This window comes from Dasypus novemcinctus, chromosome 21, assembly GCF_030445035.2.
Source record: "Dasypus novemcinctus isolate mDasNov1 chromosome 21, mDasNov1.1.hap2, whole genome shotgun sequence".
Taxonomy (NCBI): domain Eukaryota; kingdom Metazoa; phylum Chordata; class Mammalia; order Cingulata; family Dasypodidae; genus Dasypus; species Dasypus novemcinctus.
Genome location: NC_080693.1, coordinates 17,184,223 through 17,328,401, shown reverse-complemented (window position 1 = coordinate 17,328,401; position 144,179 = coordinate 17,184,223). Strand labels below are relative to the sequence as shown.

Genomic DNA, 144,179 nt, shown 5'->3' with positions numbered 1-144,179 from the left:
CACAATTCAACAAAGATTTGAACATATGGGACTTTTTGACCATTTTTCTTCCTGTTTAGAAAAGAAGTTTAAATGCAATATACTGTTAAAATTCGAAGACATATATATATTTTTGGCCAAATTTCTCTGTCATTTAATCTCTACCTAGGTTAAGCTTTATTACAAAAAGATAATTTATGCCTCTGTAACCCAGATCCCCAAAATTCAGACCAATTTTTCAGGCTGCATCCTTGTGGCAAGCACTCATTCCCCATGCCGAAAGAAAGAGAGAGAGAGGGAACAAGCAAAACAAAGGCACAAAAGACAGCAGGCTTCCCCTTCCAGGAGTGAGGCCGTGGGACTCAGACTATGAAAACCTCTACCACTACCACCATGCCTTCCATGCGTTAGTGAAGGGAAACCAAATGCTCACTCACAGTACCCAAAGTTGAAGAGAAAAGGCAAAACTGAAACCAAATGCTAACTTGTGATCAGCCAGAAGAAAAAAACAAACATATAGAAGTAATAAGTGAAGGAATAAACTAACACCCCAAGGGAAGGAGATGAACCTGCTCTCTGTCCTAACCTCATGAGGTGCTTTCCTCGGCAGCTGGAAAGGGTGTCCACCCCGCATAACTCCTGAGTCCGCATAACTGCTGGAGTCAGGGATGCCTGGGTGCTGACAACCTCCTCCACAGTCCACCTTGGAAGCGTTCTCTGGTTACCATTTTTATTTCTTTATTTTAGGTCTGGCGGAGTGGCCAATATGTATACCCCAAAGCTGGACCTTTGGAGATAACCAAGAGGTAGAGAAAAAATTTCATATGAGTGTTAGATAGAATTTACATTTATCATGTCTGCATGATAGGAGCTAAGGTCAGTTTAAAGGGATTCAGACCTGACTCCCTGTGTTGTGGTTGTATTCTTGTTTAAATACCTAAATTAATGCTTAGCATTTGTTTTGACTTGCATTAACTTTTATATATATGGATAAACATACATTGCTGATTATATAATTGTACGTTTGTACATTCAGGAAATCACAATTGCACAAACATTCCATGATCAAAAAAGGGGCATATAGGGAAGTGGACTTGGCCCAGTGGATAGAGCATCCATCTACCACATGGGAGGTCTGCGGTTCAAACCCCGGGCCTCCTTGACCTGTGTGGAGCTGGCCCATGCGCAGTGCTGATGCGTGCAAGGAGTGCCGTGCCATGCAGGGGTGCCCCCAATGGAGGGGAGCCCCACGTGCAAGGAGTGCACCCTGTAAGGAGAGCCACCCAGCACAAAAGAAAGTGCAGCCTGCCAGGAATGGCACTGCACACACAGAGAGCTGATGCAGAAAGATGATGCAAGAAAAAGAAACACAGATTCCAGTGCCTCTGACAACAACAGAAGTGGACAATAAGAACATGTAGCAAATGGACAAGGAGAACAGACAACTGGGGTGGGGGCAAGGGGAGAGAAATAAATTAAATAAATCTTTAAAAAAAGGGGGGCAGATAACTTTCCCTGGGTGAGAATTTTACTATGTTAATTAAGCAAGTTGAAGTGAGGACAGCAAAGGGATTGCTCTGCGCAAGTCTGGAAAAGTGGTTGAAGCTGGTTTTCATACTTCATTGCTTCAAATGGATGTTCTTGATGACCAAAAGCAGAATTTGGCACCAAGAGATGGTTGCATCTCATTCCCTTCTAATTTACATATCAGTCCATCCTTTGTACTCCAGGAAAAGGGAGAGAAACAAGCTGATTTCAGGTCTTTGATTATCCTTCATCCATCCAAGAGATGCTGTACTTTCTCAGATGCCTTTTCTGCATCAATAGATAGGATCATGTGATTTTTCTTCTATGATTTATTAATGTGGTGTATTATGCTGATTGATTTTTCTTGCATTGAAACACCTTTGCAGGCTTGGTTTAAAACCCACTTGATCATAATGAATACTTCTTTAAATGTATAGTTGAATTTGATTAGCAAACATTTTGTTGAGGATTTTTGCATCTGTATTCACTAGGGAAATGAGTCTCTAGTTTTCTTTCTCATAGTATCTTTATTTGGCTTTCATATTAGGGTGATATTGGTGCTATAGAATGAGTTTTGTAGTATTTCTTGTGTGCAATTTTTTGGAAGAGCATGAGTAAGATTGGAATTAAATCTTTGAATCCTTGGTAGAATTCAACTGTGTAACCACCTGGTCCTGGGCTTTTCCTATTGCTGAGTTGTTTGATGACTGTTTCAGCTTTTCACTTGTGATTGGTTTCCTGAGGTCAGTGTAGAGTGTTTGTACCATCCTAGGTATTCTTCCATTTTGTCTACATTGTTTACTTTGTTTGAGCACGGTTGTTAATAGTACCCTTTTTCTTTCTTTTTTTTAGTATCCTCTTTCAATGTCTTTTATTTCCATGAGTTCAGTAGCAATGTACTCATTTTTATTTTTTAATTTATTTACTTGTATCTTCTGTCTTTTTTCCTTTCTCTGTCTAGCTAAGGGTTGTCGGTTTTGTTAATCTTCTGGAAAAAAAACAAATTTTGTTTTGGATTATTCTATTGTTTTCTAGTTCTCGATGTCATTTATTTCTGTTCTGACTCTTGTTATTTCATTCCTTCTACTTGCTTTGAGATTAGTTTGTTGTTCTTTTTCTAGTTCCTCCTGCTCTGTAGTCTGGTAATTGATTTTAGCTCTTTCTTCTTTTTTAGTCTAAGCATTGGAGACTATAAATTCCCCTCTGACACTGCCTTCACTGCATACCACAGAATTTTATGTCATGTTCTCATATCTGTACATTTCAGAATATTTACTAGATTTCTCTAGAAATTTTTTCTTTAACCCACTACTAATTTAACAGTATATATTTTTACTATCCATTTACTTGTGAATTTTTCTTTTTTCCAACTGTTCTTAATATCCAGTATTATTCCACTATGATCAAAGGAAGCTCTTTGTATAATTTTGACCTTGTTTAATTCATTGAGATGTGTTTGGGATGCAACATAGGATCCATCCTGAAGAAAGATCCATGAGCACTTGAAAAGAATGTATATCCTGCTGCTTTCAGTACAGTGTAAGGTATTTGTCTATTAGGTTTAATACACTTATAAAATTATTCAAGCTCTCTGTTTCTTTTTTGATCTTCTGCCCAGATGTTCTGTTCAATGCTGAGAGAGATATACCGAAGTCTACAACTATTATTGTAGAGATATAGAGATATCTACTTCTCCCTTCAGTTTTTCAAGTGTTTTGGCTCACGTATCTTGGGGGATCTTGATTAGGTTCATATACATTTATGATTGTTATATATTCCTGGAGAGTTGCTCCTCTTATGAATATATAATATCCATCCTTGTCTCCAATAACAGTTTGCTTTTAAAGTCTATTTTATTGCATATAAGTATAGCTACTCCAGCATTTATTGGTTACTGCATGTGAGGAATATATATTTCCAACCTCTCACTTTCACTCTGTTGGCATCCTTGAGTCTGTTGTAGAGAGCATACAGATAGCTCTTATTGGGAAGCAGACTTGGCCCAATGAATAGGGCATCCGTCTACCACAATGGAAGGTCTGCGGTTCAAACCCTGGGCCTCCTTGACCTGTGTGGAGCTGTGCGACATGCAATGCTGATGCGTGCAAGGAGTGCCATGCCATGCAGAGGTGTCCCTCCTGTAGTGGAGCCCCAAGCTCAAGGAGTGTGCCCTGTAATGGGAGCCACCCAGCACAAAAGAAAGTTCAGGCTGCCCTGGAGTGGCAGCTGCACACACGGAAAGTTGGTGCAGCAACATGATGCAACAAAAAGAGACACAGATTCCCTGTGCCGCTGACAACAGAAGTGGACAAAGCAGAACTCCCTATAGGATAAAAGTGCTGCCACTGCCAAGAAAGCCTGAGGAAATACAACTCCCCTCCTATCCTACTTGGGGCCAGGAATGGAACTAGATTTGTCCTACTACTCAGTCTATGTGGGCCAAAAACACCTGCAGTTCCCAGAGAGGCTGGGGAAACACAGTCCCTTTCTTGTCCTAATGGGTGTGGGAGTGCAGCCACAGGCACCCCAAGTTCGAGTTTCTGTAGGCCAAAAGTGCCTACAGTTCCCCTGAGAAGCTGAGGAAATACCCACTCCCTCCTCTCCTGAATTGGGTCAGAGGTGGAGAAGGAATCAGAGGTGCTCAACACGCCAGTGCAAGGGGTCTGGAAGTGCCTGAAATTGCCCAGAAGAGCTCCTCTCCTATCGTACTGGGTTGCTGGGGTGCAGCCCCAGGGGACCAACCATTCAGTCTGTGCCAGTCGAAAGCCCCTGCAGTTATCCGGAGAGAATGGTGCATGTCCCCGCAAGATCCCCCCTGCCAAAGGTGGGTCTGCAGCCAAGGCTAGGGCTTCCATCTGATCTTGGTGGAAGGAAGCTGGTCCCTGCCTTCCCTGGATTTTCAGTTAGCCCCACTTCATGCTGGGGCAGAGTTAAAGTGGAGGCCACAACCTCTTTCTGACTTGGACAGCTTCAAACATGAGCTGTTCTTAGTACTATACGTTAGCCAGCTGAGGCTACTAATGAGTAGCTGAAGTCAGTGGCAAACCTTCTCTTCCTACCCCATTTTTGGGCTTCCAATCTCACCATGAAATAGCTTCTGATGTGGCCTTCGCTGCCAGTGGAGAATGGGTACTCGCCTCCACAGCGGGAAGTTGTAGATGTATTTTAAAGCATTGGGAATAATTTCGTTATAAGCTAATAACTAAAGGAGAAAATTCTTGCTCAAAACTGCATGGTCACATTGCAGATTCATAAAAATACCCTGGAAAGAAATCTTTTGACCGTAATATTATTTATACTTAAACTTATTTTGTAAGAGAATGAAAATTATCAGTAACATTAGTGAGTTGTGCATTTCTGCATCTAACTCTCCATCTGTGTCTCTTTCCTCAGTGTATGTCTTCAGTGAAAACTATTCATTTGACTTTAGGATAGATCTACATTTCATTAAACAGAAACTTGCAATTTTCAACATCTTAAAGATTTACTACACACAATGCTTACTGCTTTTATTAGTATCCTATAAACCTCAGGAGATCACACCAAAGCTAAATAAAATGGAAACAATTATGATTAATGCAAGAAATGTTCTTTTTTCCTTCCTTCACAGGAGGCTAAAACCTCTTTTTTCTTTAATAAAATTCTATTAATAAAACTGTGGATAGAGGGCAGGGCAAGGTGGTGGCTGAGTGAGTGTACCTGATAATCTCTCCTGCAAAGAAGTGGCTGGGCAGCGTTGGAAATTCTTCGGGACCAGGCTGTTTCAGGATTTTGCAGGGCAGGAGGTGTCTGGACATCGATTTGGTGGGAAGGTGCTGCGGGGAACACCTCGCATTTGCTGGGTTTCCTCATCCTCCATTGCCTCATTTCTGTGTGAATTGATTTTGGCTACCTACACTATCCCCTTTCCCCCACATCTTGATATCCTCAATCATCTACTGTCTCTCCTATATTCCACCTCCCTTTCTTTGATCCCCAAATTATCTAACTCTTAATTTCTAATACCTTTTTTTGTTTTCTGTCTTTTATCCACTCTTGAAACTATTGCCTTTCTTTTCTCTTTCCCTCTCTCAAGAACACACTAGCTTTTTAATTCATACCATATTCCTCCCATATTCAGTCAATTACTTCATTATAGGTACTCTACCTACTGCTATAACTCTACACAACTTACATGACTCTAATATCCATCCTCCCAGATCTCATATTGTTGCTCTGTTAACATTTATTACCAATAATACTTTACACATTTTCCTTTCTCACACAATTGCCTTTCCCTGGCCCTAATACTTTCCTTCAAAGTGAACTCAGCCAGCAATAGGAAATTAGAATAAGAAGAACAAAGTGACAAAGAGAAGATATAACACTTATGCAAAAACAACAGCTAATTAATCCCCAAGACTAGACAAAGAAGCTAAGGAACTGATTAAACCCATCAAGATAAAATGATGACCAGACAGCAACAAAAATCTACAAACCAAACCAGTAATCAGGAAAACATGACTGAATCCAATGAACAAACTAAAAACCAGGAAGGGGAGCAGAACTTCGCACAAGTAATTAAAGATCTCAGAACATATATCACAGACAAATTTAATGAAGTAAAGGAAGAGGTTAACAATATGAAGACAACACTTGGAGGGGAAATTGCAGACATACACAAAAAGATAACAGATATGATGGGAATGAACACCACAGTTCAAGAAATCAAAAATACACTCGCAGCTAATAACAGCAGATTAGAAGAGGCAGAGCAGAGAATTAGCGATGTGGAAGACAGTACATCGGAAATCAAACAGATAGTAGAATTGATCGATAAAAAGATAGAAAAAATCCAGCTAGGACTTAGGGACCTGAATGATAATGCAAAGTGCACAAACATACGTATTATAGGCATCCCAGAAGGAGAAGAGAAGGAAAAGGGGTCAGAAGGAGTGTTGCAGGAAATAATGGCTGAAAACTTCTCAAATCTACTGAAAGAGACAGATGTATATATCCAAGAAGCACAGCACACCCCAATCATCATAAACCCCAATAGGCTCACCCCAAGACATATATTTGTCAAATTATCCAATGCTCAAGACAAAGAGAAAATTCTAACAGCAGCAACAGAGAAGAAAACCATCACATACAAGGGAAGCTCCATAAGATTAAGTGCTGAATTCTCATCTGAAACCATGGAGGCAAGAAGGCAGTGGTATGATATAGTCAAGGTACTAAAAGAAAAAAATTTCCAACCAAGAATACTCTATCCAGCTAAACTAGCATTCAAAAATGATGGAGAGTTCAGAATATTCACAGATAAACAGAAATTGAAAGAGTATGCCAACAAGAAACCTCCCCTTCAAGGAATTCTAAAGGGAGTTCTGCAGGAAGAAAGGAAAAAACAGGTAAGGCAGAGTTGGAGGAGAGTGTAAGAGCAACAAAAAGACAAAAAGAGAAGAAACAAAAAAACAAACAAACAAAATATGACAAACACAAGTCCAATCAAAATACAGCTAACATAAATAATTCCTTGAAAGTAATAACACTGAATGTCAATGGATTAAACTCCCCTATCAAAAGATTCAGACTGGGACATTGGATAAGGAAATATGACCCATCTATATGCTGTCTACAAGAGACACATCTTAGACCCAGAGATTCATGGAGGCTGAAAGTGAATGGTTGGAAAACAATCTTACAAGCAAACAATAACCAAGAAAAGGCAGGAATAGCTATTTAATATCAGACAAAATAGACTTTAAATGAGAAAAAATTGTGAGAGACAAAGAAGGATACTACATATTAGTGAAAGGGACAATCTGTCAAGGAGAATGAACAATCATAAATATTTATGCTTCTAACAAGAGCACCTCTAAATACGTGAGGCAAATGCTGAAAAACTAAGTGAAAGAATAGATGCATCTACAATTATAGTGGGGGATTTTAATATACCACTATCAACTCTAGACAGAACATCTCAAAGGAGAATCACTAAAGAAAAGAAATCTTTGAACAGTATGTTAGAGGAGCTGGATCTAATAGACATATATAGATCATTACACCCAAACACAGCAGTATATACATTTGTCTCAAGTGCACATGGATCATTCTCCAAGATAGACCATATGCTAGGCCACAAAGAAAGGCTTAATAAATTTAGAAAGATCAAAATCATACAAAATAATATCTCTGACCACAGTGGAGTGAAGCTGGGAATCTGCAAGGGCCAGAGGCCCAGATTTCACACCAAGATATGGAAATTAAACAGCACACTCTTAGAAAAACAGTGGGTCAAAGAGGAAATCTCAAAAGAAAACAATGACTACCTTGAAACAAATGATAATGATAACACAACATACCAAAATTTATGGGATGCAGCAAAAGCAGTACTGAGAGGGAAATTGATAGCCATAAATTCATACATCAAAAAATAAGAAAGAGCAAAAATTGAAGAACTAACTGCACATTTGGAGGAATTAGAAAAAAAACAACAAAGTAATCCAACAGGAAGAAGAAGGAAGGAAATAACAAAGATAAGAGCAGAACTAAATGAAATAGAAAATAAGAAAGTGCTTGAAAAGATAAACAAGACCAAGAGCTTGTTTTTTGAGAAGATCAATAAAATTGACAAACCTTTAGCAAGACTAACAAAGAAAAAAAGAGAGAAGATGCAAATACACAAAGTAAGAAATGAGAAAGGAGATATCACCACTGACCCCACAGAAATAAAGACTATCATAAGAGGATACTTTGAAAAACTATATTTCAACAGAAATGACAATTCAGAGGAAATAGACAAATTCCTAGAAACACATAAGCAGCCTATATTGATGAAAGAAGAAATTGATGATCTCAACAAACCAATCACAAGTAAAGAGATAGATTCAGTCATTAAAAACCTCCCAACTAAGAAGAGTCCAGGGCCAGATGGCTTCACGGGTGAATTCTACAAAACATTCCGGAAAGAACTAACATCAATCCTGCTGAAACTCTTCCAAAAAATCAAAACAGAAGGAACATTACCTAACTCATTATGTGATGCCAACATTACCCTAGTACCAAAGCCAAACAAAGACACCACAAGAAAGGAAAATTACAGACCAATTTCTCTAATGAACCTAGATGCAAAAATCCTCAACAAAATACTTGCTAACCGTATTCAACAACACATTAAATGAATTATATACCATGACCAAGTGGGATTTATTCCAGGTATGCAAGGATGGTTCAACATAAGAAAATCAATCAATGTAATACACCATATAAACAGATTGAAGGGAAAAAATCACATGATTATATCTATAGATGCAGAAAAAGCATTTGACAAAATACAGCACCCTTTCTTGATAAAAACACTCCAAAAGATCGGAATACAAGAAAATTTTTTGAACATGATAAAGAGTATATATGAAAAACCTACAGCCAACATCGTTTACAATGGAGAAATCCTAAAATCCTTCCCTCTAAAGTCAGGAACAAGACAAGAATGCCCACTCCCCTTCTATTTAACATTGTCTTAGAAGTACTTACTCGAGCACTGAGGCAAGAACCAGATATAAAAGGCATTCAAATTGGAAAGAAAGAAGTCAAAATTTCATTATTTGCAGATGACATGATCCTATACATAGAAAACCCTGAGAGGTCTACAACAAGGCTTCTAGAACTCATAAATGAGTTTAGTAAAGTCGCAGGTTATAAGATCAATGCGCAAAAATCAGTAGCATTTCTGTACACCAATAATGAGCAAGATCAGGAGGAAATCAAGAAACAAATACCATTCACAATAGTAAATAAAAAAAACAAATATTTAGGAATAAATTTAACTAAAGATGCAAAAAACTTATACACCAAGAACTATACAAGACTGTTCAAGGAAATCGAAGAAGACCTAAATAAATGGAAGAATATTCCCTGTTCATGGATAGGAAGACTAAATATTATTAAGATGTCTATCTTACCAAAACTGATCTACACATTCAATGCAATCCCAATAAAAATCAACACAGCATTCTTTAAGGAACTAGAAAAACTAACTATGAAATTTATTTGGAAAGGAAAAAGGCCCCGAATAGCCAAAGACATTTTGAAAAAGATAAACAAAATTGGAGGAATCACACTACCTGACTTCAAAACATACTACAAAGCTACAGTAGTGAAAACAGCATGGTATTGGCATAAGGAGAGACACACAGACCAATGGAATTGAATTGAAAGTTCTGATATAGAACCTCATATATATACCCATATAATATTCAATAAAGCCACCAAACCCTCTCAACTGGGAGAGAATGGCCTATTCGACAAATGGTGCCTGGAGAACTGGATATCCATATGTCGAAGAATGAAAGAGGATTACCATCTCACACCTTATACAAAGACCAACTCCAGATGAATCAAAGACCTAAATATAAGAGCCAAGACGATAAAGACCTTGGAAAGCAGTGTAGGGAAACATCTACAAGACCTTATAATAGGAAATGGCTTCATGAACATCACACCAAAAACACGAGCAGAAGAGAACAAATAGATAAATTGGATTTCCTCAAAATTAAAGCCTTCTACATCTCAAAGGAGTTTGTCAAGAAAGTAAAAAGGGAACCTACACAATGGCAGAAAATATTTGGCAACCATATATCCGATAAGAGACTTATAACTTACATATATAAAGAACTCCTATATCTTGAAAATAAAAAGATAAACAACCCATTTTGAAAATGGGAAAAATATTTAAACAGATGATTCTCCAAGGAAGAAATACAAATGGCTAAAAAGCACATGAAAAAAATGCTCCAAATCTTTAGCTATCGGGGAGATGCAAATCAAAACTACAATGAGATACCATCTACTCCCATAAGATTGGCAGCTATGAAAAAAACAGAATAAATCAAATGCTAGAGAGGATGTGAAGAAATGGGAACACTCATCCACTGCTGGTGGGAATGCAGAAGGATCCAACCATTCTGGAGGACAGTTTGGCGGTTTCTCAAAAAACTAACCATAGATTTGCCATATGACCCAGCAATACCACTGCTGGGTATATACCCAGCAGAACTTAAAACAAGGACACAAACCCATATATGCACACCAATGTTCATAGCAGCATTGTTCACTATTGCCAAAAGTTGGAATCAACCCAAATGCTCATCAACAGATGAGTGGATCAATAAAATGTGGTATATACATACAATGGAATACTACTCGGCTTTAAGAACAAATACACTACAAACACACGTGATAACATGGATGAATCTTGAGAACCTTATGTTGAGTGAAGCAATCCAGGCATTGAAGGACAAATACTACATGACCTCAATGATATGAAATAAGCAAGCTGTCTCAGACAGCTAGAGACTGGAAGATAGGCTTACAGGAAATTGGGGGGTAGAGGAAGGATGTAAGCTGACATCTACATGGGTGAAATCTATGATAAGCTGGAGGTAAGTATGTGTACAAGGAAGGGATAAAGTGGGGGCATAGGGTTACCTTTGGGTGGGTATTTAGGGGTTTAAGGGGGGCTAGGGATGGGCAGATGGGTAATATTGCCCAAGAAATTGGGGGGAGGGTGGGGCAACACACGAACATAGGGGATTGTCAGGTGTTGGTTGAGAGTATAATGCTGAGAAAACCTTTTCAAAATATAATTAAGAAAGTTACGTGTTTAAGATACTCAAAGGGGATAATCTGACACAGGACAGACTCCTAGGGAATATCTGAATGCTCATTTTGCCAGAGTGGGTTATACCATTGGGTAGAGATCCATATAATGAAAGTGAAGGTAGACCCACATCCTGGGGAGGACTAAGGCCATCAAATAGAGGGAACTGTATCTCTCAAGAGAAAGGGTGGCTCCCAAGGCATTAGGGCAGTTGAGCAAGTCAAGCCCTCAACACTGTTGCAAGTATCTCTGAACATGGCTCCTCAAGAAATGAAGATTGACTGTCACTGTGGGCCCCATGGGGAGGGGGAAATAGATATTGAATAGATGGAACCAAAGCAAATGTGAGGGCAAAAGAAGTGTTTCACAAGAGTACACAAGGGTGGATATAAAACATGTACTATTACACCAAAAACATATAGGGGATGACAGACTAATAATGTAAAACATGGGATAACTAAAAATTTTAGAAAACTGTATAGCCTAAAGTATAAACCACAATGTAAACACAAATGTTACCTTTTTTGAAAGCTATTGTCTCAATATCTGTACGTCAGTTTCAGTAAATATGATATGAATAAGTTAAAAGATTATCACTGTGGAAGGAAAAAGGTTTTATAATGGATATGTGGGAGTACTGTATATTGTATATATGAATTACTGTGATCTAGGGCTCTTATGAAGAGAAGCTCAATAATTAGGAAAAAAGAAAAGAAAAAGATAGGATGTAGAATTTTTCCAAATCAATATGTATTCTAGATCTAACCTTTAAACACATCGCTATATTCCATTTTACTAGTAAGGGAACCTGACATTATATTGGGCTTCTCTTTTCAGGAAGTTTTGGATCACAGAGTGGTTCAACAATGGCAGCGGAGGAATACTGGTATGGGATGTTATTGACAGGCGATATATGGTTGACAGGGAGTTATACAGGGCATGTGTCCAGGGTGCATGGAAATGTTTGGATGTACTCATAGTGGAAACAATTAAAAACAACAGCTTGGGGGGTACTGGGTTCCTGGCCAGGGGGGGCTCTGTCATGGTCCCTAGGGGAGCAGCAGCAGTCCCCCAGGTGCAACGGTAAGAACCAGGAAGGAATGAGGGTCCAACAGTGAGCCCCCGATACTAATGACTATGCTTGTGAGCCTATACACCTGAAATAAGAACAAGGCCTAGAGCAGCACTGTGCCTAAGAGTTCCCTCCTGACAGCCTCTGTGTTACTCAAATGTGGCCAGTCTCGAAGCCAAATTCAGCATGTAAATGCACTGCCTTCCCCCCAGCGTGCGACATGACACCTGGGGATGAGCCTCCCTGGCACCAAGGTATCACTACCAAGTACCAGCTGATTATGTAACTAGAAAATGACCTTGAATTGAAGGTTCAATGCAGACCAAGGAAAATATCCTTGTCTACATATAACAACAGGAGTTAAAAATGCTGTTTGACCTAAAGTAAGGGGGAAATGGAAAGGACAAATGAGTTTATATGGCTATGAGTCTCTAAAAAAGAGTCTGGAGGTTGTCAGAAGGATTGCCCTTATGCACACCTGAGCAGAGTCTCAGAGACAAATAAAGTACATACAACCCCAGGTATTGGTCCTTTTGAGGGCTAAAGAGACCCACAGGTTCTATGGTCATGGCAGATGGGGTTCACTGCCATGTCAGTTGGCCCTCCTTTGGAGCTGGTGTTTCTGTGAGATGAAGCTGGACTCAGATGTGATCTCTTTTCACAAGCCTTTCATGCTACTTTACTGGAATTGAAGTTGGTGCTGGGGTTTAAGATATATCTAGGGAATTTGAATCTCTGGACTATAACAATATGATGGCCAGGCCCTGAGCCTCAACAGACTTCAGCTCCTACACTTTGATTTGTTGGACTTACCCCACTCAGCTAACATGGAGTTGAAGAATGTCAACCACCACACCGGGGAGCCTAGAATGCCTACAACTGAAAGCAGAAGGATTGCATCCAATATCCATGTGGAATCTAAGCCCCCTCTTGACATAGATGTGGAATGGACACAACCAAACCAAGGTCCACACAAAGGAGGAATACAGTATGGATTAGAGTGGACTTGATGATGTTCTATTCATGAACTATTGTGGTTGATAGTCAAGATAATGTGGCATTGGTGTGGAGAGGGTGGCCATGGTGGCTGCTGGGTGCAGGGAGTGGGAGGAGGAGATGGGATGTGGAGGCATTTTCGGGACTTGGAGTTGTCCTGGGTGGTGCTCCAGGGACAATTGCCAGACATTGTGTGTCCTCCCATGACCCGCTGGATGGAACGTGGGAGAGTGTGGGCTATGGTATGGATCACAGGCCGTGGGGTGCAGTGATGCCCAGAGATGTACTCCCCAGATGCAGTGGATGTGTCATGATGATGGGGGAGAGTGTTACTGTGGGGGGAGTGGTGGGGTGGGGGTGGTGGGGGTGAATGAGGACCTCATATTTTTTGAATGTAATTTTTTTTTAAAAAAATGAATAAATTGAGTAGAATTTGGGAAAAATAAATAAATAAAACTGTGGATAACCTTACAATCATGCTGACTTCTAGGTTCTGGACTATATTATAATTGTTTAATTTGTTTGAACTCTAATTTATAAAAGATGTTTCCATAGTTTTCAAAGACATTTTCCTTTACTTCTTGAAATTTGACAATGGAGAAAAATTACTCCCATTTTAAGGCTGTTAAAATGTTTCAATTAGGGATTACAGGATAAACTGTGTTTCTTAATTTCCCCACCTAGCAGGTAGAGTTTTATTTTTATTTTTTAATTATCTTTTTAAAAAATTAATAGATCACACAAAATGTTACATTTAAAAACATGAGGTACCCATATACCCCACTCCCCACCCTCCCAACCCTGTCAATTTTTTAATTGTATTTTTTGAAGACACATAGATCACAAAAAATGTTACATTCAAAAAATATAAGACATTCCCATATACTCCCCACCCACCTCAACTCACTCCTCCCACATGAACAATCTCCCTCATCATTGTGGCACATTCACGGCATTTGGTGAATACACCCTGGAGCACTGCTGCACCACATGGACAATAGTTTACGTTGTAGTTTACACTCTCCCCCAGTCCATTCAGTGGGCATGGCAGGACATACAATGTCCAGCATCTGTCCCTGCAATATCATTTAGGACAACTCCAAGCCCCAAAAATGCCCCCACGTCACATCTCCTCCTCCCTCTCCCTGCCCTCAGCAACTACCATGGCCTCTTTCTCCACATCAGTGCTACAATTCCTAGAAGGTATAATTTTAAGGTAAACTTGCATTTCCCTATCTTGTCACTCCTAGCCCTGCCCCCACAGCTCTTGCAAAGAGAAGGCCCCAGGGCTTGGGTAGGTCAAAGAGAACAAAAACATTTTCCCTTTCCCAATACTCTCTATTTTCAGATTTCCATACGACCTTTGCATCCTTATAGCCTAATTTGGGCTTAAGCATTATTTATTCACATATATAAGCATATATTTAATTTTTAGCAATTTAACTAGAGCTCTTTAAGATTTTCCTTTATCAATTTGATATTACCATCCTGATGCATGAAGACATACACTGAGGAAAGAGACACAAATGGAGAGTTAGATGCAGAAATGCACAACTCACTAATGTTCCTGATAATTTTCATTCTCTTACAAAATAAGTTTAAGTATAAATAATATTATGGTCAAAAGATTTCTTTCCAGGGTATTTTTATGAATCTGCAATGTGACCATGCAGTTTTGAGCAAGAATTTTCTCCTTTAGTTATTAGCTTATAACAAAATTATTCCCAATGCTTTAAAATACATCTACAACTTCCCGCTGTGGAGGCGAGTACCCATTCTCCACTGGCAGTGAAGGCCGCATCAGGAGCTATTTCATGGTGAGATTGGAAGCCCAAAAATGGGGTAGGAAGAGAAGGTTTGCCACTGACTTCAGCTACTCATTAGTAGCCTCAGCTGGCTAATGTATAGTACTAAGAACAGCTCATGTTTGAAGCTGTCCAAGTCAGAAAGAGGCTGTGGCCTCCACTTTAACTCTGCCCCAGCATGAAGTGGGGCTAACTGAAAATCCAGGGAAGGCAGGGACCAGCTTCCTTCCACCAAGCTCAGATGGAAGCCCTAGCCTTGGTTGCAGACCCACCTTCGGCAGGGGGGACATGCACCATTCTCTCTGGATAACTGCAGGGGCTTTCGACTGGCACAGACTGAATGGTCAGACCCCTGGGGCTGCACCCCAGCACCCCAGTACGATAGGAGAGGAGCTCCTCTGGGCAATTGCAGGCACTTCCAGACCCCTTGCACTGGCGTGTTGAGCACCTCTGATTCCTTCTCCACCTCTGACCCAATTCAGGAGAGGAGGGAGCGAGTGTTTCCTCAGCCTCTCAGGACAACTGCAGACACTTTCAGTCTACAGAAACTCGAACTTTGGGTGCTTGTGGCTGCACTCCCACACCCATTAGGACAAGAAAGGGACTGTGTTTCCCCAGCCTCTCTGGGGAACTGCAGGTGTTTTTGGCCCACATAGACTGAGTAGTAGGACAAATCTAGTTCCATCCCTGGCCCCAAGTAGGATAGGAGGGAGCTGTTTCCTCACACGTTCTTGGCAATGGCAGCACTTTTGTCTTATAGGGATTGACCTGTTGGGTGACTGTCAATGTACCTCACCACTTCCAGTAGAATGGGGAGGTCTGGGGTTTCCTCAGCCTCTCTGGGAAACAGCAGGTTCCTTCAGCGTACAAGGACTGACTCTTTGTGGGTCCCTGGATCCACCCTCACCCCCCAAGAAGGACACAAGGGTCCTGGTATTTCCTCAGCCTTCCTGGACATTGGCAGGTACTCTTGGCCTAGAAGGATTGAGCTGTTGGATGCCAGTGGATCTACCAACACGATCAAAAAGCATAGGAGGGGCTGGAGTTTCTTCAGCCTCTGGGCAATGGCAAGCACTTTGGGCCCACATGGACTGAACTGTTGGGTGATGGATGTTTCATTCCCACCCCCTAAAGGGCCAGCATGGAGGGCAACTTCAAGTGCTTTGGGCCCACAAGGATTAGACTGTGGAGCACCCCAGAGGAACTAGCCCCTCCCCTGGCAGAATGCTGATGTTACATCATTCTATCTTCCCTACTCCTGTCATTTTGGGCCCACATGGCATACATTTCTGCCTACACCTGCAGCTTCATCTCCACCCATGGCAGGTGTGTGCGGTCACTCCTCGGGCTGAAGTGTGGTTTGCTGGCCTGGCAGGGGAGCAGCCGTGGCAGGCCAAGCCGCTGCCCCCATAATAGGGTGGCTGGTCGGACTCACTGCCACCCCTGAAGGGAGCTCAGCATGGGCGCAGAGTGCCCTTGGGTCTCCCCTTCTCGGCAGCCATGCTTCCGCGGCCGCCCCTCCTCCCGGATGGCGCCACACGATGCCTGTGGGGCGGCACCCTTCTTCTTCTTTCTCCCTGCGCAGGCGCAGGGCGGAAAATTCCAGTCTGCCCTTTTCCCCTCCCCCGACAGCAGCAACAACCAGGCGTGGGCGGAAAAATCCAGTCTGCCCTTTTCCCTTCCCCCGACAGCAGCAACAGCCAGGCATGGGAGGGAAACTCAAGTCTGCCCTCCACCCCAGCAACAGCAGCCACGAATCACTAAGCCCTGCCACTTCCCCCAGCAACAGCAACAGCCAATCCCTAACCACCACCCCTCCCCCGTCCAGTACCGCCCACTGACCTTTCGCTGGCAACCAATCAGAACAGGGCATGGCTTTGACCAATCAGCCTTCCCCAGCCCCTATAAAACTGTTGCCTCTCCCTCAATAAAGTGGACTTGCGTGTTTACCTTGTCTCCGCGGTAGTTCTTCTGCCGTGCGCCCTCCAGTCCTGAGAGCCCCCGACAAGGGCCTGGCCTCCCTTGTCCCCAGTTCGTCGCCTGCTTCTCCGGGCGACCCCTTCATCGCCTGCTTCTCCGGGCGACCCCTTCGTCGCCGGCTTTGCCGGGCGACCCCGTCAGCCAAACCGCGCAACCCCTGTGAGACCGATCCCTCGTCTGCTGCCGGACCGACCCCTCGTCCCAAGTGGGACTGACCCCTCGTCCCAAGCGGGACCGACCCCTCGTCCAGAGCTGGACCGACCCCTCGTCCGCAGCCAGACCCCACCTCTACCGACCGAGCAAGCCGCCGCACTCTGGGGCTCCTATTATGAGTATGTTAACATCTTAATGATGTCCCACAGGCCCTGGGCTCTGTTCATTTCTCTCCATTCTTTTTATCTTTCTTTTCTCAGACTGCTTAAACTCAGTGACCTCTCTTCAAGTTTACTGATTCTTTCTTCTGCCTGTGCAAATCTGCTATTGAACTCTAGTAAATTTTTCATTTCAGTTGAATTTTTCAACTCCAGAATTTCTACTTGATTCTTTTTTATATAAATTATATCTCTTTATTGACATTTTTAATTTGATGAAACATCATTCTGTTGCTTTCCCTTAGTTTTTTGAAATGGCTTCTTTGATCTCTTTGATGTAAATAGCTGGTTAAAGTCCTTGTCTTAAGACCAATGTCTAGGCATCCTCAGGACACTTTCTGTTGATTGCTTTTTCCCTTGTGTATGGACCAATGTTTCATTGCATGTCTCATACATTTTCCTTGAAAATGGGACATTTAAAATAATACAATGAAAAAATAAAAAATAACAAAAAATAATATAATAAAATGTAGCAACTCTGGAAATCAGATTCTCTCCTCTCCCAGTTTTGATGTTGCTCCTTGTTGTAATAGTTGTTTAGTGACTTTTCTGAACTAATTTTTTAAAGTCTGTATTATTTGCTGTGTGGGGCAATTGCTATTTTTATTCTGTTATCTTAGTGACCAGCTAGTGATTGAACTGAGATTTCCTAATAAATCTCCCAGTCTTGTCAAGGGGCTCTGTATGTTTGTTGAGGCTTGCCTTCAACTGTAGCCTGACAGTTTACAACTCTCCCTTAACCTTCACTTACTGCTTGCACGGTCTCTCAGAGTTAAAGCTTAGGACCTTCTCAAGTGTTCCCTGAGCATGCTCACAGCCCTTCTGGAGTGAAAATGATGGTCTTCTAGATTCTGAGGAGTATGTCCCAGGCTTTCAAATCTCCCATGGATCTCTAATTCCTTGGCTTTTCCTTTTTATGCTTTTCAGGTAGGCTATTGTTTGCCCTATTATCCATTGTCTTAGGCAGCTATGATGTGAAAACATTTACCTATAATTATTTCTTTACAAATCACTCCCTGGGGAGGGGCTTTTAGCACTACTCAGCTACCAGTTAGGTCAAATAAAGACAAGCCTTTCTATTGGAGTCTTCGAAGGATTCACCAGACAGGTTAATTAATGACAATTCTTTGGGAATTAGGCTTTGAAAGAGCTCCATCTACATTCTGCTTCCTCTAGTGCCAGGCACGTGGACATTTATTTTTCAAGGTTACTGCTGAGCTGGAAAGCCGGGAATGAGTCGAGGGAAAGTTAAAACACCACAAAACTCACTGTCCTTATGGAAATTCCACCATTTTCTTGATTCAGCGTTCCCAGTATTGCTTCAAACTTTTATGTTTCCAGAGTTCTGAAAGAGTCGATTGTATTTTTGCCAGTTTTTCATTGCATTTATGGAGGGGTGAATTTCAGAATATTGTCATTTTCACTGACATCACCTACATTATGGTTTTAAATTTCTAAAGTCTCAGTGACCATGGACAAATTAAATATTTAATTGTGGGAGATAATTAGGGAAAATAAATCAAAAGAGAAAATGTAATCATCATGAGTATCTCCCCAATGTGTAGATGAAGTTTTAACAGGTATTTCTACCTGTTAAACCTTAACTCGAAGTTAAGGTTAAAGTAACAGCTATTTTAAACCTTATTTTCTTCATACAGGTTTAAGCAGAGGCTTTGGAGTCAAATACCAGCTCTGCTTCTTACTAGCTTGGTGACCTAGGACAAGTTATATAAATCCTCTGTGCCTCAGTTTCCTCATCTGTAAAATGGGGTAATAGTAAAATATATTACATAAGGTTATTGTAAGGGTTAAATGTGAATGATGAGTACAATGCCTGGTAGTCCAGTAGATATTAGCTGTAATAATTACTATTTTTATGATGTTCTGCAAAAGTACCTTAATGATTCTTTAGTAGAGATCATCTAAAGGTATGTTTTCTTTTCATTTCTGCTTTTTTCTTTAAGAATGGAGAAGAAAAGCTATTTTAGGATTTGAAATAAAAACTTGTGTAAAAATAAATTTATTTCTTTTAATGATATATATATAAATAAAATGCTTTGAATTTACTCAACAAACACTTTTTTATAAATACCTAGCAAACATCAGGCACTATGACAGGTACAGAGATGATAGTGACAATAAAGTGTGGTCCCTGCCCTCAAGGAACTGACAGTCTAGGAAACTGACAAGTTAACGGGTAATAACACGCAATGTAACAAGGGCTTTGATGAGAATTCATATGAGACTATGTGATGGGAGCTACGGCTTTCACCAGTTCCTCTTCTTAGATGTATCTCTTCTTTGGCTCCAGAGCCAAAGAATTAATTGGTACTTTTTTGTCTTCATTTGAGTGGGTTAAACCTTGAAAGTTTTTAAGTTCTAAAGATTGAAAGGGGAAAGCATCTTGAATTATGGAGGACACTAGAAATAGTATTTCCTATGACAGGGGTTTCCTTCCAGCATAGTCACTTCTAGGGTTGTCAACCTGAAAAATCCTTTGGCATATTCTTTCTATACTATCCATCTTTCTTCTTTTTTTCCTCTTTCTCTTCTCCACTTTATATTCTAAAGACCTGGGTAGTTCCCAAAGGAAGAATGTTTTGTGGATTCTAAGGGTGATTTGTAGGTAAAGACAGAAAATGAATTTTTTTTTAGGAGGTACTGGGGATTGAACCTGGGACCTTGTACATGGGAAGCAGGCACTCAACCACTGAGCTACACCTGCTCCCTGAATTTGTTTTTTTACCTTTAAGCTCCATACCAAAAACATGAACATAAACTTTCATGAAAGTAATTGAAAATGCAGATAATTTAAATTCCATTGCATTTTTCAGAACTCTCAGTCGTAATCCTCTGACAACTGTGGAAGATTCATATCTTTTAAAATTGCCAGCATTAAAATATTTGTAAGGATTGCAAAAATCTCTTGAGTCATGAGATGATTTCTGTTCTTTTACTTTCATCATAGAGTAAGTATTTTACTAAATAAGTATTTATGCTAAAAAGTCATAATTTTAATTTTAATTGGCTTATTGAAAAAAGTTATTGGCAGTGAAAATGATTAAAAAAGGATGTATAATGGGCAAGACAGCTAGCAGGGGCAGAGAGCAGTGCTGAGGAACATGTGTGAATATGGTACATGTAGATATATATGTGAATATTGTTTATCCTGGAATGCAGAGATGAATAAGGTATACCTTATTACAAAGAAGTAAAGAATTGAGAGGTGAATGCAGTATGAGAATGACAAGTAGGATAATGGTAAAAGACTGTAGGTTCAGTGCCAAGGTCATTGATTTGATTATGCAAATAAACTTATATTTCTTCAATAAGAACTCTCTGGAATTGTTTTTTATGACATATAAACTCTTAAGCTGGCTTATTTTGCAGAGAAGCCAAAGTTGAAGTTATCTCATGACTTACTATCTTTTTAAGTACAGAATACTTGTGTTTTTGGGGTCATATTGTAAATGTTTGCGCTTTCTCCTTCAGAGACATGGGAAGAACACAAGTGTCATTTACAACAATTGAGAACATCCTCAATGACCCTTGCATTGGAAAAATTGTAAGCCATTTGTTCTTAGATTTATTTTCATGTAGTTTTCTTATGTTTGTTTTTATTATTGTCCATGTCAAGTTTATTGTGGTAAAATTTACATAAAATAATAGTCACATTTTTAAAATGCACAATTTTATGACTTGACAAATGTATAGTTATGTAACCATCACTGCAGTCAAGATACAGACTATTCCATTCACCCTGAAAAGATCTCTCATGCCTCCTTGTGGTCAATCCCTTCCTCCTACCACCAGCCCTGGTTAACCATCCATCTAATTTCTGTCCCTGTGGTTTTGCTTTTGCCAGAAAGTCTTACATATAGTATGCAGCCTTTTGTGTTTGCTTTTTTTCACTTAGCATAATCCTTTTGATAGTCCTCCATGGTGTTGCATATATCAATAGTTCGTTGCTTTTTATTGCTGAGTAGTATTCCAGTTGTATGAATATAGTATGATTTGTTTATCTATGTATCAGTTGAACATTTGGGTTGTTTCCAGTTTGGGGGGCCATTATGAATAAAACTGCTAAAAACACATACAAGTTATTGTGTGACCATATGCTTTCATTTCTTGGGAGTAAATACCTGGGAGTGGATTGCTGTGTCATGTGCCGAGTGCATATTTCATTTGTCAGAAACTGCTAAACTGTTTTCCAAATTGGCTGTTCCATTTTGCATTCCCGACAGCACTGTATGAGAGAAGTATTTGCTCCACATAGTCATCTGATCTTTATATTTCAGTCTTTTTTCTTAAAAAAAATTTCATCCTTCCTAGTAGGTGTGTCACAGTATAGCACCTTGGTTTTAATTTGCATTTCTCTAATGGCTGATGTTAACTGTCTACTCAGGTGCTTTTTTACCATCCTTATCTTCCTTAATGAAGTGACTGTCCAAAACTGTTGCCAATTTTTAATAGGATACCTTATCTTATTATTAAGTTGTAAAGGGGCTTTATATATTCTGTATATAAGTTCTTTCTCTCAGATATGTGTTTTGTAGATATTTTCTCCCAGGCTGTGGCTCTTCTTGTCATTTTCATTCTCTTAAAACTATTTTTGAAGAATAGACGTTTTAAATTTTTATTAACTCTAATTTAGCCTTTTTTTTTCTTATGCAGTTTGTTTTTTGTGTGTGTCTTATCTACTAAATCTTTGTCTAACCCAAGGTTACAAAGCTTTTTCTCCTATATTTTCTTCAGAATTTATATAGTTGTATAGGTCTTTGTCCCAATAATATAATTTCTATTATAACACCTTCTTTAGGGATAATTGACCTACAAGAGTTGATTTTGACATATGTGTACAGCTTGAGGCATCATCAAAATCAAAATAATAAACATATCCATCACCTTAAAAGTGTACTCAAATCACTTTTTAATTCCTCCCTCCAGCCCCTCTTTGTGCCTCTCATTCCTCATGAAACCACTGATCTACTTTCCATTACTGTAAATTGGTTTGTGTTTTCTAGAATTTTATATAATTCCTCTTTTTTTTCCTTACTGGCTTTCTTAACTCAGCATGATTGTTTTGGAAGCCATCCGTGTAGTTGTGTGAATCAGTAGTTCGTTTACTTTTATTGCTGAATAGTATTCCATTATATAGATACACCAAACTTTATCTGTTTACCTGTTGATAGACATTTGGGTTGTTTCTAGTTTTTGTCTATTACAAATAAAGTTTCTATGAACCTTTCTCTCAGGTAAATACCCAGAAGTGGAACGACTAGATCACATGGTAGGAGTATGTTTGACTTTTTAAGAAACTGTCAAACTGTTTTCCAAAGACGTATACCATTTTACATCCCTGTTGGCAGTTTATAAGCTCCATTTTCTCCAGATCTTTTCCAACTCCTGCTATCCTTCATCTTTTTAATTTTAGATAATCTAATAGGTGTATAGTTGTATCACATTGTAACTAATTTGCAACTCCCTAAAAGATTAATGGTTTTGAGCATCTTTTCATGTGCTTACTTGACATTTTTTTGTCTTCAAATCTTTTGCCTATGTTTTAATTGGAGTTTTTTTTTTAAGATTTATTTTTTATTTACTTCTCTCCCCTTCCCCCACCCCCTGTTGTCTGTTCTTCTGTGTCCATTTGCTGTGTGTTCTTCTGTGTCTGCTTGCATTCTCGGCAAGACCAGGAATCTATGCATCTTTTTATTGCGTCATCTTGCTGTGTCAGCTCTCCCTGTGTGCGACACCACTCCTGAGCGGACTGTGCTTTTTTTTAATGCAGGGCGGTTCAGCGTGGGGTGCACTCCTTGCGCATGGGGCTCCTCTACGCGGGGACACCCCTGCATGGCACAGCACTCCTTGTACACCCAGTGCCGCATATGGGCAAGCTCACCACACGGGCCAGAAGGCCCTAGGTTCAAACCCTGGACCTCCTATATGGTGAGCGGATGCTCTATCAGTTGAGCCACATCTGCTTCCCTTAATATGAGTTTTGAGAGTTCTTTATATATTCTGGAAAAAAGTGTTTTTTCTGATCTGTAGTTTACAAATATTTTCTCCCATTTCTATGGCTTTTTTTTCATTCTTTCAACAGTAGAAGTTCTTAATTCTGATGATGTCCAATTTATTATTATTTTTTCTATTATGGATCATGCTTTTGGTGTTTGCATAACTCAAGGTTACAATGGTTTTCTCCTATGGCGTTCATTGCACTGTCTTGGATTTGTGGGTTTATGGTTTTAATCAAATTTGGAAAAGTTTTGATTATTATCTTATCAAATATTCTTTGTGTTCTCTCACAGGTTTCCGGTACATTCATGTTAGGCTCTTGAAGTTGTTGCATAACTTAACAGGTTTCCAGTACATTCATGTTAGGCTCTTGAAGTTGTTGCATAACTTAGTGATAATCCTGGGGTTTTTTAAATTGTTGCTTTGTTTCTCTTTGTTTTTCATTTTGGGTAGTTTGCACTGCTATGCCTTCAAGTTCACTGATCTTTTCTTCTATAATATCTAATCTGTCATTAATCCTATCCCATGTAGTTTTCCTTTAGACATTGTAATCTTTAATTTCTGAAAGTTCATTTTAGGTCTGTTTTAATAACTAGAATATAGGTCACCAGAAAATAGAAAGAGGTTAGAGAATGGAAAGCTGAGGGTTAATCTGTGTAGAAATGATAAAAAAAAAAAAAAGGTCATTAATCATTGGAAATTAATAGAAAAAGTGAAAACATGTCATAGTGTTTGTATTTAGCAGTGCTATTTTATGGGTATGAGAGTGGTTGAAAGGGGAAGTCTAAAGTCATGTATATAACTAGAAGGAAAGCTAAAAAATATGATGCGGGACTGTATAGCATAGTGAAAACTCATGTGAAATATGAATATGGGTGACATTCCATATATAAGACTGTTTTTCTTTGAAACTGAACAAATGTATGTTAATGTTACAAGATAATAATATCAGGCAAAAATACAACCAAAGCAAACTGTGGAGGTAGTATATAGTAATATATTAATAATTTTTCAGTCAGGGTTAAGAAAAAAAAAAGAAAATACACTAAAGAAAGGAAACTTGATACCAGGTACTACATATTGCTTGACTCCATTAATACAAATAAGCTAATGAGACAGAAACAGAATAGCGGCTATTTAAAACAGGGGAAGCATAAAGAGATTGAGAGGGGATGAGTTTTGGTTTATTTGTTTTTTGTTTGTTATTATTATTGGAATAATGAAAATGCTCTAATAATGATTAAAGTGATATATGCACAATTATGTGATTATGCCACATACCATTGATTGTACCCTTTGGATGGATTGTGTGCTTTATTAATATATACCAATAATATGGATTTATCTAAAAGCAGAAGTTCAGTTTGGATCTGTTTTATATCCCTGATGCCTCTGTTTCACAAGTCCAATCTATAATCTAGATTTTTTAACATATGGACTATAATGACCATAACTGTTTAATGTACTTGTCTGCTAATTTTAACATTTGTGTCAGTTTTATATTGATTTTGATTGATTGCTTTTTCTCCAAATTATAGGCCATATTTACCTACTTCTTAGCATACCTGATCATTCTTTATTTGATGCCAGATGTGTATTTTTCTTTGTTGGGTGCTCTACATCTTTTATATTCTTATAAATATACTCGAGCTTGGTCTTGGGTGAAGTTAAGATACGTGGAAACAATTTTATCCTTTCACATCTAGCTTTTTAATTTTTTTTTACTTTTTATTTTCAGATCTAGCTTTTAAGATTTGTTAGGTGGGGCCACAGAGTAGCCTTCAGTCTAGAATTCATTATTCCCTTCAAAAGAGGCAAGATCTTTCTGAGTACCCAGTGTGCCATGAATCATGAGGTTTTCCAGTCTGGCTTGCATGATATACGGTTACTCTTTTCTCTAGTCCTTTTGGGTGCTTCTTTTCCTGGCCTCCAGTAGCTTTATCGCACACATGCCCTGATCAGTATGTCACTGAATATTGAAGAGATCAATCTACGTATCTCCAGAGTTCTTTCTCTGTGCAGCTTTTTTCTCTCTAGAACTCTACATTGCAAACTCTAGTCACCCTAGTTTTCCTGGACTATTGGCTCCATTTCCTCAATCAGGGAGTACACTAGTCTCTACCAGAGTTTCTCCTTCATGCACCCTGGCCTGGAAAGTCTCTCAAAGCATTAAGCTAGGGCAATCATAGGGCTCACTTCCTTTACATCCCATCTCTTAGAATTGCTGTCCTTCATTGCCTGATGTCCAATGCCATGAAAACCATTGTTTCATATATTCTGTGTGTGTGTTTTTTTTAAGTGCTTCAAGTGGGAGGTTAAATCCAGTCTCTGTTACTCTGTGTTGGAGTATTCCTCGTATGTTTATTTATTCAACGGCATTCTTCCAAAAGAAGAGCTCCTCATCCCTCTTCTGGGTCTCATTATGAATTCATGGATTCTTCTTTATGTTATACCATAATATCATCACTATTCTTTCAAATGCTTAAATTGTCCAGATTTGGCCACTGAGATCACTGTTATCTCTATTATTGTTTAGTCACATAATATGTATTAAGGTAAGCTAAACAGATTTTTATGCCCATAATATTTTCCATATTTACCACTCACAACCTGGAATTTAAAAAGGGACTCCAGAAGTTGGAGGCATAGTCAGACTCTGCTTTGATGTCCACCCTTTCCTGTGTACGCTCAACCCACAGTGAGACTTTTAGACTGAAAGGAAATACTTCTAAATTACACTACAGATCATTATAAGCCCGATTCTAATCCCTACCGCCCTTATTCTACGTATAGGATGCCCCTTGCCATTCTACCCTTCTGTTGTGCTGTCCTCCTTCCTATTTATTTACCACATATTTAAGATCAGCAATTTACCAACTGTTCCCCACTCAACTCTCCAGGCCATATGCCCAAGAACCCCTTCTTGCACAGCCCTGTGGCCGTGGCCTGCCACTTCTCCCTACTCAAGGAACCCCTTTACCATTAGTTTAATTCTCCTTGTTTCTGTTTATAGGATTTTACCGAGTCATATGTCCTGCTGCCTCTGCCAATTTAAAAATAATATAGAGGTTATCTGCAAGACAGTCAAGCTGCGTTGTGACAGTGAATGTGTGACAAATACAACACGTTGTGGTGAGTCTGAATTGCCTAATGACAAATTTATAAACTAAAGATGTAAATGCTTTATATTTATTCAGTCAAACGTTCAGGGCTCAACTCCTTCAATTTGTAAAATTACTCTTTCTGAAGGTCATATTCCCAGGCTGGTTGAGAGTAAACTAAAAATGTAACTAATGCACATACATAAAGGAACAAGAGAAACTATTGGGAAGGGGAAACAAATTAACAATAGGTCACATACTGTCATACCATGCTCTCTGTTTGGTGCTTTGCCCCAAAATGATAACCTATTCATATAGTGTGTTACAGTTTGTAAACTGATTTCATATGCATTATGTCTCAAGTACCCATTGCCTTATAGGAGAGGTGTAGATGCACTTTTGTTGTTTGTTTTGTTTTTGCAATTTTAGAAAAGAGAACAAGTGATGCTGCTTTATAAAAGTTTTATTTGGAACTTCAGAGATTCTGGTCTCTTACCCAGCTCTTGTAATGTATGGAAAGGCCCTTCCATTCCTAGAGTGTCCAACTCTGAACTTGCTCTGCATCTCAAGCTTGTCTATTCACACAACACTCAGGTGCATTTAACTATTTTTCTTTATATAAGGTTTACTGGCATTAACTTCAAGACTTCCAAAACATGACTTCCTTTATGTCCAGATAGCTTGAATACAGGTCTCTAACAGTGATCAGGGCAAATAATAAATAATGACACTTTGCTACTTATATAAAGACAGTGCTGCTTAGTTTTTAAAAACATATTCCATCAATGATTCCCTTCTCCTCCAGAGGTGGCAGTACAGGCATTGTTACATTGTTAATCTCCTTTTAGAGATGAGGGAAAACAAGATCAAAGGTGTTAAGTGCTGCAGCTTAAGGTCCAGGTTTCCTGTCTACAGTTTGGTTCTCTCTCTAAGCCCATGCTCCTCCTTTCCCATGCTCCTCACTCTCTTTGGCTTGCATTGCCACCAAAAGTAATTTAATTCTTCCGGAACAGAAACCTATCTGCACAATAGTACATTTGACTTTCTCACGGATAAAAGCTTTTATGATTCCCCAAGTAGAGCTGGAAATATTAGAAATGAGCTAAAAGCAATGTAGGCATCCAAAATAAGTTGCTTTTTTTTTTCCTTTTGCATTTCATGACCTCAAGAAATGTTTTTGCACAAATCACTATTATTCCACAGATTTGTTGAACATTCCACATAGGCATGTAATCTGGAAAATTTTAAATCTCTTTTTTTAAAAAATCTTTTAACCTACACTCCCAGATCCCTGCCCAAATCTAAGGAGACAACCAGAGAGGACATAGTGTTTTCATCTGTGTAGAGCCCTCTGTTATGGGGGCTAAAATAAATGGGAGTAGAGACCAAAGGAGGGAGTTGGGTGAGTCGGTGGAGAAGGGCATGTCCAATGAGGACCTGGGGGGGGGGGCGGCGCTCTGCTTCAGCAGCTCCGCACTTGCTCCCCTCAGGTTTGACTTTCCTAGTGGTCATTTATGATGGCAGCAAGAATGTGAGTGCACTGAGGAGGTGGGAGAAAAAGCCTTTCCCTCCTCATCTGAGGTATATGAACAAGAGGAGATAAGTAGATCTGCAGAGGGTGGAGCTGAGTGGGACAGTATTTTTCTCTCAGCTCAAGGCTTTTATTGAGCCCTGGGCAGTTGGCCCTTGGAGACCAATAGAATAATCCTAAATACAGTTACTGTATTTCTTTTTTTTTTTTTTAACAAATCAATTTTATTGATACATATTAATAATAAAGCATACAATTCATTCAAAGTGTACAATCAATGGTATTTGGTATAATCACAACGTTGTGCATTCATTACTTCAATCATTATTACAGCATTTTCATTATTTCAATAATAATAATAATAATAAACAAAAAACAGACAAACAACAAGAAAATTCTTCAGCTCTCAAGCTCTCTGTTTCCCCTGCTATATATATGTGGCTGCTATTCCTGGCTATTCTTGCATTTATTTATTTATTTATTTATTTTTTTTAAATATTTATTTATTATTATTTTTTAAATTACATTAAAAAAAATATATGAGGTCCCATTCAACCCCACCGCCCCACCCCCCACTCCCCCCACAGCAACACTCTCTCCCATCATCGTGATACATCCATTGCACCTGGTAAGTTCATCTCTGAGCATCACTGCACCCCATAGTCAATGGTCCACATCATAGCCCAGACTCTCTCACGTTCCATCCAGTGGGCCCTGGGGGGATCTACAGTGTCCCGTAATTGTCCGTGAAGCACTATCCAGGACAACTCCACGTCCCGAAAACGCCTCCACATCTCATCTCTTCCTCCCGTTCCCCACACCCAGCAGCCCCCAGGGCTACCGTTCCCACACCCATTCCACATTTTCTCTGTGGACATTGGATTGGTTGTGTCCATTGCACACCTATGTCAAGTGAGGGCTTAGATTCCACATGGGTACTGGATGCACTCTTCCCGCTTCTAGTTGTAGACACTCTAGGCTCCATGTTGTGGTGGTTGACCTTCTTCAACTCCATGTTAGGTGAGTGGAGTAAGTCCAATAAGTCAAAGTGTAGGAGCTGAAGTCTGTTGAGGCTCTGGGCCTGGGTGTCATATTATCAGTCCAGAGATTCAAATCCCCTACATATATCTTAAACCCAGCACCAACTACAATTCCAATAAAGTAGCATGCAAGTCTTGTGAAAAGAGATCCCCTCTGATTCCATTTCCATCACGCAGAAACACCAGCTCCAAAGAAGGGCCATCTGTCATGGCAGTGAACCCCTTCTGCCATGACCATAGAACCCGTGGGTCTCTTTATCCCTCAAAAGAACCAATACCTGGGGTTGTATCTACCTTATCTGTCTCTTAGACTCTGTTCAGTTGTACATAGGGCTATTCCTTCTGACAACCTCCAGACTCTTTTTTAGAGACTCACAGCCTTATAATCTCATTTCTCCTTTCCATTTCCCCCTTACATTAGGTCAAACTGCTTCCCGAAGTCATGTTATTATATGTAGACAGGTATATTCTGCTGTTCCGCATTGAATCTTTAATTCAAGGTCATTTTCTAGTCGCTTCTTCAGCTGGTATGTGGTAGTGATCCCTCGGTGCCAGGGAGGCTCATCCCCGGGTGTCGTGTCCCACGCTGGGGGGAATGCATCACATCTACACGCTGAGTTTGGCTGTGAGAGTGGCCACATTTGAGTAACATGAAGGCTGTCAGGAGGAAACCCCCAGGCACAATGCTACTCTAGGCCTTGTTCTTATTGCAGGTGCATAGGCTCAAAAGTGTAGCCATTAGTATCAAGAGCCCACTGTTGGGCCCTCCTTCCTTCCTGGTTCTTGCCGTTGCACCTGGAGGATTGCCGCTGCTCTCCCAGGGCCCACAACAGTGACCCCCCGGCCAGGAGCCCAGTACCCCCCCAGCTGTTGTTTTTAATTGTTTCCACTATGAGTATATATAGACATTACCATATACCCTGGGCATATGCCCTGTATAACTCCCTGTCAACCATATATATCCTGTCAATAACATCCCATATCAGTATTCCTCCGCTGCCATTGTTGAACCACTCTGTGATCCAAAACTTCCCGTAAAGTGAATCCCAACATAATGTCAGCTTCAGAAGAGTCTTAGATCACCAAAATTCATATATACAATATACAGTATTTCCCCAGATCCACCATAAAACCTTTTCCCTTCCACAGCAATAATCTTTTAACTTATTCATATCATATTTCCTGAAACTGATGTACAGATTCCGAAACTATAGTTTTCAAACAAGGTAACATTTGTGCTTACTATGTGGTCCATACTTTAGGTTGTACAGTTTTCTAAATTTTTTAGTTATCCTATGTTTTGTCTTATGGTTTTCATTATTAGTCTGTCGTCCCCTATATGTTTTTGGTGTAATATTAGCTGTTTTATATTCATCCTCGTGTACTCTCACATAACTCCTCTTTTGCCCCCTTATTTACCTTTGTTCCATCCATTGCACGTCCATTTTCCCCTCCCCTTAGGGCCCACAACGCCTGCCAATCTAATGCCCTGGGAGCCGTCCTTTCTCACGAGAGATACAGTTCTCTCTATTTGATGGCATTAGTCTTCCCCAGGATATGGGTCCACCCCACCCAATGGTAGAACCCACCTTGGCAAAATGAGCCTTCAGCTATTCCCTCCAGAGTCCGTCCCGCATCAGACCATACCCCCTGAGCGTCCTAACCAGGTAACCCTCCTACTTATACTTTGATACGTTTTACTCAACATTTAGTTCTCAACGAACTTCTGGCACTCTCCCATGTTTGTATGTTGCCCTTCCCTCCCACCTATTTCTTGGACCATATTACCCCTCTTCCCATCCCCAGCCCCCCTCAAACCCAGAAAACCCCACCCGAAGGTAACCCCTTGCCCCCATTTTGTCCCTTCTTTGTGCTCATACTTACCCCCAGCTCATCACAGATTCCACCCCTACAGACATTAACTCACATCCTTCCTCCACCCCCTGATTTCCAGTAAGCCACTTTTCTAGACTCTAGCTCTCTGAGGCAGTTAACTTATTTCATATCATTGAGGTCATATAGTATTTGTCCTTCAATGCCTGGGTTGCTTCACTCAACATAAGATTCTCAAGGTTCATCCATGTTATCACGTGCGATTGTAGTGTATTGGTTCTTACAGCTGAGTAGTATTCCATTGTGTGTATATACCACATTTTATTGATCCACTCATCTGTTGATGGACTTTTGGATTGATTCCAACTTTTGGCGATGGTGAACAATGCTGCTATGAACATTGGTGTACATATATCGGTTTGTGTCCTTGTTTTCAGATCTGATGGGTATATACCCAGCAGTGGTATTGCTGGGTCATATGGCAAATCTATGGATAATTTTTTGAGAAACTGCCAAACTGTCCTCCAGAATGGATGGATCCTTCTGCATTCCCACCAGCAATGGATGAGTGTTCCCCTTTCTTCACATCCTCTCCAGCATTTGTATTCTACTGTTTTTCCCATTTCATATTATAGAATGTTCTGAGTTGGTAACTACTTCTTCAAAAGGTATCTTTTTCGCCTTGTGCTGTTGCCAGTCATAGGTTTAAGTCTGGGTTTATTTCTCTCCTCTCCATATGGTACTCAAATGTCTGTTGACTCCTGATTTACTTGGCTAGGAAAATACAGACTGGGATATGTGGCCTGACAAAGAGCTGTCTGTTCCGTCTTTCGTTATCAAAAGCAGTGTCTTCTTTTTTGGCAGATGAGGAAGCATCTCTAGTGGATACAGAAGGAGCCTTCATGAAGGCTTTGCAAGCCCGGAAGAAGAATAGCAGTACTGAACTGACCATTGAGCCCGAGCAAGCATCCTCAGACAACAATGGCGTCAGTCTGTCAGCTTCCACGAACGAACAGCTGGACTTCGATGATGACAGTGACGTTATTAGTGCACTGAATTACATATTGCCTTATTTCTCAGAGGGAAGTCTGGAAGATGTAGAATCAACATTATTACCATTCATTAAGCTGCTTTTGTCAAATCTGCAAGAGGGAGATAATCCCCTGAATCTTTTGACAAAAAACACAAGGAACCTTCCTCTTAAGAACGCACCCAAGAATACTCTTTACAAAAAAAATTACGCAAACTCTATTTTCTGGAAAATTTGTTAGATGCAGAAATTCAAGAAAACATTGATGAGGTTAAAAAGAGAAAAAACTGCCATGCCTATGCATTCCAACTTAATAGGTACCAAATTTAAACGCCAGATCTTTCAAAAGAGATTGGAAACTGCCCAGCCACAGGGCAGTTTCCAGGAAAAGAGTCTGGCAAAGATTCAGAAAGCAAGTGTAGGAAAAAGGCTGTTGAGAGTGAACAGAGTCATCAAGGGACCAAGAGGCATCCAGAAAAGGCACTTCAAAGAAATGGGAGATCAGAGTATCAAGAGGAAACAGGGTGCCCAGGCATTTGTGGAGAACATCGCCAAAGAAAGAATGCCCAGGAGGCCCACCCCAAGGGAGCTGGGGCGGTTTCGCAAGGTGCGGAGGCCAAGGAAATTGGTGGGAAACTCCTTCGACACTGAGCCTTCATTTGTAAAGGACCATAAGGCAGCAGTCTCTTCTTTCTTGAAGCAATACTCAATGGGCAGGCCTTCTACCACCATCCCTCTACGAGCCCCACCTGAGGTTAGAAACAAATTGAAAGACTTAGCCTACTCCGTTTCTGTTTTAGAAGATGCAAAAGATAGAGTTAAACACATGAAGGCTCCTAAACCAATCTCATATTCCAGAAAAATTACCTCTTTCATAAAGCTCACTCTCGTGTAAGCCACAAAACACTCAAGGCCAGACCAAGTCGAAAGCTCAGAAAGGAAGGTTCATTCAATAGACTTATGCTTGAAAAGAGACCTCCTTTCTCTGCAATGAGAAGCCTCATAAATTCCCCTTCAGGAGAGGCTTTTTCATCTTCAGAACGAAATTCTCAGGAAAATCCTTTTTCAGAATTATTTGGTCTTTCAAAATCTCCTACAGAAAACATTGCTAAAGAAACAATTACTGCAAAAAGCAATTCTGCAGGAAGTATTTCTGTAGAAAACACTTCTGCAGAAACTACTACTGTGATACAAAAGACTGCCCCTATAACCCCTGCCGTTAGGAATTCTACCACTGCAAATTCTTCTGTGACTGTAGACAACTTAATGCTAACTGTTAAGCAAACCAATGAAACCCAATGGGTATACCATAACTTGGGCACCGACTTACTCCCCAAGGCCGAGGGCTCCACTCTTCCACTTCACTCATCCCCAGGTGATAAATTTGAAACTCAGCTAAACCAACAACTACGGTCTCTCATCCCCAACAACGATGTGAGAAAGCTCATTTCTCATGTTATCCGGACTTTGAAAATGGACTGCTCTGAGCCCACGTGCAACTGGCCTGTGCAAAGCTCATCTCCAGAACAGGCCTTCTGATGAAGCTTCTCAGTGAACAACAAGAAGTAAAGGTGTCCAAGGCAGACTGGGATACAGACCAATGGAAAACTGAGAACTATATCCATGAGAGCACAGAAGTCCAGAGTGAACAAAAAGGGCGAAGATTAAGTGAGGTGAGGATAAGTCCAGAAACATGAGACCTAGGCTTTTCCATCAGAGTTTAGGACATGGCATTGGAGCACCCAAGCAGGAAGCCCAGAGGCTCCTAGTTCATGCTTGTCTCCGCTATGTAACTTTCACCAAGACAGTGATCCTACCACTTTGCTCATTTACAGAATGGTGCCACTATTCCTAGGGTGGATGAGAAGAGGACCCAACACACAAACAAATTATAGAAGAGTGCTTGATAACATTACTTAACACATTCAATTTGATATGGTCTTTAAAAACCTGTAAATTAGATTCACATGGAAGAATGGGGTTTTGATGCTAAATAGATAGCTTTCGTCTTTTCCATTGCTTTGTTGTTGTTTTTAAATTGTTCTTCCCTTTTTTTTTTAGCCCACAAAAGAAGTTCCAGGATATGACTATAACAACAAACTCATCTTGGCAATATCCGTTACTGTGGTAGTGATGATTTTGATTATAATTTTCTGTGTCATTGAGGTAAGGACAATTAATTCAGGTTTCTGGAATATATCCTGTCTTTATAATAGATTCAGAACCCACAAACTAAAAAATCAAAGCCACTGTCCCACCTGCTACTACTACTTGGCATTCCTCTTCAGTCATTAGGACTGAGGTACACTTTGTTCTTTTATTGCAAAGTATATTCCAGGAATTTTTACAGGAAGGAACCCCACTCCCAGGAGATCTCTGTGGAATTAAAACCAAGATAACAAGCTGTAAGACTACTTTGAGAAGTTAAGTTTAAGAAGGCCAGAGTTGACGTGATAGCAAAATTTCTTCAACCCAAAACTGTCAGCTCACTGATGAACTCACAGTCACTTTTCTTCTATCACTGATTCCTTTCCTTGTTGGGGGAAAGGACGAGAGGCAATATAATCTCTGCTTTCATGGAGCTATCAGTCATGCCGGGGAGATAAGACACAGTAAAAGGATGAAACTGTTATCTTTAAAAAAAAATTATTTTTTTCTGTCCATGTCCCCCCCCCCCCCCCCCCCCGTGCCTGCTCTCTATATCCATTTGCTGCGTGTTCTTCTATGTCTGCTTGTATTCTCATTGGGCGGCTCCGGGAATGGATCCTGGGACCTTCCATAGTGGGAGGGAGGCGATCATTCTCTTGCACCACCTCAGCTCCCTGTTCTACTACATCTCTTATTGTCTCTGCTCTGTGTCTCTTGTTGCATCATCTTGCTGTGCAAGCTCTCCGCATCGGCTGGCAGTGCTGCATGGGGCAGCATACCTGCACAGGGTGGTGGTACCATGTGGGCCGGCATTCCTGCACAGGGTGGCACTCCTGTGTGGGCTGGCACTCCACATGGGCCAGCTTGCTGTGTGGACCAGCCTGCCTTCACCAGGAGGCTCTGGGCATCAAACCCTGGACTTCCTATATGGTAAACGGGAGCCCAACTGCTTGAGCCACATCTGTTCCCCTGAAAGTGTTATCTTGTAGATCTGTTAGGTTTATTTAGCATCTTTCTTCTCCAGTGTGTTAGGCATTGTCTAAATAGGTTAAGTTAGGCGGCAGACTTGGCCCACTGGTTAGGGCGTCCATCTACCACATGGAAGGTCTGCGGTTCAAACCCCGGGCCTCATTGACCCGTGTGGACCTGGCCATGCGCAGTGCTGATGCGTGCAAGGAGTGCCGTGCTACGCAAGGGTGTCCCCCGCGTGAGGAAAGCCACCCAGCATGAAAAGAAAGAGCATCCTGCCCAGGAATGGCGCCGCCCACACTTCCCGTGCCGCTGACTACAACAGAAGCGGACAAAGAAACAAGACGCAGCAAATAGACACCAAGAACAGACAACCAGGGGAGGGGGGAAATTAAATAAATAAAAAATAGACACATTAAAAAAAAAATAGACACAGAGAACTGACAACTGGGGTGGGGGGAAGGGGAGAGAAAGAAAGAAAGAAAGAAATCTTTTTTAAAAATAAATAAATAAATAAATAAATAAATAAATAGGTTAAGTTAAACTGTTGCCACTAAATTAATGCATCAGGCTACTCTACTACATGTACCCTATTCCTTCTGTTCAATTATACAAGGGTTTATTAATTTTCCCAATAGGTGGGTACTAGCATATGAAAAGTCAGGTTCAATAAACTGACAAATCTTGACCCTACTATACCAATCCAACCTATTTTACCCCATTTGCCCTTTCCAATGTGATGGCTACCCTCCATGCCAGCCAAAGCAGCTCCTCAGCATACCCCAGGCACACCATGCCCATTCCATCTGTGCTTTTGCCCATCTAAAATTCCCTTAATTCACCCTGTCTGTCTAAGTCCTATCAAGCTGACAGAAGCCAACTCAAGTCCATCTTTCCCCCTGAAGCCTTCCCTGGATACTCCTGGTCCTAGTCCATCTGTGAGATCTGTCGCCATGTCATGGCAGCCATAGCAAGGCATTCCCCCTCCTTGAGAACTTAACAATGTGGTAAACAGTTTTTAAAAGTGTGGCTAACCAAGACAGAACACATGATGGAGCAGACAGATTCATAAGAACCAGATGGCTGCCTGGTCAGTCAAAACCTGGCTGAATGTATTAATATATCTAAACAAAAGTATGTCTATTGGCAGGAAGTTTCTGTAAAAAAGTAGAAAGGGAAGGAAGAGGCCAGCATGGGCTGTGCCCATCCTAATATTGCCCAAGAGTGAAGGAGCTGCCAGCAGCAGATGGGGCACCTCGGGCCCACAGGAGGCGGTGCCTGCAGGGCAGATGCATGGATCTAGAAACCTCAGTCCTTTCCACTGAATGCCAGAATCAGCTGATTCCTTCTGTTCTGATTCTTTGCTCACCAAGTGGCCTTCTGACTGTGGCATTGTGTGCCACGTAGGCCTCTAGATAACTCCCTGATGGTGTAGGCACAGATGTTCTGTCTGTGGAATAGATGTATTGGCATCTTGAACACTGTCAAGTCATAGTCTAACATTCTGATTTTTGTTCAGTCCTGTGATATTGATAAGGTGAGACTGTCCTATCAGGAAGAAGTGAGTTCTCTCTTGGTAAGGGAAAGAGTCTGATTTCTGAGTCTGGGAGGCTGGGGCCCAGCATGGGGTCAGCTTGGCAAGGCCTCTAGGGAGACAGTCAATCACTGGCCATTGCCCAGACAGTACCTTCCTCTTCTCCAGCTGGCATATGACCCTTCCTTTCTATAAAATCATATGCTGCTTTTGATTTCCATGTGTAGTTTAACCTTATATTTGTATTTCTTTATGTGCTTTCATTATTTCCTTTTCCCCACTTAGATTATAAGCTTTTTTAGGACCGGAACCTTGTAGTGTTCTCAAAGGAAGAGAGCTAAGGCATTATATCAGTTCCACAATGGGGGGTAATACAACCTAATATTTATATGAAGTAGCATAGAGTCCAGCAATAGACAGAACCATGCATTCCTAAGACTTTTGAAATGGTACCTCCTAATATTCTGATAGTGGGGGGAAATGAATGAATGGTTATAGAACAGCTGCCTAACTATTTGGGGAAAATAATGGTAGATCTGTATTTCTCACCTTAAACTAACATACTTCCATAAACATAAAAAAAATACCATAAAAGCATTAGAAGAAAATAGAAGCAATATGTTTTATAATCTTGTGGTGGGAAAGAGCTTTCCAAGCCTGATGCCATGGCGTGATAGATTTGATCACCTTGTCTTTGACACTGTTAGCAAATTAGCTCCTATTTATGCCAAACATTGGACTAAGAGCTTAATGTATTTTGTCTGACTTAATCCTCAAAACCAGCCTGCAAGCAAGATGTTGTCATCCTTCGTTTACACATGAAAGAGATCGGTTTAGGCTCCAGTGGCAAAACCAAAAGCAGAACCAGAGTCAATGCCCATAAAGCCTGGGCTCCTTCGTACCACTGCTCTGTTTTGCCTCCTTAAAGACAAAAACAAGTGGGAAATAGTTGAAATATTGACATACAGTGAAATAGTATAATATATTTAATATGCAAACATCTTTTATAAAACAAGAAAAGACCAAAAACAAAAAAATCCAGTGGGAAATGAAGCAGAGGCTACAACGGGTAGGAGGTGTGTTCATGTACTCCCATCTGTCTGTCCTCTCCTCATGGCTTATGGGGTGCGGGTCTTGTTAGGGAGGACTTTGCTACCCCATGGGATAAAACTAGTTTCCTATATTTTCTTCTGATACTTGTGAAACAGTGTGTTGTTATTTTTCTTTTTTAATCCATCTATAATTTGTTTTATTTGGTTGGTTTGGGTGTGGTTGAGGTAGGAAACCTAACTCCCCTTTCCCCCCACATGAATATCCAGTTGTTTTAAAATCTCTTATTGAATGGTTAATTCTTTCCTCACTGATCTAAAATACATTTTTCTTGACAGTCCTGTTCCAGGACCAGAATTACCCTACTTGATGCCTGTTGTTTTATAACATAGTTTGCTATTTGGTAGGGCATGCTCCTGCTCTTTGATCTTCTTTTTCACGCTTTTCATAGGTATTTTTGCACATTTTCTCTGTGTGTTGGAATTGGAATGGAATTAACATTTCCTTTTTAGAAACATGGCATCTCACACCATGTAATCCGTGCTTACTGTCATTCTGAAGTTTTACTGCTGAGTTCACGCATCTTTTATTCAGTTTCTTTCTAAGTACTTTATACATTTTTATTGCTATTGTGAATGGGATCTTACTTCCATTACATTTTCTAATTGGTTTTCTAATTACATTTCTAATTGGTTTTTGGTGGTTACACAGAAAAGCTACTGAGGTTTGTGGGCTGATCTTTTGATATATCCAGCTACCTTACTGAATGCTCTTATTACTTCCAATAAAAATTTGATTGATTCTTTTGCGCTTTTTAGGTTCATCATCATTTCATACGGAAATAATGATAATTTTGCCTCTTCCTTTCTAATGCTTTTACTCCATTTATTTTTCTTACCTCATGGGTGGTACTAATGTTTTTCTTGTTGCATTATCGGTGGTGCTCCTAAACAGTGTCTAATAGTAAAGTAATAACAGGCATCCCTCTCTCCTTTCTGACTTTGAAACAATGTTGCTATTTGGGCTTCTGGTAGATACTTTTACCAAGTACATTAATCTGACAAGGGGGTGCTGATGCAAAGTTCCAGAAATATGTTGGCTTTTATAAAGGGTATTTATTTGGAGTAGAAGCTTAAAAGTTACAAGGCCCTAAAGAATCCAACTCAAGGTTCCTTTCTCACCAGTCAGTTGCCACGTGTTGAAGCAAGATAGTTGCTGGTCAGTGCGAGGGTTCAGCCTTCCTCTCTCTCAGCTACAGGTTGGCACAGGGCTCTTCCATCTTCCTGGGGCTTTAGCTGTTTAAGCCTTCTCCTTTCTGTCACATGGCAAGACCAAAATAATCAAATTCTTTCCTCTTCCTTGTCTTCTTTTGTGTGTCTTCTTGACTGAGTATCCATTTATATAGCCCACCAAGGGGGTGGGGACTCAACCCTGAATTAAACTCTACTAACATGGTCAAATCAAAGCCCTAATCTTATCATACTTTAATCAAAGACATCTCAGCTGAATCTAAAACAAGCAAAGGGGATCACGCCCAGAGGAACAGACCAGTTTACAAACATAATCTCCCTTTTTTGAATTCATAAATAATCTTAAACTGCCATATCACGTTAAGAATGTTTCCCTCTTTTGCTACCTCTAAGAGTTTTTATTAGGAATTACATGTTGCTTGTTATCTAAAACAGTAAAACATATTAAGTGCCACCTGCACTCAAGATTCTAAACTAGGTATTGTGGAAGAGCCAAAGAACTATGCAACAAGCTAGTACACCTGTCCTGGAAAAAAAAATTGTCATCTGGCTGGGAAGATAAGACTTAAGATAAATAAAAGGAATGAATAAAGGTTTGGAAAGAATGGTTATTGTGATAGATAATCATGATTATGTTTTTCTTCCAAAACAGATTTATTCTCATAGAGCAGCATCAGAGGAAGATGAAGAAAAAGGCCCACGGTAAATAATAACCTGGCAATTTTTAACATAGAATTTTTAAACTAGAGAAGAACCTAGAGCTCCTATATTTTGATTCCTCATTTTTTAATGTGGAAACTGTCAAAGGCATAAAAATACTTATTCTAATGCTTTGCCTGGCTCTAGAAAATTAGCTCCTCAGCCAAAGCTGATTCAGAGGGGCCCGGCATGGATGCACCTGCTGTCATCAGTTCTTGAAGGAAAGGGTGGGGGAGGAGAGGTTTGAGCTGAGCCCGTCTCTTCCTGCTGCTGGTGGGCATCAGGCTGGCCAGAGGCCTTTCTGGAGTCTCTGGGGAAGGCACAGGGAAGACCGCACGGCTTGGAGGTCAGGGACCAGTCTCATTCAAGGCTGATGGAAGGAAAACTATACGAGTCCTTCCTGTAAAGTGGCCAGAAAACTTCCCTTCTCATCCTGCTAGTTTTCAAGCCCCTACTCATCCCCTTTATTCAAACCTCACTGAATTTTCATTAGGAGAGACCCTAGATAGCAGCTTGTGCCTCTCCCTTTTATAAGAAAATGGAGACGGAGAAAGGGAAAATACCTTCCCCATGGTCACACTACTAATGAGTGTCAGAAAGAGGGTGGTTCTTTTCCCTTCACCCACTTCTCCATTGATTATACAGTGCTCGGGCCATGAGCTACGTTTTATATCACAATTCAGTATACATATACTTAGATAGACACTTTTTAAAGTAAACCTATTCCACAATCTGATATTTTCTATTTTGTTCAGCTTCTTTTTGTTTGGTATGGTTTTGTTTTTTAAGGCCAGCCTGACCTTATATTGATTGTCAGTGATAACCTGCGCTGTGAAAATCAGAGAGCTAGTTAATTTTGCTAGCTAGACTAAGGCTTTTAACTTGGTGTGATTCAGCCTATAAGATAAAGCAACCTGTAGGAGAAAGAAGCATCTTCTCCACTCATCTCCTACCCTCTAGCACATGATGCATGAAAGACTACGTCTGAAGGGAACTGATGTAAAATATCCCTAGAGAGGGTGGCCAGTATGGCTGTGCAGTTTCTTCACTGCACAAGGGCCTCTGACAAGTGGGTGAATGGGACTGAAAATTCTGCCTATACTCCATGCCCAGCCACGTACAAAGATGTCCCCAGAAACATTAGGGGCCCTCTTGGATGGACACTGAAAGCTCCTGGAAGTACAGCATGCATGGGAATTGTTTAAAAAATCCAAAGTTTGTGGTGATTTTGCTAATTGTGATTTATGGGCAAAGGTAAACATTTAGTTCTGCCAAGACAAGAGATGTCTGTAATGAGAGACACAGAGAATGCCACAAATCACTAACCATCCTGTGTGTGTGTGTGTGTGTGTGTGTGTGTGTGTGTGTGTGCTTTCCCCCGAGGGGCTTCGTTCGATTTCTGCTGCAAAGGAAATGCACAACTGAAAGTGAGAATCAGGTAAACTTACACAGCATTCAGTACTGCACCCAGAGAAAGCAGGAGATGTACACTATTAACATTTCCATTTCTATTTTCTAGGAGGGATTTTTCTGGAGAGGGCGGCCACTTTGGCTGAGGGATATGTATAAGCCTCTCAATGCCACACGCAAGAAAAACATGGCACAGAAGCTACATGACAAGGACTCTTCAGATGAGGATGAGATTTTCAATAAGGATGCAGGGTAAATGACGGGGGACAATTTAAACGTCTTATCTAAAATGAGTTAAAGTCTTACTTTCAAGAGTAAAAGCCATTGGCATCATTCTTCTCCCAGGGAGCGCAGTGCCCCACCAGAGAAGATGGAGTCTCTAGAAGCTGCTGAAGAGGAAACTGAAGAAGCCACAGTGTGACCCCCGCCCCGCCTCAGGCCACCTGCAGATTTTATTTTCTAATATTGACTTCTCAGCATTACTTGTAAAAATGCCTATTTTCCTCATATTAAAATGTTTAAAACCCATAGCCGACTCTAGCTATGTGGTAAGGAATTAAAATGTAAATAGTTAAATAACAAGGTGTTTATCAAGGGCCATAGACAAGAAAAGCAGGGCTGGAGCTAGAATTCCTCACCGTAGCCATTACTCTGCTAACCGGCAATGTGGGCAAAGGAGGAGGAACAGGGGCTTCTCTCCCCCATTTCCATAATATAGTTAGTCCTTGGGAAACTAAAACTGTATCAGTCTCTAGGAGTATAGACTATTAAGTCAAAAAACAATTTATTCTGGTGCTCTCTCCTCATTGCAGGAGTAGCCCTGGTCCCCCAGCTACCACTCGCTGACTGTTTGTTGTGGATGGGCCAGAGGAGCATCCACCTTCTGGCCCCTCTCCTAAAGTCTTGAGGTTGCCAGAATATTTGGGTCATTGAGTCTACCTCCACTGTGAGGCCAAGTCCTGACTTCTTCCCAAGCTTCAAACTCAGGGGGGAAATGGGTGTCCTGTGTTGGTGTAGGAGGTCCTCCATCCTTACAAGCTATTGGAAAACTCACACTGCCTTTTTTCTTTTTCTTATTAAACTCTCCCAACCCTTGGGTATAGCTAGCAAGGAGTTGTTGGAGGGATAAGGGATAAGGGTAGAGGAAAAATGTGAACAGTAATGGCCCGAGATTGCTCTCCTCCGGCCTGGAAGGGTGTTATTTTGGGAAAACATTTTGGTGAGGACCTAGCCTCCCCTCTGCCCCCCACACCCCCTTTCCTCCTTATCACCCCCTCCCCCCCATCAAGTGTGTGCTACTCAATGCCCTCTAGCTCAGCCCAGCACCAAGCCCCGACCTACCCGCTTCCTTCCGCGCCCACCGCATGATTTCAAGTGATGATGCAAGTAAAACCTGCATTAGACGCAAGAGCTCCTGCATTCCTTCTGCCCCTCCAGGTGGGGTGAGATAAGAGTGCAAGGAGGGCATGGCTTTTTCCTTAAAGTGAAAAGTCATTAGTAGATCACATTTAGGAATGTTAAGCACAGTGACTAAAAGAGATTCCAAATAAGCAAGATTCGATAATCGACCTATTGAACTTACAGTAACCTGAGGTGAGGAATGATGCCAACCAAGGAACGACAGCCCAGAGTCCCCCAGAAGAGCGGAGCAGCTGGGAGAGAGCCCAGCATTGTTTTTTCTCTGCTGGTTGGGGTTCCAAGCAAAACGAGCTCCCCTTTAGTGCCTCATCTGCTTTACACGTTTGCTGATGCTGGGCCACATCTGAAGCTGCTCTCTTGATGCCGGCCCAAGTCACCCAAAGTTCCTTACTGAGGATGAGAAACAAGTGTTTTTCTCTGTAGTGACTTTGGTGAGCCAACAAATATTACTGTGTTTAAAGCACTAGACTAAATAAGAAGAAGGAACAGGAGCAGCTACTGCCGCCATTTATTATTTGTTTACTTGATGGATTCAACATTTTACAGTCTTATCTCATTGAGCCTGAAATTCCATGGAGGCATATTTTGCCATCCTCATTTGACAGATAAGAAAACGAGGCCCAAAGAATAGAAGTCATTTGCCCAAGGTCATACATCCCAAACTGATGAGTTAAGGTTTTACCTCCTAGCTATTAGACTTCAAAGCCTCTTAACCATTACACTGCCTTGCTGCCGGGTATAGGGAAATAGAGAAGGAAAAGCCATGGTTGCCATCAGAGTCAATCACAACGACGGTGGTGGTGATGGCAGCTACTATTTACTGATCAACCACTGTGGACCAGGTACAGTACTAAGCACTTTAACACTGTTAGGTCCCCAGGAACAGAAAAACCCCCATAGTACCCAAACCCTATATTTTAACAGGAAGTTGGACATAAAGACAGGGAGCTATGAGAAACCAAGAATAGAAATCCTTGTGCTGGTTCCCAAAAGTCTCGGTGGGGAATCCAGGCAGCTCCAGGATATTTTTGAGTGGATTTACTTTATGTCAAATTTTATGCATAAAATGAGACTTAGATAATATTTTTAATATGTAACACCACCTCAAATGTGTATATTTCTTATTAGTCTCAAATGCTTACCTATCATAATCCTTTTATTTTTATTTTTCTTATTTCTGTCCCACCCCCATTGTGTGCTCTCTGTGTCCATTCGCTGTGAGTTCTTCTGTGTGTATTGCATTCTCATTATGCAACTCTGGGAACCCATCCTGGAATCTTCCGGAGTGGGAGAGAGGTGATCATTCTCTTGCTCCACCGCAACTCCCTAGTTCACTGTCTCATATTGTCTTTGCGTCTCTTCTTTTCACTGTTGCATCATCTTGCTGCATCAGCTCTCTGTGTGGGCGGCATCACTCCGGGGCAGTCTGCATTCCTGCGCGGGGCTGCACTCCTTGCACTGGGGCCACTCCTTGCACGGGGGGCACCCCTGTGCAGGGCAACACTCCTTGCTCATGGCAGCACTCCATGTGGGCCAGCTCATCACACGGGTCAGAAGGCCCTGGGTATCGAACCCTGAACCTCCTATATGGTAGGCGGACGCTCTGTCCTTTGAGCCATATCAGCTTCCCCTATCCTAATTCTTAACTAAAATTCCCAAGAGTGAGATTCTCTTTTACTCAGTTTGTCCAAGATTGGGCAGAGGATCTTCCTGAGCCCAGAATTTGTCTGACCAGCTTGTGAAAGAGCTGCCTCTCCTTGGATCAGGGACACAAGAAGTGGTTCAGCTCTCTTGGTTGTCTAGAAAGAAGTAGGTCTAAGGGATGACTTGAAGGAAGAGAACTGGAAGAAAAACAGATATTTCATAGGCATACAAAGGAAAAAACATTCTAGACAAGAGTCAAAAGGCAGGGAGACATGAGACCTTGAGGTGTTCTTGAACTGTGTACAGGCTGGTGTGGCCTGGAGCAGGAAGCACAAGGAGCGAGAGGCAGTATGGGAAGCTGCACACCTGAGCAGGGAACCAGATCCCTAAGGAACCTTGACCCAGCAAGTGATGAACTACTTACTGATGTTTCAAGCAGAAGGGAGGCATGACCAAGCTTGAGTTTTAGAGGCCTAGAAGTAGAGACACCAGGAGATCAATTTGGGAGTCCAGACTAAGTAGCAACTGAGAGCAAATGGATGTAGAAAATCTTTTTACAACGGAAAAAAATGTGTTCAGTGGATATATGTGAACAAGAACTGGAAGAACAAGAGCTTGTTTTCAGAGAAGATTGGATTTCAGATTTTTATGATAGATTCCAGGTGATGACAAGGTCCGAGTATAACCTGGGAACAGGAGTCAGTGAAGTGCTGGTCATCTAGGAGGAGAGACAAATCCAGGTGACCTTAGAGACAGGTTTCCTTTCCTCTTTTAGTAGCTTAGCAGAGAGGTACCTCAGCAGGTGCCAGCGAGCTCGGTGGAAGAATAAGCAGATGCCAGCCACTGAGCTCCTGAGTCCGCCTTTCCAACGAGGCCATTGAATCACGGGGCTTCCATATCTAGCAGCAGAGATGTTCTCTGCCTCACAACCCCTACAAACATGTAATGCCCTGGGGTAGATCTCTATCTCCTCTCTACAGGAACTCTAGCCATGGTGTCCATGCTCCAGCTAGGCCTGGCTTAAGCCCCCACTCTGTAGGAAAATGAGTGTTTGGAGAATAGAGTGCACCATTATTATTCTGCTTGTAAGTTGTTCCTCCCCTCTAAAAAAAAGCAAAGACCACCTTTATATTTGTACCATTTGGTGCTAGTGATGCATGTGGCTCTGTGTGCCCTTTACATGACAGGAGGAAAGGAATTTTATGCCCAGGAAAATCTATGCAGCATGGTAAGGTGTTGGCATGGAAAGTACTGAAGTAGAGGGGAAGATTTAGAGTCCAGGGCCAAAGTCCCCGTGTCACAAGGGCATCATTAAAAAACATACTGGCTCAGAAGGTCTCAAGCTGTCTGACTCAACTCCTATATCAGACAATGTGTTGGTTATCCGGCGGTGCGTAACAGATTACCCCCCAGAAGAAACACTTACTCCTCACAATTTCCGTGGGCAGTTCGGGCTGTAAGGCTCTCATGAGGTTGCATTCAAGATCTCAACCGGAGGACGCGGGGTGGTGGGAAGATGACATCTGGGACTCTGGCCATCTGAAGGCTAGCTTCCAGGGTGGTCATCACTCACATGCTGGCAAACTGGTGCCCGTTGTGGGAAGGAGGCCTCAGTTCCTCCCCACATCAGCCTTTTTACAGGCTACTTGAATCTCCACATGCCTGATGGCTGACTTCCTCCAGCCTGAGCGAATGGGAGAGAGCACCAGGCAGCAGTTCTCCTTTATGGCCTGGCCTCAGATGTCATATGGCACCACTTCTGCCATGTAAAGGAAGCCAAAAGTAAGTGCATAAATCCAGCCTACACGAAGGAGGAGGCTTAGGCTCCAACTTTTGAGGAAGGGAGACTTAAAGAATTTGTGGACACACTTTATTTTCTATTTTTTTACTTTTTAGGAGGTACCAGGGATTGAACCCAGGATCTCCTACAATGGGAAGCAGGTGCTCAATCACTTGAGCTACATCTGCTCCCCTGTGGACACATTTTAGAACTGCCACAGATAGGAAAATAGAAACTACTTCAGATATTTCAAGCAGAAGAGGATTTTATATGGGAATTAGGTGCTTATCATTGGAGGGGTTAGAAGTGGTGAAAGCTGGCAGTGGGGAGGGATGGTTACTTTATCACAGTTGCTGTCCAGGCCACAGGAGTCAGGAAGCATCAGGAGACCACTGCTGTGGTCACTGAAGCCCCATGGTCCCAAGGTTGCTGTTTTCTGCAGGATGTGGAGTCCAGCTGCCCCCAGAGCCTGCATGTCTGCTGCCACCACAGAGGAATGGGTGACTTCTACCTCCCTTCCACTTTCTAAATCTCACACAAGTACATTTTATTGGCAGAACCCTGCAGGCAAGGAAGTCTGAAATGATTCCCAGACTTCCAGCACCTACAGAAAAGGGGTTGGAAGTGGTGTCAAAAGCCAACCAACATTGTCCGGCATATTCCGCACACAGGCATGGTGATGAAGCCTCCTGTACTTGGAGGTGTCCTGGGGCCCGACCTCTGTTTTCGGTAGGCTTATGGGCGGCCCAGCCTTTACAAATGAGGGAGGCCTACATGGAGTAATCTGGTGATGGCCTGGCTAAGCCAGAGGCCTAGAAAGTCATTCTAGCTGGATAGCAGATGAGGTACGGGATGCTGATGATGTGCGCTCATCCCCGGAGGTGCTGGAGAAACACCTGGAGTTGACCCTTAGCTTTGTCTCTGGGTTGTTCACGCTGGAGGAGGCTAATCAGGCAGCAAGCAATGCAACATCAGTGAAAAAGTAGCCTCCATTCCAAAGGACTGCCAGAGAAAATGTGACTGGGAAAACACAATTTCTCCAAATATGGTCTATGGACCTCTATGTCAAACCTCACTAGGAGGGAGTGGATACGGCTCAAGCAGTTGAGCGCTCGCCTCCCATTGGGGAGGTCCTGGGTTCAGTTCCCAGTGCCTCCTGAAAAAAACAAAAACAGAAAGGACCAACAAACAAAACAAATGAGAAAACCAACTCAAGAAAGCCGATGTGGCTCAGTGATCGAGCACTAGCTTCCCACATACAAGGTCACGGGTTTAATCCCTGGGTCCCAGGACTTAAAAAAAAAAAAAAAATCAATGGAATTCTTATTTACAGATTCCTAAAAACCTCCCCTCTATTGTTTTTTTTTTTAATTATTTATTTATTTTTAAAAATTACATTAAAAAAATATGAGGTCCCATTCAACCCCACCACCCCCACCCCCAAAACCTCCCCTCTGAGCCACATGCACACCTCACCTGAATCTCCAGACAGAGGCCCATTCAAACAGCCTTTTATGCTCACTAAATTTGGAGAACTACTGAAGTAAGGTGAGGAGGGCAGGGAGGGGGGGAAGCAGAGGTCCTTCTTCAGGGCTGGAGGTCAGCAGAGAGGTGACTGCAGGAGTCAAGAATCACATCTCCTTCCTCGCCACACAGCCCGACTCCCCACAATGCCTAGTACCAGGCCCAAGAAATATTACTGAGTGAATTGTAGGCCATTCCTTCATTCTCCCCATATGCTTCCTTATAAAATATAGCCTGACCTCCCAAGGGTGCTACATCTTCATCCCTTAAGAAGCAAAGGACTGTGCCATTTGGAGCTGGGACCTGTGCACAGATCTGTCTGACACCAAAGAGACCCCAGAAGGAAGGGCTTATACAGAGTGAAACACCAAAACACTTTGGTGACATTTTTTTCTCTAGAGGCCATTTAGAACTGGAAAGAGTCCCATCACCTGAAATGCCCTAACAGGGAGGTACAGACCTAGTTATGGATCCACTGAACTCAAGGGAAATTTTAACAACAGTGCGACTCATCATCAGGCCCCCACTGCTCCACAAAGCCCCTTGGCCTCTCTCATCAGGGCAAAAGCAAAGTCAGCCCCAGATGTTCTACCTAAATATCTGCCTTTCCTTGGAGACTTAGCCCTTTAAAGAACCACATACAGAGAGTCATGATTAACTCTAAAGAATGTCAGCACTGAATTCCAGGCACAGGGGCATGTGGGTGGAGAGTATATTTTAGGGCAGTGACTCATGATAAATAGTTTCCCCCATTCCCCAAAAGTGACTACTCAAAGTCAAGCTGATAAAAATAGAGGGGGGGGGACTAGAGTTAGTGCAAAGCATCTTGGTTATGATGTGGATGATTGGCAAGCTTGTTGTTAAAAGTGATGGCTCTGGGTTCTCCAGGTTGGTTAAGAGACTGCCTTACTGGATTGCAAGGGGATATTTTGTAGAAGTTTTTGAGGTCCTTGGACCAGGGACTGAACCCAGGGCCTTGTATGTGGGAGGCTGACACGAAACCACAGAGCCACACGGGCTCCCTCACTTGCTTCCTTTTTTTTTTTTTGCTTGTTGTTTGTTTGTTTTCTTTAGGAGGCATGGGGAACCAAACCCTGGACCTCCCGTGTGGGAGGCAGGTGCTCAACTGCTTTAGCCATGTCTGCTCTCAGCAGGTTTTTGTTTTAAAGGAGGCAAAACAGAACAATTTATCTCCAAGATATATAAATATGGTTACTTGAACAAAGCAAGATGCAGTATGGCATGTGCTATGTGTTATACCAATAGAATTGCACAGTCCAATACAGTAGTCACAAATTACATGTGGTTATTTAAATTAATACAAATTAATAAAAAATTTAAAGCAAGCTCCTAAATTGCACCAGCCATATTTCAAGTGCTCAATATATGTGGCTAATGGCTACCATATTGGACAGTGCAGATATAGACTACTTCCATCAATACAGAAAGTCCTATTGGACAACTCTGGTACAGAATACCTCTGGAAGGACACACAAGAAACTGGTAATGGTAAAGGCCTCAGGGAAAAGAATTGGGGGGATGCAACACCATAAACACTTTTGTACCTTTTGAATTTTATCCCATGTGTTTGTATAAAGTATTCAAAAAACTAAATTTTAAAAAATGAATCAGAAATTAGAAATCCTCGTATAGGGTTATTGTATACTAGGGCAATGTTCCCAGGATATCTCTTTATAACTTGCCTAAAACAAAGCAAATTAATAGATATTATGATTTCACATTTTATTTTTCCCCCACAGCTTAAGCTTTTGAGCTTCTACTGCCATTTCTGTGCTATTATTAGCTCATGGGCAACAAAGTGAATTAATAAAAGAAAAACTCAACCAGCTCTCAGGCACAGGTTGACAGCTTATTTTTTCCTGAGAAATATGTGCAGGTGATTTTTATTTCATTTTGCATGGGAAAAAAAAGCAAAACAACCAGCAGCCATAATTCCTGCTGGTAAGATTATTCCTAGGGAAATAAGTGATCTGTAAAATGGACCACAGCTTCCAAGAGCCCTACCTCCTGAGCAAGTCTGAGAATTCATGTAGTAGGTAGGGGTTGGAGATTCTGCTTGGCTGCATCCTAAATCCAAGCCAGTTAAAGCAGGAAGACCAAAAGGGGGCAGGAGAGTACAAGTTTTTCTGTTGGAAAGGCAACTCATGGACCAGTGATTTCCAACCTGTGATGTCAGCTTCCTTGGAGGGCCAGTTACTGCAGGGAGTGCCCAAGTGCTTGTGTGCATCAGAGACTGTTTGCAGAGCAAATAATGTCCTGTCACTAATAGCTACTGGGTATTGAGTGCATGTTATTTCATTTAAATATTACATAAATAAATTAATAAATTACCTGTGAAGTAGATCTTATTTTCTCCAATTAATACACAAGGACACCAAGGCTGGGAGGCAGAGTGGGGCTAAGGTAACTTGTTCAAGTACACTTGTCCAGAGGAAATCCAGGTACCTGGCAAAGAGATGGAGTTTCTGGTCATTACTGGCACTACTGAGTCTAGAAAATCCAGGCTGTTGTTCACGGGGGGGGGGGGAGGGGGGGGCCTGCTGAGAGCATTAGTAGCTTGGCTCAAGCATGACCCGCCCTCCCTGTTTTAGTTCGCCAAAGGGCTACTGATGCAAGCAACCAGAAATATTTTGGCTTTCTTTGTTTTTAGGCGGCCAAGAAGTCATTTATTGGAGGGCATATGTCAGTTGAGGGCAGTGCTGGCAAAGCTCTCACGAGTGCAGGGCCTGCCACCTGTCCAAGGGGCCATGACTGGGGATGCATTTCACCCCACAGTCATCCAGGATGAGGCACTTCTCAGCCACCATGTCTTCGAATTCGTCAGCATTGAACTTGGTGAAGCCCCACGTCTTGGAGCTGTGGATTTTCTGGCAGCCAGGGAACTTGAACTTGGCACTGCACAGCACCTCAGTCACATGCTCTTTGTTCTGATGCTTGGTGTGGATGGACATGATGACTTGAATGATGTGGCCCCGGGTCCCGCCCCCTCAGGCTTTCCAAAGTCACCTCACAAATGCGTATGGAGCCTAGATTGGGAATGGCACGGGGTCACAGACAGGACCATCGATAGGCAAGGGCTGTCTCCAAGGTTCCTTAGGGCAACCGCTACAAGCAGCAGGCCTCATACACTGAGGAGGCTGCAGTCAGCACCCACTGCACACGAGGTCCCCATGGCGGGAGGGGCAGGTCGGGTTAATGGTCTGCAGATATTTTGGCTTTTATAAAGGGTATTTATTTGGGGTAAAAGCTCACAGTTCCAAAGCCATGAAAAGTCCAACTCAAGGCATCATAAGAGGTGCTTTCTCACCCAAGTTAGCTGTCATGTGTTGAAGCAAGAGGCAGGTGCTCTCTCTGATGGTCTCTGCCTTCTCCTCTAGACTGTAACTGTCTCCTGGAGCTCAGATGAGTCAACCAGGTGTAGGGCTTGTCTCTTACCAGGCCTCTTCTTCCCGATTTCAGCTGCAAGATATTAGGCAAATGGTTCATTTCTATCCTGGGCTTCAGCTACTTGAGCCTCTCCTCTCTATCAAATAGTACGATCAAAAATGACAGAGCCTTTTCCCTCTGTCTCTGTCTGAGTGAGTCTCTCTGTGTTTCCATTTATATCAGACCCAGCAAAGGGGACGGAAACTCAACCTGAGTCATGCCTCACTAACCTAGTCCAGGCAAAAGCCCTAAAACAATCTTGTCAAGTCATCTAATCAAAGGCCCCTCAACTGAATTTAATGCATTCAAAGGTATCACACACCAGAGGAATAGTTTACAAACATGGTGTTTCTCTTTTTGGAATTCGTAAAATAATTTTAAGCTACCACCTTCTCCAATAGAACACATACTACCTCTAGTTATTCAATGGAATTTTTGTGCATCTGCTCTCTGTAGGATCTGTGGAGAAATCTCTTGTCTGCTTTTTTAGGAGCCTCCTCTCTTGATCTTCTTTTACCTCCCCACCTCTCTGCAGAGTCTTCTAGCTTTGTCACCCTCTTCTCATCTTGTTTTACACCTTCTGGGACCACATACCACTTTGGAAAGCTGAATAAAGCAACGCATCCTGGGAGAAGGGCAGCTATGGGACCAGAACAAGAGAGCCTAGAGGACACAACTTTGAACCAAGCCTTCCCAGATGAGTAGGGGAAAAGGCATTGCAGGTGAATGGACAGGGAGGGTAAATAGACCAAGAGATGGAGAGAAGGCTAAAAAGTCATAGAATGAAAGAGATTAAGAAGAGGGGGCCAGAATGGAAGGGGAGATACAGAAAACACCGGGCAAGCAGGAAAAGAGGCTATGTAGGCCCAGTTGGAGGCCAGTGCTGAGAGGGCGCCACATATCCCACTGGCACATCAGTTTAGATTTAAAGCACTGTCCAGAGTTACTCAAAATAGAATGGGAAAACCCAGGAATCAGAATCCCGTGAGAATAAATCCTAAATGCAGATTTCTGTGTCCCACCCAGGCCCTAAGGAGTGGGGTTCAAGAATTTGAACTTCACCACATCTCTCGCATCCCCTAACTCCTGACAGTTCCTTTCTGTTTTCGATCTTCTAATTTGTCCTCCAGGCCTAGGAGATGTCCTTCAATTTATTTATGGAAGATGGAAACCCTACTGTTTGCCAGGTAGGCTGCTGTGAGTACCCCTTCTATTCCTTAGTAAACACCAGTTATTAGCCCCAGTGTACAGATAAGGAAACAGGCTTAAGTTAAGGTTCTTGGGGACCCAAAGCCACCCAACTAATGAGCTATAGAAGCAGAATTCTAACCTAGGTCTTTCTTGTTTGTTTGTTTTTAAATTTATACCCCCGCTCCTCCCCAAGTGGTTCTTATCTGTCTGCTCAGTTTTTGCTTGCCAACTCCAGGGGGCATTGGGAACCAAACCCAGGACCTCCTACACGGGAGGTGAGTGCCCAATGGCCTGAGCCTCATTCACTCCTCATGGGCTGTGGTGTCTGCTGGCTTGTGGCATCTGCTCATTTAGGTATCTGCTCATTGCTGCAGGCTCAGCATCTAGCTCCTTGTGGCAGGTGCGGCTTCTAGTTTGTCTTTAGGAGGCACTGGGACCGAACCCAGGACCTTCCACATGGTAGATGGGTACCCAACTACTTGAGCAACATCCACTTCCCACCGAGGTCATTTTTTTTTTTCTTTCTTTTTGGTTCTTTTCTTTTTCATTGGATTTCTCAGGTCTTTTTGATACTGGTTGGAAAGGCAGCACAGTCTGGTGGCTGAGCAAGTGGGCTTTGGAGCCAGTTCTAACCCATACCACCTGTTCTGTGGACCTTCCCTAAAACAGTATGGAGCCCAGGGCACCCCTACATGTGTCAGTATTTTTCACAAGCCCCTTTGGATACCATTGAAGGCAGAAATTTCTAACTTGAATTATATCAAGGTCCAGAGAAGAGAAGTTAGTCACAATGCTTTGTGGTCCCTACCCCAAGCTCAGAGCCCAGGATGTATGACCTCAGGCAAGGTCCAAAAACTCTGAGCCTCAGTTCCTCATCTGTAAATTGGGGATAGTATCAACGGATGCAAGGATTACTTACTACTGGCCAGTAGTAAGAACACAAAAAACTAGCTACAGTTATTATAATTCTGGCTAAGTTTTGCCCTCCCAGTCGAGTCTGGGCTCCCTGCCTTTAATAGCTCTTTTGAGTACTTGAGCTAGAACATTTCCTGTTTGAACCCCAGATATATCCCTACCTGGTATCTGAGGGAAATCATCAAACCAGTATGAATGCAAGCCTCTCTACACTGTAATAGCTGGTATTCTCCTGGGTTCTGGTGTAAGACACTGGGTTTTCCATCTATTTCTTCCCAAGCTCTCTTCTGAAAATGGATTAAAAAAATTTTTTTAATCATATACATGGTTTAAAATTTTTTTACCTTTATGTTGTACATTTAATAATTGAAAAGAAAAAAAAAAGAAAACACAGTTGAATAAAAACACTTACTTATGTTGTCTTTAAAAAACATACACTTCTCAATTAAATGTATTGGATACATACACGTTTTTTTAAAATCATAAAACATGTTACACAACATATTTGATTCATAGTAACGCAATCATACAGTATTTGCCCTTTTGTGTAAAAGTTAAGAGTACTAAATGAAATGAAAGGAACGGTAATGAAACCTGAGGGTCCACAGCAGTTCCTTGCCCCTCCTTTCCCCCACTTCTGGGCCACCCAGGCCTGTCACACAGCTATCCTCCTGAGATTTCCCCTCACTTCTTCCTGGGTTGGGGCCTTTATTTCCTGACTCCCTTCTCTTCTTTCTTGCTTTATGCTCTTTGCTAGAACACATCCTTAATGAAGACTCTCTTTCCAACATTTAAGAAAAAAATGGTTCGTGGTCCTCATAATCAACCCCCGGGGGGAGGCTGATGAAGCACAAGAAGCCCGGGCTGAGGTCAGCAGAGCGCGCTTCCAGGAACTGAGCTGTTCCCCAGCCACCTCCTGTATGTCCTCGGGACCTTCCTGTGGCTGTACCTCCCCGGTCCCGACCCACGCAATACTTCGGCCCCGCTAGACGTGTAAGTTGCCCACAAGCACGGGGCCTGCTGATGCCCCATGCCCTGAATGAGAAATGTCATATTTTACCAAGATAAGCACAAGAACGACTACTCGGCTAGACGAGAGTAAGTGGACCTTGGGCTTACATGGCGCGCGTGGATTTGGGGCCGATTACAGTTGAGCGCTCTGGCGGACCTCACGGAGTGCCCCTGGTACTGGTGTGGTCAAACATGTTTGTTTTCCTGCAATCTACGAGGCACGCGGTCCCAATTGGGCCTGGGCTCTGCCTGCGGGGCTGCGCTGATGCCCTCGGGGGAGGCAAAAGTAGAGCAGGCGTTCTTGCTCTCGTTGTACAAGGGGGCAAACTTCGGCTCGGGGAGGCGAAGACACGCTCCACAGTTCAGCAGATGGTGCTGGGGCCGAGCGAGGTAGCGAACCTAGAAGCCAGGATCTAGTCCCAGGCAGACCGGTGTGGACACGATGCGCCTCACACAGCAGCCCGCCCCTCTCGGCGCCAGGCTCTGCCGCTGGGTTCCCAGTACCCGAGACCACTGTCGGCTCGAGGGGCCGGCCCGCGGCTGCCCCGCCCCGCGGCTCCTCCCGACCTCGCGATTGGCTCCGCGTGCCGAGGGCGGGCCCGGAGCGCAAGGCCAGCGTGATGGCGTCAGGCGCCGCAGGGCTGCGTCCTGTTGTCAGTGGCCGAGAGGCCGCAGCTTCCGGCCAGAGGCTGAGGGGCTGCCGCCGCCGCGAGTGGCCCCTGCCCCCCTGCCCGCCCCCCTTGGTGAGTCAGGGGTCAGGGGCGAGGAGGGCAGCGGAGGGGCGGCGGGGCCGAGATGCAGACGGGCGGTGCGCATCCAGCCCTCTCTGTGATCCCACACCCTTGGCTGCCTTGAGACTGGCCTCAGAACGCGCACCCCTTCCCAGGCCCAACTTCACCCAGCCCCTCCTTCGGCCCACTCCCCCGCAGTCCGCCCCCAGCCTTCGACCTGCAGGACCACCGCTGGGTCGTCTCTTCCATCTTCTCCCCTGACCTCACCCCAGCCCTTACCTCAGGTAGTAGCTAACTGCCTGGCTCTGAGCAAGCGCCTAGATTTGGAAGCCTTTTTATCCCAGTCTCTCACCTCCCCCGAGTTCTGCTCATCCCAAACACCCCGCCTCGGGCCCACTCTCATTTAAGACCTTCCACCAAAGTAGGTGCCTTGTTGAGCTCATCCGTTTCTTCTTGGTAGCTCTGATCCCAAACTTATCCTGGGTCATATATATATATCTTCTCACAAACTCAGCCCCTGACTTCCTAGCCCACCATGTATTTCCTGCATCTTGAAACTCCAGTCATCTTTCCACTTCCTATCATCCTGTGGACACCCTGTCCCTAAGTCTAGGCTTAACTGCCCCCACCGCTTACTTCCCAGTTCCTACCAACCTTCACCCATTCTTCCCAAATGTAAGGTTTCTGTGTTCTTTCACCTCTGCTGTCACACCCCAACTTTTCGTACTCATTCTTCTCTTGACCCAGCCCTTGCTTAACTTGAGCCTTTAGTGCAGAGCCCCCTGCCAACCCCACCAGTTGCTCCTCAGCATCTGAATCCAGGTGCTTGCTCAGAGCCAGGAAGCTGGCTACTGAACGACCTGATTGGGGGTGTGCAGCGCCTTAGTTGGTAAATAAGTGTTGAGAAATAGTGTTCCTTCCCTCCCTTTCTCGGGGGTTGGGGTTTTCCTTGGGTGTCTGATCCCCTGTACCTGTCCCCAGGAATTGTGTTCTGGCATTCATATTAAATTACTTTTCCTGTCTGCTGGAATGGAGGCATCATGCACATACTTGGGAGATGACAGGTGGTCATTCACCCAAGTCACTTGGCCTGGGGCAGTGGAAGCCATCACGTCATTTTGGCAGGTGTTTTGGCCCTGGAGAACCTCAGGGAGTTCCACTGTGTGGGGTTGGTCATGATGACAGAACCATATCCATGTGCATTGTTCTGGCACTTGCAAAGGACCCTCTTCCAGTGCTCCTCCATACCAGGGCTGTTTGCTGCTCAGTCCCAACACTGAACAAAGGGTACAGGATGGGTGCCAGAGATGATGTTTCATGTTGTGAAAGGTATTGGTGCATTGGTGAGTGGGTCCTGGGGAGCCTGAAAGAGGCCATTGAATCACTTCCTCCTTTTGCAAGTGATGTCTCATTGAATTTTGGCTGTTTCGGGTTACCTCTGAATGCAGGGAGTTGAATTATCTCAGTAGCTGAGGCAAAGAGACTTTCTTGAGTCACCCAGGCCCCAGCCCAGAATTTACAGTCAGTCTCCTAGGTCTTTTTGGTGCACATTCCCTCTGAGTTCTGGTCATCTAACTTGAGAAGGGTTGGCTGTCCTTATACAGCAACTTAAAAGGGCCCCAAAGGGGACACGTTGCCTTTGCTTGCCATTTCATCATTATTTTCTAATTCCTTTAAGCACTGAATGCTGTTTCCGTTCACTAGCCCTTCATTATAGTGAAATATACCTGAATGGTTTTCAGCCTCGTAAGTAGTTTGTGTAATGGAAAGCTCTCCATAATGACCCCACCACTTACAAGTTGTATACCTTAACTTTCCAGTCTGTGAAATGGAGACAGTAATACTTGCCTTGTGCCTTATTTTTATTTTGCTCATCATTTCATTCAGCAAGTGGTTCTTGTGTTTGTGTGTGTTGTTGTTTCCCCCACCACCACCACAACTGTATGGCAGGCACTGTTCTAGGCACTGGAAATGTAATGGCGAATGAGACAGGCAAAGTTTCAGTTCGTATTCATTCAGAATTTTGTCCTAGATAGACTCCTATGGGATATAGGACAGGAATATTGGGGAGATGGGTGTTATTAGATGAAAGAAAGGAGAAAGGAAAGAAAGATACTGAGTGCTCACCAACTTCACATTTCTGCCCTTGCCTACTAGCCCTTGGTCTGAGACTCACAAACTTCTAGAAGTTTCTAACCCTCCAGGTGGTATTTAATTGCTCCAAAGACTAAGTCTTCCCCACCTCTCACAGGATACTTGTCCAGAAATCCAACTTCCTTCAGGTGGAAGAAAGGTACTGTTTACTCATTCAACACTCACATGACTGGAAGATCACCTGCCTTTCTGAATCAGAAGATCACTTTGTCATTTTTTTCCATACTGGTAACTGTCAGTCTTTTCCAGCTGAAAAGCATGACTCATCCATTAGTACTGGAGCTCAATGGCTTAAACATCAGGCTGTTCTGAACAGCCGGGTACACAGTTTGATTCAGCCAGTAGAGGGAAGGCTGTTGGGAATGGCTGAGGAGTCCCTAAAGACAAGAGAAGAAGTTGCTGTTTACTGACGGGTTGAATGTTTTGAAAACTCATTTGAAAGCGTTGAAGCCAACTGTCCATTTCTTCTTTTAATGGAAGTTTCATCTAAGCCATTCTGCTCTTTTTTTTTCTTCCTTGGTTTCAGAGGAAGTAAAATTGAATATATATGGAAGGCAAGACAGTATAATGAAGAAAAACAACAAGGATAATTCCTTCCTAACTATGTATTGGAACAATTAAGAAATGATAGCTCTGAAACTTGGGTCCAGTGGAAAGGACGTGGGCTCAGCTGGTTGGGGCTATAGATCTGATTGGCAAGTTGGTTTTAGGGTTTACTTGCTTGCAGATAAAAATGAAGCTTTTGAGTATCCTTAAAACTCTCTTAAGTAATTAGTTTGCCTGAAACTCCTTGAGCCAAAGACCTGAAACTGTTTGACGTGGTGGAACGGCACAGAACTTGGGAATGAGGAAACCAGAGAAGTCTGTCCCTTATGTGAGGCCTGCTTCTAATGAGCCTTAGTTTTCTCAGCTAATCATTTTACAGTTGTAAGAATTAAATGAGATCAAAGTATGAGATTAGAAAAGCTTGTGTATATCTGAATGGTACAGAGCTTTCCAGGGTGAATCAATACTTAGGGGTAGAGGTAGATTTAGCCTCTGTATCACATGATTTGGAGTTTTTCTAAAGGGCAGAAGTCACCTTTCCCTGGTAGACTTTTTGAGAGTTGTTTGGTAGTGTTGCCTAATTTCTCCCCTTAACTCACTTCAGCATAGGTCTCTTTGAAGCCACACCCCTCTTTGGTTTGGTTCTTGTCAACAAAGAGAGGTTTTTTTTTTTAAAGATTTATTTATTTATTTATTTGTCTCCCCCCCCACCCCCCCACCCCGGTTGTCTGTTCTCTGTGTCTATTTGCTGCGTCGTCTTTGTCCACTTCTGCTGTTGTCAGCGGCACAGGAATCTGTGTTTCTTTTTGCTGCGTCATCTTGTGTCAGCTCTCCGTGTGTGTGGCGCAACTTCTGGGCAGGCTGCACTTTCTTTCACGCTGGGCGGCTCTCCTTATGGGGCGCACTCCTTGAGCGCGGGGCTCCCCTACGTGGAGGACACCCCTGCGTGGCAGAGCACTCCTTGCATGCATCAGCACTGTGTGTGGGCCAGCTCCACACGGGTCAAGGAGGCCCGGGTTTGAACCGCGGACCTCCCATGTGGTAGACGGACGCCCTAACCACTGGGCCAAGTCTGCCGCCCAAAGACAGTTTTGAGGACAGAAATTGAACCCTGTCACATAATCTGTTTGATTTGGGTCCTGGGTGGCTTAGGTGGATGATGGCATGCTGACCAGCAGTCAAGGCCCATAGCTGCATCTCATTCCACCAGTGATTTCTTGTGTCTAGATTGTCGGATTCCTGCCTCTGAGTTGGTTTCTGCCTCCCTAAGGCATTGTGGAACAGATATGACTAGGCAGAGTACCTTGGCTTCTTACAAACAAAAGGATGCCCTAAATTGGAACCTGAATCCCAAGGTCTTGGTCCTCTTTTGCAAATTGTCAAGTAACTGCTTTCTTCTAGATTCCTCTGAGCTGTTGTCATTATGTGGCTTTTCTGACACTTTGTTTTAGGAGTCGGTTACTTGTCTGGCCCTCCTCTGACCTCTCTTATCTACAGTGTACTTTGGTTTAGGAGAGGATGTCTTGACCAGAGCACCTGCTTACTACCACCCCCTCTCCATTAATACCACATTATTCTCAATTAATTAGTTAACGAGGCCTTAATGGGACAGGCTGTTGTTCAGATTTTTGAGATCCATGTCTTGGGGACCTGGCCTGACTGGCTAGGACAGGGCAGTTAAGGGAGCTTGAGGACTCCATCTGGAAGGGCAGGTCTGAGGGCGAGAGGCTTTAGGCCACTGAAATTGCTGAGGGTGTTGAGTCTCAGGGTCTTGTGACCGGAGAACCTGCGCTTTGCCTATAGGGCAGTTTCCCTGACTGCACTTGGGCAGCTTAAAGGAACCTAAGCTCCAGGGTCAGACACATTGGCAGGGGTGACTCTGGGATAGGTCTGTGCCATTTGTTTAACTGACGCGCACATTCCTTTTTTTGCCCTCTAGGTCCAGGTGTGAGCTGATCCCCAGGTAGGTGGGAACAAAGACTATGGTGACCGGTGAAGCAGTCAGGCAGGGGCTGCGTCCAAGGCAAATGCTCTTCCTAGAGGTCTGTCATGTCCTGCCAGAGCTGGCCTGCAGCGGCATTCCTCTGCAGATCCTGCCTCCCTCTGTCTCACTTAGGGAGGTCCTGACACAGGGTCCTGTTTACCATCTACCCATCCCATAGGCCAGGGGTTGAATCAGAGCATCATCCAGTTCTAGGGCCACCCTGCTTCTGTCCCTTACAGACCTCATAGCCTCCTGCTTTCTTACAAAGCTTTCCTGCCAGACCAGCCTTGATGTTCCCCTGCACCTGGACTCCCAGCTGAGGAGCTCTCCTCCCTGCCCACCTGAACCTGGCTTATACTTCGCTCTTCCAGAAAGCTTTCCCCATTCACTGAGATGATTGCACCTTCTCCCTTGAGCTGGAGTTGGCATCTCCTGGGGGTGGGGGTAGAGGCAGGCCATTTATCAGCTGTGGGATCTTGGGAAGTTCCTTGATCTCTCTCAGCTTCCATTTCCTTATCACTCCTAATGTGGTTAATGACTAAGTGAGGCAAAATATGTAAAGGAAACAATTTATTCATCATTCTTTGGTTTTATTAACTTCTATAGGGCCATGAATTTTTTAGATCAGGGGCTGCAAATAACCTTTTTTTGGTGTTTCCTTGATGCTCAGCAGTGTGTTCACTGGAGCTTGTTTAAATGTGAATGTTCAAGTTGCTAGGGTGGGACCAGGCCAGCTAGTACCCCCTCAGACTCAGGTGGAGATTCTACCAACCAGCCCTTCCCTGGCAAGGAAGCCAGCTGTCATGAGGCTGCTCTGGTAGAGCTGGCTTTATCTTGAACCTGGGATCTGGTTCCCCCATAGTCCTACAGTGGGCCCTGACTTTACCTCCTTTTCAGGATAGTACTTGCACCTGCAAGAGAAAGTGAGGGCTTCAACAGTAGAGAAAAAAAGAAAAGATTTAACTGTGTAGCGCTTGTATATTTGGTATGTGGGTGGCCACATCCACTAGGATCATAGGCTCGTTTATTGAGTGCCCTGTGTGAGTAGCTTTGCACACATTCACAGTCTCTGTCCGGCAGTCTGATACCCTGCCCCAGCACACCCACCCGGTTAGTGGCAAAGTGGAGGTTAGAACCTTTGTTGCTCCTGTTTAGATGCATCTTCCTGTGCTATGCAAGGCAAACCCTCGTAACCTGAAGGGGAAGCAGAAATGTAAGAGCAGAGTCCTCCCCTTTGGAAGCTATTTCAGTTGCAAGAGTCATTTGACTGTAGACACACAGGACTGGGGCAAGAGTCACAGGGCCTGTTGCAGAACCAGGGCCTGAAATGTGAATTCTGAGCCCCTGCTCCCTGGTGCCTGTGGATAGTTAGCTGCAGCATCTCCCCTGCACCCTCAGCTCCTCTAAATAGGCCTTTCATTTCCCTCCCATTCCCTATTCCCACAGGGTTCTGGCTTTTTATGCCAGCACTTGATGTAGAGTAAAGGGCCTTTACCGCCCACTCCTTGGGGCACATCCACCCATGGATCATAGGACTTCTTGCCTCCTGAGGTCTGAGCTCTCTGACTTTGTCCTTCTTTATAATCCACTCTCCAGGTTTTACTTTAGTATCCAAAAGGTCGTTAAGTTGCAGTTTTGGTAAATCAGCCGACCTTCTGCTGCCTTTTGGGTGGGACTCTGGCTCAAGTTAAGTAGGGAGCTTGCTCATCTGGCCTCATCTGTCTTGTAGGTGTCATGTGAATATCTGCGAGAGCTGCTGTGAGAGTGGAAATGCTCTCAGTGGTGGAGAATGGACTGGACCCCCGGGCTGCCATCCCGGTAGGTGGGCAAGGGGGGATCCAGGGTGGAGAAGAGGTGCAGTGAGACAGCTCTTTTTCTACCTTTGAAATGGTTGGGCACTATTCAAAAAGAGAGGACTTAGACTGAGAAAAAGTTATAGCAGAAGTAGGCTCTGAGGAGATCCTACCCTTTCTCGGTCATCTTCTTGGTGATTGAATAAAGAATGGCAGGGGAAGGATAGAGAGATTGAGAAGTGACTGCTAAGGAGAAAGTGGTTTTCTTTTTGGAGTAATGAAAATGCTCTAAAATTAATTGCAGTGATGAATGCACAACTCTGATTATAACAAAGGCCACTGAATGTTCATTTTAGATAGATTGTATGGTATGTGAATATATCTCAATAAAATTACTTTTTTTAAAAAAGGCAATTTACCAAAAAAAATAGTGGGGATTTAAGATAGGCTACCTAGAGATCAGGGACTTCCATTTAGACTTTCAGCCCTCTGCCTTTAGGCCATGATTGGTCACACAGTTTGGCCGATACAATAACTTGGTTAGAAACAATTTCCCAAGCATTAGTTTTTATGTTTTGGTAATTTTTGTGCACTATGGAAGTAAAGTGGGCAGGCATCTTACATGGCCAATAAACACATGAAAAGATGTTCAGCGTCATTAGCGAGCAGGGAAAAGCAAATCAAAACCAGGGAGATACCACTTGGGACCCACTAAGATGGCAATAATTAAAAAGTCAGACAAATACAAGTATTGAGGATAGAGAGAAATTGGAACCTTCAGACATTGCTGGTAGAAATGTTAAAATGGTGTAGTCACTTTGGAAAATAATTTGACAGTTCCTCAAAAATTTAAACGTAGAGTTACCATATGACCCAGCAATTCTACTCCTAGACATAATACCCCAAAGAACTAAAACATGTCCACACAAAAACTTTTTTTTATTCTTACATTTTTATTTATTTTATTTTATTTTTTTACACTTTTAAAAATTAATGTTAATAGATCACAAAGAATGTTACATTAAAAAACATAAGAGGGAAACGGACATTGGCCCAGTGGTTAGGGCGTCCGTCTACCATATGGGAGGTCCGCGGTTCAAACCCCGGGCCTCCTTGACCCGTGTGGAGCTGGCCATGCGCAGTGCTGATGCGTGCAAGGAGTGCCGTGCCACGCAAGGGTGTCCCCCGCGTGGGGGAGCCCCACGCGCAAGGAGTGCGCCCGTGAGGAAAGCCGCCCAGCGTGAAAAGAAAGTGCAGCCTGCCCAGGAATGGCGCCGCCCACACTTCCCGTACCGCTGACGACAACAGAAGCGGACAAAGAAACTAGACGCAGCAAATAGACACCAAGAACAGACAACCAGGGGAGGGGGGGAAATTAAATAAATAAATAAATCTTTAAAAAAAAAAAAAAAAATAAGAGGTTCCCGGTATAACCCACTCCCCACCCCTCACCCCCATCATTTTTGTAAATTGTATTTTTTTAAAGATATATACATCACAAAAAATATAAGAGGTTCCCATATACCCCCCAACCCCCCACCACTCCTCCCACACCAATAACCTCCCCCATCATTGTGGCACACTCATTGCACTCAGGGAACAAATTCTGTAGCACTGCTGCACCACATGAATAATAGTTTACCCTGTAGTTCACACTCTCCCCTAGTACATTCAATGGGTTATGGCAGGATATATTCCACACAAAAACTTGTACACAAGTGTTCATAGCAGAATTATTCATAATAGCCGAAAAGACCATCAACTGAATGGGTAATATTCAACAGAATATTATTCAGTCCTAAAAAGAAATGAAGTTCTGATACATGCTACAAAGTGCATGAACCTTGCAAATGTCATGCTAAGTGAAAAAAGCCAGACTCAAATGGTCACATGTTGGATGATTCCATTTACATTAAATGTCTGTATCAGGCAAATCCATTGAAACAGAAAGTAGATTAGTGGTGTTAGAGGCTGAGAGGAGGAGGGAATAAGGAGTGACTGCTAATGGATAAGGGGTTTCTTTCTGGAGTGATGAAAATATTCCAAACTTTGTCATGATGATTGCACAATTCTGTGAATATACTAAAAACCACAGAATTACACACTTTAAGTGGGTGAATTTTATGATATGTGAATTATATCTCACTAAAACTTATAAAAGACCATTTAACTTTTCAAAGAACATTCGCATTTACTGCTTCTACTAAAATCAAAATAAAAGGATAAAATATCCATAATCCTATCACCTAACAAATCAAACCACATTTTGAGCAATCCTTTCTAGTCCTTTTCCAAAGGCTTATATAACTCTGACATACCTATAATTACAGCAGAGTACAGTTTTTTACTCTGTATTTTCAAAGGACTTTATGTATATTTTACAATCATTCAACAAAGATTTATTGAGCCAGGCATAATGCTAAGTGTTGAGGACACAAAGAATGAAAAACTAGTATTGCCCTCAAGGCGCAATCCCCACCCCTTCCCAACTACTGTAGATCAGAAACTATTTCCATTTAACAAATGAGGAAATTTACTGTAGATATGAGGGTCTATTTCTGAGTTCTCCATTCAGTTCTATTGGTCGATGTGTCTGTCTTTATGCCAGTACCATGGTGTTTTGACCACTGTAACTAAGTAATATGCTTTAAAGTCAGGAAGTGAGAGTCCTCCAACTTTTTCTTCTTTGTTTAAGATCTTTTTGGCTATTTGGGGCCCCTTACCCTTTCAAACAAATTTGATAATTGGTTTTTCCACTTATGCAAAAAAGGCTGTTGGGATTTTTATTGGGATTGCATTGAATCTGTAAATCAGTTTGGGTAGAACTGACATCTTAATGATATATAGTTTTCCAATCCATGAACATGAAATGTTCTTCCATTTATTTAAGTCTTCTTCACTTTCTTTTAGCAATGTTTTCCAGTTTTCTGAATACAGGTCCTTTATATCCTTGGTTAAGTTTATTTCTAAATATTTGATTATTTTAGTAGCTATCAAATGAGGAAACTGAGACTCAGAGAGTTTAAGTGAAAGTCTGAGGTAACCCAGCCGGTTACTGACAAAGCTGGGACTGAATCTAGGCCTCTGACTCCCAGGTCTGGGATCTTTCTTAATGTAGACATGGCTTTTGTTTTCTTGATATCTTAATTGTTCTAGGGTAGTGTTCTTGATGCTCTGCATTGATTAGCTCATTGATTCTCTGAGGAAACCTTGATCACATCAGTAAGGTGGAAAGCCCCACCTCTGTCCTAGATAGATTTACCAAAGCTCTCATATCTGTCCCAAAGCCTAGTCACTATGATAGTGCCACTATTTAAACATGAGATGCATATGGCCATAAGTTGACTGAAATTCCATTTAAAAAACAAAAAGATACATAATGAAGGATATGCAAAAAAAATAGTAGCAGTAGTTGTCTCTGGGTGATGTGTGTGATTTTCATTTTCTTCTCTATGCTTTTATCTTTAGTCTCTAGAATTAATATATGCTATTTTTGTAGAAGGAATATATAGATGCATACATTCATGTATGTACTCCTATGGCTGTGAATGTATTTCCCAACAAGCAAGAGTTAATTCCAGGGGGTCTCCATAGGATTTTTCTTAAAGGACTTTCTTATATTTGGCATTGCCTAGGTCATCAAGAAGAAGCTGGTGGGATCAGTGAAGGCATTGCAAAAGCAGTATGTGTCCTTGGACACAGCGGTCACCAGTGAAGATGGAGATGCCAACATCATGTGCAGTGCCCTGGAGGCCGTGTTTATCCATGGCTTGCACGCTAAGTACATCCATGCTGAGGCTGGGGGAAAGAGGAAGAAAACTGCCCACCAGAAGCCTCTTCCTCAACCTGTCTTCTGGCCCCTCCTGAAAGCCATCACTCACAAATAAGATCAGCTAGAGGGGTTTCAGAATGTGGGACACTTAGCGCTTCTGATCAACATTGAGAGAAACGAGCCAAGATGCCATAGAGGTAGGAGGTAGACAGTGTCCTGTATAAGGGTGTATTCTTAGATCCAGCTTCCCAGCCAGAGCGTAATTAGATATTGAACCCCTCAGCCCTCAAGCAGTGACCTGGGGCTGCTTTAAGCCCCTGGGCCTGGTTACCTCTAGATGGAACAGCCTCTTCTGTTTACTTCAGGCTGGCATACAAATATTTTCTGTTTGTCTCAATGTGAAAAAGATTGGGAAATATTGTTTTAGACAGGCAATTGGCAACCAGAGCCTATGTGCCAAATCTGGCCTACCGTCTGTTTTTGTAAATAAAGTTTTATCGGAATATAGCCACGCCCATTCACATACATATTGTCTGTGTCTGCTTTTACCCCATCATGGCAGAATTGAGTAGTTGATTGTATGGCCTGCAAAGCCTAAAATATTTACTATCCAGCCCTTTACAGAAAACATTTGCCAGCCCTGTCTTAGGATGTTTAAAAGTCTGTGTGCTAAATATTATTTTTATGACTAGGGATGGGATTTTTCAAAAGAGTAGAATCCAGATAGAATATCTGAATATTCACTGTTGAGACATTTGTCTTTTGGCCTTGCCCCTAATTGCCTGGGCCTTTGAGCAAGTATCTGGCACTGTGTCTCCAAGGGCTATTATTAAATGCCACTTTCAGCCTGAAGGTTCCATGTCAGACTCTGATCTTCCTTTTCATGTCTACTGCCACTGTCCTATCTCATGTTCTTACCTTTCTATTGGCTGACAGTGGCTTTCTAAGTGTCCCCTTATCTCATTCTGTTCTGTCTTTCCTTAGGTCAGTCAGCCAGTCAATACCTACTGAGCTTAATGGGAGCTCAGTCACTGAGTCCAGTAGAGTGTGGTCTGTTCTCCATGGAGGAGGCATGTACAAGGGACCATGACAGTTCAGAGGAGGGCATTTCCTTCAGCCCAAGGCATTCAAGAACTGCGTTTAGTAGCCTTAAGGTCTAATCTTAGTCTGAAAAATCTACACTGAAGTCTGCGTGGTTGGGGTTAAGTCACTTTCCTGCACAGAATCATGTACCAGACTTCCAAAGGCCAGCCCCCACAGCTGCTGCTAGCCCCCTCAAGTGTCTGAATTACTAGGTTGGGTTTGAGAGTCCCAGAATCTGATCAGGTTGTCCAGGTGATTCTGATGCACAGCTGGTTGTAGAGACCATTGCCCACTTGGCCTTATTGGTTTGCTACTCAAGACCTTCTTACCTGACTTTGCAGCCAAATCACCTGCTCTCCCTCCACATGTTGTAATTGGACTGCTCAGCAATTGTCTGTTGTTTCCTTACACTTTATGCTTTTTCTGTCTGTCCCTTGTACCTTACATCTTGCCTCTTGGAAAATCCCAGGGCCCATCTCATATGCTGCCTTTTCTATGACATTTTCATACTCCAATCCTGAACTGATTCCCTCTACCCCCTGCCCCAGATCCACCAACAGTAAAAGTCACCTAACATGTGCCCTTGAATGGCAGTTTCTTGGAGTTAGGGCAGGGACCATGTCTTTACACTGTATCTTCATACCTCCAAGGACCTTGTACTTAGGTGCTCATCAAGCAGGTCTTAGGTCAACAGATGGATGGATGTCAGGGGTCCATGATGTAATTATAATGAACATGGTATTTATCCTTCATAATACCAACCTCAAAAAATTGGGGGTTTTGGCTTAGCTATTTCTAAATTCTCCTTGAAACACTATTACCCAGGAATTTTTTCATGCTTGTATATATTTGCCATCTTTATTATTGGTTCTTGCTAGTCAGTGGTTAAGAGACATGTCAGTAACATTTATGTAACCTAAGTATTTTTTTTAAAAATAGGTGTAATATGGTGGCATTTTCAACCATTGGAATTGTCCTGAATGATGTTGCAGTGATGGATATAGGCCATTATATATCTTGTCATAACTTACAAAAATGGGGGGGAGAGGGTTTAAACTATAATGTAAACTATAATCCACATACTTAGTGGCAATGCTCCAATATGTGTTCATCAATTGTAACAAATATACCACACTAATGAAGGATGTTGTTAACGTGGGAAAGAGTGGGAGGGGTAGGGAGTGGGGCATATGGGAATCCCTTACATTTTTATGTAGCATTTATGCAATCTAAATATCTTTAAAAGAAGAAAAGAGAAGAGAAGGCATATCAAGGATTTGTGATAGTTTCTTGAAACAAATCTGTTCTCCGCCTTCCCAGACATGTCATCTCAGAATTGGAGCACCTGATCTTGTCAATACAGATGTGGGACGCTGTCGAGCCTGGCTCCGGCTGGCCCTCAATGATGGCCTGATGGAATGCTACCTGAACCTGCTCCTTCAGGAGCAGGCCTGGCTGTGCGAATACCATCAGCCCACAGCCCTGCTTCGAGATGCAGAGGAGGGCGAGTTTCTCCTTAGCTTCCTGCAGGGGCTAACATCCTTGTCCTTTGAACTCTCCTACAAGTCCGCCATCTTAAACGAATGGACATTGACCCCATTGGCCCTCTCTGGGCTTTGCCCACTCTCTGAGCTAGACCCTCTTACTACCTCTGGTACAGAACTACAGCGGAAGGAGTCTGTGGATTCAATTTCCCATTCCTCAGGCTCAGAGGACATCGAAGTCCAGCACTCCGGTCATAAGATCAGGCGAAACAGGAAGCTCACTGCCTCCGCCCTCAGCCTGGATACAGCCAGTTCATCCCAGCTGTCCTGCAGCTTGAACTCTACAGCAAAAGTGCTATCGAGTGTCTAAGAAAAAGGCCCAAATCTGCCTACCTCAGGTCAAATATCTAGGTTACAAAATAACACAGGGGCGCCGTGAATTGGGACTTGAAAGAAAGAAAGCAATCTGTAGTCTGCCTGAGCCCAACACTCACCGGAAGCTGCAAGAGTTCCTTGGGGCAGCTGAATTCTGCCGCAATTGAATCCCCAATTTTGGGGTCCTCACGCGCCCTCTATATGAAGCCACAAAGGGGGGAGATAGAAATGCCCTGCTCTGGGAAAGCCCACAGAAAAATGCTTTCACTGCTCTCAAACAAGCTCTAATAGAAGCACCGAGTCTCGGACTTCCAAACCTCAGTAAGCCGTTCTATCTCTATGTTCACAACCACCAAAGCATAGCAGTAGGAGTACTCACTCAATACCTCGGTTCCTGGCAAAGACCTGTAGCATATCTATCCAAACAACTGGACACTGTAGCCCAGGAATGGCCCTCATGTTTACAAGCTGTAGCAGCTGCAGCCATGCTTACAGTAGAAGCTATAAAATTAACTCTTGGACAGCCTATTATTGTCCGGGTTCCACATGCAGTAGTCACAATCTTAGAAGCCAAAGAAACACATTGGCTTACTAACAGCCGCCTGGTTAAATATCAGACCCTATTATGTGAAAATCCACCCATCCAGCTAGAACTTGTAAAAACCCTAAATCTAGCCACCCTGCTACCCGTAGAGCCAGGGGTTCCAGCCCATAACTGCCTGGAAACATTGCAAGAAGTATATTCCAGCCGGCCAAACCTCCAAGACCAGCCATTGGGAAATCCTGACATGGAGTTTTTTTACAGATGGGAGTAGCTTTATGCAGGGCAGCAATCGGCGAGCAGGATATGCTGTAGTAACATCTGAGACCACAGTAGAGGCGCAGCGCCTCCCAAATAACACATCAGCATAGAAAGCTGAACACATTGCCCTTACCCGAGCCTTGCAAATTGCAGCCGGAGCCAAAGTTAACATCTTCACAGACTCCAAATATGCCTTTCTTACCCTGCATGCGCATGGAGCCTTATATAAACAAAAGGGACTCATTAACTCGGGAGGGAAGAGCATTAAATATGCCACACAGATTCTGGAGCTACTAGATGCAGTTTGGAAGCCTGCCAAAGTAGCTGTCATGCACTGTAAGGGACACCAGACAAGCCACAGCCCCATTGCCCAGGGAAATCGGAGGGCAGACGCTGAAGCAAAAAGAGTGGCGCGGGAGGGATCCCTATCTGAAAACCTGGCTGCTGCTCTCATTCCTCAACCCCTTAATTATCAGAACATCCAGTATACATTGCATGCTCTCGCCCCGCAGCCTTTGAGTCACTGAGAGCCACAATATACTCAAGCTGAGAGAGAGTGGATACTCTCTGAGGGCGGGACACAAGGGGAAAATGGATGGTGGACATTGCCTGATCACAGAATAATTGTGCCACAAATATTAGCAGCAACTGTAGTTCAAGACTACCATGAGAACACACACTTGGGAAAAACCCATTTTAAAGAAGTGTTAGAAAGATTCTTTTACATTCCAAGGCTTGTCACTATCACCCATGCTGTATGCCAACAGTGTGTGATATGTGCAAAGAATAACCCTCGCCAGGGGTCCAGAGAATTGGTAGTATGCCCCTTGAAGATCTAGTAGTTGATTTCACTGAAATGCCACAATCTGGAGGCTATAAATATCTCCTAGTCCTTGTTTGCATGTTTTCTGGCTGGGGAGAGGCCTTCCCCACTCAAACAGAAAAAGCTGAAGAAGTAGCCAAGGTTCTCCTCAGGGAAATCATCCCTTGCTATGGGCTACCGCTCTCAATTGGCTCTAACAACGGATCTGCCTTGGTCTCTGAAATCACTCAAAAGATTGCAAAGGCACTGCGCATCCAATGGAAACTGCACACCGCTTACCATCCTCAGAGCTCAGGAAAGGTAGAGCAAATGAACCATACAATAAAGACTTACATTGCCAAGATTTGCCAAGAAACTGGGCTAACATGGGTGCAGGTACTTCCAAGTGCTCTCCTACAAATTCGAGCCAGCCCAAGCCGAAAACTAAGCCTAACCCCTTATGAAATCCTCTTTGGGAGGCCTCCTCCCTTAATCAGAAATATAGAGGGGGATCTCAGAGAAAGAGGAAACTTATCAATAGCTCAGTAGATGATAAGTTTAGGAAAAACCCTACATAACCTGCATCACTGGGTCCAAGAAAGGGCCCCCATTAGCTTAAGCAGCTCTGTACACCCATACAAGCCAGGAGATGCAGTTTGGGTCAAGGACTGGAAGTCAGCTCCACTAACCCCTCAATGGCGAGGGCCCTATCTTGTCATTTTATCCACCCCCACTGCAGTTAAAGTAGCTAAAATCATCCCATGGATATACCATAGCCGAGTCAAGCAAGCTGCCCCAGAGTCCTGGACCTGTATTTCAGATACCCACAGCCCAACCAAACTCATCTTGCAAAAAAGGGGAACACCAAGCCCTGCTCCAGTCACACCCCGGAAGCTGACTAGTCCACGCACGGCTGAAGATTGAGGAGGGAACACCGAGTCCTGCTCCTGTCACATCCTGGAAGCTGATTAATCTACGCACAGCCAAAGATTAAGAATCCAGTTATAAAGAGACCCACGGGTTCTATGGTCATGGCAGAAAGGGTTCACTGCCATGACAGATGGCCCTTCTTTGGAGCTGGTGTTTCTGCGAGATGGAATTGGACTCAGAGGGGATCTCTTTTCACAAGACTTGCATGCTACTTTATTGGAATTGTAGTTGGTGCTGGGTTTAAGATATATGTAGGGGATTGAATCTCTGGACTGATAATATGACACCCAGGCCCAGAGCCTCAACAGACTTCAGCTCCTACACTTTGATTTATTGGACTTACTCCACTCAGCTAACATGGAGTTGAAGAAGGTCAACCACCACAACATGGAGCCTAGAGTGTCTACAACTAGAAGCGGGAGGAGTGCATCCAGTACCCATGTGGAATCTAAGCCCTCACTTGACATAGGTGTGCAATGGACACAACCAATCCAATGTCCACAGAGAAAATGTGGAATGGGTGTGGGAACGGTAGCCATGGGGGCTGCTGGGTTTGGGGAATGGGAGGAAGAGATGAGATGTGGAGGTGTTTTCGGGACATGGAGTTGTCCTGGATAGTGCTTCATGGACAATTACGGGACACTGTAGATCCCCCCAGGGCCCACTGGATGGAACGTGAGAGAGTCTGGGCTATGATGTGGACCATTGACTATGGGGTGCAGTGATGCTCAGAGATGAACTTACCAGGTGCAATGGATGTGTCATGATGATGGGAGAGAGTGTTGCTGTGGGGGGAGTAGGGGGAATGGGGGTGGGGGCGGTGGGGTTTAATGGGACCTCATTTTTTTTTAATGTAATTTAAAAATAATAATAATAAATAAATAATTTTAAAAAAAAGAATCCAGTTTAATCTGTTGCAATGCCCCTTTGCCTATTTTTCCTGCTTCTAGCCCTAACCTGGTCCCAGGTCGACACCACAGAATGTGAGCCATGTATTCAAAAGGTGCGTACAGGGGCCCATGTCAACACCACATTAATATATCATAGTCATTACACCTGCAAGGGCCAAGTAACCACCTGTCAGTTTCAGGAAACCTCCTATAGTGTCTGTAATGCATCTGGCCAAATCAACTGCTATGACCCTAGACCTCCAACAGTCTCCCGTAAATGGGAAATAAGAGTGCTTAATCAAAATGGGAATCTACTTTCCTCCACCCCAGTCATGAGCCAGAACCAACGAGTCTCCCTCCTATTTGACGCATGTCAGGTTATAGACTGTGGGATACCATGGAACACAGATTGTGGAGGGCTCAGCTGAGAGCAAACGTATACTCATAGCAATAAGTACATGTGCGCTCCAGAAATGGGAAGTGCAGCCCAAGGGGGGAGCTTTTGGTGCAAATACATAGGTGCATACTACTGCCCCTACTAGTCTTGTGTCATCTGGGCCACCTGGAACACAGACATAGCTAAACAGACAGCGATCCTCACCAAGGGTATGGCCCCGGCTAACTGTCCACGTGGTCAGTGTAACCCTTTAAATCTCACCATCCTTAAACCTGAATCCTGGCAGACTCAGGGAGTCCAAATGGGCCTCCGAACTCAGGGTGCTTCATAAAATATAATAAAGAAGGGGGACCTGTGGGGAGCCGCCCGGAGCTACGTGCATTTGCAGTCTCCAGCAACATGGCAGTTTTCATAAGTACGCCTACTCCACCCCTGTGCTTCCGCCTTCTTCTTCCCCTTTCCCCAGTTTCCCAGGCAAAAAGTGTCGTGCCTGCGCAACAAGATGTTGAAGCCATGACCAGCATTGAAGACTCGCAACCTGTAGCAAGTAGTGTAACAGCATTTTATTGCCTTATATGGAAGAGCCGCTTCATCAGCCTACCACCCCCTGCTAATACCCTCCCCTTAGTATATATTCTGATGCTCTACCCTCAATAAACGGAGACTTGATCAGAATCCTGTCTTGTCTCCGTTTTTCTCACCTCTTGTCCCCCAATTCCCACTCCCTCTTTCAGGTGCCGGTTCGTTTGACCTGTGGGCCGGGTCACCCATAGCCCACATCAGTGGTAGTATTTAAAAAAAAGTATTTGCTGATTTTATCATCCTAAGTGTCTTCTCCCTATGCATATGGAAGGTAGACCTCTGTAAAGTGGGGTTAACCTTTTCTAGATGAATGGCTGTGTTAAGCAAAGGTGGGATTGGGGAAGTTTTCCTTTGCCAATGTAAAATGCTATGCTCTCTCCAAGACTAAACTGCCCATCTCCCAAAATCATTCCTACAGAAATTTTGGAGTCATCACTAATTAGTGGTAGCCCATAGAGGGGCTTAATAATCAAATGAGGGAAACGGACTTGGCCCAGTGCTTAGGGCATCCGTCTACCACATGCGAGGTCCGCGGTTCAAAGCCCGGGCCTCCTTGACCTGTGTGGAGCTGGCCCATGCGCAGTGCTGATGCACATATGGAGGGCCCTGCCACACAGGGGTGTCCCCCACGTAGGGGAGCCCCACGCGCAAGGAGTGCGCCTGTGAGGAGAGCCACCCAGCGGGAAAGAAAGTGCAGCCTGCAGCAAATGGACACCTACCACCAGCGGAGGGGGAGCGGGATTAAAAATAAATAAATAAATCTTCAAATATATATATATATACATACACACACACACATATATATATATATAATATAATGAGGAATAGAGAGAATACTCAGAAATGGCTACATTAAAGGGTGCTCATTTTGCAGGTCAGTTACTTTCCTTGGAAGCAGTATAGCCAAGGGGAGGAAGAAGGTCTTTGGGATTTCAGCTTGGAGGAAAAAGAGTTCAGGCTGCCGGGAACAGACTAGCGGTTTTGAATATCCAAAGAGTCTGTGTTCTGTTGCTTCCTTGGCAAGCACTGCCTCCCTCCCTGCCCACGCTACTCGAGGTAGAATTGGGGTGTTGGAGGGGGAACCAGGGTCTGGCTCAAATCCTGCCTCACTGCGGAGACAAGACATGGCAGCCGGCAACTCCACTTTGGGGAAGGGAGCCTTAAGCCATAGTGATTCTGGAACAAGGGCTCACCTGGTGGCGTGGAGCGATCACAGGCCAAGCTAAATAAAGCTGGCGTAAACAAAGGCAACGTAAACAAAGGCGACGTAAATAAAGGGCGGGTCGTGAGGTGGGGGAGGGGCACGTGGTTACAAAGGTGTGCCCGCTTCAGACTGCCAGAACCGATGGGTTCCCGCTCTCTGCGCGGCGCCGGCACCCCACTGTCGTGGGTCACAGGACGCTTGAGCATCCGCATATCATGTCCCGGCTGCGCCTAGGGGCCCCCAGCTCCTCCTCGCATGCATCCGCTGTGGCTGCTGGTTTCGGCAGCTCAGCCTCCAGCATCATCCCTGGACACAATCCAGGTAATCTCCCACCCTCCCGGGCCCACTGAGCCCGGGTCTACTCCCTTCTCCAGTCCCCCCGCTGAACCACCCCATGCGCTTACACCCCAACCTGAGCCAGGAGGATTTGACTACTTGGATCCTCAGCTCCCGCCCCCATTTTGGCCCGACCTCAGCACTTCACTGAAACTTTGGTTCCACTCTTGGACACAGAGCTGCCTGCAGGGCCTGATCAGTTTGCTCTTCCACTTCTGGATCTGAATGATAACCTAAGTCGGCATCAAAAGCTCCTGGAGGCAGATCCAACACTCGATTGGATTCAGAATCAGGCCCTAGCTATGCCTCCTCAACTCAAAAGTAGGAGTCACACTGCAGCTTTGAATCAGGCTGAAGATAACCAGTCATTTGAAACAGTTGTTCCACCTTTAGAGGACAGTCAGAGTTCAAAATCAGCTAAGTTTATTGCTTCACCCTCAAACCTGAAGAAAGATCTAGCTCACCATCATCAGCTTGCTAAGATTGGAAATTCAGATCAATTAGCAAAAACTCTTCAAGATCAATCCTATGAGTCTGATCTTCTAGATCCAAGTCTGGACATATTTTATCCTCCAGATGGCCTACCTCTGGACTTCCTAGAGAACTTAGATGAGCTTTCAGAGTCCCCTGAGGAGGCTGAACTTTCCCCACATGAGTGGGAAATCCAAACTCAGCATCTAGAGCCTGCTGAGGAGCTAGAACAATCTCAAACCCAACAGGAAGCCCCAGCTGAGCATCCAGAGCCCCCTGAGAAAGTAGAACCATCTCCAGCCCAGCAGGAGACCCCAGCCCAGTCCTCAGACACCCTTGAGGGGGCTGAACTTCCTGCAGGCCAGCTGGAGGCCCCAGCACAGCCCTCGGAGGCCCCTGAGGAGGCTGAACTTCCTCCAGTCCAGCCATATGACCCAGCACAACCCTCAGAGGCACATGAGGAGGCTGAACCTCCTCCATTCCAGCTGGAGGCCCCAGCTCAGCCTCCAGAGCCGGAAAGGGAGGCTGCACGTCAACCTCCAGGGAATCTTGTGACTGTTAAACATCCAGATCTGGATGAAGCTCATTTTTCAAACTTTCCCAATGTCACACTCAAACCTGTAGATCTACAGCTTACTGTAACTCCAGAAGCCACTAGTGCTGGAACTTCAACAGAGCAGGAGGTCCCAGCTCAGCGTCCAGAGCTCGCTTATGAGGGTGAACCTTCTCCAGGCCAGCAAGAAGGCCCAGCTCAACTTCCAGGGCCCTCTGAGGACGTGGAAACTTCTCCAGCCCAACCGGAAGCCCCAGCTCAACAATCCGAGCCGTCTGAACAGGTGGAACCTTCTCCAGTAGAGCAGGAAGCATCAGCTCAGCCACTGGAACCTGCTGAACAGGTTGAAAGTGCTCCAGGTCAGCAAGAGGCCTCAGCTCAGTCTCTGTAGCTACCTGAAGAAGTTGAACCTTCTCCATTCGAGCAGGACAGTACAGGTCCAGAGCCCTCTCTGGGGGTTATAACTCAAACTCCAGCTCCAGGCCAGGGCCCAGCTCATTACTCAAACTTGCCAAGTGATACACTTGGAACTGGGCATCTACAGGTTACCATAACTCCAGAGCCCACTAAAGAGGCTGAACCTTCTCTAAGCCAGCAGGAGACCCCGGGTCAACCACCAACACCCCCTGAAGAAGCAGAACCTTCTCCAATCCTACAGGAAGGCCCACCTCAACCTCTAGAGCACTCAGAAGAAGCTGGACTTTCTCTAGACCAGCAGGAGGTCCCAGCTCACCCTGCAGATACCTCTGAGGAAACTGAACCTTCTACAACCCAGCAGGAGACCTCAGGGCTTCCAACTCTCCCTCCACCCTCTCCACATCAACAGGAGGTGTCAGTTCAGCTTCCAGAGCCTACAGGGGAATTGGAGCTATCACCAATGCAGCAAGAGGCTCCAGTTCAGCTTCCAAAACCTGCTGCAGAAGCTGAATATCTACCAATCCAGCAGGATTCCACAATTCAGCCTATACAACACAATGAGAAGCTCAGCCCTTCTGCAGGCCAGCCAGAGTCCCCATTTCAGCCACCACTGGCCCCTAATGAGGTTGCAGCTCACCCTGCAGTGCATGATGAGATGACAGTTTACCCTCCAGGTCTGCATCAGCCTCAGCATGTAAACTTGCCCCATGTTACAGTTAAGCCTGTGGATCTGATACTTACGATAACTCCTGAACCCACCACAGAGGTTGTATCACCCATGGCCCAGCAGGAAGCACCAGCTCAGCCACCAGAGCCTCCGAAGGAGAGTGCACCTTCTCCAGTACAACAAGTGGCCCCAGGTTACCCTCCAGAGCCTCTTGTCCCCCAATTCCCACTCCCTCTTTCAGGTGCCGGTTCGTTTGACCTGTGGGCCGGGTCACCCATAGCCCACATCAGTGGTAGTATTTACAAAAAAAGTATTTGCTGATTTTATCATCCTAAGTGTCTTCTCCCTATGCATATGGAAGGTAGACCTCTGTAAAGTGGGGTTAACCTTTTCTAGATTAATGGCTGTGTTAAGCAAAGGTGGGATTGGGGAAGTTTTCCTTTGCCAATGTAAAATGCTATGCTCTCTCCCAGACTCAACTGCCCATCTCCCAAAATCATTCCTACAGAAATTTTGGAGTCATCACTAATTAGTGGTAGCCCATAGAGGGGCTTAATAATCAAATGAGGGAAACGGACTTGGCCCAGTGCTTAGGGCATCCGTCTACCACATGCGAGGTCCGCGGTTCAAAGCCCGGGCCTCCTTGACCTGTGTGGAGCTGGCCCATGCGCAGTGCTGATGCACATATGGAGGGCCCTGCCACACAGGGGTGTCCCCCACGTAGGGGAGCCCCACGCGCAAGGAGTGCGCCTGTGAGGAGAGCCACCCAGCGGGAAAGAAAGTGCAGCCTGTAGCAAATAGACACTGACAACCGGCGGAGGGGGCGGGGCCCACTGAGCCCGGGTCTACTCCCTTCTCCAGTCCCCCTGCTGAACCACCCCATGCGCTTACACCCCAACCTGAGCCAGGAGGATTTGACTACTTGGATCCTCAGCTCCCGCCCCCATTTTGGCCCGACCTCAGCACTTCACTGAAACTTTGGTTCTACACTTGGACACAGAGCTGCCTGCAGGGCCTGATCAGTTTGCTCTTCCACTTCTGGATCTGAATGATAACCTAAGTCGGCATCAAAAGCTCCTGGAGGCAGATCCAACACTCGATTGGATTCAGAATCAGGCCCTAGCTATGCCTCCTCAACTCAAAAGTAGGAGTCACACTGCAGCTTTGAATCAGGCTGAAGATAACCAGTCATTTGAAACAGTTGTTCCACCTTTAGAGGACAGTCAGAGTTCAAAATCAGCTAAGTTTATTGCTTCACCCTCAAACCTGAAGAAAGATCTAGCTCACCATCATCAGCTTGCTAAGATTGGAAATTCAGATCAATTAGCAAAAACTCTTCAAGATCAATCCTATGAGTCTGATCTTCTAGATCCAAGTCTGGACATATTTTATCCTCCAGATGGCCTACCTCTGGACTTCCTAGAGAACTTAGATGAGCTTTCAGAGTCCCCTGAGGAGGCTGAACTTTCCCCACATGAGTGGGAAATCCAAACTCAGCATCTAGAGCCTGCTGAGGAGCTAGAACAATCTCAAACCCAACAGGAAGCCCCAGCTGAGCATCCAGAGCCCCCTGAGAAAGTAGAACCATCTCCAGCCCAGCAGGAGACCCCAGCCCAGTCCTCAGACACCCTTGAGGGGGCTGAACTTCCTGCAGGCCAGCTGGAGGCCCCAGCACAGCCCTCAGAGGCCCCTGAGGAGGCTGAACTTCCTCCAGTCCAGCCATATGACCCAGCACAACCCTCAGAGGCACATGAGGAAGCTGAACCTCCTCCATTCCAGCTGGAGGCCCCAGCTCAGCCTCCAGAGCCGGAAAGGGAGGCTGCACGTCAACCTCCAGGGAATCTTGTGACTGTTAAACATCCAGATCTGGATGAAGCTCATTTTTCAAACTTTCCCAATGTCACACTCAAACCTGTAGATCTACAGCTTACCGTAACTCCAGAAGCCACTAGTGCTGGAACTTCAACAGAGCAGGAGGTCCCAGCTCAGCGTCCAGAGCTCACTTATGAGGGTGAACCTTCTCCAGGCCAGCAAGAAGGCCCAGCTCAACTTCCAGGGCCCTCTGAGGAGGTGGAAACTTCTCCAGCCCAACCGGAAGCCCCAGCTCAACAATCCGAGCCGTCTGAACAGGTGGAACCTTCTCCAGTAGAGCAGGAAGCATCAGCTCAGCCACTGGAACCTGCTGAACAGGTTGAAAGTGCTCCAGGTCAGCAAGAGGCCTCAGCTCAGTCTCTGTAGCTACCTGAAGAAGTTGAACCTTCTCCATTCGAGCAGGACAGTACAGGTCCAGAGCCCTCTCTGGGGGTTATAACTCAAACTCCAGCTCCAGGCCAGGGCCCAGCTCATTACTCAAACTTGCCAAGTGATACACTTGGAACTGGGCATCTACAGGTTACCATAACTCCAGAGCCCACTAAAGAGGCTGAACCTTCTCTAAGCCAGCAGGAGACCCCGGGTCAACCACCAACACCCCCTGAAGAAGCAGAACCTTCTCCAATCCTACAGGAAGGCCCACCTCAACCTCTAGAGCACTCAGAAGAAGCTGGACTTTCTCTAGACCAGCAGGAGGTCCCAGCTCACCCTGCAGATACCTCTGAGGAAACTGAACCTTCTACAACCCAGCAGGAGACCTCAGGGCTTCCAACTCTCCCTCCACCCTCTCCACATCAACAGGAGGTGTCAGTTCAGCTTCCAGAGCCTACAGGGGAATTGGAGCTATCACCAATGCAGCAAGAGGCTCCAGTTCAGCCTCCAAACCCTGCTGCAGAAGCTGAATATCCACCAATCCAGCAGGATTCCACAATTCAGCCTATACAACACAATGAGAAGCTCAGCCCTTCTGCAGGCCAGCCAGAGTCCCCATTTCAGCCACCACTGGCCCCTAATGAGGTTGCAGCTCACCCTGCAGTGCATGATGAGATGACAGTTTACCCTCCAGGTCTGCATCAGCCTCAGCATGTAAACTTGCCCCATGTTACAGTTAAGCCTGTGGATCTGATACTTACGATAACTCCTGAACCCACCACAGAGGTTGTATCACCCATGGCACAGCAGGAAGCACCAGCTCAGCCACCAGAGCCTCTGAAGGAGAGTGAACCTTCTCCAGTACAACAAGTAGCTCCAGGTTACCCTCCAGGGCCCCTTGAGACAGTAGAACCACCTACAGTACAACTGGTGACACCAGCTCAGTCCCCAGTTCCCCTCAAGGAAGGTGAATTTTTGCCTGTCCAGCAAGAGGCTCAAACCTCACCTCTGGAGCCCACTAAGGAAGAGGAACCTTTTCCAAACCAACAGGCTCAGCCTCCAACACCCCCTAAGCAAGTTGAACCATCTCCAACCCAGCAGGAGTCTTCAGTTTATGCTCCAGAGCCCACTGAACTTGAAAGTTCTCCAGCCCAGGTTGAGACTCCAGCTCAACCTCCAGAGCCTCATGAGGTGGAAATGTTACCTCCAGGTCACATTCAAGCTCAGCATCCAGTATTCTCCAATGTCACAGTTAAACCAGTGGATCTGCCACTTACCATAACACCAGCTCCGTCTCCAGAGCCCCCTGAGGAGTTTGAGCCATCTCCAGTCCAGCAGGTAGTACCAGCTCAGTCTCTGGAGCTGCCTAAGGAGATGGCACCTTCCCCAACTCAGCAGGTCCCTCAGGAGTCTCAGGATCACTCCCCAGAGCCACAAAAGGATCAGGTGGTGACTCTTCAGCCTCCTGCCCAGGATGAAACTCAACATTCAAACGTACCCAGTGTCACCCTTAAACCTGTGGATCTGCAGGTTACAATAACTCCAGAGCCTACTGAGGAAGGTGGGCCTTCTCCAGTCCAACATGTGACTCCACCTGCTCCTCCAGAGCTCACTGAGGTGGAAAACCTTCCGCAACCCAGCAGGAGTCTCTATCTCTGACAGAAATGTCCACAGAGATTGGACCTTCTCCAGTCCAGCAGGAGTCTCCAGTTCAGTTTCCAGAGCCTGCTACACACAGTATAGCTCAAGCCCCAGTGCATCAAGAGGTGACAATTTCACCTCAAAGGCAGGATGAGGCTCAGCATCCAGTCACAGTTAAACCTGTGGCTCTGGAGCTTACCATAATTCCTGAGCCTGCTAAAGAGATTGAATTTTCTCCAGTTCAGCAAATTGCCCCTGCTCAGACTCCAGAACCCCTGAAGGAGAATAAAACTTCTCTGGTCCAGCAGAAAACCTCAGCTCCATTTCCAGAGCCCCCTAAGGAAGTAGAACCTTCTCCAGTCCTGCAGGAGGCCCCAGGTCACCTTCCAGAGCCCTCTGAGAAAGAGGAACCCTTTCCTGTCCAACAGTTGACCTCGGCTCAGCCTGCAGAGCCTTCTAAGGAGGTGGTATCTTCTCCAATTCAGCAGGAGACCCCAGCTCAGACTTCAGAGAGTCCACAGAATGTGGAATCTTCTTCGTTCCAGCAGGTAACCCTAGCACCTCCTGCATATCCTCCTGAGGAAGTTATAATTTCAGAACCCACTAAGGAGGCTGGATACTCTACAGCCCCACAGAAAACTACAGTTCCTTCTTCAGAGCTTCCTGAGATGACTCTTCCACCTTCAGACCAGGTTCAAGCTCAGCATCCAAACCTGACAGAAGTCACACTCAAACCTGTGGATTTGGAGCTTTCCATAACTCCAGAGACCAGTAAAGCAGTTGAATATTCTACAACCCTGCACAAAACTACAGTTTCTTCTCCAAAGCCCCCTGAGGTGACCCCTCCACCTTCAGACCAGGTTCAGGCTCAGCATGCAAACCTGACAGGAGTCACAGTTAAACATGTTGACCTGGAGCTTCCTGTAACTCCAGAACCCACTATGGAGGTTGCACCTTCTCCAACCAAGCAGGAGTCCCAAACTCAGCCTCTAGGACTTCCTAAGGAGACAGAAGCTCAACCTCCAGCTTTTCAGGAGCAGACAGTTCTGCCTACAAGTAAGGAGCAAGCTCAGCAATCAAGCTTGTCCAGTGTCACAGTCCAGCCTTTGGATCTGAAGCTTACCGTAAATCCAGAACCTACTACAGAAATTGAACATTCTACTGCCCTGGAGAAGACTACAGCTCCTCCCACACACCTTCAGGTGACATTTCCACCTTCAGATGAGATTCAGGTTCAGAATCCAAACCTGACTACAGTCACAGTTAAACCTGTGGATCTGCAACTTACCATAATTCCAGAACACAATACAGAGGTTGAACCTTCTCCAACCAAGCAGGAATCTTCAACTCAGCCTCCTGAGTCTCCTCAGGTGGTTATACCTCAACTTCCAATATATCACGAGGTTACAGTTCCACCTCCAGGTCAAAATCAATCTCAGCATTCAAATTTGCCCAATGTCACTGTTAAATCTGTGGACCTGGAGGTCACCATAACTTCGGAACCCACAAGTACAACTTCTTCTCCAGAGCTCCCTCAGGTTGCCCCTCCACTTCTACATCTGATTCAGGCTCAGCATCCAAACCTGACAGAAGTCACTGTTAAACCTGGGAATCTGGAGCTTACCATAACTCCAGAACCCAATATGGAGGCTCAACCTCCTCCAACCAAGCAGGATCAAGTTCAGCATTCAAACCCACACTTGCCCAGTGTCACACTTAAACCGAAGGACCTGGAGGTCACTATAACTCCAAAACCCATAATGGAGGTTGAACATTCCACTTCCCTGCCTGGGGTAGAACTTCCTCCAAACCAGGTTCAGACTCTGCATCCAAACCCGACTATAGTTCAACCTTTGGATATAGAGCATTCCATAACTCAGCACCCAAGGTCATCAGAAGCAGATACTGTCTCCATCTACTCTATATTCAGTGGTGCATTCTACAAATTACCCCCCAGAACAGGCATGGACAGGTTTACCTGTGCAACAGGAACAGATTTTTGCTGCAAATTACCCCCCAGAACAGACAAGGACAGGTTTACCTATGCAACAGGAACAGACTGTTGCTGCAAATTACCCCCCAGAACAAGCAAGGACAGGTTTACCTGTGCAACAGGAACAGACTGTTGCTGCAAATTACCCCCCAGAACAAGCAAGGACAGGTTTACCTGTGCAACAGGAACAGACTGTTGCTGCAAATTACCCCCCAGAACAGGCAAGGACAGGTTTACCTATGCAACAGGAACAGACTGTTGCTGCAAATTACCCCCCAGAACAAGCAAGGACAGGTTTACCTGTGCAACAGGAACAGACTGTTGCTGCAAATTACCCCCCAGAACAAGCAAGGACAGGTTTACCTGTGCAACAGGAACAGACTGTTGCTGCAAATTACCCTCCAGATCAGGCACAGATGGGTTTAACTGTGCAAAAGCAACAGTCTCCCACCCCAAGAAAGGCGTATACGGGTTTAACTGTGCAACAGGGACAGAACGTCACCACGACCATCAACATATGCAAGCTCTGTACCTGCAAAGATGAGACACTGGACTGTTCTGGCTTGAGCCTACAGCAGAGGTTCCACAGAATCCCTGTGCTAGACCCCAGCACCTACAACGGCACCTTCACCATCTTGTAAGCATTGCCTTTCTTCTTCTGGCCTCTACAGTCTGCCTCTTAAGCACACACAGCAGCCTCTTCAAGGTTTTCTTGGGCCTGCTTCATCTCCCCAACATACATTGGCTTACTGTCTATTTTTATCTTTTCTTTGCAACTCTCCTTCTCACTATTGTGCCCCTTCGTCCAGCCTTGCACTTGTGATTGCCTTTGTCCTTTTCCCTTACCCATAGTATTTAGCCCCATCATTTCATGCCTTAATCTCTGCTCTACTCCCCTTTTTGCTCCATTCTCTTACAGAAGCATGTCCCTTTCCCCACCTCATTGCTGATGATACAACAAAGTGGTTAAGAGCAGAAATTCTGAAGTCAGGCTGCCTGGGTTTGAACCCAGCTCTGTCATTTATCAGCTTTGTAACCCTGGGCGAGTTATTTAACTCTGTGATGCAGTTTCCTTAGCTGCAAAATGGAGGTTATAGTAGTTACTATCTCATAGGATCATTACATGATTTAAATGAGTTAATACATGTAATACATCACATACCTAACATAAATGTGAATGTTAGCTATTATTAATATTCAATCACTCAGTAATGCTCAAACCTTGTCTTTGTCCCTGACTTTCTATATATAGCACCTGTTAGTGCCCAACCTAGGGCTAGGTACTGTGGGAGCCACAGAAGCAGAAGACATTGTCTCAGGAACCTGACAATGACAGGTGAGAAGAAAGGGAATATGCATAAAAAGGGAAGTGATATACTAAAAGAGATGCAGACCATAGGTGCTGTAATTCACCAAATTCTGTCATCACCACAGTGTGCAGGTCTAATAAAACCCTGCATGTACAAGATGAAACCTTAGCTTGGGCTTAAAGAGTGGCTAAGATTTGTAAACAGAAAACTAGGGAGTATAACTAGGCTAAGGCTGAAGGGATGATCAGAATTTAGGAGACTAATCTGGCTGCAGTGTTGGGTTAGGAAGCAATGAAAGATAAGATTATGAAAAATATTGATTATCAGCTATAGGGGTTTGAATGTTATGCTACAAGATATGTAGAACTATTGAATGTTTCAAGTAAGAGAAATTATTAAAATAGGAAGATTATTTTAAAATTGATATATAGAGCAATCTAGAGAGAAGAAATCTTGATTTGGGAGACCAAGCAGAAAGTTCTAGCAAAAGCTAAGGGTAAATGAGAAGGGGATGGATCAAAGTGGTTGTGATAGGAATGAAAAGAAACTATAAAGCTGTACTATAAAGGAAGAGTGGGCAGGGTTTGGTGATTGACTCTAGTAGTTGGGGACAGGGTAAACAGGAAGAAGAAAAATCAAATATGAAACAAAACAAAACAAAACAAATATGACTCCAGGGGATGATTAGGAGAATGATCATGAATCAGCAGATGGAAATATCGCTGTCAGGAAGGACAGCCAGTTTGAGGGACATGAGTTCAGCTTTTAGGCTTCTTTTATAGGTGAGCATAAAGCAACAAGAAGGCTCCTGATTGAGTGCAAATGTCCACTGGGCAGATGGGCAGACAAGTGCGGTCGGTACGTCCTGTCCGGTGGACGACGGGGCAGGAGAGGCCTAGGCTCCTGCGGGGGCTCGCAGGCGTGGAGGGCGCGTGGCGGAGAAACCACCACGGAGACGAGGTGAGCACGCAGGTCTAATTTATTAAGGGAAGTACATGTGTTTATATAGGGTTATGGGGGAGTGAGCAGGGGACTGATTGGCTGTGGCCAAAGGGGGATTGGACTGGCGGTGGCGAGCAGTTGGGGGGGGGAAGAGGCAGATTCTAGGTTGGTGAAGGGGCGGCACCTGCGGGAAAGTGGGACGGGGCTGGGAGTGATTGGTAGGGACTGGTTCCTTGCCTTTTATGGTGCGGCTTGTGCTGAGGCTTGACAGTGCGGGAGGGGGGATGTGAGCGTAGGCAGCTCCTGCTGGCTATCAGCAAGCCGGTGTCGGTTGCCTGGGCGGGGCCGAGGGCAGTGCGCCCGTTCCATGGCTGAGGGCAGTTCACCCGTTCCAGCCGCCCTACGCCCGAGTGGTGGGCTGCGCATATCCCCCACTGGGCGCGGCTATGCTTGCCAGCCAGACTTCAGCCTGCCTCACCTCAGACAAGTGTCTGTTTTGACTTACTTCTCTCTTTTTTAAAAAATTTTTTGAAATATATCACTCATATGTAAACAATGTATAATAATTGTGAACTTACAAACCAAACATATATAACATGACTTCTTTCTTTCTTTCTTTCACATTATTGTGTCTGCTCTCCGTGTGTGCGGCACCATGCTTGGGCAGGCTGCACTTTTTTTTGCGCTGGGCGGCTCTCCTTATAGGCGTACTCCTTGCATGTGGGGCTCCCCTACACCAGGGACACCCCTGCATGCACGACACTCCTTGCGCACATCAGCACTGCGCATGGGCCAGCTCCACACGGGTCAAGGAGGCCCGGGGTTTGAACTGCGGACCTCCCATGTGGTAGACGGACACCCTAACCACTGGGCCAAGTCCTCTTCCCACCATGACTTCTTTCTGACATCCCAGAAACAGTGTATCACTGTTTTGATTTGATGAACTCAGTAGATAAGCTGTTGCTGAGGGAAGAGAACAGAGCTAAAGGTCAAGATTCAAACTCCTCCATGGAGTTAGTGGTCACAACTGAACCTCGGACATTTAAACTTCTCTTCAACACGTGTCATTCATAGATACAGTCCCACTGCATTAAAAAAAAAAAAAAGTCAGAAGTATATGGGATAAGTGAAAGTGAAAGTTCCTCTGCCCCTTCTTCCCATTTCCACCTTCCTCCATACCACATGTAAGATGACTCCTGTTAACATTTTGCTGTGTGTCCTTCCTACAGATCTTTTTCCTTTGCATTGACATACATATATGTATTCTTAGGTACTTTTTCCCCTGATTAGGTAATACTTTACTCCTTGCTCAATGATTTGCACTGTCTCTGAGCAATATGTCTAAGAGATCTTTATGCATCAATATATAATATCTCTAATTTCTAATTGCCCTTGCCATCCCAAAACATGTAAAAGTGTGAACAGTGGGCACTTAGCCAAAGTTTTGGAGTTTCCTGGCATGTGGTTTCTTTATACTTATTTGTTGATAATGACAAAGGAGAAGAAATTGGACTAATAGGAAGTTCAGTTTCTGAGATGGCCCTATCATTTGTGCCACTGATCCCATAGTATTTCTTTATTAATTGTGCAAATTTGGAAGCTGACCACTGTAGAAATTGGAAAGCTGGTGTTTTCTGCTTTTAAAATATTTCCCATGAGGTTGCCATGATTCTTTACACTTAGTCTTTTCATTCTTTTCCTACTTATTCAAGGATATGAAATGTGTTTCTTCACAGAAATTTCCGAGGAAACTCTATTTCTTACATTGATGAAAATGTACGGAAGGGATATCCCTGAGTTGAGAAACTGTGAGTATATTCTCTCCAAATCTGCCTACAGAAAACTAACTGCATTGTAAGACCCTTGTTGGTCCAGAATTTTGAGGTCAATACCTCTGAGAAAAGGTATTTTCCCTCCTCTATATCCAAAATCAACCTCTACTGATTGCAACTTATGGTTATTTTACAAATATATATGGTAGAACATCTTCAAAATAAGAAAGAGGCCATTTAAATTTGTGTTTCATTATACAAGTAATAGATGATTATATTCTCAATGTATACAAGTGAAATAACAGATAGAGTAAAAATTCTTCTCAGCTCTTAATCCCCCACCCCTGAAATACTGTTACTCTGAGTTTGGTTTCTGTCTTTCCAGACCTTCTTTCATGCATTTGCCTACATACATATTTACAATCGGTTCATTATGCAGTCTTTTCTCTTCCCTGTATAAACTGTACCATCCTGCAACTTGATTCTTTCACTTCCTGATGTCTTAGATTTCTTTCCTTTCCAGGATATAGAGAGTTACCCCATTCATTTAAATTCCTGCATAGTATTCCATAGTATCGATGTATCACAGTTCATTTAATGATTACTGTATTGACGGATGTTTAGAGTGTGTCCAGTAGCCTTATTACGTGCATTGCTGCAATGAACATCCTTTACGTACTTCTTTGTGAACATGGGCAGGTGTTTCTGGAGAATAGGTACCCAGAAATGAAATTGTCGGGTGAAGACTAGGTAAATATAAAAATTTACTTGCTCTCCAATAAAACGTCCCAACACACACTCCAATCATCAGGACATGGCAGCATTCATTTCCCCACTCTTCACCACTTTATAGTCTCCATCCTTTTCCTGGCCTGATGGGTTAATAAAAGTGATGCCATCTCAATCAGTATTCTCATAATTATGAGTTTAAATATCTTTAAATGTATATTTTATTTTCATCTTTATTGCCAAGCATAACACAACATAACATTTCCTGTTTTAGGCACATTCAAATATACAATTCAGTGGTGTTGATTATATTCATAATGTTGTGCTATACTATCGCCACCATCCATTACCAAAACTTCTCCATTATCCCATATAGAACCTCTGTACCCATTAAGTATGAAGTCCCTGTTCTCCACCTCCATACCTACCCCTTGTACCCTGAAATCCACTTCTGTCACTATGAATTCGCATGCTATAGTTATTTCATGTCAGTGAGATCATACAATATTTGTCCTTTTGTGTCTGGCTTATTTCACTCAGCATGATGCCTTCAAGGTTCATTCTTGGTGTAGCATGTATCAGAACATCCTTTGTTTTTCAGGTGCATGACATTCCATTGCATGCTGATAACACATTTTGTTTATCCATTCATTCATTGATGAACACTTGGACTGCTTTAAACTTTGGGCTCTTGTGATTAATGCAGCTATGACCATCAGTGTACGGATTCTTTCCAAGTCCCTGCTTTCAATTCTTTGGGGTATATACCTAGAAATGGGATTGCCAGGTCATATGGAAATTTTGTACTTAATTTTCTGAGAAACCGCCGAACTGTTTTCCACAGAGACAGCGCTATTTTACATTCCCACCAACAATGCTCAAGCATTCCTCTTTCTCTGCATCTCTGCCAAAACTTGTTGTTTTCCATTTTTAAAAAAATAATAGGCATACAAGTGGGTGTGAAGTGGTACCTTGTAATTTGGATTTGCATTTCCCTAATGGATAATGATGTGGAGCTTATTTCATGTGCTTTTTGACGACCCGTATATCTTCTTTTGAGAAATGTCTATTCAAGTCCTTGGTCCTTTTTTTAAAATTGGGTTATTTGTCTTTTTCTTATTGCGTTGTAAAAGGTTTTTTCATATATGCTGGATAGTAAACCCTTATCAGATACATAATTTCCAAATATTTTCTCCCTTTCTGGAAGTTGTCATTTCACTTGTCCTTTGATGCACCAAAGTTTATAAATTTCATGAATTCCAATTTATTTATTTTTTTCTTTTGTTGCTCATGCTTTCAGTGTAAAGTCTAAGAATCCATTACCCAACACAAAGTCCTCAAGATATTCCTCTGTTTCTTCTAGGACTTTCATGGTTTTAGTTCTTATATGTAGGTCTTTGATATATTTTGAGTTAATTTTTGGATATGGTGTAAAGGTCCACTTTCATTCTTTTGCAAGTGGATCTCCAGTGATCCCAGAACCTTTTGCTGAAGAGACCATTCTTTCCCCATTGAGTGAACTTGGCATCCTTGTCAAAAATCCATGAGTCACCATGAGTAGAAAGGCAACCAATTTGACAGCAAATAGCTGAGATCCCTCCTTAATATGGGAAAGGAGGAGGAGGAAAGGCCTTAAAAAGGTCTACCCTGGGGCCCCACATTGTGTGTTTCTTGCCTGGAGCATGCCTGCACCCATGTCTTGTGTGTGTACTTTCCCTTTCTCTCATTTTTCAATTAAAAAACTCCAATGACTCATAGATGTGAGGGTTTATGTCTGAACTCTCAGTTCTTTTCCAGTGGTCTATATGCCTGTCTTTATGCCAGTACCACACTGTTCTGATTACTGTAGCTTTGTATTAAGTTCTGCTATCAGGAAGTATGGGTACTCCAACTTTGTTCTTCTTTTTGAAAGTAGCAACCTTTGGCTTCATTGAGCCTTTCTGTTATTTGTCTACTCTTTATTTCATTTCTCTCCATTCAGATGTTCACGATTTACTTCCTTCTGCTAGGTTTGGGTTTCGTTTGCCTTCTTTCCCAGCATTCACAGCTATAAATTTCCCTCTGAATACTGCCTTTATTGCAGTCCATAAGTTTGGGTATGTTTGTTTTCCTTTTCACTTGTCTCTAGAGATTTCCTAATTGCCCTGGTGATTTCTTTTTTGACCCCTTGGTCAAGAGTATATTAATTTCTGCATATTTGTGAATTTTCCTATTCCCTCTCTGTAATTGATCTCTAGGTTTATTCCATTGTGGTTGGAGTAGATACTCTGTATGATTTCAATATTTTGATTTATTAAGACTTGTTTTGTGACCTAACAAATGATCTATCCTAGAGAAGGATCCATATGCTCTCGAGAAGAACGTGTATTCTGCTGTTGTTCCCTGAAGAGTTCTATGTGTATGTGTCTGTTAGTGCTCATTGGTTTATAGTATCACTCAAGTCTTCTATTTATTTCCTTATTGATCTTCTCTCTAGATGTTCTATCCATTATCGAAAGTGGTGTATTGAGTTCTCCTACTATTAATGTGGAACCTTCTAATTCTCCCTTCAAAACTATCAATATTGCATCATGTATTTTGGGTCTCTGCTGTTAGGTGCATATATGTTTCAAATTGTTATATCTTCATGATGAATTGACCCTTTTATTAATATATAGTGTCCTTCTTTGTCTCTTTTAACTTCAAGTCTATTTTACCTAGTATTAGTATAGACACACTAGCTCTCTTTTAGTTACTGTTACATGGATTTTTTTTTTTTGCCATCCTTTCACTTTTCAACTCTCATTTGTCTTTGAATTTAAGGTGTGTCTCTTATGAACTGCATATACTGGGGTCCAACTTTTTTTATACCCATTCTTCCAGTCTCTGCCTTTTAGCTGGAGAATTTCACTCATTCATATTTAAAGTAACTACAGAGAATGCAGGTCTTTCTTCTGTCATTTTGCTATTTCATTTTTCTAAGTCTCATACATTTTTGTCCCTCAAGTCTTCCATTACTGCCTATTTTTGTATTTAATTGTTCTTTTGTAGTGACACATTTAGAGTCCCTTATTTCCTTTTGGATATATTTTTCAGATGTTTTTTGTGGTTGCTGTGGGCTTAAATTTAACATTTTAATCTATAAAATCTCGTTTATGGAATACCAACTTTGATAGCATACACAAACTATGTTCTTGTACCTCTATGTCCCCCGTCTTTGTGTTGTTCTTGTCTTTATAAAGTATGTGACAAAGGTATAGATGCATCATTACTTTTTATGCATTTATATTTTAGAACCTGGAAGAAGTGAAAAGTTGAGTTACAAATCAAAAATAGTATTAGCATTTATAATTCCCCCTATATTTACTTTTATATTTACTTTTACCAGAGGTCTTTATTTATTTATTTATTTTCAAATTTTAAGGTCAGTTTATTAAGTTCAATGTTGAAAGTTATCAGAAGAGTATTCTCCTGAAAATCATTTTTTCTCAGAATAAAAGAAAGGAAAATCAAAACTATCTCAGCAGATGCTGTGGCAGTCAAGCATCTCTGCAGATAGGGACAGTTTATCAGTCAGTCGAGTCACTCTCTGGGTTGGCAGGATTAGAGTCTGGGTCATTTTCATCATCCTCCAGCTCCAACTCATCCATTTCCTGGAATAAAGATTCATCTACCTCCATGTTGTTTCCAGCATCCTCCAAGAATAGATATCGGACATGTCAAGATTATGACAGATGTTTCAGATACCTGCTTCCCACTTAATTAATTTTTTCCTGCTTGTTCTTCTTTTATTCATTTCTTTTTTAAAATTATTTAAAAATTTCCCCCTTTTTTAAAAATTAAAAAAAAGTTTTTATTATTTATTTCCCTCCCCTTCCCCCCCCCCCCCCATTGTCTGCTCTCTTTGTCCTTTCCTTGTGTGTTCTTCTGTGTCTGCTTGCATTCTTATCAGATGGCACTGGGAATCTGTGTCGCTTTTTGTTGGGTTATCTTGCTGCATCAGCTCTCTGTGTGTGTGGCACTACTCCTGGTCAGGCTGTGCTTTTTTCACATTGGGTGGCTCTCCTTGCATGGTGCACTCCTTGCATGTGGTGCTCCCCAGCACGGGGGACACCCCTGCGTGGCACAGCACTCCTTGCACGTGGCAGCACTGCATGTGGGCCAGCTCACCACACAGGTCAGGAGGCCCTGGGTACAGAACCCTGGACCTCCTATATAGTAGGTGGACGATCTATCAGTTGAGCCACATCTGCTTCCCTCATTCATTTCTTTTTAATCTCTAAGAGCTCTGCATCATACTTGACCTTCCAACTTAAGAAATTCTCAATTGTGATAGGAGTGCCATGAAATAATTGCTTTTCAGCTTCTTCTCTTCTTTTTCTTTTTGTTTCTTTTCTTCTCTTCTAGTTTTTACTTGACCTACTATTTCATTTAATTTTTCTTGCACAGTAGACACTAAAGTAAAGATCTTACCATATTAAGATTTTTCTTCTACCCATAATGCTAATAATTTTAAAACATCTGTGACATCATTATTGTCTAGATTTTCCTGGGAGAATATTTCATAAAGGAGAGCTTAACCTGGGTGTTTTTCACTATATGTAAACTTCAGTGTAGTCTGGACAGTTAAGACACAATAGTTTGATGTGCATAACTTAAAATGTCAAGTATAGAGAAATCAACATATCTGGCAAATCAGTCCTTAATTTACAATGTGTCATTTAATAATAGCATCATTTTCTCCAGCCTTGGATGTCACAGTAATGATAAAGCTGGGTGGAATTTCTGATAATACTGTGAAGGAGTCGGGGTAGATGGACTCCAGAGCTTCCAGCTCATTGCACTGCTTCTTGCCATAATCTGTCATCATGACCCTCACCTCAGCCCATGGATTGCCCACACTGCGAGACGGCGCCGTACAGCCAAGACAGCAGCTGCGCCAGGAGCAGACCGCCACCCAGGAGGCTCTTTATTTCTTTTTGCAGCCTCTGTTTAGTGTTTAGTGTTCTTGACTTTCAACCTGAGGCACTCCCATTAGCATTGATTGTAAGGCAAGTCTAGTGGTCATGACCTGTTTCAACTTTAGTTTATCTGGGAATGTCTTGATCTCTCCCTCATTTTTTTTAAGGAGGTACTGGGAATTGAACCCAGGACCTCATATATGGGAAGCAGGTGCTCAACCATTGAGCTACACCCACTCCCTCTCCTTCATTTTTGAAAGACATTTTCTCCAGACATAGAATTCTTGATTGGCAACTATTTTCTTTCAGCATTTTGAATGTCATTCCACTGCCTTCTTGCTTTCAAGAAGAGATGAGAAATTGGCACTTAATCTTATTGAGGCTTCCTTGTGTTAATGTATTTCCTCTCTCTGCAGGATATTCTCTTTTTCTTTGGCATTTGATAATGTGTCTGGATGTGGATCTCTTTGACTTTATCCTGTTTGGAGTTTGTGGAGCTTCTGGGATGTGTATATTCATTCCTTTAGTTAAGCTGGGGAAGTTTTCAGCCATTACTTCTTTGAATATTCTTTCTGCCCCTTTCTCTCTTGCTTCCCCTTCTGGGCCTTCCATAATGTATTTATTGGTATGCTTGGTAGTGCCCCATGAATCTCTTAGGCTCTGTTCACTTTTCTTCATTCTTTTTGCTGCTTCTTCTTCAGACTAAATCACTTAAATTGTCTTATCTTCAAGTTCACTGATTCTTTCTTCCTACAGTTCCAATCTGCTGTTGAGCCCCTCTGGGAATTTTTTATATCAGTTAGTGGCTCTTCAGCTCTAGATTTGTTTGGTTCCTTTTTTATCATTTCTATCTCTTTATTGAAATTCTCTGTTGTGTCATGTATCTTTTTCCATATATGCTTTAGTTCCTTGTGTTTTAACTCTTTAAGCATATCTAAGACCACCTTTTTTGGAAGTGGCTGTGGCTCAATCAGTTGGGCTCCCATCTACCATATGGGAGGCCCTGGGTTTGCATCCCACAGCCTCCTTGTGAAGGCAAAGCTGGCCCATGTGCCTCAGAGAGCTGATGGTCCCTGTGCCATGGAGAGCTGATACAGCAAGATAACACAACAAAAAGGGAGACAAGCAGACACAGAAAAATGGGCAGCGAATGGACACAGAGAAAAAACAAACAAAAACAAGCCACAAAGGAAGGGAAATAAACAAACAAACAAACAAATAAATCTTTTCTTTAAAAGAAAAAGACCACTTTTTAAAAGTCAGTCTCTGGTATGTCCAAAGTCTAGTCTTCTTCACTGATGGTTTCTGATGTTTTATCTTGTCCTTTGGATGAGCCATCATTCTTATTTCTTTATGTGCATTTCAACCTCTTTTTGCACACTGTACATTTTAATATTTTAATGTGTTACCTCTAGAATTTAATCCCTGAGGTGTCTGTTCCTTACGTTTCTATCCAGTTAGTGATATGACAGATTTTCTTGAATGCCAGGATCTAACAAGCATGAACAAACCAAAATACCTTTCAAAGTCTTTGCAGATTGGCTCTTTGCTGGCTGGTTCTCCTTCAGAGCTTAGTCCTTCTACAGGTGAACCTAAAGAACAAAGCAAGGCAAAAGCTTAGGGCCCTCTATGGTTTTTTCTGAGCATGTGTCTTGTCCTGGGTATGCACTCTTGGCCTTAGGAATTCCCCCATTTACACAGATCTCAATGCCCCATTTTCTCCTTATGAAGTAGTCAATCCTCCTGGTTCTTGGCACTCTATTGTATGCTGTAAGACTGGTAATCCTCTGCACCAAAATGCTGTGATTTTATCATTTCTTACACTGATTAAGCTGCCTGCAAGCTGCTTCAGTGTGTAGGACAAGTTCTGGGAAGGCAAGCCGGAGATGAGTGTCCTGGTTCAGTCCTTAGGCTGCCACCGGATATATTGATACAAACATACATGCACCCCAGTATATGCATAAGGATTACACAGCTTCCTTTGAAACCAGGACCAGAACCTGCACTGAGCGCACAGGCTGGCTCCACACAGTGCTGGGGAGGGAGCGTGAGGGAAGAGCTAATGATCGTGCCTTGAGGTTTTCCCACTGTTCTTAGGTTGCCTTTTTCTTGATTCAGTACTTGCCCAATTACTGCAACTCTTTAACTGATTTTCAGAGCTCTGAGAAAGATGGTTCTACCTGTTTGTGCTAGTTGTCTGAAGACTCTGTGGGGGTATGGAACTCTAGAGTGTCTCTCTCTCTCTCTCATCTTGGGGACATCAGTCCTTCACCTTTAAATGTTTATTGACCATTTATATTTCTTCTATGAGTTGTCCTTTGCCCATTTTACCGTTCAATTGTTTATCATTTTCTTATTGATTTGTAAGTCTGATTAGACATACAGGTGATTTTGGAAAAATACATACATTCAAGGTAATTAACAAGCATTTTTCATGATAATTTGTGTATCATACCATTAGTTCAACTTGAATAGATAAGTCACAAATGATTTTTGAATTAAAAATAAAATACCTAGGGAGCTGATGTAATTCAGTGATGGAGCACCGGCTTCCCACATATGAGGTCAATCCCCAGCCCAGTACCTAAAAAAAAAAAAAAAGACCCAATAGCCATAGGAATCTAAGAGGATTTGTGACATCATTAAAATAGATAGACTGTTAGTTTGATATCTTAGTGATAAGGGAAGAAATGGTAGAACCTGACTGTTTGTTTGGAAATTCTTAAAAACTACATATATTTTCAATTTCTCACTGAGAATATCCAGTTTGGAGATTTTATTTCCCAAACTTGTAATAAAAATTCAAATCATTTGGCACAAGAAGTAGGTAACATTAATTTCCTCTGGGAAATGAAGAAGGGGTAGACTGAGAGACAGGGATGTGAAGAAAATTTTCAACTATCAACTATGCACCTTTTGAATTTTGAATTATATGAATATATATTACATAGATTTTAAAAATAAATTTAAAATTATTTTTTACAAATTATGTAGTTGGAAGTTTATACACTGTAACATGAGTTTGATGAAGGTTTTCAAATTTTTGTCAACTTGACATTTTTACTTTTGAAGGCAGAGGTTCTTAACTTAGGGTCCGTGGGTTCCTGGGGCAGGCTTTCTTAACTATTTTTTTGCCTTATAACTCTTTGGTAATCTACAGAAGCCTGTAGCTCTCTTCTTGGAATACTGTTTTTAAATGCATAGGATAAAATACATAGGAAAGCAAAGAAACCAATTAGATTGAAATACAGTTTCAAAATATTTTAAAAAATAAATTAGTAAAATGGTAATAGATATAGTTCTTATAACACATTAAATAACAATAGATACTGGTGGGTATAATGACTTATACTTTCAAATTAGTGGTGAGAACCAGTGATAAAAATTTTGAGATCTGCAACATATATAAGGTGATATGAAAATATCTGTGATTTCTAATGGTGACAAAATAAACTATATGCTAATCTACTGTATTGCCTACATTCGTAATGGAAGAAAATGTTAAATTTTTGTTAAAGGTTTGTGAAAATAGAGATGTAATTTTTTTTTCCCCCATCAAAGTTCACTCCCTGAATTCTACCCATTCTATTCATCGACCTCTGCCCTAAAGGGCTGATCCACAAATGGAAGTTACATGCACTTTTTTTTTTTTCATTTATTCACGAAAGTACATTTTCTGGAAAAAGGGTCCATAGCTTTTATGAAATTCTTACAGGGTTCTTATATCATAAAAGAGTGAGTCACAAATGTAGGGGAGAAGAAAGACATTTTGTTTCCTGCAAAGCTGTACTTATTCTCATGAGTGTTAATAAATGATGATTTTTAAAATAAAAGTTAGTGTAGCTGACACTTCACTCATTCAACATTTATGGCACATCTGTTCTGGGTGCTGAGGATCCAGGCCCAGGAACAAAACAAACCAAATATCCCCACTCCCAAGGAGTTTACAAATATATATAATAGACAAATAAGTATATAAATACAAAAGATAGATGATATAATGTCCAGGACTGATCATCGCTATGGAGAGCTAGAAAGCAGGTGAAGGAGGATAAATCAATTTGGAAATAGCCATATATAGTTAAGTACAAAAATGAAACCCTGAGCCCTCTTAATTTCCTAAAACTTACAGAGGTGGGAAGAAGGATAATTGGGTTAAGAATGAATATTTTTGGCGGCGGACTTGGCCCAGTGGTTAGGGCGACCATCTACCACAAGGGAGGTCTGCGGTTCAAACCCCGGGCCTCCTTGACCCGTGTGGAGCTGGCCCATGCACAGTGCTGATGCGCGCAAGGAGTGCCCTGCCACGCAGGGGTGTCCCTGCATAGGGGAGCTCTACGCAAAAGGAGTGCGCCCCATAAGGAGAGCTGCCCAGCGCAAAGGAAAGTTCAACCTGTCCAGGAATGGCACCACACACACAGAGAGCTGACACAAGATGACACAACAAAAAGGGACACAGATCCCCGTACCACTGACAACAACAGAAGCAGACAAAGAACAACACACAGCAAATAGACACAGAAAACAAACAACTGGGGCGGGGGGAGAGAAGGGAAGGAAGAAAAAAAAAGAATGAATATTTTGAAATTCAGAGGATTTCCTTGGTGAAAGGAAACCTGGTCAGAAGTTAAACATGGCAGTTTCTTAAATTTTTTTTCTTATTTCCCCCCAAACCCCCTTCCGTTTTCTGCTCTCAGTGTCCATTCACTGTGTGTCCTACTGTGTCTGTTGTATTCTCATTAGGTGGCTCCGGGAACCCATCCTCAGACCTTCAGGAGTGGGAGAGAGGTGACCATTCTCTTCCTCCACCTCAGCTCCCAAGTTCGCTGTGTCTCATAGTGTCCCTTCTCTGTGTCTCTTTTTTGTTGCTTCATCTTGCTGCATCAGCTCTCCGTGTGGGTGGCACCACTCCTAGACAGTCTGCTCTCCTGCGCAGGGCTGCACTCCTCATGTGGGGGGCCGCTCCTTGCACAGGGGGCATCCCTGTGCAGGGTAACACTCCTTGCACATGGCAGCACTCCATGTGGGCCAGCTCACCCCACCTGCCAGGAGGCCCTGGATATCGAACCCTGGATCTCCTATATGGTAGGCGGAAGCTCTATTCATTGAGCCATATCCACTTCCTTGTTTCTTAAATTTTAATTCAAGCCTGGTTTTGATATTTTTATACTTTGAGAACATTTTATACCTGGGTTTAATTGATTCCTTATTGTTTTTAAATTTTTGCTTAAATCAAAAAAGGAGTATTTGGAGTTCAACAGATTGTGGTACTTCATTCTAGTTGGTTCCTTATTTGAAGCTCCTTTTTGGGGATATTTTGGTGTCTGATGCACTTTTCAGTCTAAACGTTCCTTCTAGGTATAATTTCATAACATTATTTTTTAAAATTTTATTAACCTGTCATTCAAACAACTTCACACAAACACACACACAAACCCCATTAATTTAAAATACAGCAGGAGAGGGTGGGGAAAATGGGAATCCCCTATATTTTTTATGTAACAGTTACATAATCTAAAGTTTCTTTAAAAGTTAAAAAAATAAAAAATACATTAATAATGAGATGGTTAGGCTATTGTTTCAACTTGGTCATGTAATTGTGCCCAGTTGTTTGGTCAAGCAAGCACTGGGCTAACTGTAATACAAGGGCATTTATGGACTTTAGTCACCATTGACTTGACTCAGTGATAAATCATAGATAGCTGGTTATAATTACATCAGTCAGGGACTGCCATCAGCAATGAGTGATGCTTAACCCAATCAGTCAAATGCCTTAAAAAGGGAAGTGATTCCAGCATTGAGAGAATTTCCCAGCTCATCCTTGGACAGCCAACGTCTCCCAGAACTCGTCAAGAACCTTCCCTGGGCTTTCATTGCGGCCCCTGGCTGCAGCCTGCCTGCGGAACCTGGACTTGTGCAAGCCCACGGCTGTGTGAGAGACTCTTATAGAGTCGCATACTATTGACAGATACCCCTTGTTGGTTCTGTTTCCCTAGAGAACCTTGACTAATACAATTGATTATTTTAATTAAATACATTCTCTTTAGTTTTTTCCATGTCCCAACATGCTATTCAAATTCTTTAACCAAACATTCTGAAATGAGCACCAGACGACCAGAGAAGACACTGCCGTAAACAGCTAAGGATCACCTCTGCTCTTCTCTGCCCTTATTGAATCCTTGTCAGTGTTAATAGCTTTTAAGCTTAGTAGTAGTATAAACAAGTTTCATTTTTTGTCTTAATTTTTTTCATTTTACTGTCATATCCTGTGACCTTTTTGTGTGTCACCTCTTTTAGTTTGTTTCCTGTCTGCTAAAACAAATACCACGCAAGGGGTTGACTTAAACAAGGGGAATTTATTGGCTCACAGTTTTGAGGCTAAGAGAAGTCACAAATCGAAGCATCATCAAGCAGGGCTTTCTCCCAGAGGACTGTGGTATTCTGAGGCTGGCTGCCAGTCGTCCTTGGCCCTTGGCTTTGCTCTCACAGGGCAATGCACATGTTGGCTTCTTTGGGTTCTGTTGGCTTCTGGCTTCTCCCTGTACCTTTTTATTTGTCTGAATTTCATTCTGCTTATAAAGGACTCCAGTAATAGGATTCAGACCCATCCTGATTCAGTTGGGTGACACCTTAACCGAAGTAACGTCATCAAAGTTCCCATTTACAATGAGTTCATACCTTTAGAAATGGATTAAGATGAAGAATATGTTTTTCTGGGGTATAGAGCTCCAAGCCACCACATCATCTATAGTGTCCACTTACAGCTTTTGTCATGTGATGTAGAGGGTTGGAGGTTTTTTTCCAAATTTTACAGTTATGAAGATTACTATAAACACCATTGGTCATACTTTTTCCTTTCTGCATCATTTCCATGAAAATATGAGACCATTAACTCCTTGAGGTGAGAAGGTGAATCAATCCCAGCATCGCCGGTTGACCGTTCCCCTTGCACACATATTCTGACCATCACTACTATTCCTTCTAATGTAGTGACTTTCAACCTGAGGTCAGGGTCTCTGATGCATCCTCAGGACTCCAAGAGTTTTTTTTAATGAGAATTTAAAATCTGTGGGAGGAAGGGCGCCCGGCTTGCCACAGTAGCAAACGGTGCAGCAAGAAGTGATACCGCCTCTGCCCGCTGGGCCTAGATAAGGTGACCACGCCTGACTAGGCCTTTGCTGCTAGCGGCTGGCCGGCGCTGCCCTCCCCCTTTTTATCTCCCACCTAGCCCAACATCTGGCCAGCTCTCACTCCCCCTTTCCCCTCCCCTATTCCAAACCTCTCCGCCAGCCCTCTGCTTAGCAACCCCTTACAGTCACCTATCAGGAAGCAGTACCCGCCCGCACCTATCAAATCCCTCCACGCAGTCCCTAACCCTATAAAGCTATGTCCCCTTCCGCAATAAACCGGACTTGCGTACCAGACCTGGTCTCCGCGGCATTCTTTCTCCCCTCGCCGCGCGTCCTCCACGCCTGAGAGCCCCTCTGAGGCTGTCTGCCGCAGCCTCAGACGCCTTTGCGGCCAGCTGACCCCTCCAAACCCCCCCGTCAGCGTCGGGGTGCAAGCCGCCCCAGCCGCAAAAATCTTCCATTTTTATTTTAACAATAATTGTTAAATGTATGTACCCACATTCTGGATGAGCTGAACCATCTTATAAGAGAATGCCCTTGATTTCAGTGGCATAGTTTCCAGGTAGTAAAATTTCAATTATCATAAACTATGAGAAAAGAATTGAGATGAGATTAATGTAAATATGTTGCCAACAGACACGGTGAAGGAAGCCAGAATGTTTCAAATATCAAAGGATACAGAACTTGATGCAAATAGTTTCACAAAACAACATAGCATGTTCTCAGATCCTAGATAACTTTTACTGGTCCTGCCAGCAAGGAAAGCGCAACAGAGATCTACCTTTAACATCCTGTAGGGTTTCTTCTATACTCCTGGCTCTCTGCCACTCCCTTAGCTCACTGTTTTGGAGATGCTGGCTATGTGACTGCCTGGTCATCAGTTTCAGGAAATGCTCCCAGCCTATCCCTGGCCTTTACTTTGATATTCGGTGAAGCAGAGGACATAACATTCCTCTGCAGACCCTGGCATCAGGCTAATCTAGGGACCATTCCTGTTCCCTTCTGCTGCATTCTGCAGAAATCATTGGCTGGATCTGACAGTTTTCTAGCTTATTCTTTACCTGGCCTTTCTGCTGTTCATATGGTGAGACTTTTGTTTCAATGATAATACTTTCCATTTGTGTCATCTTTAGTTGATTATTTTTAATGGGTATAATATCTACTCACATTTCTCTAAGGATATTAATTATGCTTATTCTAAAGTCCTCTTGTGCTTTCTCTGTTAACTCTAATTCCTTGTCTGTTATAAACTCTTGTTTGAGTGTCTCATCTGCCCATAATGGACTAGGCTTTCCCAAGTTGTTTGGTCACTCCTGAGTGTACTTCCTCTTTGTAGTTGATATTCTGCTGCTTCTGTTTTCCAGCTCTAGAAGTGAGGGGAAATGAGCTGCTGGGGCTTGTAATCCAGCTGGCTTTCCCCTGAGAATCTTCCCTTTTGGAAGAGGCATGTAGAGTTGATGTGCCATCCGCTGCTCTTCTTACAGTACCCCAACCAATCACTCTGTAGGTGGCCCCAGGTCATTTCTGGTAGGGGAGCCTTTGTGAAGCTACTCCCATGCCCTGCAGAGCTGAGGCTGGGATTTTTTAATTGTATCTTTTCTGTCACTCTTGAAGATTTGGTGGATTTTTTGGATGTAGAGACTTCGGGATGTTTTTAATCTGCCAATTTGAAATAGCACAAATTCTTAGGAAAACTTTGTGTCCCTATTATATCCTAAAGAGACTTGAGGCAAATGTGTACTAGGATGCAAGTACAAGAATGCCCATAGCAACAAAACTAGAAATATTTCAGTATCCAACCGTAGATTGAGTAAATAAATTGGTGTAGTCATACAGTGACTATTATAAAGCATCACTGTCCCGTAGAAATATAATGTAAGTCCATATGTGGAACCTTAAATTTTCTAATAGTCACTTAAAAGCTCAAGGTAAAATGAAACTGGTGAAGTAAATGTTAATAATATATTTTATTTAACCCTTATATCCAAAATATTATCATTTCAACATGTAATCAATATAAATATTATTAATGAGATATTCTACATTCTTTTGGGGGGGGGCAGGGGTTAAACCTGGGACTTGGTATGTGGGAAGCCAGAGCTCAACCACTGAGCCACATTTGCTCCCCTGAGTTGGTTTTTCGCATTTTTTTTTAAGATTTATTTTATTTATTTCTCTTCCCTTCCTGTGTTGTCTGCTCTCTGTCCATTCACTGTGTGTTCTTCTGCCTCTGCTTGGATTATCTGGCAGCACTGGGAAACTTTGTCTCTTTTTTCTTGTTGTTGCATCATCTTGCTGATGACACCTCTCCCTGTGTGCAGTGCCACTCCTGGGCAGGCTGAGCTTTTATCATGCGCAGTGGCTCTCCTTGTGGGGCACACTCCTTGCATGAGGGCACCCCTATGCAGGGGCACCCCTACATGGCAGGGCACTCCACGCGTACCACAGCACTGCACATGGGCCAGTTTACACATGGGCCAGGAGGCCCTGGGGATCGAACCCTGGACCCTCCATATGGTAGATGGACACTCTATCAGTTGACCCACATCCGCTTCGCTTGTTTTGTTTTTTGGTGAGTTCGGCCAGTACTTTATTAAGGTAGAGAGGGAAGAGAAATGAGAGAAAATAACAGATCATGGGTCCCAGGTAGAGAAGAAGGCTGAAAAGTGATAAAGCATGCTGGTTTACAGATTAGAATTCCCCATTATAGATGATAAATGCCCAGGTTTTACTTGCATGGCAACCATGGCAGGGTAAAAACAGCGAGAGCAGAGCACAGAAGGCAAGAACAGGGGCCCAAGGACAAGAGGGCTTTTCTTTTGTTTTGCTTGTTGTTTGTTTTTGCAGGAGGCACCAGAGACCAAACCCAGGACCCTCCCATCTGGGAGGCGGGCACTCAACCACTTGTGCTACTTCCGGTCCCTCTACATTCTTTTTTTTTTTTTTTTAAGATTTATTTATTATTTATTTAATTTCCCCCCCTCCCCTGGTTGTCTGTTCTTGGTGTCTATTTGCTGCGTCTTGTTTCTTTGTCCGCTTCTGTTGTCGTCAGCGGCACGGGAAGTGTGGGTGGCGCCATTCCTGGGCAGGCTGCTCTTTCTTTTCACGCTGGGCGGCTCTCCTCACGAGCGCACTCCTTGCGCATGGGGTTCCCGTAAGCCGGGGACACCCCTGCGTGGCAGGGCACTCCTTGCGCACATCAGCACTGCACATGGGCCAGCCCCACACGGGTCAAGGAGGCCCGGGGTTTGAAACGCGGACCTCCCATGTGGTAGATGGACGCCCTAACCACTGGGCCAAAGTCCATTTCCCTCTACATTCTTTATTACATTGTTTTCAAAGTATCCATAATATTACCATTACTCTGTGTAATCAATATAAAAATATTGATAGAGTTTACATTGTTTTTTCCATGTTGTCTTTGAAATCATCATTTGTTTGCTAAATTTTCATCATAGAACTTCTGCATTTATTGACATTTCATAAAATTTATAGTTGAAAAAGTAGCATTGCATATCCAAGTTACTCCAAACATACTCAGAGGTTTTCCAATAACTGAATTATCAGTGTTTTAATTTAAATTTTAAAATAATTACAATAAATAAGATTAAAAGTTCCATTTCTTAGCTACACTAAGCACTCAATAGCCACATGTGTCTAGTGCTTACCTTATTGGACATTCAGCATTAAGGCACTGAAGTGAACCAACCGCAGCTATACTTGCAGCAACCATTATTTTACAAACATTTTGTTGAGAGAAAATAATATGTTCCATTGCAAGTCAATGTACTCAACATTATTGAGATAGAAAATAATGCATATAATACAATTCCACTTATTTAAAGTTCAAAAGGCAGAACTAAACTCAGTTGTTTATTATTGACACTTAATAGGTAAAACTATATTTTAAAAACAAGGAAATAAAAAATCAGGATTGTGATTACTTCCAGGGGTCAGAGAAAGGGTTGTGACTAGAAAGGGGCACCCTGGGAGCACTGTAATTATTAAACCTAACATTTATGTTATAATGCAGTCTATGCACATCTTAGTTCTCAAAAAAAGTTTTAATGGGGAAAAAAGTCAGATGGCTTCGCTTGCAGCCCTAACATAGCTCCACAGTGGACTTCTACGATGAGGTGTGAGGAAAGAAAGGAGGAAAATGGCAGTTCTGCAGATCTTGGTGCCACCCAGAGTTGCGTTCTAACAGGGGCTTTGTAATGTAGAGTGCTAGGCATTAACTAAGGATTTGGCGGGAAGCGCAGGTGGAGTAAGTGTGTTTTCCACAGGTGGAGGGAGGAGCACCGAGGGGGACCCAAAGGAGGGCATGAGAAGAAAGGGTTGAATAAAAACAGAGCAGAGATCACATCCCTAAATTAAATAAGAACTACCATATTTAGGTGGCAACATTACCCAGGTTTCCCCCGTATATGGGAGTTAGTGCTGTGCAGCAAATAGTTATAGTTTGCATTTAATCCAGAAATAACCTTTTCATTTTCCAGAATTCTCAGTGACAATAATTTGAGCGAATTACATAAGGATTCATTGAAGGCCTGCTATCCCTCCAATATTTGTAAGTTTAGTTAGTTAATCATACATTATCCACATAATGAATAAGGGGTGTGAATTAGATGATCTCTAAAATTTCTTCCAGCAATAAAATCCTACAGTTCTGTAAATCTATAGGGTCCCAGCCCATCTCTAGCATTCAATACCTCCTTTGCATTTTCAATTTTCAATTTTAATTATATAGACAGGATACAAATAGAAGGAAATTTCAGTTGTAGAGGGAAATTGGTAAGGAGATCTGAGTAATTCTAGACACCCATATGAACCTTCATTTATAAGTCCATATAACATGTTTATATTCAGTCTATGGCCCACAGAGCAAATCTGGTACATGGTCTATCTTTATAAAGTCTGTAAGCTAAGAATGGTTTTTATATTTTCAAAGAGTTATAAAAGAAAAAAGAAAAGTAAGAAAAGAGACCATATATGGCCTGCAAAGCCTACCATATTTACTATCTGGTTTTTATAGAAAAATGTTTGTGAAAAAGTTGGTTTAGTAAATGAGAGGAATTAAGGTTAACCTCAGATTTTGCTTAAACGACAAGAAAATCCAGAACACATACTTAATTTGAATGCCAGTTAACCCAGAATTTTTGATAGTTTAATCTGAATTAAATCAACATTTAAATATTAAATATTTACTTAAGCAGATGAATTATGTAAACAATGTTATCAAGAGCATATTTAGTTACCAAGAGAAAAGGCTGGTGTTAAGGATTTCAATGCAGGAATTGTTATACTGTATAACAAACTGATGTTTAAATGACAGTTAAATGGTATAGCTAGAAATGTTTCACTAAGTAAGCATATCAGAAATGCTCCTAACTGCTAATTACAAAATAAAAATCTCTATAACCCCATTGCTAAGGAGGGAACACCTGCCTAGCAATCTATATCTATTCAGAGGTAAGGAGAGACGATGAGCTTTGCTATAAAAGTGTGATTTTTATACTTTGTGCAGTCCAGAACTTATTAAACTAATCCTTATTAAACTAATTCATGATACTCTTTAGCAAATAAATTCCTTTGCAAATTTGGAAGGCTAAGGGAAGGCGGGTGTGAAGAACCGCCCAGGACACTAAAGAGAGTCCCCCTGAGTCGGCAAGCCTTTCGGGCTTAGGGGACTCCCACGGTCGCGGCTGGTCTTCTTGGGCACCTCCAGCATCTGGGCAAGTGAGACAACTGCTCAATGTAGCGTGTCTTTCATTGCTTCTACTTTGTAAGCTAATTCTTTCACATTGGCATATTTATTCTCATTCATTAGAAAAAGCCAACCAATGAAAATGTTTTTAAAAATTATGCAGCATTATGCCCCAGTGTTGGAGGTAAAAGACGAGTAAGACAGGGTTCCCACCCTTCTAGGAAATCACGGTCTCGCAGGGGATACAAACACGTAAGTCAACAGGCCCTAATGAAGAACAAGCAGAGGTGCAGACGATGGCGCCATGAAGTCATAAAACTACATTCCTAAAAGAAAAGTCATTGTCCTTGTACTTACTCCCCAGCTATTTACTCATTTCATGAATATATGAGTTTGCTTTATGTCCATGTGTTAGTTTTAAACATAGCAGGCAATGCAAATGAGCAAAACCTAGTCCATGCTTTCAAGGAGTTTATATCTAGAATTTAATGAGACTACAAAAGTTCATCTAGATCAATTCCCTTACTCTCAGGAAAGATCTACCAAGATCTATAGCTGTATATTTTATTTATTAAGATCAGAAGATGAAACTTTAGGAGAGGTGGGGAGAGTATTAAGAGCCCTAGAAGGATCAGGTAACAATTGCTAAGGTTTCTAGTTTAGACAAATACTACTGATTCCATATCATCACTCTAAACTCCAACATTTGTTCTTACTAATTAGATATCTAATAGCTAATTGAGGCAATATTTTCCTTTACTTTTCCTAGAGATTTATCCTGCAATAAAATACAGTCTATTGAAAGACGCACATTTGAACCACTACCCTTTTTGCAGTTTGTGTAAGTTACAAATATAACTTCATTATATTTGGAACTTTTATAAAAATTGATTATGAGTCTCTTTGCTATTCATTTGAAATGTGATTAAAATTTGTAGTGAAAAGCTACTAAAATTATATAGCAAATCCTTTTAATCTCTGGCAAAGATTGGCATTATTACAAAGATCGGAGTGAATCATTCTAGAGCAGTGGTTTTCAGCCTGAACAATTTTGCACCTAAGGGACATTTGGCAATGTCTGGAGACATTTTTGATTGTTACACTTGTGAGGGTACTACTGGCCCTCTATTGGACAGAGGCCAGACATCCTGCTACACATCCTGCAATGCATAGTAGAACCGGTACAACAAAGAATTATCCAGCCCAAAATGTCAATAGTGCCAAGATTGGGAAATAAATAAAGAGAAATACTTACTACAAGTGTTTATTGAGCATTTACAGTTTTGTACCTAAGGTACCATATGTGCAAATCAGAATGTATAAATCATAAGTAAATATCTTACACAGCAATATTATGGAGGTAGTCTTGAGGTCATCTTGTATCATATAAAAATTAGAATCACTGCCAAAGGATGAATATTCTGAAAAGAATGTATTTTTTCCTTTTGTTTCTGTCTTTTTTTTTTTGTAGAAATCTTGGTTGCAATTTACTCACAGAACTCAGCTTTGGAACATTTCAGGCCTGGCATGGAATGCAGTTTTTACACAAGTTGTAAGTGAAGTAGAAGATGGATACATGTAAAAAGATGGTTTATGTATAAAAACATAGTGTCATTAGCCGGGTGTAAGTAAGCCCAATACAAACACTCTGAAAAGTATGTCTTAAGATCCTTTTTATTTTTTTCCAAACTGAGGAAACTAAGGTACAAAAAGGCCAGAAGACTCATCTGATTCATGCCTTCCTTTCCCTGGTATTGATCTTTGCCATGGGCAATAAAAGTCACCAAGCAAGTAGCACTCAAATTAACATTGCCATGGGAATCCCAATGATGACATTCAGATGTGTGAATGTCCTCGAAATTCCACTTTTTACTTTAACCTTGATTCTGGCTCACATGCAAAATTTCTAACTGCATAAATATATGTGATATATAACTGCAAAGAACAAAGCTTGGCACAAAGTCCTCCAGGAGCAAAAGATCAGGGTTCTCCTTGGCCATCAACTTCTTTCAGATGGTAAAACAAAGCAAATTCCTAAAAACTTGCAACAGAGCACTTCTCTCCCTAATCACCCAGAACATTTTTTCAAAAAGTATATACCTTTGTAGTTATGAATTATCTGTAGACAATAGGAATCTTTGATGCATGGAGAAAGATGGTGCTTATGTTAAGCTATGGTGTGAAAACTTTCGTAAAGAAAGTATTTTCCTTTGGCCTTTTCCAAGTACTTTCTTTCCTGACTACTCTTCAAACCAGATGTGTGGGTTGTATACCCTTTCAGCTTCAAAGTTCTTTGATTTTTCTGTCACACAAGTAAATCATAATGGCCATGTTCAATTTAAAAGGGGGTTTTAAACTAAAGGTGAAAATCCTCTTCCTCTAAACGTGACTTTGGAAAAAACTGTCTACCTGTCTTGTGGTTCAGAAACCCAGCTTTCCAGCTTCACACAGTTCCTTTCAGCTTAGATGGAGGTGCCCAGGGTGCATCTGGAAGGCCCATCTGCAGCTGCCTTCCCCTCACTTCTTTAATTTGCTGGTGTCTGACTTGGGGAAAGACAACTTGAGGGTCCATTTTTCTTTTGCCAGCACACCAGAGAGCAGGATCATTAGGTCCCCCCCACCAAGAAGCTTTAGTAGCTTCAGTACAGATGTCTTAAACTCACCAACCTTTACCAACTATTTTATAGCACTGAGAATCCCTCAAAGAATCCAAGTTTCATTATAGTTGTATGGGCAGCACAAGAAAAAAAAAAAGCATGGAATCACAATTGATAAAATTTAATGAATTCATTCAAAAATATTCACCAAGCACTGTGCCCAGTGTGTGCCAGGCACTGTACTAAGTATTGGGGCTACAAAGAGGAATAGGACAAAGACTTTATCCCCAAGAAACTTTCAGGTTGGAGGGAGGAGATGGATGTTGATGGGAAACCATAGGAGAGCCCTGCTAGGATCCATGCGGCAGGGAAACAGAGTAGGGGATGACAAAGGAGGGAATGGGCGGGGGGTTAGTAAAGATTAATGCAAGAGTGGCCATCTTGGGTTTCTGTGCTCATCTTAAGCAACAGAAAGAGGCATTTGCTAAATACAATGAGAATTAGAGTAGCCGGTACAGGAAATAAATTAACACTCGTGTCATGTGATTTGAACCAAGCTATAGCCCTAAAACTAATTCATAGCTACTTTCAAAAGATTGAAATAATGGTCCCGATACACCATGTGTATGTTGGGGCTCCTTTGTTTTTGGTCAAATTTTTCTAACGGACAAAACTAATTTGCTTCAGGAAATGTTTTCCGTAGGTGAGACATGAGTCTTACTGTATCACTTTCCAAAGGCAAGTTGCCAAGAGAAGATGGTTCCGCTTGAGTTGTCATTTTATGACCTATATGACACAGTACTGGGGTATTTATAAGTTAAAACAATATATGCCCTGCATTTAAAAAATTGGTAAAAAGATCCCAGCTGAGGTGGATTTATCATGAACTGAATGGCATTTAAGCTGCAGGGCCCCTCACTTGCATAGGCCCCTTCCAAGGTCCTAGGAGGTGACCCTAGCAATTGTTGTTTTCATAATTCTGCACTTTTTATTAGAAAGGATTTCACAGAATTAGATAAACTGCAGACCCCTTAAAAGCCAGATTCACCCCTGGGTGCCAGGTAATTATAACCCAGTAAATCTCTTAAATGAAGCCTAGATGTTATTTACAAACACCGATGGAATAAATGAGAAGTGTGGCTAAGAGTCATTCTTTTTTTATTTTTATGATTTATTTTCATTTATTTATCTCTTCTTCCCCCCCTACCCCCCAGTTGTCTGCTCTCTGTGTCCATCTGCTGTGTGTTCTTCTGTGTCTGCTTCTATGCTTGTCAGCGGCACCAGGAATCTGTGCCTCTTTTTGTTGTTAATGTTTTCCATCAGACTTAAGAAGTTTTTTTCTTTGGCCCTTACTCTCCTCTGGTGCGGCGGCTTGCTCAGTCGGTGGAGGTGGGGTCTGGCTGCGGACGAGGGGTCGGTCCAGCTCTGGACGAGGGGTCGGTCCCACTTGGGACGAAGGGTCGGTCCCACCTGGGACGAGGGGTCGGTCCGGCAGCAGACAAGGGATCGGTCTCACAAGGGGTTGCGCGGTTCAGCTGACGGGGTCACCCGGCGAAGCCGGCGACGAAGGGGTCGCCCGGAGAAGCAGGCAACGAAGGGGTCGCCCGGAGAAGCAGGCGACGAACTGGGGACAAGGGAGGCCAGGCCCTTGTCGGGGGCTCTCAGGACTGGAGGGCACACGGCAGAAGAACTACCGCGGAGACAAGGTAAACACGCAAGTCCACTTTATTGAGGGAGAGGCAACAGTTTTATAGGGGCTGGGGAAGGCTGATTGGTCGAAGCCACGCCCTGTTCTGATTGGTTGCCAGCGAAAGGTCAGTGGGCGGTACTGGACGGGGGAGGGGTGGTGGTTAGGGATTGGCTGTTGCTGTTGCTGGGGGAAGTGGCAGGGCTTAGTGATTGGTGGCTGCTGTTGCTGGGGTGGAGGGCAGACTTGAGTTTCCCCGCCCACGCCTGGCTGTTGCTGCTGTCGGGGGAAGGGAAAAGGGCAGACTGGATTTTTCCGCCCACGCCTGGTTGTTGTTGCTGTTGGGGGAGGGGAAAAGGGCAGACTGGAATTTTCCGCCCTGCGCCTGCGCAGGGAGAAAGAAGAAGAAGGGTGCCGCCCCACAGGCATCGTGTAGCGCCATCCGGGAGGAGGGGCGGCCGCGGAAGCATGGCTGCCGAGAAGGGGAGACCCGAGGGCACTCTGCGCCCATGCTGAGCTCCCTTCAGGGGTGGCAGTGAGTCCGACCAGCCACCCTATTATGGGGGCAGCGGCTTGGCCTGCCGCGGCTGCTCCCCTGCCAGGCCAGCAAACCACACTTCAGCCCGAGGAGTGACCGCAGGTGTGGAAGGGGCTTGATGCTTCAAGAATGTCTCCACGTGACTACAGATAGTCTTGGCCAGCAAAACTTGGATTATTACACATGGACATGGCTTTCTCCCTAAACCTGGCAGAGGAGAAAGCTGGGAAAACTTCACTGATACCTGGGGCAACACAGACAGCTTCAACCTCTATAGGTCACAGAACCAACTATACCCTCAGCTCCCACTACACAAAGAGCAAGGGGGAAAGACAAGAAAGAGAAACTACACCCAGAATAAATACATCTAGGAAGCCAGATACCACACAGCAATGAAAAATTCCAATTCTTAGCAAGAAACCAGAATATATGGCCTAGTTAAAGGAACAAAATAAGCCTCCAGATGACATAAAGAACATGAGAAAATGAATCATAATTGTTCAAACAAAACTCCTTAATGAATTATATGAGATGGCTAAAGAGATTAAGGATATTAAGAAGACCCTGGTTGAGTGCAAAGAATTTAAAAGCTACATTTAAAAAGACAGCAGATCTTATGGGCATGAAAGACACAATAAATGAAACTTGAAATACACTGGAGGCATAAAATGGCAGATTTAAGGAGGCAGAAGAAAAGATCTGTGAGTTGGAGATATGGCCTCTGAAAACAAACATACAAAAGAACGGATGAATAAAAGAATTGAAGAAACTTGAACAGGGTCACAGGCAACTAAATGACAGCAAGAGACATGCAAACATATGTGCATGGGTTTCCCAGAGGGAGAAGAATGGTCAATGGGGAAGAAGGAATGTTTGATGAAATAACAGTAGCAAATTCATCTACCCTATTGAGGGACATAGATATCCGTGTCCTGGGAAGCGGACTTGGCCCAATGATTAAGGCATCTGCCTACCACAGGGGAGGTCCGCGGTTCAAACCCCAGGCCTCCTTGACCCATGTGGAGCTGGCCCAAGCACAGTGCTCTTGTGTGCAAGGACTGCTGTGCCACGCAGGGGTGTCCCCGTGCAGGGGCGCCCCACACACAAGGAGTGTGCCCCATAAGGAGAGCCTCCAAGTGCAAAATAAATTTCAGCCTGCCTGGGAACAGCTCCACACACACAGAGAGCTGACAAAACAATATGATGTGACAGAAAGAAACAGATTTCCATGCCGCTGACAACAACAGAAGTGGAAAAAGAAGAACATACAGCAAAATGGACACAGAGAACAGATAACTGGGGGGGGGGGGGGGGGGAAGGGAGAGAAATAAAAAAAAAATAAATCTTGAAAAAAAAAAGATAACCATGTCCAGCAGCACAGCATACTCCCACCTGAATAAATCTGAATAGACCAGCTCTTAGACACATACTAATCAGAATGTAAAATGCCAATATACAAGCGAGAATTCTGAGAGCAGGAGGAGAAAAGTGATGGATAACATATAAATGATGGCTAATAGGATTAACTGCCAATTTCTCACTCAAATCAATGGAGACAAGAACACAGTGACATGATATACTTAAGACAGAGTAAGAGAAAAATTGCCAGCCAAGAACCTTCTGTGTGACAAAATTGTATTTAAAAATGAGGGTAAGTTTAGAACATACACAGATGAATAGAAACTGAGAGTTGGTAAGCAAAGGTCCATCTTTGCAGGAAACAGTAAAGGGAGTCCTACTGCCTGAAAAGAAAACACAGGGGAGAGTGGCTTGGAAGAGAATCTAGAAATGAAGTTTATATGATTAAAATAATGGAAAGTGTCAAAGAAGTAGTGAAAAGAAAATATAAATAAATACAGATAAAACTTGAAGGTCAAAATGGGTGAAATAAAAGCTGCCTTTACAGTAATAACATTTAATATTATTGGATTAAACTCCCTATTGAAAAGACACTGACTGGTGGAATGGATAAGAAAATATGAGCCATCTGTGTGCTTTCTACAAGAGATTCAAGGATGCCAACAGAGTGAAAGTGAAAGGTTGGAAATATATATTCCACACTGGCAGTAACCAATAAATGCTGGGGTAGCTTTACTTATATTGAACAAAATAGACTTTAAAAGCAAACTGTTATTGGAGACAAGGATGGATATTATATATTCATAAGAGGAGCAATTCACCAGGAATATATAACAATCATAAATATATATGCACCTAATCAGTATCCCCCAAGATATGTGAGGCAAAACACTTGTAAAACTGGGGGGAGAAATAATATCTCTACATTAATAGTTGTAGACTTCAGTACACCTCTCAGCATGGAATAGAGCATCTGGGCAGAAGATCAAAAAAGAAACAGAGAGCTTGAATAATATTATAAATGGATTAAACCTAATAGACAAATACCTTACATTGTACTGAAAACAGCAGGATATACATTCTTTTCAAATGCTCGCTGATCTTTCTCGGGATAGATGCTATGTTGGATCACAAAGCACATATCAATAAACTCAACAAGATAGAAATTATACAAAGAGCTTCCTTTGATCATAATGGAATATTGTTGGATATCAGAACAGTTGGAAAAAGGAAAATCACAAATAAGTGGGTAATAAATAATATATTTGTAAATAAGTAGTAGGTTAAAGAAGAAATTTCTAGAGAAATCAATAAATATCCCAAGAAGTATAGAAATGAGAACACGTTGTAAAATCCTATGATATGCAGTGAAGGCACTACTGGAGGGGAATTCATAGATCTCAATGCTTAGATTAAAAAAGTAGAAAGAGCTAACACCAATGACCAGACTACAGAGCTGGAGGAACTAGAAAAAGAACAGCCAACTATTCCCAAAGCAAGTAGAAGTAATGAAATAATGAAGATCAGAGCAGAAATAAATGATATCAAGAACTAAAAAACAATAGAGAGAAAAACCAAACCAAAATTTGGCTTTTCAAGAAGATTAACAAAACTGAAAACCCTTAGCTAGACTGAGAAAGGAAAAAAGAGAGAAGATGCAAGTAAATGAAATAAAAAATAAAAATGAGGACATTACTATGGACCTCATGGAGAGAAAAGACCTCGAAAGAGGATACTATGAACAACTGTACTCAAACAAAGTAGACGATGTAGATAAAAATGCAAGAATCCCTGGGAAGATACAGACACCCTACACTGACCTCAGGAAACCAATCACAAATAAAAAGACTGAAACAGTCATCAAACAACTAGGCAATAGGAAAAGCCCAGGACAAGGTGGTTTCACAGATGATTTCTACCAAGCACTCAAAGCAGATTTAATTCCAATCTTTATCAAGCTCTTCCAAAAAACTGAACAATCAGAGAATGCTACAAAACTCATTCTATAAAGCCAATATCACCCTAATATCAAAGCCAAATGAAAAAAAAAATTACAGACCCATTTCCCTAGTGAGTATGGATGCAAAACTAATCAACAAAATGTTTGCTAGCCGAATTCAACTCTATGTTTAAAGAAGTATTCATTATGATCAAGTGGATTTTATACTAAAGTAGGCTATGGGTGGGGGGGCTGTTCATCTCTATAAATAACCTGACTGAACTGTGCATTTGGAACAGTGAGAACTGCAGCCCTGCCCTTGGTAACCATGACAACAACTCCAGTCCCAGAAAAACAGTTCAGCAATGCAAACTCTATGAACTTTAAATATTCAGGAAAAATGCAAACCAAATGTACTAAAAGCTTATCTAAAATGTATAAAATCCATGCTAAAATTTATCTAGGATGTGGAAAATATATCTAATTCAAGCCTATTGAGCACTGAAACAAGAAACCATTTGGCCCTTCCTCTGTATTAAAAAAACTCAAAAATCTTGTTCAGGGGTTCAGATTTTGAAATAAAAAGCTCTGAGCCCGGCCGGTCATAAATAAATCCCTTTTCCTTCCCCACATTATTCCTGAGCCTTCTATACGCAAATAATTAAATCTCTCTCAACTTCTACAACAATACCAGGCATGCAAAAAAATCAATCAGCAGAATATACCACATTAGTAAATCATAGAAGAAAAATCACATGATCCTATCGATTGATGCAGAAAAGGCATCTGAGAAATTACAGCATCCCTTGGATGGATGAAGGATAATCAAAGACCTGAAGGCAACTTGTTTCTCTCCCTGTTCCTAGGATACAAAGGATGGACTGATATGTAAATTAGAAGGGAATGAGATGCAACCCTCTCTTGGTGCCAAATTCTGCTTTGGTGGTCAGTAACATCCATTTGAAGCATTGAAGTATGAAAACCGGCTTGAACTGGTTTCCTGGACCAGGCAGAGGAATCCCCTTGCTGTCCTCACTTCAACTTGCTTAATTAACACAGTAAAACTCCCACCCATGGTGGAGTTTTCTGCTCCTTTTTTGATCCTGGAATGTATGTGTGAGTGTGAATTCCTGAACATGCGCTCATACAGTTACATAACCAGCAATGTATGTTTACTCACGTGCATAAAAGTTAGTGCATAATCAAACCACATGCTAAGTAGTAACTTAGCTATTTAAGCAAGAGTGAAACCACAACACGGGGAGTTGGGTCTGAATCCCTTAAAACTGACCTTAGCTCCTGTCTGCAAACATAATAAATACAAATTCTATCTAACTCTCATATTAAAGCTTTTCTCTACCTCTCTGGTTGTCTCCAAAGGCCCATCCTTGGGGCCTACATATTGGTGACTCCACCAGACCTAAAATACACAAATAAAATGCTTCCAAGGTGGACCGTGGAGGAGGTTGCCAGCACCCGGGCATCCCCGACTCCAGCAGCCCCTCAAATTTCATGGGGACTCAGGGGTTACCCGGTGAAGCCCCTTTCCAGCTGCCGAGGGAAGCATCTCATGAGGTTAGAACAGAGAGTAGGTTCATCTCCTTCCCTTGGTGAGTGAGTTCATTCTTTTAATTATTACTTCTGTGCGATCTATGTATCTTTTAAAAAAGATAATAATAAAATGAATAAATAAAGCGACTCAGACACAACTCTCCATGGTGCGGTTTCATTCTTGTTTAAATACCTACGTTACTACTTAGCGTTAGCTTTCGTTATGCATTAGCTTTTATGCATATGGATGAACACCAAGAGATAGTTATATTATTGTGTGATTAGTATGTTCAGGAAATCATGCTTGCACATCCATTGCATGATCAAAAAAGGTGCAGATAACTTCATCCCTGGGTGGGAATTTTTCTGTGTTAATGAAACAAGTAGAAGTGAGGATAGCATGGGGCTTCTTCTGAGCAGCTCTGGCTAATCGGTGAACCTGGTTTTCCTATGTCCTTGCTTCAAATGGATGTTCTTGACCAACCAAGAAAGGGTCACATGTCATTACCTTCTAATTTACATATAATTCTTTTCCTTTGTATCCTAGCAATAGGGAGAGAAAAACGCTACTTTCAGGTATTCCGTCATGCTACATCCATCGATTTCCCCCCTTTTTTTGGTGATGTTCTTATTGCAGCGAAAAGGGACAAATCTCAGATCTGTAATTACTTCCTGGTGACACTATGGGCATTGATCTCTTAGGAAACTATTTTAAAGGGTGGTCTGAGTTGTTTGGAAAAGTCGGTCTGTTAGAGTTTGCAATTGCTTTTGAATAAAGCGTTGCATGCAAGATATGCATCTGGGTGCAACTGCCAAAAGAATTAAGATAATAATTAATGAAGGGGAGCAGCCACGTGGTGAAGCGGGTCAGGTTTCAGAAAGAGAACCCGTTTCCCCACGTATGAGGTTATCTGCTTTGTTCTTTAGTTCTTAATGCCCTCACTTCCTGGGAGAGATTGGTGGCGAAGTATAAGCATGTATAAGGAATGCCATGATTCCTGAGAGTGTAAACAGGGTGGTTAATTTGTAAGGGTAAGGCCACATTGGGAAAATAGGAATAGAACTACATTGGGAGGTGGGAATTGCAAGTGCCTTCAAATAGGTAAATGACTTAAGACGGTCTGTAAGGAGAGTGCCAATAAATAATATGGGACTGCTTACAAGAAGAAGTCTTTCAAAAAGAAAAAAAAACATACTTTATCTTCAGCTAAGCGCAGTGTTCCGCTTCTGTGCCTGCTTGCTTGCTCGTTTATTACTAAACGCCCCCCTTCCTAAAATTTATAAAACTACCCCTTACCTGAGACTCGGGGCTGCTCTCTCCTCTGCAGAGGAATGAGACAGTCGCCGCGTGGCTAATAAAGCTCTCAATTGGAACTCTATTCAAAGTCTGAATCTGGTCAATATTGCTGATCTATAACAAATTGGCTTTCTTTATTTGTGGTGTTATATGTTTTGAGGTCTGCTTTGACAAAAGTCTGTTGAATTTTGTTTAAGTAGGCTCTCCTGGCCACTGCTTTCAAGGTGTAGATTAACTCAAGTGTTCCATAGGACTGCCGGTTCAGGCATTACTTGCTATTGTTTGTGCAAATTTACACAGTACTCACACTTGGTTTATTGTAGTGTTTTTGGATGATCTGCAAACCAGGTGTCAGGGATGACTCCTGTCTTCCCTCAGGGCTAGTTATTGGTACCTTCTGTAAGAGGTTTAATATCTGATGGAGGTTTTTGCTGTCTGAATAGGAAACATGGGTTCACCACAGCTGAAATAAAAGCTAGTTCATTATCTGACTGAGTTGTTTGGGGCAGTCCAAACCTCAGGAGGATTTCCTGAAGGAGGAACTTAGTTACCATGGCAGGCTCTTTTGTGTACTCATCCTGAAAAGATGTTTACAAAACTAAAAGATACTTAAATGTTCTTGTGGTTTTATAATAATATTGTGGGTGACTCCTATTTTCCATGGGTCTAAGATTCCGAACCAGTGAGGCTGCATAGGCCAGCGCCATGGCCAAGTGACCTCATTTTCCTAATTTGTACGACTTGAGGTATAGGCAATAATAGATTATTACTTCCCCTTTGGGGCTGTAGGGCTACTGGTTTTTTACTTCATATTCTCAATGTTCGCATCAGTCTTGCTATTAGCATTCCAGTTGGAGCAGGGGCTGTAACCTGAGATGATGAATTTAAACAGCTTAAGGTTGGAGACTGTTTCTTACTTCATTGTTGGGAAGATCCCTTATCACTTTCTATCTGCTCATTCACCCCCTGATAGGGATGGTAGTTTTCAGAGTGACCCAACACAGTTGGGTTAAACCCTCTAACCGCAATGGGGTGTGGTGTGTTGTACACAAATGCTCTTTAAAGGGCTACATCAAAATTGCACCCCCTTCCACAATTGGAACCCAATTGGGTTATTCTAAGCAAATAACCCAAGTGGTATTTGCTTAGCATGTTGCCTTTGCCACAACCCCACCCAAAGTACGCATAGGTGCTGGCTACATCGAAGTCACAGAGTCATTTAAGGTCCACCCCCACACTGCTTGAGTCTCTGCTATTACTCTCTTTACATTTAAAAAGCAGCTTTCTTGGGGCCCCCGATTCCCATGTACCACCTTTTCTGATTAACATAGTCATATTTGAGCTAAATGAGTGATGAAGGATTTCCAGTATCCCCAACAACCCCAAAAAGGTCATTCATTGTTTTGGAGTTTCAGGACACAATAACATTAAAGTACAAACAGCTATTCTGATAAACAAACCCTCCACTTTGTATATTAATGTAAGGGATGATTTAAAAATTTTCAGCCATTCGAACAGAGCTCTTTTAAGAAATTTTGTTTGTTATTTTAATATTACCATCTGCTGAGGTATGAAAATATACACTGAATAAAGACAGAAACATGAAAGAGTTAAGATACCACAACAGAAGCATAAAGTTAACTAATATGACTTACAATTCTTACTCCTTTGGGATGGTTGTTTTCCAAGCTTTCCATCATTTCACATCTTTGATTTTCACTATTTTTATGAACTTTGTGTGGGGCTGAAGGGGACCCACACAGTATTAACCCAAAACTTTTAGTTTCTTTATCTTTCCACAAATCAACAAAGATTTGAACAGATGGGACTTTTTGTCCATTTTCTCGCTGTTGTAAGAAAGAAATCTCCTTCTGGAAGAAAATAAGGCTCACTCAATTGTGGAGAAGAAAAGGATTTATTCTCAATCTTGCAAGAAGGGGTGCACAACCAGAAAATGTGGCTGGTGTCCCGAACAAAGAAAAATGACACAATTTCTACCCCTAAGCCTAGCACGCAAGCTCTTCCTCTGTTTCTCCATAGGTTGGATACTTCAGAGGTTACAGTCTATCCGAGAAGATCTAACTTTCCAGTGCAAAAGTTTGTGATTAACCGTTTGCCCCATCACATTCCAACCATTTTAGTTTTTACCTGCTTGCCTTTGCCAAACAAGGAATGGAATTTAGTGCTGAATTTGTATTGACTTAGCTCTTTCTTGGGCATTTTTTTAACCACCTATAGGACTGGCTTAAGCTGGTTTCCTTTGTTCCTGCTTATCCCGGGAGTGGGAGACTGAGGCAGTAGTAGGCTGCCAGGTTACATTAATCAGTATTTTCTTCCTTTCTGTGAAAACCAAACTAATCTTTATTTCTTACAATATCTCCCCTTTCTTTTAAACTCTTTTTAGTCTTCACATTTCCTTTCTTCAGATGTTCTAAGCACTGTCTCGCACTCTTCATCATAGGGATCTCCGTCTTTAAGGGGATACAGATGGTTTTGCCTACACTGTATGGCATTTGCTTGGTTAGGGTGGTTATGATGACTCTTTGGACTAGCTCTCGGGCACATGGAATGATACAGCATCCGACTGTGGCATTGAGGGAAGTTAAGATGGACATTGAGGGAAGATATTGAGGGAAGTTAAGATAGACAGTGCAACCCCTTTCCATTTTCCAAACCAATTTTCAAGCCATCCTGTGAGTGAATTGCTAATGCCAGAATTCTCTGCTAAGTCCTCAGATAGGGCTGTTAGGCCTTGTAAAGCTTTCGTGATAGTTCCATCAGGGGCAGTGTTATTGGGGATGAATGTACAGCAACCACCTCCAATCATAACACAGACTCCCCCTTTCTCAGCTAGCATCCTATCTAAGGCCATTCTATTTTCCCATGCCATTCTGCTGGTAGCATCTAATTGTCCTGCAATTCCCTCAACTGCATGCGGTCACCCCTCGGGCTGAAGTGTGGTTTGCTGGCCTGGCGGGGGAGCAGCTGGGGCAGGCCAAGCTGCTGCCCCCATAATAGGGTGGCTGGTCGGACTCACCGCCACCCCTGAAGGGAGCTCGGCATGGGCGCTGAGTGCCCTCGGGTCTCCCCTTCTCGGCAGCCATGCTTCCGTGGCCGCCCCTCCTCCCGGATGGCGCCACACGATGCCTGTGGGGCGGCACCCTTCTTCTTCTTTCTCCCTGCGCAGGCGCAGGGTGGAAAATTCCAGTCTGCCCTTTTCCCCTCCCCCGACAGCAGCAACAGCCAGGCGTGGGCGGGAAACTCAAGTCTGCCCTCCACCCCAGCAACAGCAGCCACCAATCCCTAAACCCTGCCCCTTCCCCCAGCAACAGCGACAGCCAATCCCTAACCACCACCCCTCCCCCATCCAGTACTGCCCACTGACCTTTCGCCGGCAACCAATCAGAACAGGGCGTGGCTTCGACCAATCAGCCTTCCCCAGCCCCTATAAAACTGTTGCCTCTCCCTCAATAAAGTGGACTTGCATGTTTACCTTGTCTCCGCGGTAGTTCTTCTGCCGTGCGCCCTCCAGTCCTGAGAGCCCCCGACAAGGGCCTGGCCTCTCTTGTCCCCAGTTCGTCGCCTGCTTCTCCGGGCGACCCCTTCGTCGCCGGCTTTGCCGGGCGAACCCGTCAGCCGAACTGCGCAACCCCTGTGAGACTGACCCCTCGTCTGCTGCCGGACCGACCCCTCTTCCCAAGCAGGACCGACCCCTCATCCAAAGCTGGACCAACCGCTCGTCCGCAGCCAGACCCCACCTCTACCGACTGAGCAAGCCGCCGCAACTGCACCCCTGGTGTAATTAATAAATCTCTGTTGGTTATAATCAATGTAATTAATCCAATCTACATTTGTAGTAATGATGACCCACCAGAACAAGAATGACTCAAACCCAGCTACTACCTGATTTCTTGCCTTGAATTCAGCTGGGACTCCTCGGGCACTCCTCTACTGTTTAGATAGATCATCTGCTCATCAAAGGAACCAAGTAAACTTCTCTTCTCTCTCCCTCCCTGGGATGTTCTTTTGGCTTCTTTTTCAAATGACAAGGTGAATGGGATAGCCAATTGGACCGGAGCACAGGCTCTGCCCTGTCACTCTGGCAGTATTGGTTGGAGAACACCCTTTCCACAGTACCACCGCAGGTCTGCTCGAAATCTGACCAAACTGGAGAAATTGTCAGTATGATCACTGCTTACATTCCACACTTGTGTACATGAGGCCATGGTTCCAAGGTCCTGGAATCCTTTCCCCTGTCTAGAGAGATGAGCAGAGTGATTCCCTGGGCCCAGATGGGAGGCAGGTATGGTCTTGATGTTTCTGTTTATGACTGGTGGGAAGAGAGAGGACAATGTACTACAATTTTCACCAGAAGTAGCATTCTGGAAAAGGTGTATCATGCACTTAAACTCCCTTTCATGCTTTTCCATACCCAGCAGAAGGGGTACAATATGAGCCATGGGTCAGCCTGTTGCACAAGCAAAACAGTTATTTTTTTTTCAGACTCTGGACTGTTTATTTGACCTATTCTACCCATGCATTTGTCTCCCCATATCTTGTCTCTATTCTATGGTTTGCCTTAAATCTTCTGCCTTAAGTATCCTGGCTGTGTTGGGATCAATTTGAATTGGGGACCTGGCTTTGGTTGGTTTTCCTGTGGTCTTGCTGAAGGGTTAGGTGGAGAGTGTGTTGATGTCATATTTACAGAGGGATCTTTCCCTGTAACGTCTGCTCCCATTCCATATATTCTGTTGACTACCTGGTCCCCAGTGCTGCTCCCAGTTTCTAATTTGTCTGCCTTCTTCATAGTTATTATTACTGGATTGCACTGAAGACTTTTGCAGTTCAGTGGTGTATTATCTTTATAAAAGGTTATCTTATCATTTAATGGCCTCAAACTTGGTGAGTTCCATCCCGTATTCATGGTCCATCCTTTCCACTGGATAGTACATCATATATTATTCCAGGAGGGGCAGGGCTTGAGTGTAACCATTCCCACTGGCTCTGGGCATAGGTATTTATTTTCCCCACTTAGCCACCACTGTTTCCACAGTCTATTACTTGGCAGGCATCAAACTGTGCGGTCTGGGACTCCTGACCTTCAGTCACGTTTATAACTAATTTGACGGAGTTAGTTGCTTTCTGGCTTCAAAGCATCATACCTAGTAAAATTATTTTCACCTCTAACTTAATGTCTGATTTCCTCCTTTGGTATTACGATAGGACTAGGGCTGTTGCTGACCAGGACAATGCACAGCTCATATCCCACCCCACCCCACCCCAGCCCCATTTATTGTCTTTTTGTGTGACCTTTAAGGGATCTGGGGTTGAAATTACTTTCCACGACTTGGACAAAGTTCTTGGGTACTTCTCATCTGGTTCAGGTATTGGTCCTTTTACTTGAGTGTAGTGGGTCCAGCCTTCTTTTTTGCCATTTGGAATGCCATTTCAGTTGCCTGCAAGACTTGACAATATCCTTCCCAGGTCGGTTGGAGTTTGGACTCTTTCCACGACTTGATTAGGACCCAGCTGCCAGGTCGGTGTTGGTGGACTACAAATTCAAGAGGCGGAGTCTGAGCCAGCAAATCCCGATGTCTGAGGGATGACAAAGGAGAAGACAAGGACAGTATATAATTTTGAAGAAAGAGATCCTTCGACTCAAAGGAGGGGAGTTCTCCAGGCCTCCCAGGGAAGGGCAGACCAAAAAGGAGAAATTCCCAGTTCCCTCCTAGGGGCAGTCCGGATACTTAACAGAGCTTTAGGTAAATATTTAATCCATGGTAATTTGTTTTCTAAGACCAACTTAGAGACGTGTTTTAAGGTTTGGCTTATTCTTTCCACTTTCCTAGGGTGTATGGAAGTTTTAAAGTGACACCTAGACCCTGCATAATATTTTGCAACAGTCTGGAATGAAAATGACTACCATGGTCTGAATCTATTTTTCTAACCCATATCAGGGAATGATTTGTTCAAGGCTAAGTTTTGAAGTCCCTGATGCTGTAGCTGAAGCTAGAGTGTATGCTTCTACTCCCCTGTCAGGTGACACCCCTGTCAGGTGATCCACAAAACCACAACATACTTTAGTCGACCTACAGAGGGCATTTCAGTACAATCGACCTGAATGCTCTGCAGTGGTCTCAGGCTGGGCACCCTCGCCCCTGGCACTTGCCTTTTTAACACTTTCTTATTAACTTTCTTGTCCCTTATCTAACAAACCCATTTTGCATCTTTATCTTGCCTCTGCTTGTTCCCTCCATGACTTGTCTCCAATCTTTACTCAACCATTTGGTCAACTGTTCTTATCATAACCTTTGCTTTCTGTTTCTGCTTTTACTCCTCTCTCCTTACAAGCACGTTCTGGGACTGTCTCAGTAACTCTTCCAATGGCTTATCCATCCATCCTTCTATTTTCTGAATCTTCTTCTGAGTATCAGGCCAAGACCCCTTCACGTAGCTGACTTTTAATATTCCCTGAGCCACAGGATCATCAGGGCCCATCCCTGAATATTTCCTCACTTGGTCCCTCAATCGTTGCAGGAAAGCAGAAGGAGTCTCATCCTTCTCCTGGGTTACTTCAAAGGCCTTACTCAAGTTTTGAGATTTGGGGACAGCCAATTTTATTCCCTGTATAATGAGGTCTCTAAGATCTTTTATCTGTGCTCTGTCCCCCAGGTTGTTCTTATCCCAATTAGGGTCTGTGTTTGGGAGCTTCTCTTCTGTTGCCATTACCCCCTGTCTGGGCAGATGCTGCCTTTCCCATTCCATAGCTGCCATCTGCACTATTCCTCTTTCTTCTTCCATAAAGAGAATATTCAGGATGGACATAAGCTCAGGCCAGGTATGTAAACTAGGACCTAGGATTTGACCTACTTGCTCAGGCAGCCCCGCTGGATCTTCCATTTGTGATTTCATCTCCTTTTTGAAGTTCCTTACTTCAGTACTCCTTAGTGGGGCATTTACATAGCCAATCTCCCCTGGCCCCATTGGTATTTCTCTCAGTGGACACAAAGGCTCAGTGGAGTTTTGCTCTTCCACTCTCTTCTCCTCAGGTGCTCTGGGGAATGGGAAATTTTGTATATCTTTCTTACACTGTTCCAGTTCTTTCCTCAGCTGTTGGTGGGTTATAACCAGTGTGGCTGTTGGTCCCACTTGATTCTCTAGTTCGCCAGAGTTGAGAATGGGCTCTATTGGGCCCTGCAAGTCTAATGGCCCTTCTCCAGTGAGGAGGGGGAAAATAAGGAGGAGGGAGTTTTAACAGGGGTTCCCAGTCTTTAGTATCTGCAGTTTTAATTTCTACAAGCTTAGTTCCTGGGTCTAGACTTTCAACTTTCATAGGATAGAGAGTGGCCCCCTTTTCCTTTAACCAGCATGCGGCAAAGTCTGACTTATCTTTGGACAAGTATGTTTTCCCATTAATATACATTATAAGGTCTGCAAAAAGTCAATCCTCCCCTGGCCTGTATTTTGGCCAGGCTATGTCAGGCAGTGAAATATTTTCCTTGGTTCAGATACAAGAGCAATATTTAATCATTCTCTTCTTGTCTTTTCCCCTGGCCCAATCACTATTGGTCCAATGCCTTAACATCTTCCCTAATGGACTATCTAGAGGAATATTTCCAGGGGATCCTACCCCTTACCCCTTTTTCCCCGTCAAGTGACTACCTCTATTTCTTTTTTTTTTTTGAAAGTGGTCTTCCTGAATTCACTTAGGGACCTTTATTTTATTTTATTATTTTTTTAAAGATTTATTTTTATTTATTTAATTCCCCTCCCCTCCCCCGGTTGTCTGTTTTCTGTGTCTTTTTGCTGCGTCTTGTTTCTGTGTCCGCTTCTGTTGTCATCAGCGGCACGGGAAGTGTGGGCGGCGCCATTCCTCAGCAGGCTGCTCCCTTCACGCTGGGCGGCTCTCCTTACGGGTGCACTCCTTGCGCGTGGGGCTCCCCTATGCGGGGGACACCCTGTGTAGCAGGGCACTCCTTGCGCGCATCAGCGCTGCGCATGGGCCAGATCCACACGGGTCAAGGAGGCCCGGGGCTTGAACCGCGGGCCTCCCATGTGGTAGACGGACGCCCTCTCTATTTCTGATTCTGAATCTTGCCTGGATCTCTTTCTCTTCAGTCTTTCAGTTTGTCCATGTCCAGCCCTTTCCCTCACTGGAGAAGAGAAACCGGAATTGGCCTCCACCTTGACTTTGCACAGTATGTCACGCACCTCATGCATGCACAACCAACCTCAGACTCATTAGAATTGCCGACCACCAAGGTGATACTTAAGAGCCTTTGTTCTTACCTTGGTCCATGCATGGAGTCACCTGGCCAATGAGAGGCAGATTTTCCCGTCCCTTTTTCTCATCTTCAATCAGCAGACCTAAGCATCTGTTCTGGGGTCTCTTGGCTGCCAGAGGCATGGCCCTCCCTGGTGGAGTCCAAGACCACTTAAATAGCGGGGTGTGGCTCCCTGTTGTCCACCCCAGGAGTCTGCTCTCTGAAGTTTCAGAAACTTGGACAAGCCCTCAATTATTACAAGAAAGAAATCTCCTTCTGGAAGAAAATAAGGCTCACCCGATTGTGGAGAAGAAAAGAATTTATTCTCAATCTTGCAAGAAGTGGTGCACAACCAGAAGACGTGGCCAGCATGCTGAACAAAGTAAAATGACACAATTTATACCCCTAAACCTAGCACATAAGCTCTTCCTCTTTTTCCCCATAGATTGGATACTTCAGAGGTCATAGCCTATCCAAGAAGTTTAACTTTCCCATGTGAATTTCCCAGTTTTTGATTAACCACTTCCCCCATCACATTCCTACCAGTTTAGCTTTTACCTGCTCCTTTGGCCAAATTTCATTCTGAATTGGTATTGACTTAGCTCTTTTTTGTGCATCTTTTTCACTGGCCATAGGACTGGCTTATGGTGGTTTCCTTTGTTCCAACTTAATCTGGCAGTGGGAAACTGAGGCAGTAGGCTATCAGGTTAAAATAATTAGTATTTTCTTCCTTTATGTGAAAACTAAACTAATCTGCATTTCTTACAAACCTGAGAAGGTTGTTTATAAAAGGAAGTTAATGGAAGTTTGGGGGCCCTGGGAAAGTTTCGGCAGCTTTCTATACATATGTGAGGCAGACTGGCCAATAAAGTGAGTTCCTATGAAGATTTACCCTTTTCTAGAGTCAGGATTTATCAGAGGGTATTTTTATTGCCTCTACCAGCTTCTTTTGAATAAGGCTGGATTTCTAGGCTCTACCTCTGAGTAATAACTCTGAGCTTGCAACTGACTGGCTTCGTAGTTCAATTCTTCATCCGTTTAAGGAGACATGAGTGTGTGGTCTCTGGCCCCCAGCTCTGTCCATTCCCTTCTTTCCTCTTACATAGATTTAACTCAAATTCAGGGTCCCATGATGAGGCCACTCCTGACCATTCTGTGGTCATGTGGTTTGGCAGACAAAGATGAGCTTTTCCTTTTAAGACCATCAGTAGGCAGGTTGCCCCAGTTCTGGAAAGTCACCACAATGGGGATTTTGCTGGAAGCTAGAGAAGCCATCCCATTAACCCAGGGGAGGATGAACATTGTCATCAGTTTTGGTGGCATCCCACTGCTAGACCCCATTTAACAGATTGCTCACCAAGCCAGCACCTTGGAGGCTGTAAGCCCTGCTCACTGACCCCAGGTTCTCTGCCATCTGGTTCTCTGCTAGGTCCCAGCTGTGACAGGGCATCTTCCCTCATCTTTCCTTGATCCCTACACTAAGCTGCCTCAGATAGACAGAACTATCCTATGAGCCAAAGAGATTGAGTACAGGCTGTCAAGGAGCACAGATGTAGCATGAAGGGGAGAGTGATCCCAAAAGGACAGAAAGTATGGCACAGCTCAGGGGACAGGAGCTGGGGTCATCTTGCATTATTAGAATAATAATCCAGGCAGGAGGTTAGAGATGTTTGAAAAAGCTCTTGCATTATGAGAAACCATACTCTTACACTTTACCTCAATTGTTCCTTAAAACATAACAGTGTTAGTGGAAAAGAGTCTCTTTTTATTTATGAGGACACCCAATGATGTAAAACGAGCTGAAAAGTCACTCAACTGTCACAAGGTGTACACAGAATTGAACAAAAGAGATTCAAAATTCACATTCCACCATTCTGTGTCCTGGTGTTCCCCTTATTCTCTAGGACAAGGTGCTGGCCCCAGTGAGCTTGAACCATCTGTTCCTTCCTTGTTGTTTTCTTCTACCCAGTCTGAAGAGTAACTCAGACCTAGAAATGAAATGGACCCATGGAGAGCACAGAGGGGCAGGGCTGAGTGACTCCTTTTTTTCCTAACAGTACAATGAAAGGGGCAGACACAGGGCAGGTTGGTGGGAGAACCCGGGAATTCATGAGGATGTGGCGACTGAGAGCTCAGTGAGACCCTGTGTTGAGAAGGGCATGCTAAGCTGGGCTCTATGCAGTGGAGGACTCACGTCCCCTGGGTATACCACCCGGTCAGCCCACGGGCAGCCCAGAGACTGCAGTTCAGTGGAGAAGCACCAGGAGTAGGAGGAGAGGCTCTCAGGAGTGGGGGTGAGTTCTGATCTGGGGGCTGGCCTGGCTCTCTGTCCAGATCATCTGGCTTTGCCCTATTGTGGTAGAATCCAAAAGGTGGAAACTATTACCCTGTTTGGCCCCTGCAGGTGCCTAGACAGAATCTGTCTCATGTTCCTTGGTGATCTTTTCCACAGCACCTGCTGACTAGTTCTGGGGAGCACAGTGGCAAAGCATTTATACATGATAAGAAATTTTTTTAAAAATATTTATTTATTATTATTATTTTTAATTACATTAAAAAATATATATATGAGGTCCCATTCAACCCCACCGCCCCCGCCCCCCACTCCCCCCACAGCAACACTCTCTCCCATCATCGTGATACATCCATTGCACCTGGTAAGTTCATCTCTGAGCATCACTGCACCCCATAGTCAATGGTCCACATCATAGCCCAGACTCTCTCACATTCCATCCAGTGGGCCCTGGGGGGATCTACAGTGTCCCGTAATTGTCCGTGAAGCACTATCCAGGACAACTCCACGTCCCGAAAATGCCTCCACATCTCATCTCTTCCTCCCGTTCCCCACACCCAGCAGCCCCCATGGCTACCGTTCCCACACCCATTCCACATTTTCTCTGAGGACATTGGATTGGTTGTGTCCATTGCACACCTATGTCAAGTGAGGGCTTAGATTCCACATGGGTACTGGATGGACTCCTCCCACTTCTAGTTGTAGACACTCTAGGCTCCATGGTGTGGTGGTTGACCTTCTTCAACTCCATGTTAGCTGAGTGGAGTAAGTCCAATAAGTCAAAGTGTAGGAGCTGAAGTCTGTTGAGGCTTTGGGCCTGGGTGTCATATTATCAGTCCAGAGATTCAAATCCCCTACATATATCTTAAACCCAGCACCAACTACAATTCCAATAAAGTAGCATGCAAGTCTTGTGAAAAGAGATCCCCTCTGAGTCCATTTCCATCACACAGAGACACCAGCTCCAAAGAAGGGCCATCTATCATGGCAGTGAACCCCTTCTGCCATGACCATAGAACCCGTGGGTCTCTTTATCCCCCAAAAGAACCAATACCTGGGGTTGTATCTACCTTATCTGTCTCTTAGACTCTGTTCAGTTGTACATAGGGCTATTCCTTCTGACAACCTCCAGACTCTTTTTTAGAGACTCACAGCCTTATAATCTCATTTCTCCTTTCCATTTCCCCCTTACATTAGGTCAAACTGCTTCCCGAAGTCATGTTATTATATGTAGACAGGTATATTCTGCTGTTCCGCATTGAATCTTTAATTCAAGGTCATTTTCTAGTCGCTTCTTCAGCTGGTATGTGGTAGTGATCCCTCGGTGCCAGGGAGGCTCATCCCCGGGTGTCGTGTCCCACGCTGGGGGGAATGCATCACATCTACACGCTGAGTTTGGCTGTGAGAGTGGCCACATTTGAGTAACATGAAGGCTGTCAGGAGGAAACCCCCAGGCACAATGCTACTCTAGGCCTTGTTCTTATTGCAGGTGCAAAGGCTCAAAAGTATAGCCATTAGTATCAAGAGCCCACTGTTGGGCCCTCCTTCCTTCCTGGTTCTTGCCGTTGCACCTGGAGGATTGCCGCTGCTCTCCCAGGGTCCACAACAGTGACCCCCCAGCCAGGAGCCCAGTACCCCCCCAGCTGTTGTTTTTAATTGTTTCTACTATGAGTATATATAGACATTACCATATACCCTGGGCATATGCCCTGTATAACTCCCTGTCAACCATATATATCCTGTCAATAATATCCCATATCAGTATTCCTCCGCTGCCATTGTTGAACCATTCTGTGATCCAAAACTTCCCGTAAAGTGAATCCCAACATAATGTCAGCTTCAGAAGAGTCTTAGATCACCAAAATTCATATATACAATATACAGTATTTCCCCAGATCCACCATAAAACCTTTTGCCTTCCACAGCAATAATCTTTTAACTTATTCATATCATATTTCCTGAAACTGATGTACAGATTCCGAAACTATAGTTTTCAAACAAGGTAACATTTGTGCTTACTATGTGGTCCATACTTTAGGTTGTACAGTTTTCTAAATTTTTTAGTTATCCTATGTTTTGTCTTATGGTTTTCATTATTAGTCTGCTGTCCCCTATATGTTTTTGGTGTAATATTAGCTGTTTTATATTCATCCTCGTGTACTCTCACATAACTCCTCTTTTGCCCCCTTTGCAGTCACCAGTCGGGCTGAAGTGTGGTTTGCTGGCCTGGCGGGGGAGCAGCCGCGGCAGGCCAAGCCGCTGCCCCCATAATAGGGTGGCTGGTCGGACTCACCGCCACCCCTGAAGGAAGCTCGGCATGGGCGCAGAGTGCCCTCGGGTCTCCCCTTCTCGGCAGCCATGCTTCCGCGGCCGCCCCTCCTCCCGGATAGCGCCACACAATGCCTTGTGGGGCAGCACCCTTCTTCTTCTTTCTCCCTGCGCAGGCCCAGGGCGGAAGATTCCAGTCTGCCCTTTTCCCCTCCCCCGACAGCAGCAACAGCCAGGCGTAGGCGGAAAAATCCAGTCTGCCCTTTTCCCCTCCCCCGACAGCAGCAACAGCCAGGTGTGGGCGGAAAAATCCAGCCCGCCCTTTTCCCTTCCCCCGACAGCAGCAACAGCCAGGCGTGGGCGGGAAACTCAAGTCTGCCCTCCACCCCAGCAACAGCAGCCACCAATCCCTAAACCCTGCCCCTTCCCCCAGCAACAGCGACAGCCAATCCCTAACCACCACCCCTCCCCCATCCAGTACCGCCCACTGACCTTTCACCGGCAACCAATCAGAACAGGGCATGGCTTCGACCAATCAGCCTTCCCCAGCCCCTATAAAACTGTTGCCTCTCCCTCAGTAAAGTGGACTTGCGTGTTTACCTTGTCTCCGCGGTAGTTCTTCTGCCGTGCGCCCTCCAGTCCTGAGAGCCCCCGACAAGGGCCTGGCCTCCCTTGTCCCCAGTTCGTCGCCTGCTTCTCCGGGCGACCCCTTCGTCGCCGGCTTCTCCGGGCGACCCCTTCGTCGCCGGCTTCGCCGGGCGACCCTGTCAGCCGAACCGCGCAACCCCTTGTGAGACCGATCCCTCGTCTGCTGCCGGACCGACCCCTCGTCCCAAGCGGGACCAATCCCTCATCCCAAGCGGGACCGACCCCTCGTCCAGAGCTGGACCGACCCCTCGTCCGCAGCCAGACCCCACCTCTACCGAGCAAACCGTCGCACCCCTTATTTACCTTTGTTCCATCCATTGCACGTCCATTTTCCCCTCCCCTTAGGGCCCACAACACCTGCCAATCTAATGCCCTGGGAGCCGTCCTTTCTCACGAGAGATACAGTTCTCTCTATTCGACGGCATTAGTCTTCCCCAGGATATGGGTCCACCCCACCCAATGGTAGAACCCACCTTGGCAAAATGAGCCTTCAGCTATTCCCTCCAGAGTCCGTCCCGCATCAGACCATACCCCCTGAGCGTCCTAACCAGGTAACCCTCCTACTTATACTTTGATACGTTTTACTCAACATTTAGTTCTCAATGAACTTCTGGCACTCTCCCATATTTGTATGTTTCCCCTCCCTCCCTCCTATTTCTTGGACCATATTGCCCCTCTTCCCATCCCCAGCCCCCCTCAAACCCAGAAAACCCCACCCGAAGGTAACCCCTTGCCCCCATTTTGTCCCTTCTTTGTGCTCATACTTACCCCCAGCTCATCACAGATTCCACCCCTACAGACATTAACTCACATCCTTCCTCCACCCCCCGATTTCCAGTAAGCCACTTTTCCAGACTCTAGCTCTCTGAGGCAGTTAACTTATTTCATATCATTGAGGTCATATAGTATTTGTCCTTCAATGCCTGGGTTGCTTCACTCAACATAAGATTCTCAAGGTTCATCCATGTTATCACGTGCGATTGTAGTGTATTGGTTCTTACAGCTGAGTAGTATTCCATTGTGTGTATATACCACATTTTATTGATCCACTCATCTGTTGATGGACTTTTGGATTGATTCCAACTTTTGGCAATGGTGAACAATGCTGCTATGAACATTGGTGTACATATATCGGTTTGTGTCCTTGTTTTCAGATCTGATGGGTATATACCCAGCAGTGGTATTGCTGGGTCATATGGCAAATCTATGGATAATTTTTTGAGAAACTGCCAAACTGTCCTCCAGAATGGTTGGATCCTTCTGCATTCCCACCAGCAATGGATGAGTGTTCCCCTTTCTTCACATCCTCTCCAGCATTTGTATTCTACTGTTTTTTTCATGGCTGCCAATCTTATGGGAGTAAGATGGTATCTCATTGTAGTTTTGATTTGCATTTCCCTGATAGCTAGGGATTTGGAGCATTTTTTCATGTGCTTTTTAGCCATTTGTATTTCTTCTTTGGAGAAGTGTCTGTTTAAATCTTTTTCCCATTTTTTAAATGGGTTGTTTATCTTTTTGTTTTCGAGATCTATGAGTTCTTTATATATGCAAGTTATAAGTCTCTTATCAGATATATGGTTGCCAAATATTTTCTCCCATTGTGTGGGTTCCCTTTTTACTTTCTTGACAAACTCCTTTGAGGTGCAGAAGGCTTTAATTTTGAGGTAGTCCCATTTATCTATTTGTTCTTTTGCTGCTCGTGCTTTTGGTGTGATATTCATGAAGCCATCCTATTACAAGGTCCTGTAGATGTTTCCCTACACTGCTTTCTAAGGTCTTTATGGTCTTGGCTCTTATATTTAGGTTTTTGATCCATCTTGAGTTGATCTTTGTATAAGGTGTGAGATGGTAATCCTCTTTCATTCTTCTACATATGGCTATCCAGTTCTCCAGGTACCATTTGTTGAATAGACCATTCTCTCCCAGTTGTGAGGGTTTGGTGGCTTTATCGAATATTATATGGCTATATACATGAGGTTCTATATCTGAACTTTCAATTCGATTCCATTGGTCTGTGTGTCTCTCCTTATGCCAGTACCATGCTGTTTTCACTACTGTAGCTTTGTAGTATGTTTTGAAGTCAGGAAGTGTGATTCCTCCTATTTCGTTTTTCTTTTTCAATATGTCTTTGGCTATTCGGGGCCTCTTTTTATTCCAAATAAATTTCATAGTTAGTTTTTCTAGTTCCTTAAAGAAGGCTGTGTTGATTTTTATTGGGATTGCATTGAATGTGTAGATCAGTTTTGGTAGGATAGACATCTTAATAATATTCAGTCTTCCTATCCATGAACAGGGAATATTCTTCCATTTATTTAGGTCTTCTTTGATTTCCTTGAACAATCTTGTATAGTTCTCGATTTATAAGTTTTTTACCTCTTTAGTTAAGTTTATTCCTAAGTATTTGATTTTTTTATTTACTATTGTGAATGGTATTTGTTTCTTGATTTCCTCCTGATCTTACTCATTATTGGTGTATAGAAATGCTACTGATTTTTGCGCATTGATCTTATAACCTGCGACTTTGCTAAACTCATTTATGAGTTCTAGGAGCTTTGTTGTAGATCTCTCAGGGTTTTCTATATATAGGATCATGTCATCTGCAAATAATGAAATTTTGACTTCTTCCCTTCCAATTTGAATGCCTTTTATATCTGGTTCTTGCCTCAATGCTCGAGCAAGTACTTCCAAGACAATGTTAAATAGGAGCGGAGACAATGGGCATCCTTGTCTTGTTCCTGATTTTAGAGGGAAGGATTTCAGGATTTCGCCATTGTAAACAATGTTGGCTTTAGGTTTTTCATATATACTCTTTATCATGTTCAAAAAGTTTCCTTGTATTCCGATCTTTTGGAGTGTTTTTATCAGGAAGGGGTGCTGTATTTTGTCAAATGCCTTTTCTGCATCTATAGATATAATCATGTGGTTTTTTTCTCTCAATCTGTTTATATGGTGTATTACATTGATTGATTTTCTTATGTTGAACCATCCTTGCATACCTGGAATAAATCCCACTTGGTCATGGTGTATAATTCGTTTAATGTGTTGTTGAATACAATTAGCAAGTATTTTGTTAAGTATTTTTGCGTCTAGGTTCATTAGAGAAATTGGTCTGTAATTTTCCTTTCTTGTGGTGTCTTTGTTTGGCTTTGGTACTAGGGTAAGGTTGGCATCATAGAAGGAATTAGGCAGTGTTCCTTCTGTTTCGATTTTTTGGAATAGTTTCAACAGGATTGGTGTTAGTTCTTTCCGGAATGTTTTGTAGAATTCACCTGTGAAGCCGTCTGGCCCTGGGCTCTTCTTAGTTGGGAGATTTTTAATGACTGATTCTATCTCTTTGCTTGTGATTGGTTTGTTAAGATCATCAATTTCTTCTTTCGTCAGTATGGGCTGCTTATGTATTTCTAGGAATTTGTCCATTTCCTCTAAATTGTCATTTTTGTTGGAATATAGTTTTTCAAAGTATCCTCTTATGATAGTCTTTATTTCTGTGGGGTCAGTGGTGATATCACCTTTCTCATTTCTTATTTTGTGTATTTGCATCTTTTCTCTTTTTTTCTTTGTTAGTCTCGCTAAAGGTTTGTCAATTTTGTTGATCTTCTCAAAAAACCAGCTCTTGGTCTTGTTTATTTTTTCAAGTGCTTTCTTATTTTCTATTTCATTTAGTTCTGCTCTTATCTTTGTTATTTCCTTCCTTCTTCTTCCTGTTGGGTTACTTTGTTGTTGTTTTTCTAATTCCTTCAAATGTGCAGTTAATTCTTCAATTTCTGCTCTTTCTTCTTTTTTGATATATGAATTTATGGCTATAAATTTCCCTCTCAGTACCGCTTTTGCTGCATCCCATAAATTTTGGTATGTTGTGTTATCATTATCATTTGTTTCAAGGTAGTCATTGATTTCTTTTGAGATTTCCTCTTTGACCCACAGTTTTTCTAAGAGTGTGCTGTTTAATTTCCAAATTGTCATGTGAAGTCTGGGTCTCTGTCCCTTGCAAATTTCCAGCTTGACTCCACTGTGGTCAGAGATATTGTTTTGTATGATTTCGATCTTTCTGAATTCATTAAGCCTTTCTTTGTGGCCTAGCATATGGTCAATCTTGGAGAATGTTCCATGTGCGCTTGAGAAAAATGTATATCCTGCTGTGTTTGGGTGTAATGATCTATATATGTCTATTAGATCCAGCTCTTCTAATATACTGTTCAAATGTTTTGTTTCTTTAGTGATTCTCTTTTGAGATGTTCTGTCCAGAGTTGATAGTGGTGTATTAAAATCCCCCACTATAATTGTAGATGCATCTATTCTTTCACTTAGTTTTTCCAGCATTTGCCTCACATATTTAGAGGCGCCCTTGTTAGGAGCATAAATATTTATGATTGTTCGATCTTCTTGACAAATTGTCCCTTTCACTAAAATATAGTATCCTTCTTTGTCTCTCACAATTGTTTCACATTTAAAGTCTATTTTGTCTGATATTAATATAGCTACTCCTGCCTTTTTTTGGTTGTTGTTTGCTTGTATGATTGTTTTCCAGCCATTCACTTTCAACCTCCATGAGTCTCTGGGTCTAAGATGTGTCTCTTGTAGGCAGCATATAGATGGGTCATATTTCCTTATCCAGTGTCCCAGTCTGAATCTTTTGATAGGTGAGTTTAATCCGTTGACATTCAGTGTTATTACATTTAGAGAGTTATTTATGGTAGCCATATTTTGGTTGGATTTGTGTTTATTATATTTTGTTTGTATTATTTTATTTTCCCCTTCTATTTTTGTCTTTCTTGTTGCTTTTACACTCTCCTCCATCTCTGACTGTCCTGTTTTTTCCTTTCTTCCTGCAGAATTCCCTTAAGAATTTCTTGAAGGGGAGGTTTCTTGTTGATATACTCTTTGAGTTTCTGTATATCTGTGAATATTTTGAACTCTCCATCATTTTTGAATGCTAGTTTAGCTGGATAGAGTATTCTTGGTTGGAAATTTTTTTCCTTTAGTACCTTGACTATATCATACCACTGCCTTCTTGCCTCCATCGTTTCAGATGAGAAATCAGCACTTAATCTTATGGAGTTTCCCTTGTATGTGATGGTTTTCTTTTCTCTTGCTGCTTTTAGAATTTTTTCTTTGTCTTGAGCATTGGATAATTTGACAAGTATATGTCTTGGGGTGGGCCTGTTGGGGTTTATGACCAGTGGAGTGCGCTGTGCTTCTTGGATATGTACATCTGTCTCTTTCAGTAGATTTGGGAAGTTTTCATTCATTATTTCCTGCAACACTCCTTCTGACCCCTTTCCCTTCTCTTCTCCTTCTGGAATGCCTATAATACATATGTTTGAGTGTTTTGCGTTATCATTCAGGTCCCTAAGTCCTATCTGGATTTTTTCTACCTTTTTATTGACCACTTCTACTATCTGTTTGATTTCCAATGCACTGTCTTCCACATCACTAATTCTCTGCTCTGCCTCTTCTAGTCTGCTGATATTTGCTGCAAGTGTATTTTTGATTTCTTGAATTGTGGTGTTCATTTCCATCATATCTGTTATTTTTTTGTGCATGTCTGCAATTTCCCCTCCAAGTGTTGTCTTCACGCTGTTAACCTCTTTCATTACTTCATCAAATTTGTCGGTGATAAATGTTCTGAGATCTTTCATTGCTTGTGCGAAGTCCTGCCCCACTTCCTGATTTTCAGTTTGTTGATTGGATTCAGCCATGTTTTCCTGATTACTGGTTTGGTTTGTAGATTTTTGTTGCTGTCTTGTCAACATTTTTTCTTGACGGGTTTAATCAGTTCCTTAGCTTCTTTGTCTAGTCTTGGAGATTAATTAGCTGTTGTTTTTGCGTAAGTGTTGTATCTTCTCTTTGTCACTTTGTTCTTCTTATTCCAATTTCTTATTGCTAGTTAAGCTCACTTTAAAGGAAAGTATTAGTGCTGGGGAAAGTCAATTTGTAAGGAAGGAAAAAGTGTGAAGTAGTATTGGTGATATATGTTTACAAAGCAACAATATGAGTTCTGGGAGGATGGAGGTTAGATCATGTAAATTGTGTAGAGTTATAGTAGTAGGAAAGTACCTATAATGAGGTAGACGACTGAATATGGGAGGAATGTGGTATGTACTAAGAGGCTATTGTTTTTGTGAGAGAGGGAAAGAGAAAAGAAAGGTAATAGTTTCAGGGACGAATACCAGATGGAAAACTAAACAAAGGTATTAGAAATTAAGAGTTAGACACTTTGTGGATCAAAGAGAGGGAGATGGAATATAGGAGAGATAGCAGATGGTGGAGGATATCAAGTTGTAGGGGAAAGGGGATAGTGTAGACAGGCTAAATCTATTCACAGAGAAATGAGGCAGTGGAGGGTGAGGAAACCCAGCAAATGTGAGGTATTTCCTGTAGGACCTATTGTATTGTTAAGGTAAAATAGTATAAGAAGAATATTGGGGACAAGAAAGAGAGGATTGAAAAAAAAAAAAAAGAACAAGAAGAAGAAGAAGAACAACAACAACAACAAAAAAAAAAACCAAAGAACAGACACCCCGCCGCCAGGCTCGGCTGGGCTCAGCTGGGCTCGGGTCCCCTGCCCGCCGCCCGCCGCGGCTCGGCTGGGCTCGGCCGGGCTCGGCTTTCCCACCCGCCGCCCGGCGCGGCGCGGCGCAGCGCGGCTTGGCTCTCCCGCCCACCACCCGCCGCGGCGCGGCTAGGCTCAGCTGGGCTCGGCTCCCTTGCCCGCCGGGGCACAGCGCGGCTCGGCTCTCCCACCCGCCGCCCGCCGCCCGCCGCGGCGTGGCTCGTATCCCCCGCCCGCTGCCCACCTCGGCCCAGCTAGGCTACCCTGGCCGCCGCCCGCCGGGGCTCCACGCGGTGCTAGCTGCCTCGGCTCCGCCTACCCAAGGAGGGAGTCCTCCACACATAGCTGGGATCTCCGTGTATATTTCACAGAGGGATCCTCTCTGTTACCTTCCCTCCAAATCGATGTCCAGACACCTCCGGACCAGGAAAAATCCCGAAACAGCCGGTCCCAAAGAGTCTCCGACGCCTCCCAGCCGATTCCCCCCAGGAGCTAGTAACCGGGACGTTCACTCAGCCGCCATCTTGCCTCCCCCTCCTGAAAAGTCCCAAATTATATCTTATAGACCAGTCCTTTCCGTTACCTTCCCACCAAATCGATGTCCAGACACTTCCTGCCCTGAAAAAATCCTGAAAAAGCCTGGTCCCAGAGAACCTCCAGCGGTGCCCAGCTGCCTCTTCCCAGGAGAGACGGCAAGGCAAGCTCACTCAGCCACCATCTTGCCGGAAGTCCATGATAAGAAATTATGTCACATTGTCTCTTCAAGGTGTTGCCTTCAAGAGAAAACCAGAGGTGCAGGAAGGAAACAAGAGCAAAACTCTTCAGCACCCACACCAGACACTGGAAACTAACAAAAGCCCCAGCATGCTAGAGCAAGGGGTTCCCACTCATTGTGTCTGAATTCAGGTGTGGGAACCCAAAAATTCTGAATGGGGATATGTGCCTCGATCCTGGGATACATCTGAAGTCCAGTCGCCTGGGTTTGAACCCTGTCCTCTCACTCTGTGACCTCAGGGTGGTGGTTGATCTGTCCCACATGCCTGTGTTTGGGGTGTTGTCCCAGCGCATGCCCCATGGGGTCGATGAAAGCCCTGAGGTGCTGCGTGGAGCCTGCTGAGCTCTGCGCTCTCTATGTACATATGAGCCACAGAGGGAACCAAGGTGGTCTTTCTATTATCTGGGGTGTGTGGGCAGGAGAGAAGCCCCTCCCAGCATAGCCTGCAGCACAGAACAGGATATGCACCCCATGGGCTCCCCTCAACCAGATGGGCCCTTCCTTCCTTCCTGAGGTTAGGTGGGAGCTGGGTCCCTCAGGACTATTCCGTTGACTGACTCAGTACTCCTACTCCAGGGCTATTTGGAGAATTATGTGCTCAAAACACCTGGCAGATGAGTTCAGACACGTTCAGATAGATATGGCCTGTGTCACATGCTGTTTTTGGTATTGGATGATGGCTGTGGTTAACAGTAGAAACACAAGACTGCTCCTCTATTACAAGGTGTTGAGAGTATGGAGACACGTGGAACTATACAGCTAATGCCATGAATAGCCTTACTTAGCAGTAATATTGTAATGTTTTTACAGCAATGGCAAAGAAGGTGCTGTATCAATGCTAAAAGTCAACAATGGGGAGGTACAAAGAGGTATGAGGTTTTTCCTTAACAAGTAACAAATATATTCTCTAATGAATAGAACTGATGAGAGCACAACTCTGTGAAGAAACAGAACCACTGAGGATACACTTTGGAGGGACTGTCCAAGACAGGAGAAAATGTAACAAAATCCCAGGATGAATGATTGATTTTAATTAATAGTACAGATATGAGAATACTCTCTCATGGACTAAAATAAATATACAATATTGTAGCAGTTTACTGTTATTTATGAATTCCCAAAATGGATAAGATTATGTTTATAAATTGGCCTTTTCCTCTGGGTGTATTTGATTTATTAACCTCAGAAATTTCACTTTTATTTGATGAAATTGTCATTAGGACTTTGATTGGACCATGTCATTGGAACATTGTGTCCCTGCCCCTAGGTGGGGGGTGGGGACTCACAGAGAGAAACTACGTGGCAGTGGAGGGAGTTTTTAATGCTGGAACCACAAGAAGTACGTACACAGAGAAGCATGTAGGTGAGGAAAGAGAGAATGCTCCATTAGACATGGCAGAGGCCCCAAGAAGAAAGATGAGCCATTCACCTTATAGCTTACAGCTGGCCTTGTAGAGAGAGCAGAGCAGCTGGGCCCAGGGAGAAACAAACCCCAGGTGAGTGATGAGACCTAGCCCAGTGTACAGCTGATATTGAAAGAAGTTGAGATCACAGAGACTTAAGAAGAAGAAGAAGCCTGAACCCTTACAGACGTCAGACGCCATCTTACTCCAATACACGGCAAAAGACTTTGTTGTGAAAAGAAAATTATGCTTTATGGCCTGGTAACTGTAAGCTTCTACCCCAAATAAATACCATTTATAAAAACCCACATATCTTTGGTATTTTTCTTTTTATATTTTTAAAGATTTATTTATTTATTTATTCTTATTTCTCTCCCCTTCCCCTCCCACTCCAGTTGTCTGTTCTCTGTGTCTATTTGCTGCATGTTCTTTGTCCACTTCTGTGGTTGTCAGCAGCACAGAAATCAGTGTTTCTTTTTGTTGCGACAACTTGTGTCAGCTCCCCGTATGTGCTATGCGGCACCATTCTTGGGCAGGCTTCACTTTCTTTTGCGCTGGGCGGCTCTCCTTATGGGACACACTCATGCGTGTGGGGCTCTTCTACACGGGGACAACCCTGCGCGGCAGGGCACTCCTTGCGTGCATCAGCACTGCACATGGGCCAGCTCCACACAGGTCAGGGAAGTCTGGGGTTTGAACAGCAGACCTCCCATGTGGTAGGTGGATGCCCTATCCATTGGGCCAAGTCCGCTTCCGATATTTTTCATTAGCACCATTTGGCTGACTAATACAGAACTTGGTACAGGGAGTAGGGTTGTACTTTTGCATTTACCAAAATACTGGAACGGTTTTATAAATGGGTAAGGGGTATTTTTGGGGGGAATTGTGAGATGTTTGATAGAAAAAGCCTAGTGTGCTTTGAAGAGACTTTTTATGATACCTTAGAAGTAAACGACAATGTAAACCATTATCCATGTGGTGCAGCAGTGCTCCAAAATGTATTCACCAAATTCAATGAATGTCCCATGATGATGAAAGAGTTTGTTGATGTGGGAGGAGTGGGGAGAGGGGTGTGGGGGGTATATGGGACCTCTTATATTTTTTGAATATAACATTTTTTAAAAATAAAGAGAGAAAAAAAGAAGTAATGAAACTATTATTGGAAACTTGTGGAAAGGTACTCTGAGTTTTAAAATTGCAGAAAACTTAGACAGGTTGACTCCTATATTATATGGAAGGCAGAATTTGAAAATGATGAGCATGGTCATCTAGCTGAGGAACTTCCCAAAGTAAACTAGGAGAATTCAGCTTGGCTTCTTCTTGCCGCTTATAGCAAACTGTAGACAAGAGAGAGAAGCTAGGACTGAAATGTTGGACACAAAGAAAACAGTGATTTTGGAAATTTTCATCCCCTGGAAATCAAGCTCCCAGATGATAGTGCCCTATTTGAGGACTTACCTGAACTTGGAATTTGTAAATCAGGTTTGAAGACGCAGTCATCTAGGAAAGATTTGTGGAAAGTCTGACTGTCTGATGGATTGGACCTCTGCTTCCTTCTTGTTAATGAACAAGCTTTTGAGGAAGCTGTATTAACAAAATCGCTGCCAGCCTGGAATAAAAGGGACATGGAAGAGAGAAATTGACAGGGAAACAGCTTTAAGAGTAAAACTGAGGCAGTTGAGATCTGGAATTAAGTCATGTCTTGCCACAAGAAGAACCCTATCCATGTGTACATAGAGGGTGCATTTGTCCCAGCAGTTGAAGAGAGTGGATGTTCCCACCCACTTTTTTGGGAGATTTTTACCACACCAGGGTACAGAGAGTCTAGAACACATTGCCTGAGGGTTAGAGAGGTCAAGGTTGCCTCCCGATGGGCCTGAGAGGTGTGGGCTGACCCCCATGGATTAGGGAAGGCCAGGTCACCAACTCCTTGCTCTGAGGGGATTGAGGCTGTGTGCCAAACGTTAGGGAGACTGTTGTCTTCACTTCACTGTACTGGGGGCGGGGAGGGAGGGCTAAAACTCTAACGCAATGTTTGGATAAAATGTGGTAAATACACCAACTCCCGCAGAGGGTGAGGTCTGGAGCTTCATTGCCATTCAGAAGCTTGATGAGGGTGAAACCAAGAAAATGGCCATTGGGCAAGACTGTGGAAAGGATGGATCCCCACAGGGCACCAGGGAGAAGAATCCACCATCCTGAGCATGAATCTTTGACTTTGAAATGGAACGGATTTGCCGTGTAGGTTAACTGAACCGAAGGAGACCCCTAACTCATGCTTCCCTCCCAGTTTCTCCTTATGGTAACTCAAATGTTTATCCTTTCTCTGTCCATTTGTATATTAAAAGCAGATAAAATGGTTTGTTAAGTTTCAGAGGTCAACTGCCAGATGGGACCTTGCCCCGAGACAAACTGTATCTCTTTAAACTGATTGTGATATGATCCTGTATTTAGCATTGGTACTGATTTAAATTTCTTTTTTTTTTGTCTTTATTTTTTTAATGTTACATTCACCCCCCTCACCTCACTGTAATGTCTTTTATGAACTCAGAGAGTGAAGTGTAGCAGTTTGGTATTATTTATGAATACCAAAAAACAGATACTGGATTATGCTTGTGAACTGGTCTGTTCCTCTGGGTGTATTAGATTGTATTAACTTCAGAGATTTCACTTTTCTTTCATTAAATTATGATTATTACTTTAATTGTGCCACATTAGTAGGATGTTTAGTCCTGCAGTGGGGACTCCGAGAAAACTGTGGCAGAGGAAGGAGCTGAGTGTTGAATGCTGGAGTGCCAGGAGTAAATACACAGAGAAGCAGATGCGTGAGCAGAGAGAGGCTCCGTTACACACAGCAGAAGCCTTGGAAGAAAGACGAGCCATTCGCCTGAGCGCGTCCAGCTGGCCTTGTGGAGCGAGCAGAGCGGCTGGTCCCAGAGAGAATCCAGCCCTGGGTAGAGTCAAGGCTTCTCCCATCCTGCAGCTGATATTGAAAGAAGCCGGGACCATGGAGGCTTCAAAGGAAGAAGAATCCTGAAGCCTTGCAGATGCTGGGAGCCATCTTGCTCCAACTGAGGCAACAGAACTTGGCGAGGAATGTGATTCACACTTTATGGCCCGGTAACTGCAAGCTTCTACCCCAAAGAAATACCATATTCCCAGTATTTTGAGAATCAGAGGGTTCAAACAAGGGGAATCCGAGTTCCCAGGTGGCCATGTGACCATGACATGAGGTCCTGGGTTCAGTCCTGGCTCTCCCACCTTGGGAAACTTGGCTCTTGCTCGTCCAATCAGGTTGTGATTCCTGGCGATGACCTCACCAAGGTGTTGCCGGGGCAACCAGGAATGTTCTCAAGGACACTGCCTGGTGACTGGGCAGTTAGGACGGAGCGTGGCTTGGCTCAGGAGGGCTTGGCCCTCCAGGCTCTGTGGAGATGTGGAGGTTGTGGCTTCGACGTCCTGAGGACGGGCAGCTGGAGAAGGTGCCTGTTGGGACGACCGTGGCGGGCAGGCAGGAGCAGGTTTTCCCCAAGCCCTGCCTCCGCGAGAGCTGTGACGTGGACGAGGCCAGTCAGGAGGAACGGATCTCCTCGCTGTGAGCGTCTACCTGGGAGAGCAGCCCCCTGCTCGGTGCCCTAAACTCAAGTTCTGCCCTTACGTGGGGAGTGGACAGCCAGCCACCCAGTCACCACCAGCCCCCGCTGGAGGATCTTAAAGGGAGTCCCCAGTCCACTCTGTGTCCTGCAGCCCCAGAAGGAGACTTCACTGACGCCTGGGCAGGGAGTCCAGTCCACCGTCCTTAAGTGGGGAGGTCACCACATTCCCACCACAGAGCTGACCGTGGCCGTGGGAGAGGAGGACGTGCCTGGGTGCCAAGTGCCCACGTGAGGGCATTTGGTGGAAGGTGGGGGACAGACTCAGCTCTGGGATGATGTCACATCTCTGACCCCATCGTGGCAGCCCTTGTGGGCAGTTAGCAGAGCACAGCCATGGTGGTGACCAGCCTGGTGTGCAGGCCACAGGCCAGCCTGAGGAGAGGCTCCTGGCACCCCCTCTCTGGCCATGGGGCATTCTGGCCATGCAGCCACGCAGGGTTTAGAGCAGCCTGAGCTTCAGATTGTTTCACCCGAGTGAAGGAACTCAAGAGTTCCTTCATAGACTTTGGAGAGCTACAAGGCACCAAGTATTGAACTCATAGGTGAGGATTTATGTGGACTCCATAGAAACATGGTCCACCTGCGGGAGAGGGCCCCGCCTCCTCTGTCTGTGACAAAAAGTGTCCAGAACCTGCTGATTCAGTTTAGGGCACAAGGTCTTCAAGTTGGCATTGACCCTGGTGCCTGGCCGGAGGTGACCTGCATTGCGAGGAGGCTCTCTGACTGTTTCCCTGAAATGGAATTTTAGAGAAGCTCAAGATTTCCAATCACAGTCTGCAGATCACCTCAAAATGCGCTCATAAAGTAAAGGGTGAACATCCCAAAGGCAGGTGTTTCCAACATAGGAGCTTGGAGGCCTCAGGACATTAGGTCATTGGATCGACAGGTGATTTCCCAGGATCCAGAGGGTGTGAAGACCCTGTGCAAGGTCTTTCACTGCCATAATCTGTGCTGATCAATTTTCTGAAAGAGAATTTGGAGGAAGACACTTGCCATGTAGGTCGTAACCCCATGCCTCTGGGAGGGGGTGGCTCCAGGGGGAGGAAGTCATCATGGTTCCCAGGACTTGGGGTGCACTCGATCAGGTCCTGGGGGGCCGGCAGCAGGGCCTGAGGTCAGGCTCACAGGTGACATCCCGGGGTGTCCTGGGAACTGCTCCTTCACGCCATCTACCTGCACCAGGCCACCTGCTCCTTCACGACACCCACCTGGACCGGGCCACCTGCTTCTTCACGACACCCACCTGGACCGGGCCACCTGCTTCTTCACGACACCCACCTGGACCGGGCCACCTGCTTCTTCACGACACCCACCTGGACCGGGCCACTTGCTTCTTCACGACACCCACCTGGACTGGGCCACCTACTTCTTCACACCATTCACCTGGACCGGGCCACCTGCCCTTTGCCACAGCCCTCCTTGTGGTGGGATGTTTCCTGCACCTGAGGAGGGTGGGTCCCCCAGGAGGCCATGTCTGACACCTGAGTGGCACAGCTGACCCCTTGGCCCTCCAGGCCTAGAACTGGGTCCCAGGAGAGTTTTCCTGGGTGCAGGAGCAGCCCCGCTGCCCTATGGGCCCAGCCTGGCCCTTCCCTGAAAATCGTCCTCCTCCTTCCAGGTCTTGGGACCAGAACCTGCAGAGGATAAATGGCAGCCTCGGGGCAGATCCCATGTCGTGGAGCTCATGCACAGGTAAAGGGTGCTGACCTGCCTCCAGGTGGGTCCCTGGACCCAGGCCGGACCCTGCAGGAGCTCCCTTCAGGGGCGGGATGAGGAACCCTGGACGGGGGCAGGGTCCCTGTGTCACCCCCACAGCCAGACCAGTTCTGTGCCCTACATGAGATGCATGGAAAAAGTTCTGTATTTCATTCAAACTTTAATTCAGTTTCAATAAAACAAACGGGGTAAACCCAGCTCGGCATCTTACAGAAGCCTTACTTGTAAAAGGTTCTGTCCAGGCACGTTTGTCTCTTCAAATTCTTACAAACTCAATTGTTCCTCCAGTGTTCCAAAATATACAAAGACCAGCACAGATGATTTAACTGAGAGTCAAGGTCTCCTTGTAAATGAAAAAATTTATAAAAAACAGAAAAGGCTACTTGACCATATTGATAGCTCATAAAACCAAAGCCCATATTTTTTTACATTTAACATTATTAAAGCTTCTACTTTGCTTTTGATACAAAAATATTACAATATTATTTTTAACGATAGTCTGTAAATTACATTAGAGATACTTTCCCATGTTACACCTCATCTTAACATCTCATAGAACATTCCTGTTTATATAATTACCCACAGTCCTCATGCACCATGGGAGTCACTCTGTGCACTCCCCGTGGCACCCCCAGGTGGGCTGCACCTAACACTGACCTCAGCGCCCTCCTCATCTCAGCCACACTCATCCCTAAATCACAGTGTCCGCCGCCCTCACTGGAACGTGTCACATCATGACCTGGGCTGGAGACCAGGGTCCCTAACGACATTCCCCACAGAGTTCTCCTGAGGCCTGGGGTCCTGCACAGGGGGTTGGGGACGGGTGAGAAGACGGATGCCCCGTGGGGCTGTGTGTCCGGGGCTGCCCTCGTGGCTGACTGTCCTCTCGGCTGCTCTGGATTCACAGCGGGTGCAGGACGGGGAGCGGGGCCCAGGCTGGGTGTGGGGTGCTCACCCTCCACAGGGCGCTCAGCATCACGTCCCGCATCGTCCCCAGGCCCGTGGGTGGAGGGCGTCTCTGGTTCTCGGTGGTGCATTGAGGACCCCGGGCTGACAGCCATTCAGTGAGGCAGGACAGCTGTCACCTGGTGGGCCTCTCCTGCCCGCGCGCTGCAGTAGCCCCTGCCTTCCCCTCCTCAGGTCTGCTGGACGCGTGTGGAGCTGCCTTCTCCCCCCACCTCAGGCTGGCCCTGCTGGGGATCACCTGCTGCAGGGAGAAGCGGAGCCAGCACGTCTGGGGGTGCTTCCCGGGGGCGCTGCAGGTGCGGGGGGGAGGGGGCCAGACCCCAGGGGCATCTCCTGCTCCTGCCCTGCCCCTGCCAGGCTGAGCCCTGCTCTCC

General features: G+C 43.6%; 3 protein-coding genes, 1 long non-coding RNA gene, 1 other non-coding gene and 1 pseudogene across 15 annotated transcripts in view; 3 read left to right on the top strand and 3 right to left on the bottom strand.

The window, feature by feature from the left end:
* Positions 1-30,332: 30,332 nt before the first annotated feature.
* On the bottom strand, positions 30,333-77,905 carry LOC131274976 (uncharacterized). Of its 6 annotated transcripts, none has more exons than XR_011646774.1 (7): positions 77,819-77,905; positions 74,888-75,138; positions 53,065-53,190; positions 50,679-50,830; positions 49,703-49,816; positions 45,473-45,805; positions 30,333-31,981 (listed from the first exon to the last, which is right to left on the bottom strand). It is a non-coding gene; the product is annotated as an uncharacterized lncRNA (long non-coding RNA). The 6 variants fall into 6 exon arrangements; XR_011646777.1 differs by having other exon boundaries at positions 74,888-75,135; positions 77,819-77,904; XR_009182310.2 differs by lacking the exon at positions 30,333-31,981 and adding an exon at positions 35,541-38,939.
* Positions 33,303-41,511, top strand: LOC111761492 (leucine-rich repeat-containing protein 37A2-like). The gene is made up of 6 exons (XM_058283439.2): positions 33,303-33,596; positions 33,985-34,089; positions 39,527-39,576; positions 40,957-41,011; positions 41,093-41,235; positions 41,329-41,511. The coding sequence occupies exons 1-6, from the start codon at positions 33,462-33,464 to the stop codon at positions 41,402-41,404; spliced, it is 564 nt and encodes a 187-aa protein (XP_058139422.1). The 5' UTR covers positions 33,303-33,461; the 3' UTR covers positions 41,405-41,511.
* Positions 50,447-50,577, bottom strand: LOC111758727 (small nucleolar RNA SNORA70). Its single transcript, XR_002792902.1, has one exon. It is a non-coding gene; the product is annotated as a small nucleolar RNA SNORA70 (small nucleolar RNA).
* On the top strand, positions 54,504-105,953 carry LOC131274974 (leucine-rich repeat-containing protein 37B-like). 6 transcript variants are annotated; one of them, XR_011646772.1, is made up of 9 exons: positions 54,504-54,657; positions 61,059-61,147; positions 64,758-71,373; positions 72,124-82,402; positions 83,018-83,101; positions 83,858-85,825; positions 103,088-103,158; positions 105,065-105,136; positions 105,767-105,953. XR_011646772.1 is itself a non-coding variant. In XM_071210302.1 (8 exons), exon 3 carries the CDS (start codon positions 74,082-74,084, stop codon positions 75,192-75,194), a length of 1,113 nt encoding a protein of 370 aa, XP_071066403.1. In that variant the 5' UTR covers positions 54,504-54,657; positions 61,059-61,147; positions 64,758-74,081; the 3' UTR covers positions 75,195-82,402; positions 83,018-83,101; positions 83,858-85,825; positions 103,088-103,158; positions 105,065-105,136; positions 105,767-105,953. The 6 variants fall into 6 exon arrangements, 1 of the variants encoding a protein (XP_071066403.1); XR_009182309.2 differs by having other exon boundaries at positions 64,758-82,402; positions 83,858-84,035; positions 85,754-85,825; XR_011646773.1 differs by adding an exon at positions 59,285-59,308 and having other exon boundaries at positions 54,521-54,657; positions 64,758-82,402.
* On the bottom strand, positions 89,891-94,199 carry LOC131274975 (RWD domain-containing protein 1-like; annotated as a pseudogene).
* A 34,918-nt stretch (positions 105,954-140,871) lies between the features above and the next one.
* Positions 140,872-144,179, top strand: part of LOC111761409 (unconventional myosin-XIX-like) — an 11,767-nt gene continuing 8,459 nt past the window's right edge. Inside the window, exons 1-3 of the mRNA XM_023585533.3 lie at positions 140,872-141,062; positions 142,742-142,815; positions 143,980-144,101. Of these exons, the coding sequence (XP_023441301.2) occupies positions 140,902-141,062; positions 142,742-142,815; positions 143,980-144,101 (357 nt within the window). The 5' untranslated portion in view covers positions 140,872-140,901. The remainder of the gene's footprint in view (positions 141,063-142,741; positions 142,816-143,979; positions 144,102-144,179) is intronic.

Bases quoted from the DNA above. Each gene is read 5' to 3' on its own strand.
- LOC131274974 (XM_071210302.1), top strand. From the start codon at position 74,082: ATGCCTCCTCAACTCAAAAGTAGGAGTCACACTGCAGCTTTGAATCAG.
- LOC111761492 (XM_058283439.2), top strand. From the start codon at position 33,462: ATGAAGCTTCTCAGTGAACAACAAGAAGTAAAGGTGTCCAAGGCAGAC. The intron at 34,090-39,526 runs GTAAGGACAATT...CTTCCAAAACAG, and splicing joins TAATTTTCTGTGTCATTGAG to ATTTATTCTCATAGAGCAGC. The intron at 39,577-40,956 runs GTAAATAATAAC...CTTTCCCCCGAG, and splicing joins GATGAAGAAAAAGGCCCACG to GGGCTTCGTTCGATTTCTGC.